At 36.3% G+C, this 144,179-nt stretch overlaps 1 protein-coding gene and 1 long non-coding RNA gene across 3 annotated transcripts; both read right to left on the reverse strand.

Annotated features, from left to right (window-relative positions):
• Positions 1-7,048: 7,048 nt before the first annotated feature.
• On the reverse strand, positions 7,049-15,098 carry LOC107076877 (uncharacterized). The gene is made up of 3 exons (XR_001478005.2): positions 15,022-15,098; positions 11,532-11,602; positions 7,049-8,485 (listed from the first exon to the last, which is right to left on the reverse strand). It is a non-coding gene; the product is annotated as an uncharacterized lncRNA (long non-coding RNA).
• Positions 15,099-42,796: 27,698 nt separating this feature from the next.
• On the reverse strand, positions 42,797-120,915 carry LOC102687007 (WD repeat-containing protein 72). 2 transcript variants are annotated; one of them, XM_015342887.2, is made up of 20 exons: positions 120,829-120,915; positions 119,143-119,304; positions 118,035-118,141; positions 116,661-116,739; positions 115,573-115,747; positions 114,998-115,074; positions 114,682-114,801; positions 111,886-112,031; positions 111,359-111,416; positions 110,934-111,075; positions 110,222-110,461; positions 108,374-108,594; positions 103,716-103,911; positions 90,775-90,995; positions 70,957-71,774; positions 69,764-69,810; positions 69,280-69,362; positions 67,871-68,057; positions 49,707-49,811; positions 42,797-44,003 (listed from the first exon to the last, which is right to left on the reverse strand). In XM_015342887.2, the coding sequence occupies exons 2-20, from the start codon at positions 119,293-119,295 to the stop codon at positions 43,960-43,962; spliced, it is 3,219 nt and encodes a 1,072-aa protein (XP_015198373.2). In that variant the 5' UTR covers positions 119,296-119,304; positions 120,829-120,915; the 3' UTR covers positions 42,797-43,959. The 2 variants fall into 2 exon arrangements, with proteins under 2 accessions (XP_015198373.2, XP_069045869.1); XM_069189768.1 differs by having other exon boundaries at positions 69,722-69,810.
• Between the last annotated feature and the right edge of the window lie 23,264 nt (positions 120,916-144,179).

Consider the following 144,179-nt stretch of genomic DNA (forward strand, 5'->3'; position numbering starts at 1 on the left):
ACTATACAGCAAACAAAAGGACAGACTTTGTCCCAGAAATCCCAGAAATGTAATGTCAGGCAGTTGGAAGAGACACCTTCGGTCTCTACTGCATGTCCAATAGTGTCAAATGAAATGCACAACTGCAAGGCAGCTGCAGTCTCTGGTATTTAATACCAGGGTCTTTATTTTTTAAATCTTTATTTGCTAAAAATGTTTTAAATGAGTAGTAAAGATATCCTCTTTTAATGTTCCTATCTATTTTGTGTATGGATTGAGATATCTCTTCCACACTCTATGTAATATTCTCATCTCGGAAAGCCTGTTCTTAGGTTTATTTGTTTCTTTGCAATCTTTTTTCAGTTTTATCTAAATTGTGTTTGTCTCTAAATTCTAGTTAATACAGTATTAAACTAAATACTTACCCAGGCAGCCTACAGTATATTGGTTCTTTCCACTGACAGCCCTTGGTGGTATTCACAAGATATCAGCTTGGAATTCAGGACTGAAGGCTTCCAATTTGCTTGATTGCTTATTAAACCTGGTGATCGAGAATGCTTTCCCTCTTCTCCCTTTGACTTTATACAGTATGTCCTTTACATGGATAGCTGAACTTGCAGGCTCCCTCCCCAAAGGGCTACATTAGACTTTACTATGCTTCCCATGCAGTTGGGCTCTTTGACATTACACTGCATTAGGGCAGTTATTGCACCACAATTCAATTTAGCCTTTAGCTCTTTTCCAGCCTAGTTTGACATTGGCTACGTCATTGAACGAAGGGCCTCTTTTCAGTAGGCAGTGTTCTGACACTTTACCTCTGAAAAATATTCATGCCACACATTTAGGGATGTAAAGTTGAATATATCCAAAGAAAAAAAAACATGCCATGCATGGAACACAACAGACGATTTCCAATACAATGGTGATTCAAAATCAACCATAACAAACCAGTGCAAATCATTTTCTTAAAAAATGTCAAGAGCAAAAGACAAAAGTGAGCATTAGATTAGAAATGATACATGCTTGAATACACAACTTATGATTTTCAGAAATTCAATCCAGTTGTCTTCAGATGCAATGCGTTTACCTGAATACAAAAATGCAGAAGATTCAATTTGGCTAAATAAGCTGTAAGTTAAGTAGAATATTGTATTAAAAACTATGGAGGAAACTGATATTGCAGCAAGGTAATTCATTAAGCTAGTGAGCTGTCAATATACAGTTCATCTCAACTATCACAATATCGCTAATGGAATTACACGCTGTCAGTTTGCCATGATTTTTTCCTGCATTAACACAATGGAATGTGTTCATATATTTTCCTGACAGAGACACTCACACTGTCCATAAGTAACGGAATTTACAGATATGTGAGGTAAAGGGGAATGAGTCCCTGGGCAAGCATCTCATTTCACATTTTCACAAATTTCTGTTTGGAAGGCAAAAACCTTCAAAGCAACCTAACTTAATTAAAAATTCCAAACAAGACACAGTTTGGAAGTGACAATGAAGATGGTATCTTGTGGTGTAAGGTTTTGAAACGTGCAATCCTAATTAGAAGTAGAAAACACTTATATGAGGTACAGTAGAGTACAAGACACAATACCGATGTACAATAGTTATTCCATCGGTACAGAAGACGACAAATATACATCATTATGCACGGTTACAAAATACCAGTCACTCTGTACAAGTACTAGTACTTCATGAACAATGGAGTTTAATAAGAGTCCTAAACCTCATCCCTTAAAACAATAACAAGGTATAACTAGCAATCTAACTTCATCTGAAGTTTAGATCACATGAGGCTCATTAGCACTTCTCCATTATTGTTTAGAAAACCTCATTAGTGAAAGGACTTAAGTAAAGCATTTGCTAAGAAATATATATATATACTATACAGTATATAAAAATTCCAGGTCACATTTCACATACATTTGTTCTTAATGTTCATTAAAATGCAAAAAAGAGGTCTTCAAAATATATTATTTTTTCTCTCAGCACTTAGTCCCATGACAAAGTTAATTTGGTAACAATCTTGCTACATGACCCAGGTATAACCTTATATTGAGCCAGCACATATGAAGAAAATTTCATTGTCGATTGCATGCTGCTGTTGCACAGATTCGCCACACAGGCACACAGACACCTTACACTCGGAGCACGGAGTAACTAATAAGCAGCAGATTGAAGTTTTCACTTCTATTAGTCCTGCTAAAGCCAGAGCAATTATTTTTGTCCAAATGTCCAAGGCCTGGGCTCACATCCCAGAGGAATAGCAGGAAATAGAAATATAACATTTTATTAATAGATTAAATTTCCTTTGTGCCAGATTAGAATAATTCAGACTTTTGGCTATCACTGGGTGAAACATTTCTTCTGGAACTCGTCATAAAATGATTCTTTAGTTTCTTGGCAGAATGAGAATCCCAAGCTAAAAATTATTATGTCTATTTATGTGTATCTTGTCAGGGGTGCCTAGTTGAGACAAAGCGTTAATATCAGATTATAGTTTTTCCAGAATCAACATCATTAGTAAACAAAAAAGAGGAAAAAAGCTCTTAAATCTAAAGTAATTGCCATTAACAGTGTGTCTCATTGCAGAACATCAGCACTGAATGATAATCTCCAGAACAGTTCTGCTTAGTGTTCAATGAATTGGAATAAATATGGAATTTTTCATCAGACCTGGAGATAGTCCCCATTACCTGTAAAGCACTTTGAGTGGAGTGTCCAGAAAAGCACTATATAAGTGTAAGCAATTATTATTATTATTATTATTATTATTTAAAAAGTCACATGTCTCAGCAAAGACATTCAGAAGATATGTGTATAGTATAAGCCACATGACGGGCTCCCAGTATAGAGCACCCCAACCAAGTCTGATATCAATCCTGTGCAAATCAAACAATGTAGAGACATAAACCCAAGAGAGATCTGCAAGTTAAAAAGGGTCACCATCTTTGGCATGCAATGTGGACTAATGGCTGTGCCACATTCAATTACGGACCATAAACTGGATTAAAAAATATTTTAAGTTCATTTGTTTAACATACAGTATTGGTGTGTGCTCAATAATATTTTGCCATGTCTGACCTAATACTCCACTTAATGTAAAGGCAGTGTGCATACAGTAATACCCTTTCCTATATTACTGTATAACAGGACTCCAATTTCCTGATCTCTAGTTACAGTATGTGTATTTTTTCTTGTGGCTAAAAAAGGCTAATTCTTCTATATTATTTTATACTTTTCATCCATTGTTTATTATTTATTCCTGGTTATCTTTCTTAATATGATCAGTTATGCAGAGTTAACGACCTTAAATTAAATGTGTGAGTTAAAAGGAACATGTAAAGGAGAAAACACTTTTAACTATTATTGCTACGACACCATATACAGTACCATGTTGTTCAGGTAATTTTGTTCTAAAGTGCTAATCATAAATTAAATTTAAAAGTAGGTAATGCCATCTTTTACATCCATAGATTTTCTATTCTTGATTAATGTTGTGTCTATATCATTTTAAATTGGTTATTAAAATATTTAATGACATGCAGTAAATTTTAACTTATATATGGGGGATACCCAATGTTATTTTGGCTCTTAATCTAATATTGTAATGAATGCTTCAGCAATCCATTATTGCATCTGAATATTGTCAATTTTGTGATGTATGATTATTTCTATATATATTATACAATGTTCTTCCCTAATTGAAAAATCATCTATACATGTTTAACAGAAAGGAGACATTATAAAATTAATGTATGTGACAGTTATTTTACATAGTTGTGCTTTAGCTTCTGTGTAATTAAGCTCTGATTACTGAATGATTGTGATGACAATTTTTTCTTCTATTGACACCTAGTCACTCTCTGGCAGAAGGCATGGCTTGTCGACTTACAATGGTTCTAACCTTTCACCTCAGTGGGACGGATATTCAAACTATCCCTGGTTGGAGTGACGGAAAGCTATTTCACTCTGATGACTGACTGGAGCCTAAATGAATACCCTTGTATTCATACTGCAGATCCCGCAGAACAAGAATCCATCTCAGAGCTGTCTGACAATCGGCACTCATTTGTTCCTGTGATTCGCAGGCATCCTGGGTAACAAGCTTCTGGTTGTGGATAGGGAAAGGATGAATGATTATCTTTCTCCCCTGTCCCCCTATAGCCTTGACCAAGAGGAAGGTGCACATAGCCTTTGTCATTGACCTTGATCACCAACGTGCCTGGCTTCAAAGCCTTGAGAGACCTGGTTCTATACTCGGTGTCTGACACAACACTTTGACTTCTTATCCTCAGTGCACCTAGAAAGATTACACTCTTCAGCACTTTCTATATTTTCATATTTTACATAATGCAACTGTAGAGCAGCAGCAAGTGCATATCCTAATTAATGGCATGACAATATCATTGTTTGCACTAAGAACAACTATTAATATTTTAATAACCTTCTCCAATAGCGAAATATACTTTGTATTATTCAGATATGACACTTATTTTAGAGATATTTGTGACTATATGCACAGTGTAAAAGACGTACACATATAGTATATAATATAAAGTATAGAGTGAAAAAAATAAATGGGTAGATATTTGTTACATAACGTACTCTAAGCATTCTAATAATAAACACATATTCCTTTACTGTATATAGATGTTCACAGTCTCATGTAAGATGTATGATATATTCCATTTATTTATGAAATCCGATGGTTAGAAACCATTTCAGATAAGCTTTTTATAAGTAATCTTAAGGTTAGGGGTCATTGCCCTTCCTGCTCTTGTGAGAAGTCAATTGCCCTTAGGCCAAGGAGCATGAATTGCACTCTATACAACAAGAGGTTTGGAAAAAAGACTGGTTCATAATAATTTTATTTTAAGACATGACACAGTGAAACAAACTGGAGCTACAGCATTTAAAGCCTGAATCTTATTTCACCAGGATTGTAGAGCTCCTGTCCTCTGTGTGACCGAAAGGAGTTTTGGGATCCTTTCTGACACACTGCTTACATGTATTTTCATGCAAATTCTACACATGAGCTTCCTGCCCTGCTGTAAAAGATGTAAATATCTAAGAAATTTTCCAGATCAAGTTATGCTGTCACAAAGGAACCCAATCTGTGAGCAAGCAACCATAGACTGTGCCATTCGCCACAGGTCAATACTATGACGGATGGGTCTGAGGTGAGTTACTGCGAATGCCATAGACTCCATTCTCTGTTGAAATAGCTGAAAAGACAAATTAATACTGAAGTGGACAGTATTGAACTGGACTGTCTTGCAATGCACTCGAATAGACTGAAGTAGATTACCAAAATCAGACCTCTATGTGCTTCAATCAACTGGACTGGCTTTGTAGGGTAAACATCACAAGGGAAACTAGATATGAATAGATTATGATACAAAACAGTGGCTGGGAGAAGCGAGGCTGTCAAAAGGCTTTGTTAAAAGATGTAGCCAACCTTGAATGTGCAAATTTCAAGTGGTACGGGGTTTCTTTCCTTCATTCATTTTGATTAGAAGGAATTATTGAAGCCTCTGTGCAAACAAGATCATTTTTCTAGGGAAACATATTGGGGACTTGGGAATTTCTAGCTATATCTGAGTTGATTGAAAATCATTCTGATTTGGCAGCTTCAAAGGTTACCTGCGAAATGGGTTCAGGAGAGGTCTAAGCTCAGTTCCCAGTGCCAATCTGATTCAATGTAGCACTGCTGGCCGGGGAGAAAGCAAAGTGACTGGGAAATATCTACTCGCTGTTATCTTGTGGATGCAGTCCCTAGATTCAGATGGAAGGCAGGAGTGTGACCTAATAGTTCACTGCTGAAGGCTGGGAGCTGGGTGATCCTGGCTTTGAATGTCATTGACCCCTGAGGTGACCTTAAGCGTGGAGCTCTGGGGTTAGTGAATACCCTCCTAGTGTGGTGGAGGTGATAGAAAAAATGATTGCATGAACCTTTGAAAGACCCCAGGCCTATAATAAGAAGTGGACACTGCCACACACTGTTTCAGGGGGATTCACATCCACAAAAGCATAGCTTTCCCCTTAAGCAAAGGAGAGCAACAAAGCCTTATACAACATGAATGCTAGATCCTTTACTGGTGAAACTACTGAACAAATAAAAAGACATCCTTATCTCAATTTCAAAATAGTTTAGTTAAACCATTTTATTTTTAAAATGTGTTATATACTGTATGCCTTTCTCTGTGGGTCAAGCTTAATTTTGTGTGGAGCATTGATAAATAATGTTTGTGTGTGATGGAGCCAGTCTTTTCCTTGTACCATTTTAATTGTGCAATGAAGAAATGTTCACACCATGCTTGTTATCTGCATCTGGTAGCCACAGTACTGTGTGTTAATGGAACCTCCAGATAGCAAATCTCTTTGGTTCTTTGAAATGTCTCAAATTAAGTATTACTGGACAGCAGTTAGTGGCATTTGTTGCCAAATATAAAGCTATTTTCAAGCAAAAATGCTTAACTCATGCATTATAACAAAAAATTTAACTTTAAATGCATAAAGAATATTTGACATTTACATGAAACGAAAGGGGATATGCTTCCTTCTTATTCCTTCTGTGACTGACTGACAATAGTTTGTAGATTGGAACAGAATTATTAAACCTTAAGAAAGGAATGACACTCATTAGGGTAATCCATGTCTATTGTATACTTTTTCTGATGCTGACCACAACATTTTTCGGTTCCACCTTATTGATCATCTACCAATACATTCCAATGAGTATTGACGCTGGGCACAGACTGTGCAAAGACATTACTGAGAGGTTTAAATACAATGGATTAGTGCAATGCAGTATTTGGCTGAAGTTAGCCCCTGTAGCTACAAGATTTTCTCTAAATTGCCTAAATATACTACTGTATATTAAGTACTGCAATGGAGAATAATTTATTTTTTATTTTTTATGAGAGATAATAAATTGCTCGGCACCTGATCTGACCTAGATATCCATATAGCAGAAAATAGAATTAAATTGAATCCTCAGGGGAACAGAATTTTGTCTAGAATCAAGAAGCAGAAATATTAGATGTAAGGAAGATCAGAGCCAGGCACTTCTAATGAAGTTGCTCATAAGCAGTGAGAAATATACAGAAGGAGAAAACTAGAAAAAAACAAGGAAGAAGATGTGGAACACCTGTCAGAATATCAGACTTAGTGAAAATGAGACTTTTGTCTATAATCTATGCTCTTGACTTTAAAAAGATCAGTGTGTTAAAAGGATGCTAAGCAAACTGATTAAAAAGAGAATTATTACATTATAGGATTTTGGAGTACCAAGTTGGAGAATAGCTGGGGGCCTGGATTGTGTTTGGATCTTCCCAGCTGCACTGAGTTTAGCAGACAAAATTCTATTTTGGAACAAGGAAAATGATTATCTGCCCAATTGAGGTCGAAGTATAAGTTTTAAGGCAAATAAAAGAAAGATTATGCTATCATTATAATTTCTATGCATCTTGTTTGAGGTGTCAACTTGTACTATTGTTGTACTTGTACTTTTTGCCAATGTCCTGTGTTTTCAGGCTACTCCACTCCACACACATTCTACCTCTTTAGATTAATGTTAAAATCATAACCTTTGTGGAGATGTTTGCTTTTAAGGCACAAGTCATTGCTTTAATGTAATAAGTACTCAACTCTTTTAAATATGTTTTTAGACAATGACCTTGTATCAATAAAGAAGACCTTACATATTTCAAAGTTTTCTTATGACTTTTTTGACCATGGCACTACACAGCTGCATAAAATAAAATCTGTATAAGATGTAAATACATTTCATTCAGAAAAGTGCTTTAATCTAACTGATCGGTTTTGAACAAGAAATGAAGAAAAAAAAATACTTTTTCTCATCACTGTAAAAATGTTTCTTCTGTGAAATTATATTCTCTGATGCAGTAACTGGACATATGTTCTGTATAATAAAATGCATAGATGAGTCTTTTAGGCTGGAGGCTGAGAACTCAGAGATGCAAAAAATGTGACTCTCACTTGCCATGCCATGCACATGAAAACACATCACCTAGTAGCTCAGCCCCAACCAGCTGGAAAACTGAGAACAAACTCACCTTCCCCTCCTGATCTCTCCTGAGCCCAACACTCATCAACTAAGGAACCAAACAGTAGGGCTTGTGGTGACCTGTACTAAACAGGATTCTAAGTGGCTGCCTACTGCATGGGAATTGTGTTCTGTTCAAAGCGAGCAAACAAGTATATTGTACAAACCCCATTCCAGAGGCCTCCTTCAGCCGATTTAGAGATAGAGACAGGATAATGCTGTGCAGCCAAATTAGGTTTTGTGCGTGAAGGTGCAGACTAGAGGATTGCGTGTTGCTAGGGATATGGTGGCCTATCACAGTTGATCTTGACAGTGAAAATTGGTGCCTTAATTTCCCAGAGGTCTCCGTTGCTCTTGACTTAGGCCTCATTCTGGTTAATCACGCTGTCATTCCCCCTGCGGACTCTCTTTTGACATCTTCATCTGAATGGAGAAATTAAAGGATGCAGTGGTTACCACTAAAAATACTAAATGAATATAAGGACAGACTCAGACCACTGTGTTTTTTATACTAGATATGTATATTATCTTAGTCTTTTGATGGTAAACTGAACTCTCTTCTTGTATGTACTGTACAGTACATGTTGTAAGCTTAATATTTAAGCACATATAGAACTCTTTGTATTCTAGTTGCCAGAACTTATTTACTTTTAATAAAACAATGCAAAACTGCTTTCTGCTGGTATATACTACAATATAAATATATAATATAATAATACTGCTTCAGATCACATTTTTTCTACTAAACTATAGCACACAGCACATAAATGGCACTGTTTGGGTTAAGAATCAGAGGTGTTTTTATTATGTATTGAGGAGTAACTTGTGACGTATGCCTGCTGATCCACTACGTCATGTGACAATCTAAGGAACAATCAGTCTGACCTTTAACTTACTATGCCTGCTCTGTTAGTATGAGTAAATAGATTAAACCCAGTTTGCAAATAATCCCTTGTTTCTGCCACTAGGAGGGGAGCTGAAATCACTCTCATTCATTTCAATGAACATTGAATCTTAACAAAGACACATTGAGGCTTATATTACTGACTCACAGTTCAGCGTTGTAAAATACATATGTACTGTACAGTATAGATTTGTCTTGCTATTAAAAAAATGATAATTTCTTCAAATTGATGGCAAATAACCTGATTAATGTAAAAACATATATATGCTATCTTCACTGTGACTAATACACAGTGAAGTTTCTTTGACACTGCAAGAGGTCTTGCTTCATATTCATTTGGAGGATTAATACTGAAAGAGGTACAAAACTGAGATCTTAGTCACTTTAATTGCAGAGCATTTGACTACAATGAAAATAACAACAACAGAATCAAAACTCTCCTCATCAGCTGCAGATAAAGGTGGTCACAAATATGGCCAGAGGGTATATTTATAATATTTTGATCCTGAATGGAGGTGAATTTGTTGGCCTCCTGACAGAGCAAGGACTCAAAAGCACAGTCCTTCAGCTCTTCCTAAGTCAGGACCAAGCAGGCGGTGCGATGGACATTTACACAGAGCTCCCGGTCCACCTTCCTCACTGCCCTATTGATTGGCCTGTTTGATTTACAAAGAAAGTGGCACTTCAGGAGAAAAAAAAAGATAAATGACCATGACGGTTTTGCCCTGAGCCCTCCCTTTCTGCTAATGACTGAGGAAATGAAGAGTGTTTAGTGTCACATGGCTTGAGGTCAGTACTGAACACAACTATCGGTGGATAACAACAGTAATCAAGAAAACCTGCTCAGGGTAAAACAAGGGCTAAGCCATGCAGGGATCGTCTAGTAAGACTGTCATTTACCATAAAACTGCTGAGGTTTCCCAGACTACTCTTTCTCCCCATTACAGTGTTTCTGACTGGGATCGGTTGTTGCCCAAAATGGATGGTTTATTTTAAGATATTGATATTAAGATCTTGATTGAAGAGATTGAAACAGAAGTCATTGTAATAAATGCTTTTTTGAATTAATCTGTTGCTTTGTTTCTAAATATGGTACAAAGTTACCACACAAACCGCTGAAAGCAATAAAACAACAACATGCAATTGTTTATTGCAGAAATGACATGGAACAAAGTACACTCTGAACAAATTCAAAACACTTTGTGCTGAAAGGAAGTACAGAAATAAGAGACTGTTCATTTTTATGATTCATGAACATGAATTTATACAAAAGAATTGTCTAATTTCTTCAGCAAATGAAGTCTTATGGTTCAATGTAAAGAAAATTGAGTCTGTCTGTGGACATCTTTTTATCAAATTCAGCTCTTCAAGAATTTCTGAGGAGACATGATAATACCTGGGGTGAGATGCTTTTTATAGACTGTTTTTGGTACTGTAAGTGCTTGCAGTGAACAAGAGGCACAGTCACCAGTGACAAGGTGACAGTATTTTTCCAGGACATGATCTGTAGTGTGTCTTACAGGCAGTATTTTACAGTTTTCAGGTGTGAGCCAAACAAGAGTGTTGACCCTTAAAATGGCTTTATAAAATAGTCTAAAGTGAAATCCATAACACTAAAGCACCTCTGGTGGACAAAGGGTAGTTTCTGCACACTGTAACACCCTGTCAACTCTGCATATTTTCCACAGCAGCAAAGATCACATACTTGATGTCAGATAGATCTTTTATATTACAGATCTTTCATCTATAATATAAGAGGGGTTTTAAAAAGACCATTGCCTAATTTTTAAAAAGATCAGTTCACTCTTCATAACAGGTCAGTTTACATACCGAGGAAACCAAACAGCCCAATCAGATTTTTAATAGTTTTCTTTCCTTGATATTGTCATGGGCACAAAGACAAAAGAGGAATATGCCCCCGGAATAAGTGTTTAGATTTCCAGTTACAGTATATGAAGTTTAAAAAAGAAGATATTCCTTGGAACAAAGACTTTATAAAAAGAAAAGTCAGTAACTCAGTAGTCTATGTGTTCCCTAGTGGAAGAAAAATGTGTGTTCACATAAAAACATATTGTTTGTTCTGCTGAGATTTGAAACTCCTGTCTGCTTGCTTCAGAATTCAAGGACTGCTTCCAGCTAGCCATGTATTCCTGTGATCAATGTCGGTCGGGTGTACACAATTAGTTTTTCCAGTAAATCTCACATGTGAACTCCCTGGATTTCTGTCTACAGAGCTGCAGAGAATAGGTTATTTTTAACCACTGCAGATCTTACGACCCTGTGTATGCACTTTAAACTGTTTTATCTTTACTACCAATGGTTAGGGTCTCATTCTCCAGATTTTATGTTTCAAAACTGTATGAAACTGACATAATTTAAACAAAAGCAGTAGAATGTAATTTAAAAGTGCTGAACGGTTTCATACAGTGATGCATTTATGGATTGGCTTTCTCAAAAAAAAATCCAAACTTTTGTCTTTAAAAATTGACAAAATACTTTTACAAATGGAAAACAAAGACAAATAATAGATAAAATACAACAAATTTCAAGACAAGGAGCACTTACATAAGTAGTGTCACTTTGCATTCCGACGCTTTTCGCCTGTTCATCTGCTGCAAAACGTTTTTGATCATCAACTATACAAGGACAATATATTTCATTTCAGAGTTACAGTAATTTACACTGAGATTGACAGGTCTACATAACAAAACATATGCATACAATGAAGTGATGACTACTGTGAGTTGACATACATAACACATTTTTATTATTTAAAATAACTTGTATAGACTTCTAAAGAGTTTACAAGTTAAAGGGCACCACATAAAGCGATATTTCTCTTTTAAGAATCAATCACATGCAGAGAACTTCAAGAAAAAGAAACCTCCAGGTGTCTTCATTTGCTTACTCAGCACATTGTGACAGAATAAGTTCAAATTCAGACCAGACGCACTGCAATCACATGCAAAGGTTCACACAAACAAATCAATTCTTGGAGCTCTTTCATCTACAACCTTGAGAGCGCTTCTGTATGGATTTATGGGAGCACAGGTTCAGCCAATTAGTAAACTAACAGAAAAGTATCAGAACAGAATATAAACAGTTATGTACAAAAGCACAATGTGATTTTATGCAATAGCATTCTCAGATGCAGTCAGTCTCCATCAGTTTCTGTTGCCATCTGACTCATTATTTTGTATTCATCAATAAAAATAAAAAAAGGATTATTTAAGATTTTAATTAGATGGCTTTCGTTTCAAATCATGTTGGTCAAACTCATCCTAATTTAACTTTTTTTCCAATATTTTTATGCTTCAGGTTTCATCTATTTGAATAAGTAACATGAATAATAATCATGAAATCTGTAGAATGCTACATCAAATGAATCAATTAAGTAGTTTGCAATTTAGGTTCTTAGATGGTTTGAAAAAGGAAGGAAATATTGTTTCTCGACAGTTTATTTCAGCATCCTGAAGGTTTCAATATATTGTAATCAATTAAATAATTAAGATTATGTTAGTAGCATTTGCTGGAATGTCCACAATTATTAGTCTTCTCATCTCTTTGTGTTGTACTGCCTACATAGTTTTACTGGAATCCATTTTGAACTAGATACATATATTGTTTAGTCTTCAGTCTGGTACTGTATATTCTTACTGTAACAGCCATAAACGTATCAATAAAAACAACAAATTAAAAGAAAGCAAGTAAAGAAAAAAACAATTTTTGTGACTTTTTTCAATTTTTCTTAAATTTCCATTACATTAATAATGTAATGTTAGGGAACAAGGGTATCTTATTTTAAAATGATATGTGTGCTAGCACCAAAGATGGTTACCAAAACAGAAATTTGGGCACATCTTGAATTCTGTTTAACGTGCCTCCGCTGCTTGTTTTCAACACCACAGGCTATTATTACGTGTTTTGTAAGTGGTAGCCAGATTCTAAAGAGGTTGTTGTGAAATCAACCAACATTACCTCATTAAGTCAATAATTCATGGCCTCTTTTATCTAAAGTGGCAACCTCACACCATCAATCCACAAAACGGCCACTTCTCCCAAAGTGTATGTAATGATAATAATGGATTTTCCAACAGTACACTTTCAACACAAGGTCAGTACACACATGAAAAACAGACCCACTGTTCTGGCTTGGTTAAAGAAATACAATGTTTATTATCAGATCCAACTGAGAGAATTTCAGAACAGAAGCTCGCACCTTGTGTTAGTTTTTTTTGTGTGTATGCTTATTTTTGTGTATTTTGTCTCACTCAGCACTGTCCCTCTTTCTTTTGATACACACTAGAATGCATTCCTATCTTTGTGAGGGATGTCTGTTCTATTCTATGTACTCAGAGCATATCTCAAATGAAACACCACATGGAGTGAAAATAGACGCACAAATATTTTGCCACCCTTAGCTGTAAGAGAAAATTGATTTTTTTAGACGGGGTAGTTTCTCAGGTTTTGCTTTTACAATGACAATATTACATGCTCACACACACTTTTCATGAACAGAATGCTGTCTGTCTGTGTTTCACGAAGATTAGCATAAGAAACAGGAATTTGTTTTGGGACTACTTGTGATTAAAATATTGAGATGGTGGTATTAAGAAATATGGAGAAGATGATCTGTCCATCCAATGTAAGAAAGGTATACCTGGTAATGGTACAAATCTGGGCTACACTGTGACAGCATACCAGTACTGTACATCACAGAGCACACATACAGTACATTACACAAGCACATTATAGAAACACCAATTAACATGTGAAGTATAACAATGGCCATAGTGCAAGCAAACCTGAGCAAGAAGAGAAAACTCATGTGGACATGGGGAAACCCAACAGAGAAAGTGGTCTGTGTAGCAACAACACTAAACACCATGCCACCATACTGTCCTGGGAAAAAGAGTAACTGCACTTTAAAGATCTGTATCAGCACTCTTTCAAGGATACAAATTCAACAATTATATCCTTCATCCTGATCTCAGATTTCATCCATATTTTTTACTGAAGGATACTGTACAAGCATTTGTATGGAATGCAAACGTTAGATGCAAAAGTGTGCTGCATACCTCACTGACGTTGTTAAGACTATCCTGAATGAACTGAAACGAATTTAAATAATACTTTTAAAAGTAATATAAAGAACAAGGATTTTTCTGATAATGGCCTTGTTTAGAAACAATTATAACTGCACAAACCATGGTTAAAATTAGAAAATTTCACAGAAATGTACAATGCTTATAACTTTTATACATTAATAATCATTATGATAGTCATGACCATGTTTGTATCCTAGGTGATATAATAGAAAATCATAAGTAAAATATCTTTCACTGAAGAAAAAAATGATTGGAAATCTCCAGATACTTTTAATCTTTAAAAACAACTATCAACTGAATACATTCTATACTCTATATTCTATATTTTATTAGCAATGAGCCTATCCCTTTTTTAATGTGATAATTTCACGGAACCTTCATGTATAAAAAGCTAGTCAAAACTGTGGTATTATTTAAACACAGTGCGGTTTTATGTCAACGACATTTTATTCCTGGACTCTTAATCCTATGTTGAATAAACTGAATAGAGCTCAATAAACGGTATTAACAACACTAGCAATCCTCAGACAAAGGATGAGTGAAAGCTTTGCTTGCAAACCATAAATGCTGTTACCCTGTAATCTACTGTACAAGATGGACAGTCTCGAGAGAGCAGAAATAACTGAGATCAGAGCATCTGACACCTGGCAGAAGAGAAAAAAGTCACTTTACTTTCGTCGTACCTTAACTGCGTTTAAGGAGAAAGAATATAAACAACAACAGTGGTGAGGGGAGGCATGTTTTTTAAAAGCTAAAATTCGTACAGAACTTAACGTGCTCAGCTCTCAGTCTAACGCCTTTACTGACTCATGTTCTTCTCATGTCCTCTCAAGTAGCACTATAGACCACTTCCTGAGTTGTGAACCAGTAAAATGTGCCTTGCCCTCTGTGTAAGCCTTGAAGATTAGAGATCCTAATCTTTCAAAGATGCCTGTTGACAGACTTACCTGTTATGTTGCACACCGTGTCCGTTGGGGTTTACGACGCTGTTGCGCTGTTGGTATAGTGGGTGGGAAGGGGGGAGGTTACCGCTTTACGACACTTAGGTGTCTTACTGTTCAGTTAGGAGTTGGGCACAATAAAGAGCAGAGGTCTGCGAAACCTGTCCGCCTCGGTCCCTGTTTTTTTTGCGGTCAAACATTACTCTTCAATAAAATTGGTCAGACTGTGGAAAACAGCTGTGGATAATGCTAAATTAAAAGATGTTAATTTACAATTACTTTACCTGCATTCTGACTTTTTGCAGTGCATCATGTAGTTATTCCATACGGTATGTTTTACAATTCACAATAATATGTTCACGTAAAGATCAATAAAAACTGAATGCTGGCTTTGCATTGTTGTATTATGGGAATACATCATTTAAATACACAAAACACAAAACAGGACATTTAAAAACACATTTGGCAAGCCACTTCAACACAATTCTATTGTGATTGTTTTCCGGATGAAATCGGACACTGCAGACAACTAATAATACTATAATAGTAAAACCAGGCAAGTTGAAGAGTTGAAAGCAGTATTTTTTCATTTATTTCTAAAATACGTATTGCTCAGAGGAGTGCTTTTGAAACATTGAAAGTCTCAGCTGAAACGTGCTGACGGATTTTGAATCACTTTAAATCAAATATACATTTGTTCAATTTTTTTTCATGAACATTTGTTCAATAGAGGGTTTGTCCCCAAGCCATTAGATCTGTAGTACCAAAATAGTGTGTGTGGACAACTGGACCATGAGTCTTACCATACCCATGGCGGCTGTTGTAACAGATGGATCATGCAAAGAAAGCAGTAACAATTTCATGACATTTACCTCGGGATATTTTGCACTGAAACAAGGCAATGATGCGTTTTATTGGACCCAAGTGAAAGCTGGGCCTACAGTCACTAGTATATCAAGAAACAAGTCTTTTTTAATTGACAAAGCATGGGAATTGTAATCTAAAATCTAATCTAAATCACATATTTAAACAAGGAATTTGATCAAATTAGGTATTTAGTCAAAATTAATCTTGTCATACAGTGTACAGTAATATATATTGAATATATATTCAAGTTTATTTTCATTTTTTAGCAACATATAACTTAAATAATCATCTCAGGATCCAGGTGCCAACTCTGTAACAGAACCACTGCTAATTTCCTGACCACTTATGGAAAAGTTTTTTTTTTTTCCCACGAGATTAACACAAAAAAAAGAACAATTCTCAAGAGATTTTGTGTGAAATGAAAAGAGAAATGAAAACGCACACAAAGCATGCTCTTAAAACTGTGTAGGACAAAACACTAGTTCTTCAACCCAAATGTAAAACGAAGACATGTGAAGACACTTACCTCTCCCGTGACAGTTACAGTATGTGTTAATATAGTTTTACACATTAGTCCATGCATGGCTACACACAGAGAAATCAATTGGCCAAAGTGAGAGAAAGCTCTCTGTGGTGAAGCAGAGGGATATTCATTCTGTACCCCTAATGTGTAGTTCCATCCCCCTAAACACCACAGGTGTAATTGCAGACATCTTTAGCTTTGTGTAAATACACAAGGAGTCTTGTAATTCTCAATGCCCAGTGAAGAATCCAACTGTTGCAGCTGACAGAACAGACACATAACATATGGATCTGTAACATATACAGGACATATATTACTGGATATTATAAGGAGATGTCCTCAGGTGAAAGCAGTCAAATTCTGCCTGTGTATACTTACAATTTAATGGTATATTTATCTCCCAGAAAATTATACAGAATCACTATTTTAATGAAATGGTTTGATGATGATGATGATGATGATGATGATACTAAGTGAAACATAGCAGTATTAGTACTAGGTCGCTGTGTATCATATTTTTTGTTCTGTGGTTACTCCTGTATTATATGGTTCACATAATGTCTTTAAGTCAGACATGCAAAAAGAAAAGAGATGCAAAGGAAAATGATGAGAAAAGAATGCTAACTACATTATAGGGTGGATGGGCTGAACGGCCTTCTCTCATTGGTAATCAATCTTATATTCTTATGCACTACGTCTGGGCAATTGTATTGTAATGTTAGGAAAATATCCCACAAAGTAATGCAAAGGGTTGCATTAATAATATTCACTACAAATGGTCTATCAGTGTAGTCTATGACTATGATGTAAACCAGCCACTTTTTAGATCACCACATATTCCAGTTCAGACTGAAAAGGGACCAAAGCAGTCAATACTTTTTCAGTGCAGCAGCCTTAACATTTTATTTTTAGGATTTGGAAAATACTTTCATCAATATTCTGCAAGAACTGCTGGATTATCATCTAAAACCTATTAACTGCTTTTAAAATCGACACCTGTAAGAGCAGGTTTAGGATTTTGAAAGCCTCTCTTGTTCTCATAAAAACTGTGAAGTTCAGGTCCAAGAAACTACAGATTTGACTCCACTGACCCATTCTAATTAATGTTTACCAAACGCATAAAAATTAGTCGTTTAATGTTAAAGCTCAGTTCAGTCAAGGATTACTCAGGCTCCCAGTGTTGGTTTCTACCTCAATCTGGGATTCAAGGTCATCCCTCCTACTAACATTCTTTTGTCAGTAAGATGTTTTTAAATCTTTTTTAGTATTGAAGTGGATTTGATTAAATCTTCTCTATATTGTTTCTGGTCCTTTGTTCTCTGTTTAAAAACAGCAGTTAAAAGGGACCACGAGGTGTAGTGGTCTTAAGCCAAGTCTTTTTAACTCAGGAGACTCGAATTAGGATCCAGCTTCACTCACTAGAATTAAGTGGTTTCAGTTTAGTCCCTTCTGAACCATTGTCCACAACACAAAACACAATTACAGTTTCACACAACTGTTAGAGACAATACAGACTGATTTGAGGAAGGCATTTTTACATTCCATGCGTTTAAAGGTTTAATTAACCACATTGGTCAATGAGAACAAAAATTCATATAATATTAATAATAATAATTGCTTACACTTATATAGCGCTTTTCTGGACACTCCACTCAAAGCGCTTTACAGGTAATGGGGACTCCCCTCCACCACCACCAATCTGCAGCATCCACCTGGATGATGCAACGGCAGCCATAGTGCGCCAGAACGCTCACCACACATCAGCTATTAGTTGGGGGGAGAGCAGAGTGATGAAGCCAATTTATAGATGGGGATTATTAGGAGGCCATGATTGGGCCAGTGGGAAAATGTACACCCCTACTGTTTATGAGAAACGCCCTGGGATTTTTAATGAACACAGAGAGTCAGGACCTCGGTTTTACATCTCATCCGTAGGACGGGGCCTGTTCACAGTATAGTGTCCCCATCACTATACTGGGGCATTAGAACCCACATGGACCGCAGGGTGAGCGCCCCCTGCTGGTCCCACTTACACCTCTTCCAGCAGCAGCCTTAGTTTTTCCCAGGAGGTCTCTCATCCAGGTACTGACCAGGCTCACACCTGCTTAGCTTCAGTGGGCTGTCAGTTGGGAGTTGCAGAGTGACATGACAATGGTATCTTTAAACATCTTTAACATCACATTGAAAAGAAAAGAAACATTGAAAAGCAGTAGGGTGGCACAGTGGCAAGCATTGCTGCTTTGCAGCACTGGGTTCAATTCTCGACCTGGAGAGTCTGTGTGGAGCATGTACAGTATGTTCTCCCGCTAGTCTGGGTTTCCTTCAGGTGCTCCAGTTTCCTCCCACAATCCAAAAGTATACTGGTACGTTAATTGGCATCTGGGAAAACTGGCCCTAATGTGAGTGTACAGTATGTGAGTCTTTGTTTGTGTCTGTGTGTCTGCTCTGTGCTGTGATGGACTAGTGCCCCGTCCAGGGGATATTCTGCCTTTTGCCGTTGCTTGCTGGGACAGCTCCCCCATGATCGATAATTTGGAAGAGGCAGTTAGTAAATGGATGGATGAAAAGCAATACAGAAGTACAGCAGTACAGTACAGAAAAATGATTTAATGTCAAATTGGTAACCAGTTTGCACACTGTTTTGGTCGGAATCATTCAGAAGTCTGAGCTTAGAACCAGCCAGTACCACTGAACTAGTACATATAGTATAATACAGTAGTATACTGTATACTTCATTCAATAATTGATCTTTGATATATATTTGATATATGTTATATGATATATCTCATTGTACTACTACATTAAAAAGACACATGAAAGGATTAGTCAAAGAATATGATACTGTAATACCCTTTTTTATTCTGTTTTTAGGTCATTTAACATTGAAATACATAAAAGGATGAAAGGAAAGATTTGAGTTTCTACAATGCATGTGCTTTCCTGAAACTAATATGCTCAAGCAATCCTGTATTTATTGAGTTTTCGGATCACATTCAAAGGCATACTGAGCATGACTTTAAATGGACTAATCAGCCTGTATGAAGTGGCATTGTATTTAATTTGAGTCTCAACCAATAATTCTTTATCAATGGAGATCCAAGAAACCTCTAATGCAGTAAAATAATTACAGCAAATTGATTTAAAATGCTTATAGAGGTCTGGAGGTTTCACAATGGCTTTGGAACTGCTCTGATTCAGAATCTGCAAGGATGACAGAGGTCAGAGAACAAACCATAAAATTATTTTAGGTGACTGTCACCTTTTCTCCATAACCGCTATGCATTCACCTGCATACTGATATAGCAACTCTTTTTGCTATACCTCAGACACACATCTGGGCTAGGATGGAAGATAAATAAGAAAAATAAATAAACTTCAAAAGATTCCCCTAGTAAACCTCTCTTTTATAAGCATTGCATCCTTCTGCTCCCCTGCTGGGATTTTAATGTTTTGCAAATGATTGCCTTAGCTGGGTCTTGGCTGTAGAGCACATTGTTCTGGTCCATCTACTTTGTTTGGACTTAAATACAAACTTCCCTTAAGACTCTGTGAGCCTTGAGAACACTGAGAAGCTCAAATCGATGCAGTCATCGCTAGTTCAGGAAGTTGTGTCTTTATCTACTTCAAAAACCTTATGAGAACAAAAACATCTTTTATTAGGCTTCTGAATTCCTGGTCTGTTGTTTGAATTGGTAGATTTTTTCTAAACCTCAGTCTTTTCTAAAACCAGTCTTCAAGTGAAGATTGCTTAAGAATGAACACTGTATTCTTGAGTTGTCTGTAATTACCTTAAAAATACTATTAAATGAGTCTTGGTGAGAAATGTTTGATTTCAGTACACCAGTACTACCCAAGTTAATTGGTTAGTACAGGTGTACTCTTTTAATGTGGAAATTTGCAACAAATGGCAATGCTATTGATGCAAAACACTTCCAAAACCTTAACTGAATTTTTTCAGCTCTCTTCCACATAGCTATTTTATTAAAGCATCAGAATATAATTTTTTTCAAGACAAAGGTATGATAATGAACAGTCATTATGGAACAGACATCCTAATATAATTTACAGAGGCAAGACATAATAATTGCTTTAAAACCTTACATCAAACCCTTCTGGGGCATGAAACATTCAGAAGGTAAAAGAAAAAATAGAACTAGTTCCCTTGAACTACCCAGCAGACTTAGAGACACATTGATATTCAATCTGAAATGAAGATATTTCAATGGAGTCAGACACTTATTTTTTTGAAAAGGGCAAACTGCCTTGTGGGAAGGAACAGTTAATATACAGAGGGGATGCTCCTCTTTAAAGAAAAGCCTTTTTGAGCTCCACACAGCAGTTACTATGTATTAGAAGTGTTTTCCTAAAAATAACCTATTGCACTTTTAGCTTTTTGCTGCAGGTTAGCGTTTGTTTAGGTCCAAATGTGTAATTTGATTTATAGTTCTCATGGAATTCTGCTTCTTTTTTGTGACTCTCTCAGAATGACCATAGTGATGCAGGACTGACACATTGGCACTCAATGTTGAATAGGTGAACTGATGAACAACAGTAAGAGTAGTGAGATTTTGAAGTCTTGCCTTTTAGTATGTTGTGTCTGTCTCTGTAGATGCTGTATATACAGATGCACAAAATAAAAGTAACACTAGCATCTTTATATAATTAATTACAATATAATAAATGTGGATATTGAACAAAAGCCCACAAATACAAATAAAGAACGTCAAGGTAAGCATTCAGTACAAAACATGGCACAGTGCCAAAATAAAAGGATGTCAAATTTAGCATCAAGTGTACTTTCCTGTACTCTACTGGATTCAGATCAGGAGAAAAGGCTCCTGTTGTATCACATCGACGCAGTCATCGCTAGTTCAGTTGTCTAGTTGTCTAGTTGTCTGGTTGCATATTGTTAGAGCACAGCCCTGTTAGGACCACATACCCAGATCACAATATCTTATGGATCTACTTTTGTGGTTGGAAACATTGTTAGTTCAAAGACGTAGTCAATGTATTGCAGAGTGGTAAAGTTGCCTTAAATTATCCTAGAATTTCTTGTGTTGTAGTCAATGCAGTCCGAAAATGATTATGAAGTGGGGTCAGAAGAATGTGATGTTCTTCATAGACATGGCCCGTCCCTCATGGAGCCCCATCCTTTTTCTGGACTAGCCTGCTAACATTTTAATTTCCCCAGACGGCATCTTTCAGAAACCACCTACAATCACATCAATAGCAAGCAGGCAATTTTTATTATTCAGGCAGGGCATGGTTGTATCTTTAAGTGCTCTTTCATTAACACTCATTCATTGAGTGAGACTTTATAAAGAATCTTAATCACTCAATTTTGGTCATACTGCAAACAGAACACCTGATGACTTTATGAAATCACAAGTGGAACTCATTGTTATCCCAAGAAAAAATAACTACTCACTTACATACAGTACCACAAAGTATAAATATTATTATGAATGTGTTAAATAAGCTATTGTTGTGCTACTTAGAGTGTTGTATTCATATGTGCATTAGTATATGTAAGACTGAAATATGTTTTTGTGATGCACACAAGACTGAAATTCTTAAAGGCGCATACTCAGCTTTATAGGAAAAAATAAACAGTGCAGTAAGTTTTTGAAATATTCTGTTCTTTAGTCATTCATTTTTGTACCCCCAAAGCTCAACATACCCAGCATCCTTTTATAAACATTTCATAATATATAATAGTGATTTATATAAATTTAAACTGGCTTGGTTAAGAAACCACCACATCCTTTATTTATTTAGTACTATTCTCTATAACAGATGGCTACACAAACCAGGTGCTTTGTATTTATATTATAGTTACAAGAACCTATGTAAGGGATGTGGGTAAGAAATGATAGAGATGCAATCTTGTGGGAGAATAACACCTAAAATAAATAATTGTCATCTGACCTATCTTAACTTAAAGAGTTTTAAAAAAAGTGCTAAAATCAAAGCTGGGTCACAGCTGAATCAGTCAGTGCCTGATATATTATTCCGTAGATTCACAGAAGAAAAGCGAGTTCTGTAGCATATTTAAAAATTAGAGCCCAGCTGAGCATGTAAGAGTGTTGTGGATGTGAGAGGTGTCATGCCTCTTCTGTGGGAACATTCTGCTTTGTTACCCCTCCTCCTCCTTCCTGCCATATTTAGTGACTAAATACACAAGGCCTGCCATTACACCCTGCGGACATGTACAGCATAGCTAGATAATAAAAAGGCATTTATTAATATTTTTATCTGTTGCACACTGGGGGGAGGAGGGAGAAGTCAAAAGCTGTCATTTGCTGTGACTCAACAGGCATAATTAAATTGATAAGTGTTACATAATTGTTAGTACTCCCATCCTCCTCATTTCAGAGTTAATCTTGTGTGAAACAATTGCATGAATACAACACATGTTCCAAAAATTAATATTAGATAATAGGTAGCTGATGTGTGCACTTAAGTCCATTTTTTTAAATATGGTACTCCGAATGAGAACTGATGGACAGGCAGTCCTTTGTATACAGTAGAGTAATCCCATTATGTATGAATGAATAGATCGTCCCTGTATGAAATGACGCCTTTATGTGTCTCTACGGCATTTTGCAGGGATTAACATTACAAGGCTTTTGAATGCACAAATCTCACGACTGATTAAAGAAGGGCTACATAAGATATTGTTAAGGTTATGTTATAATGAAATTCTCCATGATGAGTGACAGTAATACAGTGTTCGTACACAGACACAGTTATTAGTGATAGTTGTAAAATTCTCAGAACTAGCCAAACCATTCTGATCCCTAAAATAAACATATTGCACAAAAGGAATGTAAATGTATGGTAATTGCAAAACAGATGCTCTTTGAAATTTGAAGAAGAAAATGAATTTTTTAATTTTTCTATGTGGTAATAATAAATCATAGATATAAGGCCAATTTCTGAAAAAAATAAATAAACATTGCTGAAAATGTAGAAAATATGAATGGACTAATTCAATTTATAATGTGCAGATTACAGAGAATATAATATTAAGTAAAAGGGTTTCATTTATTAGACAATTGTCAATCTGCTCTTTGCAATGCCTGACATTTAGGCAAAATGATAACCACTCCTCCCCTCAAACTCTGGCGTCTATGATTAAAATATCTGCTCCTGATGGGAATCATTATGTCTTTAAATTTAGGGCTAGGAATCCTGAGACTGGTGTTTTCTCCTGTATACCACGTTATCTAAGATAAAGCCCACATCGATATGAGCACTGAGCGATGTGACCACTGATCAGCCAAGTGAAACAACAGAAATGGCTTCCAGCGCGGCAAAGAAAAAACCATCGCTAACACACATGGGAGGGCATATGTGCAAGCTCATTATTCGACTGACAATGACCAGAGGTTGTATGAGTGCCAGGCAAAGGAAACTTAAAACAAAACATACCAGCACCACTAAAATAAAAACAACAGCTAACAACGGACTTCTGTCAGCATCTCCCCATCCCTTAAAATGGCTACCAGCCTTTTTTTTAAAAAACAGTGTACACTTAGAGGAAGCAAAATTATGATCCTTGACCTGGCTTGAATAGGCCAATCATAGGGTTTGTCTATGGCTGTGGACAAACAAACCCCCCATCTAATTATAGTGTTGCCCAGCAGCCTTACCTCATAATGAGGGGTTGGTTGCAGTGCTGTTGCTTGCCTGACCTTCCTGTTGCCAGCTGGTGTATCACACTTTAATGGAGAAAAATAATAGGTGTGTGGGTGACTCAAACAGCAAGGAGGCCCAGGCCTCAGCTGGAACTACACAGGCCTCTCATGAATAAAGCTAACTAATCCTTCGGTGAGGCTGCAGCATAATCCTGAAGGAGTATCTCTTTGTTTTAATCCTTCCCTGACCTGATAAAAAAAAAACCCAGCAAAGTTAGCCTGACTTCCTTGTCAGGCTGTGCTGTTCCGCAGATGGCCTGTTTCTTTAAGCTGCTGGAGAGAAGGTCAATACATCAGCATGCAGGAGCTCTCCCTGAGGTCAGAACTGCATAAAACATACCAAGGCAACCTTAAGGGCGAGTTTGTTATAATCCGTAATTTGGGGGACACCCCCAGCAGCACTTTTTGGAGCACTGCTTGGCAAATCTGGCTTTAGCCTTTCATCACACAACCCTTGGAGCCATCTTTACAGTTCTCATTTTTTTAATAATCGGTCTTTTTTGATTGCAAGCCAAATATAAAAAAAAAGTCATTCGATCACGGATCAGAGAGAGGCCGCTTCCATTTTGTTTAAGAAAACTTAAAATGAGCAACATTCAATTTAATACATGATATTAACAATATTAAGCCGAAGAAAAAGGAGGGGCTGGGCAAAATAGTATTACTGTTTTCCATTGCCTCTGTCTCTCCTTCTATCTAAACATACAGCCTTGAATCTCTTTCCGAAGAATTAACATAAAGCATGCAAAAGCAAGTACATTTTGAGATACTGTATGTTGAGCATATGGGTAGATTTGTGAAAAGCTATCACTTTATGTAGCATCTGTGCATCTATTGTCAGTGATAATTTCCATTCTCAACAGCAGGCTTCTGTATGAAACACTGTATCAATGTGATTGGAATCAATACTTTTCGCACTGTCATTTGTCACGTATTTACAAGCCTGAAAAACAGACCATTTTGCTCCAGTGCAATTTGTCAAGCAGTAACTGTAAAGCTAGTAAGGGATTGCTTAACCAGTGGGATGCTGGCCTTTCACACAACACTTCATTCTTCCATCTTTGATTCACACTTTATAAGAAACTCTGACCTCATAAAGGCTTATGGAAGATATCCTGCAAAATAATGCAAATTATTTTGCAATTTTCCTGAATGCAGCAACAATGGCAATATACAGTATAGCATATACTGTAAATACAGTATAAATAGATTTCTTTGTAAATGAAGGCAAGTGCTAAAAACAAATTGACTGTTTAAAGTTCCAGGACTTTCTGTATCATAAATGTAACAGGGGAAAAAATCTATAATGTACAAGAAGCAGAATTTTATTCCTGCACAACAAATTTAAAATAAAAATATGTTTCATTTCTTTCAATTGGAAATCATAATGAATATCATGTATGAGGAGATTAGAAAAAAAATCAAAATACTGTATACTGTAATTAAAGAATCAGATACTTCCTCACAATAAAGACAAAAAAACAGCTAGTTATATGATTTAAAGGGATCATTAATTCACAATATCTTTCTGTAGCACATTTAATTCATGTTTTTATGTTTTCCCCATAAAATTTAATAAAAACTAAGTTAAATTTAAAACAATTCCATGCAATATCCAGTACTTCTGTACATAAATCTCATTGGATGTCTTTTTTTATGAGGCATAAAGTTTAAACGGACCTGTGGTACACATTTGAATGACCAAGATACCATTTTATTCAGTTCGTAAGGCCAGACAATAAACTCGCTTACGGCTTTACCACTCTCGATTTATCAAGTTTTCCATCACTCAAGAAGATAAACATGATATCTCATTCACAACCATTATGTATCATTTATGCCCTTCAGATACAACCCCATGACATCATTACTATCAATCTTTATTTTGCAAGAATAAGTACCCTCAAGAGATACATCTTCTTTACAAAGTTTTCCTGGAAAGACAGTGGTCAGAGAACATGATATCCCACTGAATATTGATACTATACCTACTACAGCTACTACAAAAGCCATGACCAACACTGCTATTAGAGCTACTATCACTCTACTATGCATCTTCATCAACATCATACTACTGTTGTTGGTACTGCTACTAATAATATTGGTAATAAAGTTATAAAGAGCAAAATAATATTTAACACAATATGGAACTGATATTGAATTTCATATAGGTATATATTCAGCTTCAGACTGAAATGAAATATTTTTTCTGGAGGAGCATATATCCCACATCTCTGTATGTTCTGCGTGTTTAAAAGACGTTAAGAGGCCACATCCTGTCCACCTACCATTTTTATTCTATCAATATCGACATTTTTCTTTTTCAACAAAAGAAAATTGCCCTGATACAAGAGCACGTTGAAGCTAAAAAAACGATAATAAATTTAAACATCTTCAGTTTCTACCTCCGCTACAAATCGGACCCTTTTCTAATAACTAATATACACTGTGGATTACATTTTTACTGACAATGTCAGTGACTTCCAGGAAGCTTTTAGAGGGGTAGTGTGTGTGTGCTGGGGGGATGGCAGTGGTGATGGTTGCTGTTGGAGTGCTAAATAGTGAGGAATCTGGGAGAGGAAAGCCATTAACACCAGTTGCAAGGTCAGACTTAAAGCTTTCTTTTTTGCAATGTTTAAATTAGGAAGCAGCTTCTTTTCTTTTCTTTCCCCTCAAACTAAAAAGGCCCCTGGGTCTCCTCACTCTGGTCTTACTCCCCATACACATATCCACCCATTAAGGCCCTAACTAAAAAGCATCCAGAGGGAATGAAACAAGGAAATAAGGCCAGATTTACTGGAAGTGTTGCCGGTTATCAAAACATACAACATAAAGCTCCATTTTCCAAGAAGCAGATATAAATAATCAACCTAAACCTGAAACCTTAAACAGTATGTTGATCATCCCTTTATGAATAAAACACGATCTTTAACACTTTGTGCTTTCAGAATATAGATGTTCAATATTTCCAACCAGAAAGTACTGATGTGCATATATACTATGTAAATTATAATACCAATTAACATGAGTAGATTTGACCCATTTAATTACATCTTTATTGTTTGCTAAAATTTAAGGTTGAGTAAACCGAATGCCTATCTTCAGGTTAAAAGCTGTATCCATTCCACACGAACACATAGTGTTCTGGGAGGTATTGGATCTGCTTGAAAACACATAAAGTAGCGAACAAAGATGAGAGACAGTAACACCTAAAACCCTTGGGAGACTCACTAAACATCTCAGAACTATTAAAATCCTTGCTGGACAAGGGAACAAGTTTTGTCCATTTACTGTATGTCCATTGATTTTGTCAGTGACACATGTTTGGGACTATTGTGCTAAAAGTTGAGGCTTTCATGGCAGACGTTGTCTGATTTTATTACTCAGGTTGACTTGTCTGGCAAATTCTACGTACTCTTTCCAGGTTTGTAGTTGTTTTTGGACTATGGGAATCCTGATATTTTGTACCAGATCAAAATCTTCATAAAACAGAAGAATATCTCACTTTGTGATCTAAATTCTCATGATCAATGAGCAATGCCCTGTGAGCAACAAAAGCTCTCAGATATTGGGTATGACAAAACTGTTTCCAGCCACAGAATATCTAGATGTTCAACCTCATAAAATTTTCAATTTCTTCTTTCAATTTTAAGCCCTTCATGGAGGATATCTGAACTTTAACAAGATATATTGGAAAGATTACCACAGACAAATCACTGTATTTTAACAAAGGATGCTTTAGACTTAAAGTTATATGTATGTTTGTAAAATCAATTATATCCGTCTCAGTCTACTAGAGTAAGTTATGTTAAACCAATTAACCTTAAAAAAGAGCATTTAACAGTTATTGACCCTGCATGTGAAGACGAAATGTCACGCTGATGTAAATGTCAGCTCCTACAGGTAGCAATATTGCTAAGCCTCTCATTCAAGAGCCTCCAATATCACTTTGGTAAATATGTCAGACAATGGGGCCAAGCCTTTCCTATTGTGGTCTGGCCTTTTTACAGAGCGCCACTGAGCTGAAAGGAAAGCCGAGCCTGACTTCTCAGGAACCTGCAACAGACCTTTTTTTCGGCTTCTGCCAAGGGAATTATTTTCAAGTTGAGGCGAGTGATCTAGGAGTTCAAACCCTCTCTGTAGAAAGTGGCATAATGGCTAAAAGTTAGGCTGGTTAATAAGCCAATAAAGTACAATTCTCCACAATCACCCTAGAAAATACTCCACTAGCAATTTATGCAAGGCAATTCTCCTCCCTCTCTTCGATAGTAATGTCTTTTCCAAGCATCGTTTGTCATCATTACAGGACAATATGAGCAGCTGTTTCAAACCCATTATCAAAATTGCTGGAGATGATTTCTAGTGTCCTCTTCGCACGTTCAAAAAATCATTTCCCCTACAAAGGCTCTTGCCCCCCGTCTTGAATCACTCAATAGAAAACTAAACAGGAACCGTAGAAAATGAGACCAATTTGAAGGAACTGAGTGTTGGGTAGTGTTGAGGTGAAGGAGGTGCAAATATATATCTGAGCCCAAAACTTACAGCATGAATTGAGGTTTAGCTGCAGTGCAATACCTAAACCTATTCCATAAATACTTGTGGACCTCTGTGATTTCACATCTCTATGTAACTCCCAGTCAAATATATTAATTGCTGAGATCCAATGGATTTGTTTGCAGAGAATTTATGCATTTTGCTTACAGATAGCAAATAAAGTTTTTGATAAGTTAAGCAGCATGACCATTAAATAAATGTGAATGTGCTGTATTACTTAGAAGGATAAAGAGGTCATCATGAATTACATTTAGTCTGTGGTTCAGGACTTCTTGTAGTTGAATTGCATACAATTAGAATAACAAACTATTGAACTGGAGATCAAATAGAATAACAAATTCTTATTAAATAATTTCTATAGAGTCTCTGTACATCTTTTGTGTATGCTTCACATTTTAAGGTTATTCTATTCATAACTAAATGTAAACGGAGTATGGGAGTTAAAGACAACTTGGACAGTGAAAGTTGCCCATTTAACTCAAAGCAATATATTCAGTAGACAAAAATATTTTTTTAAACAAAAAAAAAAGATCCCATAATTACATGTTAATCTCTTAATATAAAAAAAACTCTACATGCATAACAGCTGAAAGTTTCCAAGAATATTAGTGTGTGGACTTCAGAGCCTGTTACCTATGATTAAAAGAAAACAGGATTGATTACAAAATAAATATTGGAAATAAAAAGGACTGGTTACCAAAGATGCAGGGGGCTTACTAATTTTCACCACTGATAACACAAAAGATTGAATTAATTAATAACAATTGCACATGTCTGAAAAGGTCTGTTTGCAAAATAATCAAGAAAATTAAAAATTTTGAAAATGAATTAACTAGTATAAAATTGAAAAATAAATCCTCAGAGCAAATAGAGCCACGTAATTGAATAAATCAATGAATTTGTTTTTATTTTCTTCACATTGCAGGGCACATTAGAAGTTAAAACTGACTGCCCTTTACTACCAAGTCTTTCTGACAGTGGCAAAGGTAGCATTACAAAGCTTCAACAAACTGACATGGAAGGACCAATTTATCAAGCGTCAATCACAAGAGTCTCTGTACAGCAGTCTCACGCTTAATAGTGTACAACAAGAACGGTTTTTCCATGCCTTCCATTCCAGCAAGTTTGCATCAGACAGCAGCCATAATTATCTCAACATCTTTAACATAAGACGCTATTTGAATATCTGGAGCTCTTCTCTTTTGGTCTCTTTCCTCTTGTGCAAGTTTTTCTGGCCAAAAATTATTTCTTGATCTTTGTCATGTGATCAGCATTACGAGATGATGTTCCTTGCATTGAAACTGATAACCATCTGTAACATTTAGGATTCTCAGAAAGTTACAACAAAAGGAAAATCGAAACGAGGCAAGTTCTGTGCGTGAAATCAAGGGTTTCACTTAAAGATCTCATTTTCAGAACACTGATAATGAATCGGCTTTCTGATATAAAATAATTAAAACCCTAAACTGAATTATTTCCATAGGCAAATAACCTTCACTACAGATTTTCCCATTTGACAAGGTGGACATCTTGGAACCAGCTAACTGTCCCAAATTAAATAGCAGATCATTTCTTATTAAATCTGCATCTTCACATTCTACTTTCTGACCCCATGATAATGGTAATGAGTCCTTCAAGGCCAAGACTGGACATCACAGTCAAAGGGTCTCATGAGCCTTGGGCAACTGACTGATCTCAATATCAAGTTCATACTTTGCCAACAACATAGACAAACTGGTCTGGTTACATAATTAGAAGGAACTCTCAGTTTCTGCACACCACAGATTCAGTGCAAGTAGTTACACAAACACATATCACACAAAGATGAAGGCTACTGGCTATTATGATCAGCCATTAATCTGGATTAATTTGTCCTGTGATATTTATTAATGTTATTCCATAACAATGCAGGGGCCTCAACTACTGTTTACCTGAAACACCTGCAATAAAGAGAGGCTTTGTTCTGTGACACATATAATAACACTCTATTCTAAGTCGCACATTTCTTCTGCTTTTTCGTCCAGTCAATGACTTTAAAGTAATTTTGAAACTAGCTGACCTTGGCTGAATTTTGTGTCAGTGTTTAAAAACCAGAACTGCCCGGTACCTGACAAATGAGGCAGAATGGGTCCATTCATATTCTGTTGTGAAGACTATTGGCTGGAGCCTCCTTGGTCATCCCACCTGCCTGACACCTAGGAATCATGATGAATTGTCTCCAACTCAGGACCCAGATTGTTTTTTAACATTTAATTTAGTTTCTTCCTGTGCTTGGATGAACATGGCTGTGTTATGGATTTCTACCCTAATGTACTCCAGCAGGTTGGGAGAGGGGCCCCAGCAAGCAATGGAAATTATAGAGGCCAGATCAATAGTCAAGGTCACAACCCCAGGATCTGATTTTATACTCTGCCCTGAGATTTTCTCCCCTTGAAAATCTCTGACGGAGGCTGACGTGAAGACAAGCGCGTTTTGATCCCTGGGAGGAAAGAAAAGGGGTGTGTATCCCTATTCACATCCCTTCTCGTTCGGACACTTTAATTCCAGCCTCCATAATAGAAATTACTCTTCATGCATTTGATTAGCTGCAATGTGTCTCATGATTCAAATCCTAATTGACCTTTATACTAGCAGTGATCCGACAGGAAAAGACACTAATAGAGACCTTTGGCCTTCAGTTACTATGGCAAAAGACAAAAAATATGATTCAGAGTCAGATTTGGAAATGAAATCAGAAAATCAGAAATTTTAGAACTCAACCTTGTTGCTCACTTATATGTAAAGATATTTTGTTTTCCTCATAAACATCTTATATTCTTAGTGTTTAAGTACTAAATTACCTTTAATTAAAGTTAATTAAAAACACCAAAAGAAATACCAGCTTGCCATGTCTTATGGTAAAGTGTAAACTTTGAAAGGCAACAGGAAACTGCTATTGCTGAATGACATTAAATCCCTTAAAACCTTGAAAAGTCTTCTGCTGTGTTTTGACAATTCACAGTAAACTATCTAAATTGCACTTTTTATGCTGCAAAGCTAAACCTGTCTTCCTTGTCAGCTACTTTGTTACGTTTTGCTGTTTTGTCCATCAGAGCAGGCTTTTTGTGTGAAAGCCGCAGACATAGCAATCAAAACTGCACTTTTTTCAGTTTTTATCAAAGATTTCAATTCCCTTCTCTATCCTAAGCAAAATGACCCTTTTATTTTGTTGTGGACGTAAAATTACGGTCCTTGGAAAATTGGATGCATTTCTGTTGAAGGAAATCAATTTTCTTGCTGCCATATATGATCAACATGTCACAGCCATCACAAAGATAATAACAGTAAAGTACAACTAAAATGGCTGGTAATATCAGCTCCTGGAAGAAAAGGCACTAGGATAACACCTCTTTCTTAAAAAAAAAGGTTTGCAATAACAGCACAAAAATGCAAAAGAGGGTGCTGTGATTATGCCTTCCAACCCGAATCAGGACAAAACCATGGCAAGTTGATGGTCTGATAGCAGCCGAAGAATTTCCAGTAAGCAGGCCAGTGCTTTCTTCTGTTTAAACCTTTCTGCATCCCTTTCAATCAGTCTCTTAATGGGTGGCTAAGAGGAAGGGCAGTCTGAGCAGGCTAAGAAGGCCCAGGGGTCTGTTTAGGTTGAGGGGAAAGAGAAAGAAAAAAGAGCTGCATCTTAATTTGTCCACCACAAACAGAAGGAAGCATCAAATCTGACCTTGGCACTGGTGTTAATGGCTTTTCTGCCCATCATTCCCCACCATTTAGCATCTTTCTGCACCCCACTTCTAAAAGCTTCCTGACAGTTGCCAAAAGCACTAATTTTCTCATCCCAAACACAGGTATAGCTTACAAATGTATGACTACAAAATTTCTAAAGCTAAACTGAGCACAAAATGGCCAGTGATATTTTGAATGCTTGTTTTCTCACAGTCATACCAAGTTTGCTGTGGAATAAAACTGTTAGTGCTTTTACAGGTTTCATCCTTAATTGCTCAGCAGCACATCCCTATACTTTATGACATTTCCACTTTATGGTACAGTTTTAAATTTTTCAGGGCATACATGTAGGGTATTTGTCCTCATGTCATCAGCATTGTTATATACACAAACCACATGTATAAACAAACCTGCTAATAGCTTTAAAATACATGGAATCTTTCTAGAACCCTTTAAAATAGAAAAAGAGCAGACAAAACTTTTAGCTGAAAATAATTCATCCACCTGCAATCCCATTACTCATTTTTATAGAACATTGTTTTTACTTTAGATTATTTTTAAGCATTACTTTGATCATTTCTATTTACAGGGTTGGATTATTGATTTTACTTTTGTTTTCATATTTTGGAACAGACATTTACCAGTGAAGGTCAGATATTTGCTACTGCCTCATGCTATATGTGAGTCAGGCGATGTCTCAGCATTGTTGTAATAGGACTATGGTTTCTAGGCTTTAGACACAAGAGAGCTTCTCTCTTTTTTCAAGATCTGTGAAGGCCTCCTCTATTGTTTTATGAAGAGCAAGAAATATTTGATTTTCTACAGCAACCCACAGCAGCGTCTTCATTGTAGAGTGGCCTTGATGCATAATGCATTTTGAAGTGTTCCCAGTACACGCAGAGGCAAAACATCCAGTTTTTTTGCTGCAGGATCACAGCTGTGTACCTGTAGACACTACACGGAATTTTGCTTAGTTCAAGAATATAACTCTTCAGACAGAACAAAACGTCAGGACACTGGCTCATTCCTTTGGAGACTAAATCACATCTTCTCTCAGATAGCAAACAATGGAGTCGGGAAATCTAATCAACGTTTGCATTATCTTGAAGTGGCCCCTGTGTTTGAAAGTAGCCTGGTTTTAATAAACATTAAGCTTTTGGTTGAAAAAGTGCACTTTTTATCACTAATCGAGGAGGGGCAGAACAGAATAATCCAGAAACTTATCTCTGAAATGCAGTGTTTTCCCTGAAACTATTTTCCACTCGTAAATTAATAACCGATACATCATTTGGAATGGAACAAAGGTTATCCAGCTGACCATTTCTTAAGTCATAATGTTATCTGCCCCATGAAAGTTTACATTTTCTTTTTAGATATTTGCTGAACATGGTCTAAGGAAATGCAAATACTATCTAGATAATAACCTGGTAACATTCACAAAAGGACAAGCTACAAGACACCATTAAGAAGTTTATTGAAGACAGATCCCTGACAGAAAAAATATTACCTATCGTTTCAACCCTCCCATGGTAACTTACTGTGTCACACTAGTAACACGTTTTACATCTTTGTACAACACACAGAACAGAAGGGGGTTTCCAGTCAATGTTTCTTTAGGAACTCAGAAATAGAAATAAAGACGTATTTTTAGTGATGTCAGCTGTAGACACCAGAATGACCAAAAGGTATTTATTTTCTCACATTCAGCCACATAGCTATTAACCATTCATTGGGAAGAGGGCTTTTCTAATCTTGGATACTTAATGAGGTGAAGTGTCTGGCACCTCTTAGCATTGGAACCAGACAAGAATTGAATCCAAAACTTTGCTGGCATCGGTGCCAAGCTCAAAGTACCTGAATCACTTGCCATCAGTGCCAAGCTCAAACTATCCAAACCCATTGGCATCAGTGCTAAGCTCAAAGTACCTGAATCATCTGGCATCAGTGCTAAAGCCCAAACGACCTGAATCATTTGAAATCTGTGCCAAGCTCAAACTATCTTATTCATATGGTCCCCTGAACTGCTCTTAGAAGACCTTAATACATCTAAGCTTACTGTATGTACATGTGTTGGACTGCACTTGTCATAGCGAGGGACAAGAGGCTCTGTACTGAAGTTGAGGATGTGTTTTAATAGCAACAGAAAACCTTACTTCCTTCTTGGGCTAACAGATAATTTTGCATAATCGGACTACGACGAATTCGTTCGCCATCTTGATGTGGCCTACGATGCATGCACTGCAGTTAACAGGGAGGTGTCTGTATCTACCGAATAGTTCACTATGAAATAACCACCATAACCACACATAACATGAAAATGACTGTAAATAATCTACAGATACAATAGAAGGTAGAACTAGATTATTTGGAAACCTTCAATTAATCATGTTTCCTCAAGGTTGATCGGAATTTACAGTATTCAGCATATGTACAAGAAATAAGATATTACTTTTGATTGTGTCCAAAATCAAATATATTTTACACTTACATATACATTTAGCAATTGAAGCCATGAGGATGCTTTGATAGAAAATTAAATTGAAATTAATTATTAGCATTAAAGTTGTGTTAATAACTTGTGGCTAAATATTTGACGTCTGATCAACATCTCAGACTGAACATTGCACAAATCCCTTGAAAATGAAATAGTCTGGTTGGAAACTGGATCTCTGGGAATCCTAATCCTGCCTGCCCCCTTAAAAACATTACCAGAACCTTAAAGATCAATAACTGAAAATCTCTTAGCTCCAGATTCCTGGAAATAAAATGACTACACAAGTGACCGTGAAAGTGCAAGGAAATATTACAGAACCTGAATAAATTACAGACACTCTGCACATATACAAACACAAGCTTACTAGAGCTAACAAAGAATCAAATATAAAATCACTAGTGAGGAGAGTTTGGTTAGCAGCAGCACAATGTGTCAATAAAAGGGTGTTACACCTTGGGGCAGGGTAGGAGGTAAATTATCTAAAGATTTAAGAAAAACACTGGACATAATATGACCGTGGTCAGATTTAAATTTAATTTATAGAAAGCTAAATATATGTATGATCAGAGGTCTCATCCATAGTTACCAATAGTCCATTATTCTATGATAATTAAATGTTTATCATAGAAAATACACTCTAGCACTTTGGTGTAAATAAATTCAGACCACTTTAGTATTTCACATCCAACTTTAAAAGAAACATACAATACTGAATGTTCCATGTGTTGTTTTTCTCATTATTTATTTTGTCTTCTGCAGACATTAAGTTACACAGCTGCAGTCTAAAGGATGGGGAGGGGTGGTGTTGGAAAAAAAGGATCCAGAGGTAGCATACAGTACAAAGGCTGGATTGGGCTGAAAGGCGAGGTGAAAGTAGTTCAGGGTTTCCTGGTACAAACACCACACAAGCAAAATTGGATTGAAAAGGATGAAAACCTGTAAGTGGAAATCAATATATAGAGGCAGGAAAGCATAAGAAGTGAGGAGAGACTATAAAATAGGATACAGCTAAATACAGGAGGGAACAAGAGGGAAAGAAAAGAAGAGGGGAGATTCAGCTCCTGGTATGTAAAGCATTCCTGGTCAGAATGCATGCAGCTGGAGAAGTATTCCTCGATCAATTGTTCCATTGAATACAGATCACAAAAAAACATGATTTCTATTAATTACAGCACAGGCCTTATGCTGTTAAAAAGGTACTTCATGTAACCATGGCCAAGTCATTCCTCTGTATTCCAGGTGTTTTCATAACTTTGATCACCTAACGTTATGACTAATTCTTCTATTTATAGTTTCCCCAACTGCAAAAAGTCTAAGTCATTAATTAACCATATGCAATAACTCCACACATTAAAAATAAAATAAAGCAAAGGGTTTAAGATAAAAAAAAACAAGAAAGAGTGCTCCACCTTTTTCTTTCCAACATGTAGAAGAAACAAGTCATATTGTTTTTTTTTACAATTAATCCAAATTCTATTCTTACTAGTCCCATATTTTCATGTTGCTTTTAATCTGTTTTCAAGTTGCTTTTTAATTTAATCAAAAAATAATTTAAAAATCTACAGAAATATTGGTAGATTTTTATTAATACACCAGTTGAAGAGATAAATAATTCCAGAAGCCTTCTCCAGGTGCAGTATAATGTATTGTTGAAATTATCTAGTAAATCCAGATATTCAGGAAAAACCAGAAGCAACAGAAAAGCTTAAATGCCTATTTCATAGCAAAAACAATAATGCTAAGGTAGCATTAAATTTTCACAGCAATATAAAACAGGAGAAATTTCAAGTGCCACATTTCTTAAAATGCCTTGACACAGATAATTGGCTGTGGACACCGCACAGTGCAAAGGGAATTGAAATTGAAAACAGAAAACTTGATAAATAAAAAATCACCCACGTTCTTATTCGCCAAAGAATAGCCCACAACAATGCTACATTTCTAAAAAGCAAGAAACTAGTGCCTCACATGCAATCTGTTTTTTTTTCCAAAAAGATTGAAACCAAATATAAATAAGCACACGCAGTGGGAAAGTATTAATAGTAAACTGGTAAAGAAAAGCAATTGAAGGTATGAGAAGTGGAACCTAGCTTAAAAATACAATATGCAATATAAAAGTTTAATGTAAGTTTAATTAACAAATAAAAAAAATAGATTGGAGATAATTTATGGTGATACAGTACATTCTTGAAAAATAGCCTTTTATATTTGACAGCAACCATTTTAGAAAAATAAATAAATCCTACATTTTAGTTGCAATAAACTTCCAGGATTTGCAAAAATATGATTTTTTTCAGTTTGTGAAATAATTAGCCAGATAAAACAAAAATCACAACCAAACAAATAGACAAAGCATAAGATTAACAGAAACATCACCTTGACATTATGATTTCCTGCTTGGGTGACAAGCTTGTTACAAGTTACGGCCTCATTAGTTAAAAACAGATCCACACCTTTGTTGGCAGCGTAACAACATTCTAATCTTACTCTCTGTGGTCATTAAAAATCCCAGATTTTTAAGAGTAGGGGTGTAACCTCAGCGTCCTGGCGAAATTTTCCATTGGCCCTTACCAATCATGGCCTCCTAATAATCCCCATCTTGAATTGGCTTCATTACTCTGCTCTCCTCCCCACAGATAGCTGGTGTGTGGTGAGCGTTCTGTCGCACTATGGCTGCTGTCGCATCATCTAGGTGGGGCTGCACATTGGTGGTGGTGGAGGGGAGTCCCTATTACCTGTAAAGCTCTTTGAGTGGAGTGTCCAGAAAAGCGCAATAAACAGTAAGTGTAAGCAATTATCATTATATTATCTTGTCAGATCTACGCAAGTAAGGAAGTTCATTATTGGCATGGCAGACTCCAGGGGAAACCAGTTTGCTACTGTAAGGAGTGTGGTGGACCAGTAGGTGGCACTCATTCCCCTTGCCCAGAATTTCCAAACAAAGAGCTTCAGTATGGCGATGAGGACACTCTGCATACTGGAGGTACTGTCCTTTGGATGACACTATTCATAGGAGTAGCATACTGTAGATGGTAATAGAGTATAGTACTGTACTGTAGATTCAGAATAGCAGGTAAATGTGTTTTTATGCTTTATAACAAGGTCCAGAAACAAAAAAAAAGGCTTTTAAAAGAAACTAGTGAGTTGAGTCGGTTTCTAAAGGGATCTAAACTGTTTGCTTCCAAGTCTGTCTCCTTAAACACTGAGGCATACAGTCGTATTGTTCCCTTGACAGCAAGCTAACTGAACCTGCTGCAATATCCATTCAGCCTTTTTAGCTGCTGTTTAAATTATAAGCAGTAGTCGATTGTTTATAGCAAGTGTTTTCAATGGCACAAAAAGGTGGTTTAATTGTATTTGAAAGCTGCTGAATATCAATGGAGATCAATCGTAGCCTATTGATCTGTTTATGCAGTTCAACATGCAGAATATCAGATTCAAGCTCTAACATATTTAAATACTCCACTATTGATCAGCTTCTGCTATGATCCAGCTCAGATGATGTTGGAGATGATTACAGGAAACTGTCTGTTTTAGTTTGTTCAACCGATACCTTTTGTCTTTAAGAGAGACTAACGATTGATGGCTGAGCAGAACCACAGATCTAAGCAAAAGAGACAGCACACAGAGCCAGTCAAAGCAAACAAATGCTCATAAAAAATTCACTTCCTGTATTACTATTTTTGTCTCATATTACGATAACCAAAATAAGGGCTGCAGTTAACCCTACCTGTACCAGAATGTAACAGTTCTTTCTATATTTTCAAAAGACAAATGAATTTAGACATGCTAAATTCAGAATGTTATTTCTTTGCATAGAAGAAAACGCAAGAACTTTTTGTCTGAGAGTGAAACACAATGTGAAAGTAATTTTTCAAGTCACATTTTGAAAATATGTTTCTATAACTGTGAATTTTCTATAGGTGCAGCCTTAAAAGAAGTAGATGAAGACTGGATATTCTGAACTGCAACAAACATGTCTCTAGACACATGAAACTACTTTGAGTTTCTTTCAGCTGTCTTCCACCACACAATTCAGCCTAGACAAAGAGCACGAGTGTCTGGCAGAACAGAAAAAACCTTTCTTTTACTGTAAAAAGAACAAAACCTTGACTTGGCAGAACTGACAAAATGAAGTGGATTTTTTCCTTTGTGTACACAGTGTATATTTAATTCTTTAGCCTCGCTTCATCTACACTGAAATGTAAGATATCTAAAAACAGAGCCCTCAGTTCTTCATATTAAATCATTACATCTTACACTGTACAACATTTAAACTAGGTTCAAAAGCACAATGAAACTGACAGGCTAGCATTGGAAGCCCAGTGCTTCATTTAATTGGCCTCTCCTCATGATGAGTATCCCACAGGTAAGACATTGGGGATAACAGCAGATCTAATGGAAGTGGGATATATTTCACAGCGTAGTTTTTTCAGTTTCGGATTTCAGACCTTATTTTAAAAATATTACTAAGAGAATGGTAATTGAATTTTCTTCCTCAATTACAACAGTTGAAGTGTGTTAGTAAGATGCACGCTCAGGGAAGGCAGGAGAGGGCTCTTCCAAACCTGGTTTGATTTGGAATTCACGGTACCGTCCCTCTCGCATTCGCATTTCACCACAATGACGAAACAACAAAGAAAACTAAAATCTCCACATATTTTTGCTTCCAAACTTTAATAGATAAACAAAAACAGACACATGAAATACAGGACAGCAGGAAAAGACAAATTTTCAACCCACTGTTAATTTCTTTTTAACAGTTTTTTAACAGTTTTTTCAGAGGATCTCTTAAGTGGACAAAACGTGCACGGTAAATTAATAAATCTTTCAATTCTTCCTTTAATTACTGTTGGCACAATGAATAATAGTTGCTGTCTTGGCTGCTAGTAGCTGTTATTCTTATCATGAATACCTAGTACCATGAATATTTAGTGCACACACTAAATCCTAATTACAGGACCTACAGTATTACAAGCAATGGTAAGGGACTGAGTGAACTCTATCTCAATAAAGATCGGCATTATCCCTTAATGAACCTAGCATGGCTTCCTTCTGCTGCCAACAGATATATAACAGATATATACAGTATTACAGCCTCTAGAGCTAAAATAAATACCTCAGGTAATTTAGAAACACAAAATAGCATACATAGCATACATACAAGAAAGTTTTTTTTTAAAGAAATCAGTTTTTGTGAAAGATACTAGCATTTGTTTTAAGATGTGGAGAATGTTTGCTGCACCTGTTTGCTCACTAACAGCAGAGGGTGAAGAAAGTTCCAGATCAGGTTTCCTCAGATCGTGTATGAGTCCAAGTGTAATACTTCCCAGATCTAGTGCAGCACTTGTGCAATGGGAGGAAAGGAACATAAAACAAAATCTAGACGTTTCCATTGTGCCGAGCTATAACCACCAGCAGGAAAGTAATCTACTGTACCAAAGAAAAAAAGAAAAATCACAATGCAGTTCACCCAAGAGCTGGCCGTTTATTCCACAGAGCACCCTTCCGCACGGCAGAAAAGACATGCAGCAGAGCTGAGAGCCCCAGCACTTATTACATTTGTGATTCTTCAAAGACTTCGGTTCCTATTGATTTTATGTCAAGGTTACCAGCTCATTCAAGCAGAGTGCACTGCTTTTTAAGGCAACTGGACTGACTTGAAACACACTGTGTTCAATGCAGAGTCCACAACCTTGAGGTGAAAAAAAATAGATTGACTGGGAATGTTGAAGGGTCGCTGTGTGAGAAGCCTATAAGATCTGGTGAGCCTGGAGAAAAAAAAACAAAAGGGAGGGGGCCGGTGGGCATGGACGGGATGTGGGCCATGTGATTTACAAATTTCACCAAGTAGCTGCAAGAAATGCACAAAGGGTTAAAGGTGACTGGTGAGGATTAATTTATGATTGATCTGATTTAAGTCGTTTGATTATTTTTTTCACCTGAGATCTGAGACAACAGTAATAATATTGCATACCATATGCTAAACGTATATATGTGATGCCTACTGTTCCTTTCCTGGGATTTGTTCTCACAGAGAACATGATTTTGCACTGTATCTGCTGCATACAAATTAGTCCAGTGTTTGTGTTAGGAAAACATTTCAGGAAGGTGTGCATTTAGGTGTGTTGCGGGGAGACAAGTTTGTTGACCTTAAATTACATGAGCCCGTATTTAACACAACTGACTATTCCTTTGCTGAAGGGCTCTCTGATTGCTCATGAAAGCGTGTGTAAAGCCTTTTAACTTGGGAGTATGTTTAATCTTTCAAAAAAAAAAGAAAAAAAAGGCTCAAGATGTTTGATCCTGTTTAAAGCCAGACGTCTGCCTAATGTATGATTTCAAATACCTGCACTAGGGAACACTGCTACAGTATTCATTAATATTCTCAGTTCATCGGTAACTCATATCGCAGAAATAAGAAAAAGAGTCACTTACTGAAGGAGGTGTATACCGTTAAAATGATCTTTTTTTCACACTGTCGTACGTTTTAAAGTTGAGATATTAAGAGATGTGTTCAACCTCTTAATCAGCACTTAATAAAACATATCCATTTTGGACTAAATATCGATGTCATTCAACTAACTGCCTAGGCTAGCCAGAACACATCAGGTTATTGACAATAAAAATGATACAAGCTTTATAAAATATTCAAGCTATAGTGAATTATACCAGGAAGCCAAAGCCTCTGTTTTATCTTGATGAAAGCTTGTAATGTTTTCAAATCACACACCCTAATGATGACCATTAATAAGTAATAGTAACTTTCAACAGATTAGAGATTGTCTTCGCTCTCCAAGCATATGTGAACATGGATGCTAAGATAATGCATTAACTTTTTTGGATGGCCATGAATAAAATAGTCTTCTTCTAACAATATTAGAAGACAAGCTGATAAGGGGCTTAAGCAGTAAATGAGCATTGGACCCTACATAAAGGGTATGAAAAACCTTTGAAAGCTACAGGCACTGTGCTACTGTGAGCTGAGAGAGCCCAGACCATCAGATCCCATCTTTGGTGGTGCTCAGCCCATTGTGTGCCTCCACTTGGAGAACTCCAGTCTCAGTCAGCTAGCTACATGACCCAGGTTCAAACCCTTGATTAATTAAGCTCCTTTAATTAAGTCTAAGTCAAGCCACTGGCAGCAAGGATGGTTCTATTCTGCAGAATTACATGGCTGTTCTATAGTAGGGGCACTCCAAACCTATCCACTCTTAGTGTAGGGTTTCATTTTAGTCAGTTTGCATCAGAACTTATATTACTGTGAATACAAGAAACTGACATTATCTGATTGCACTTCTCATGTGCATATTCCAATTAAAATGCACGTGAACATACATACAGTATTAAACAGAATTCATTCTGCTTTGTGAATGAGCTTTCAGCATCATTGTTCTCTTAAAATTGCTGTCAGTTTGATGTACAGTGGCAGTGCTCTTAAGAGAAGTACACAGCAGTCCAGAGAACACTCAAGAAATGCGTAGGTGCCTATGCACAGGTGTAGCTGGAGGTGTTCTTGGGGTTGATAGAAGCAGATCTCAATATCTCCTGAGGCCTAGGAAAGTCAGGGAGGAGGGGCAATGGAAACTTGATCCACTGAAGACATGAAAGAAACAGGGCTAAGTACGAGAAAATGCATTTTGCAAATGGGTTACGCAAGGCTTTGCACTTATTGTAATGCCATATTATCTAACGATGACATCAGTCAGTTGAATGTTGCTCTACAGCCAAATGCCTGGGACATTCTTAGTATCATGACATCCACAATGTACACACAGAGACCAGAAACACTGAAAAGGTGAAGAAGAAAGCTGCAGCACACACAAATATGATACATTCATAAATATACACACTATGTGTAGCAGGTGTAAACATGGTTTTACAAACAAATAGGCATATACATGTGTGTATTTTTTGCAGGACCATATTTATTATTGGCAAATAAAAAAAAAGGACAAATACAGAAAAGAAAAATGTAAATATAAATCTCAATATGCACTCATTATATAATATGACTATGATTAATACAAATGTGCAATTCAATGTAATTTGACAAAGTCTGCTGTGAGCACAATAAAACAGCTCCTCCTACCCTGCCAGACAGCTCATATCAGACAGGGAGAGGAATCTGCAAGACTTAAGTACTGCTGCCATCTACATGGCCAGAGGATTGTATATCAAGTCATAGAAAAATACCATGAACACTCATTTATAAGATAAGAAATAAATTTAACCACAAAATGTATTTTTACAATTCCCATCAATTTTAATCAAAAGATGCACAGTATCTTACATTTTTCCATATCTAAATACAGTTGTGTCAAACATTTCTATTGGTACATTTATAGGTCTGGTTTTATTTCAATAAAACTGTTTGTGGATTACTGTATATATTTTATATACTGTATATAACACTCAATTTATCATCTGCAAGTGTTCAGTGTATTCATTAACAACAGAAGATCCAATCACATCACTGTTTAAAATCATTGCTTCGAGATTCCTTTTCTTAGAACAAAACCCACCATCTAATTTTTAGTTAGTAACATCCTTGACAAAAGCTAAAATTCATGATTAACATTTAAACCTGAAATAAAGAGTCCGTTGATGTATTTTTTTTAAATAAACCCAGCCCTAAACATGAGAACTTTATTTTGAAAATATTACCCTAAGGAACAGGAAATGCCCAACAACTGATCACATTAAATTTGGAATTATAAATGATGTAGAAAACTCTTATAATTAGAAATATATTTAGATTTTACATTGTTAGTGGCAAAAATGCTAGGAAATGGGTAAAACTGAAGAAGTGTAGCTAACTCAATACAGTGGCCAAAAAAGAAACACAGACTTTGGGTACTGGTGTACAGCCACTATATCTGTGCTATATATATATATTTGCATACTGTAGGTGCAGTAAAAACCACTTAGGGGCATGTGCTGTGTAATTCTAGATCTACAGAATTGGCACTCAAAAGCAACATATGCATCCCTTAAAGTCAAGGACCTACACCCATAGTTGTACAAACTGCCTCCATAAAAAAACAATGTGGATGGAAGGGTTGGATGGAGTAGTTTTTTTTTCTTCAACACATTTTACAGCAAGGAAACTGTTCTCTACTGAGGCCTCCTGAGACAAAGGGGGGAAAAAGACGAGGAGAATAAGAGGTTAGTGTTTGCCATGCTAATGTTAAACGAATGCCTGCTGATTACAACCTGCAAAAGTAGTCCAGGTGACGGGCCACAGTAATCAGACAAAGAGTTTACAAGTCACAGTAAATGTCAGGGGCTAATGGCAGCAATTGATCACACGCAGGGCAGGAGGCATTTGGGCAAGGTGAGTGGAGCCCACGGGCACCAGAAGGATGGCAAGGTCTAATATAAATTATAAGAATAGATCCTTGGCCCCTTTAAATTTTCTCTTATAATTCAGACGTGTTATTTACTGCAAATCAGGCTGTAGTTCAAGTGCCTTGTGCACTCCCAGAAAGCATGGTGTATTTTAAGACCACTGCTGTGAGGGAGAAAAAAGACCCCCTGCTACAGGACTGGAAGGTTACTGTATCTCAGAGAGCAAAGCACAAAACAAAATCTTTCAAATTATATTCTTGTTTAGACTGATGATATTTTACAGGAAACACCTACAGAGATGATAGATTTCCTTCAGGCTTACCAGGCATAAAATATCCTTAAATAAAAATCTCTTTGAAACACCACAGGCCTTACTTTGAAGAAAGTACAAAGGGAAATTTTCTAAAAGCAATACAACAGCAGGATATATATATATATGGAAAAACCTACAAGCAACTTTGTTGAAGGCAGCAGGATTTCATCTAATGGTCTTAACACCTGAGATTTGGTTTCTCTAAATTGATAATTAGTTTTAATCCTGTCACAAAGTTTAGCTTCCTCCAGAGAAGGTTCGCATGTCTTTAAGTTTCTTGTCATGGACATAACGAGTGTAATTAAGCTTTTAAAATAAAGCAGATGTTGACTGTTACACCAAGCATACTAATTGATATACAGTACATTGCATTAAAAAAATAAAGTCATTTCATGTCTGGTCTATTAAAATATTCTAGAACTCATAAAGTAAAATAAAATAAAAATCATAAATGTTATTTAATCTGGATTGATCATAATTGTAATGAATCAGTAATACTGTACTGTAGTTCAGATATATGTTAGTTTGTTAAAACTAATTTTCATCTATTGTTAAACATGAGATTTTAGTGTACAAAATAATTATAATGTATATATCTTTAATATATGGGCTACATACAGTACAGTAACAGTTAATTACAGAATGGTTTCAAGCAAAGCATGCTATTTTACTACCACTACAAATAATAATAGTAATAAAAATTTAATTTAAATACTGCAGATAGATTTTCCATAATTTAGAAAAATTTGGAGAGTTCCCTTATATCACAAATCAATGACGCTGGCAAGAAGTGCCTTAATATTTTATGAAACCACAATCAACGTCCTGTTTTAACCTCACTTTAATGATTTTGTCAGAGTCATTTAATTTTGATCGCTAATGAATTTTTACACAGGAAAAGTTTATTTAAAGATAAATCCATCAGGCTGAACGTTTTTTTCCCTTAATGCATGTTAATATTAGATATGTTTCTTCAGTAATATGCTGTGTTTCATCCTTCATCATTACTGACCCACAAAGAGACAAAACAAAACCTGCACAAAAAAGTACAGTATGTAGTTTCTAATATATCACATAGAAAAGTAAAAAAGTAAAAGATTCTGCCCTATTTTTTTTTGCATTTGGATTAGCAGCTACAATATGAAGGTTTGAGGCTTCATTCAAGAACAGGGGATTGCAGCCTTCAAATCCAATCTCTCTTTTTTCCCTTCCAGTTACATGCATCCCCACTGTCACTACAGTAAAATTCCTTTTGAACTAAAAGGGTTTGCTATAAGTATCTTAATTTCTTATCATAGAATTTTATCCACACAAAGAAAGATAAATAATTCATGCCAGTGACTCTTTGTTGCGTGTCCCTGCACTGCACAAGAGCTGGAGAGCTGACAGCTGTGTCAGGACAAGCACCAAAGATCTGACATGACAAGTGACTAACAAGTTTCTTTCAGTCTTTACTTGTGGAAGACAATGACACAAAGGTACGAGTGTGTTGCATGGATGAAAAAAAAGAGAAAAAGCAAAACAGATTCTTTTCTCTTTGCCTAAGTATGCGCTATTAGCTAATTTCTAACCAGTAACCTCTGGTCATTTTATACTACCGCCCAGCCTCCTTCCCCCTCCCCCCCTTTATTCCTCACACTTGTTTGGCCATTCACGCCTGTCCGTGGATCAATATGAGGAATTCTTGGAGAAATACGATGTCTCCATGGCAACCAAGCCACAAATTCTCTGTGGATAGCAGTGAGACCAGCAGTAAAACCTCCAGAGGTTTCTACAGACTTGCTGTGCAAGATGAACTAAGATGCAGGACCGGACAAAAAAAAAATAGGGTTTCTGTCTTTTCATTAATGTAACCAGTCGAAGTACTTTTATGTATTTGCTCATCTTATCATTGTTGACTTCTTTTTTACTCTGGATTGTTTGCATGCTGCAAAAAATAATTATTTTAATTAAGATCTAAAAACCTTTGCAAAAATACATCATCAGTCATCAAAAACTGTTGTAAAATGTAGTCAGGCCTCTTCACTATAAATTATTCCAACCTTGGCACAGGCTTCCCATATCCATTTGGTTCACATTCTCCACAAATCCAGTGAGGCTCTTTAAAATTCTCCAGAATATCTGAAATCAAAACCTCAGCTGGGAAGATAACTGTGTAACGAGACGACACTGAATCTTTTGGATGAATTACTTCAGTAGAGAAATACTTGTAGGGGAAATCCTGTTAGATTGTATTCAGATGAAGGCTTTCAAACCTAAGCCTTACGGAAGAAAGCAAATCTGGACAGGTAAAAGGTGCATCCATCACACTGCAGCAGAGATACGAATGCTCAGGCCCTTTGTCGCAATTTCATTTTTTTCTGCACAGTGCAGGGAGCTTTGAAATACTGTACATAAAAATCATTAGGCTGTGTTGTAGGGGGACCTGAGACACTATCTTGCATTATTTAAAAACACGCTGTTGCTTGTTTGAGAAGAAATGAATCGAGACAATGCACGTGAGTAGAGATGGAGAGCAGGACCTCAACTCCCAAGGAGTCTCTGTAAAAAGGAGAGCACAGAAAGATATTTCCTACGTGGTAGGTCCAATCTAAGTTCCGAGATGACCTGAGGGACCTGACACGGATTTGAAACTGCACCCTTTTACTGAAAATTAAATCTTGGCTGCTCTCCTAAGGGAAGGATCAGGGGGACTGTTTGCAGCTGCCCCCTGTCACAGTCAGCCGTGAGATTTGGAAATCTCTTAACTAAGCTGACAGGCTGCAGATAGGATGAATCAAAAATATGATACACGGATCAGCACACAAAGATGCAAGGAGTACTCTGATACCAGAGAAAGGGAGCTCAGAAAATATTAACTGGGAAGGTTTTAAAAAAAAACAAGGCAGGAAAAGAGGAACACTAAGCGTTAACCCTTCCTTTGACCTGATCAAGTCAAGACAACATAAAGAGACCAGAATCCTAACACTCAGAATATACAGACATCAAAATAAACAACTCACTGTTTAATCTCTGCTTCTTACACTATGGCTCATGGTATTACAAAAAGTAAAATAAATCTGTACACTTCCACTTAGTCTGTGTGTCACAGATGGAATTGTTCATGGTTGTGAGGAACTTATTCTTCTGCCTTAATAGACTTAAGAGCCATTTACATTATTACAGATGATATTTTTATCAAACTTATTATTACATAAAATTACTGTTTGTGAAGTAATTAAATACTTAAATGTTATTTTTTACTGTGTATATCATGGTGAGGATAAAAAAAACTACAGGCAATCAGATAATTAAAATAAGACCAATAATTTTTCTTGATCTATACACTTTCAGATGTTCTTGTGTTCAAGATTGTCTCTCACTGGGTGTCTTTTGGTTCTATTTATACTTTCACTTCTCATGAGGCAACAAAGATCAATTTGCATGTTTATATGCAACATACTCTCTATACCCAGGAAAAACACACATTACAGATAGATGATTTTCATAAACAGTCAGGTTAATTCACATTTATATTTTCGATTTAACCCCATTTTATGAAATTTGCTTGAAACTCTTTTCAGTGGATTGATACACATCCAAACATATATTTTCCTTTTGTTGGCAGACCAGTGTTATCCTGTAAAATATATATGAAATGTTCACTTGACTGAGGGTGGTCTAGCATTAAACATGAAATATAGCTGAAGAAATAAAGTATAAATATTGCCATCATTCTGGTGTCGTGCACGAACTTCCATTATAATTTGGTACCAGCTGCTCTTCCAATTTTTTATGAAAAAGTCTGTATTTCAGAAAAATAAATATTTGCATATTTTATGATTCCTCCAAAAATAAAAGATTAAATTAAATATACTGTATTAGCACTTTGTCTGTATTAAAAACCAATGTTTTAACAGTCCACAATAAAAAAGCCAAAGGTACAATATGTTTTTCTTTGGGATTCCCCAGACAAACATAGCTGACCAGTGATAGCACTATAGCATACCATATGATAAGATGTTAAACCAATGTATTTCTTGTACTGTACTAACACTTGGTCCCAATGAATGTTTCAAAGCCTCAACCATAGTCTAACCCCAATGGAGAAAGACTCTCTGTTACTCAGCGGGGAGGCAATACCAGTCTGAGTCAAGCATGCCTGTATAATTCAGTCATGGCAACAGCATTCTGCATTTGATCTCTCCTGAGCATATGTTATTTGCAACCTATGGCTGATTATTAGTCTGTAATGCAAGACGAGTGATATCATATTTCTTGTAGTATCAGAATTAGTCTGTAGTATTGTAGGTACAACACAATACCTCCAAGAAATATAAATATTCCGCATTACTTGATTAAAACTCCACCTATAATTTTCCATCACTGTCACCTTGACTTATTTTAAGCCTAAAACTGTGGCATTTTTCGATATCTACAATACATTGTTTCCAATGAATGAATCATAGATATACTGTACAATATAGGCGCCAATTAAAAACCATGTTTAAGCATCCTCCATTCCATTCATTTATAATACCAGTCTGGAGTATAATTCAGTCATGGCCACAGCACAGCAAAAGTTCTGCTTTTGATCTTTCCAATATGCTATTTCCAGTCCACTAAAATGCACTTAATGCCTATTTAATTTAAAATTTTAATGTGTACAAATGTCTTCAGACAGAAGGATGCAAAACAATATTAAGTACTGCAAGCTACCTTTTAAATTGATGGATTTTTTTACACCCACATTTTCACTGGGGCCCTGTGAAAGATATCATTTTCCACTAGAATTTACACATGATGAACTAGAAATATGTGAAATTAATCAGATTTGATAGGCATTGCCACCATTAAAAATGACGTCTGATTTAAATATCATGCATGTCTAACATATTTTAAAAAATCTTGCAGAGAGATCACGTTGACCTCAAGAATGTGTGTTAAGAACTCCACCTGAAGAATCTCTTTCCATTGTACCCATTTCATTAGAAAACAGTAACCAGTATGACCACTACCTTTACCAAAATTTCACACTTTACTCTGTTGCAAACTACAAACATGTGACAGCTCTGCACTCTGACCCCAGCTCTGTGACCATTAATTTACTCTGCAACTGCTTCTGCAGGCCTAAAGCTTCTGTCATATTTGTCACAATAACTTTTGTGACTGTCTTTAAATGACTCTCACCTGTACTGTCAGAGTCCTCAAAGATACATCCGTCAGACACTTCCTCCTGTGCTTGGCCCTTCGCCAAGCCTGAGCCACTGTCATGCTTGACCAGGCCGACTGGAGCTGTGAAGAATCAGGAGACAAAAACCTTTGTAAAATATGCGCTTCCAAAAAGAAGCCTGCCCCTCTTTCTCTGCCTTTCTCTCTATCTTTTTTCTCTTTCCAAGCCTATCCAGTCCCGAGGAAATACCTTGTAAGCTCACATAATAAATTGAAATAAACTAGATCCTTTAAGTGTTTATTGGCAGATGCACAATTAATTAAAAAATCTATACTGGCAGCTTCATCTGGGGAGAAGCGAGATCAAGGTGTTGTCAGGAAAGCAAAGCTCCTTAAACTAGATTCCTCCATTTGGGGTCAAGTGCTTACATTATCATGAGGTAGATGCAAACCCATCTTATTCAAATCATATACAGTATGGGGTTGTGTCTCTGGGAAGTATGATTCCATAAAAAGCACAAAAACTATTGTAGTTCTTAATTTTTTTAAATTTTAGATTAAGAAATGTTGCTTCAATAAAGGCACAGAGTTTGAAAGATATATTTTTTAAGTTTTTCTTAGTTGAAGAGATTACCTTTCAGTAAAATATCAAATATTGACAGACAGCTGTTTTGTGCAAGCTGGTAACATATTCTTCTGTGTTCATGTCAGCTATCAAACATTATTTCCACAGCATAACTGACTGTCCTCAAAATAGAGTCCACACAGGCAGTCAATATTTAAAGCCAGTCTGTACTCTCCAGTAACTGCACATCATTTTTTAAAAATCATTTTTAAATCTATTTAAAATTGTATCTTTATAATAAAGAATGCTAAAGATAAAATTCCAGTATAAAATGCTACAGCATTGCATTGCACATATTTTTCATGAAGGGGAGGTCACATTTTAGGAGCAGTTGCACATATGAATTACACTTACAGTAAAGGCAAAATATACTAACATTGTAATTACAGGCCGTGAATTTGATGGAGTTCGGTGACCTGTTGTTTACAGAGCATGTTGTTAAGTACATGCTCAAGCCTAGCATGGAAATTACATTAAAAAAACTGAGAGTAACAACAGCATGCAGTATTTTTATGTTTCACAGGATCATCTTTTCAAGCAGACACAAGGTTTCCAGATGGCAGAAGACTTTTCAGATAGCAAGCAAGTTAGCCATGGATGTGGTTCAACAGTGACACAAAGATTGACTGGTTCACACTAATTTACTCCACACAGATTCCATTTATATCTCCGAAGGTCCCCTGGTAACAGCTTATAATGGTGTATCCTAGGATGCCTGCCCACATGAGGTTCTTTTTCCTTTTCTTTTTTCTAACAGCAACCAGGCTTGATGAATCTAAACCCAGAAACCAGTTCACAGATTGAAGACTATGAGCAATCAGAACACATCAACCTATACAGCTGGGACTTGCTAGCTTGCTTGGCTGGCTCAAGCAGTTACCCACTCACAGCGCTAGGCTTTCTGCTGGGCTTGTGTCAGTAGGACATCCTGCTGTACCAGCCAATAAACACCTGACCTTATGGACAAAGCTGTTAATTTATTGTGCTTTACAACATGACTGTTGGACGCTTGTGGAAAGAAAAACAAGAAACCTTCAATAGAAACTGAAAAATGTTCACGTTGTTCAGTAAAAAATAAATAGTGCTATGATAGCTGTTTCAGATTTTCTGAGAATAACCGTCCATTATTATTCTTTCAGAAATAGTCAAATGAAATAAAAAAATATCACCACCACAGCATAAACACTTCATAATACTATATAATGATCACATAGGTATTTAGATTCTTGAACTCAACTTGTAGTGGAAGCACCAGCAATTACAGACGCACGTCTTTTTGGGTAAGTGTCGACCAGACTTACACACTCACATGCTGCAATAATTACACCTTTGCAGATTTGCTCAAGCCCTCTAAGATTACATGGGGCTTGCTTAAGAATAGCCGATTTTGAGTTTTTTCACAGATTCAAGACTTTGAGTGAGTCATTCAAGGACATTCACTTGCTTATTCTTATGCCACACCAACAGAGCCCTGGTCTTTTTGCTTTGAATCATTGTTCTGCTAAAAGGTGAATTTTGGTCAGATTATAAGGTCTGAAGATTTGCCAGTACCTACTCCATCCTTGTTCTCACCAGTTTTGACAAAGCTTCCCAGTCCCTGCTGATGAGAAGCCAAACTATAATATACTGCTGCCACCACCATGCCTGACCATGCAGCAGAGTTCTGACAGAGTGATGCACTACTGTATATAGGGTGTGTGTCAGATGTAATACTTTGCATTTAGACCAAAAAGTTACAATTTTGGCTTGTCTGGTCACAAAACCCTTTTCTATATGATAACAATATCACATATGATGCTTTGTTGCAAACCCAGGGGTTCAGCTTTTCTTTTTGACTAGGATATTTCTGACCAAAGGACATTTTTTCCCCTCTCAGCCACTTTGACAGGTATATTTATTCTGAAATCATAAGGTCCACTATTGTACATAGGCAGAACCCATTTAACTAAATTTTTGGTTAGTAAAGGTGATTTTGTGAATCAAAATTATTATATTTTTTGTCATAGCAAAGGGATTGGAAACCTATCTAATAATGGCTATTCATTTTTTTCACATTAATTATGTATTTTCTTCTTTCGTTATGTTTTTGCTTTGAATGTATGGAGTAGGTTGTGCATGTAACAAATATTAATTTCTACTTCAAAGTGTCACGAGTGCAAGCTTTAAAGCAACAAAATATGAAAACCGCGCAAGGAAGAAATCTGAATACTCTGGCAAAGAAACAGTTTTGTATACTGTATGTAATTCTATCCATAATATACTGTATATCTTTGAATGAGCTTTATGCAGTCAAACGTTCCTTCAGTGTTTAATCGTTTGTATGACACACACACAAAAAACTGTGAAAGGTACACAAAATATATATATTACTACTAAGAAACAAAATCAAAAGCAATCAAACTTTTCAGAATATATTATAAAACTGCATCTAGATCACAAATTGGTAATAACACGTACTAAGTAGAAAAATTTAAAAGGTACTGTACATGATAGACATTTAAAACATGCACGTTTTCGTAAATCTATCAGATGGACCATGCTATCACTTTTCCACTTTAACATATAAAGAAGGTGGTTTTCAATTATTTAACGGAACCTGTAACATTAGCCTTGGTAGAAAAATGTATCCCGGAAGCGATAAGTACTTTTAGTGCTTATGAGGTTAAAGTGTGTGTCGCAGCCTGAGCCGAAAAAAAACTCAGATAAGTGTTTCAGAATTAGACACAGCATGATCAGGTTGTCTGTCTGCCATTGTGAGATTTGCAAAACAGCCTGCATCATCATCTTATAAGCTTTAAGCAAGGATACTCAAGCACCTACCAATCCAATTAACCTTACTTAACTATAAGGAAGGCCCAAGTGAGCCCAATTACCTAATTTTTAATCAAAATCAACACAATAGCACATTACATAGCCGTCTAATCCCACGCTCTTGAGCCTACTGGACATGTGTCCTGTTCCTGAGGAGGTCAAGGACAGATCACTTAAGGCTTCTGCCATATTTGTCCTAAATTTGAAGCCATTATTCTCTATAGTGTTTCTGGTAATCCTAAAATCCTAAATCTATGGTGTGATTTTCAGTCTATGACTTCATCTGTGTCCTCAGGGGATCTTTTTTCTAGCTGAACACGTATGATCTAAAAGACAAACTAAGGTATGTAGTTCCCTCATAGTCCCCTAGTAAAACAGGTTAAAAGATGATCATTTGTTAGGAAAAATAAACATATAGTATTCTGATACAAATTCTATATTTATATTGTTCTTTGGTGGTACAAGAGACACAAATATATAAAGCAATCCTGGTGTGTATCAAAGGCAGAATATATTTTGAATGTTAGGTGATTGAATTAACCTTTTAATTTTTTATTTATTTAACTTTTTTTTAATCTGCCCTCTCGATTTTGTTTATTTAGATCAAGACTTTTTATTGTAAGAATTACATAGCCCTGATTTACACCACCCATGTCTTGCCCTAATTTAGGTTGTAACATTTTCTATTTTTTTATGTTTGAAATGACCATGTCTGTTCCAGGCACAGGAGAAAGTGGAAATTGCAATTACATTCTTCCTTAGACAGACTAGCCGCAACTTAAGAATAGTACACCTTGTTGACAGCAACAAATTATTACACTTGCCTCAGATATATTAAGTTTGTCAGCTCTTGAACACAACTGGCTGCAGAACAGCTTTTTGTGTTCTTGCCTGGGCTAGGAAAATTCTATTGAGATTGTACCGTTCCTTGAAATAGTCCTTGAATGTCATTAGGCAAGGAAACAGTTGTAGTCCATGGCTGTGTAGCTTCTGCGTGAAGTCCTAATTTAACAGAAAAGACAGAAAAAAGCTCTGATGGTCTCCACCCTTGCCTCTGTCACTGGATTATAAAGAAATGTTAAAGAAAAATAATACTTGAGATAAACTATTGTTTTTTTAAAGAAAAATAATGAAAAGAAAAATAATACTTAAGATAACATGAAAAAGAAGTTATAAATAATCTACTGCATCTCTTGCTTACAGTTCTCAGTAATACTAGCCTATTCATTGGGAACTTTTAATAGTGTGTCTGCCATTATTCCTGCAAATCTTCTACTCTATTTGTTTTAATGAAAGGTAATACAAGTCAAAGAATATAGTTTTTGTAAGTTTAAAGAAGAGAACAGACTTATACCCGGTTACACAGATCATGGGACATATTTTTTTGGGGACAAATTACAAGCAACCATAACTGAAATCTGTCACTAAAATGAAAAGAAAATATCTATCAGGTTTGCTAAATGCTCATTAATTCTGCCAGAGCAGCAATACTATTCCACATGCTATTATTACAGGACATTTATTAAATCATAACACAATGACTATTCATCATCCTCAGTGTCAGAAAGCACATGGTCACTAGTTCTTATAACCTGCTTCAGGGTCGACGCCACACTGACCTTTGGCCTCTTGTCATTTCTGAGGCTCCAGTGGCTCAGCTTTTACAATGCCCAACTGCTCCCACAATTAACAGTGCCTACAAAATCAAGGCTATTTCTATAGACTGAAATATTTCAAAGCCGTTTATTATTAATAATTTTTATTGCTGTTGTTGGGAATAAAATGTCACATACTGTATGGAAGCGCAGATATAATGGAAAATGGTGGAACTGTTGAATTGTATAGTTTTTATATTTTTTTGTTCTTTTGTTATCCAAGGTCCTTAAGAAATTCATCATGACCATTATATACACTTTCAGCCCCATTACTCTTTTGAGTAGGACTTCCCCATGCAATAGCTGTGAATTTCCAAATCTCTGCTGTTTGTGAGTGAAACCAGACAGCAATAATCAATACTAGCTTGCATTTGGACAACTTCTTTAAGCCATGGCTTTCCTTAATCATAATCATAGAAAATGTAATTAATTGTTACATAAAATAAACAAAATCTGCAGAGTGCTAGAAATTATTTTTTTAAAGGTCAAAAGAATATTTAATGAGACATTCTTAGTATCTGTTCTTTAACCATACTGTAAAATAAAAATTTCTCAAACCATCACAACGGCCAGTGAGGGATCAACAGCCGCCTCCTTCACCTCTTTCCACCAATATCACTCTTTTTCCTTAATACAAAACAGTCAAAGTATCTTTAACTGTCTCCAGGGAGGCAATCCTTGGACTAGTTTACAATGTTAAAAAAGGTAATGTGATTTTTCTGGCCTTTATGCTATCTTTTTTGTGTGCATTACAAGCATAATCTCTATTGCTCTTTTCTTTGTCATACATGTACCTAGTGAAAAATGAACTTGCCCAGACTACTTTTTTTCTATTACATTACACCCACATAATCTAGAGGGAATAACATTCCAGCATTTAAAGGAAACAAAAGCTTTAAAGATGCATTCTATGTAGACGATAAAGTATTAAGTCTGTTGGCATAAAATATGGTTTTAGAAATGACCTTCTACATTTCTTGAAAAAGATTCTTATTATCCTAGCGAGCTTCTGTAAATCAGCTTTTTGTTCAGTAGAGTATTCTTGAAAATACAGTGTTATATTCTTTCACCAAATGGAAATTTGGGACCGTTAACAATGTTTCAACATTTTTGGATGCATCTTCTTTTCAAGTAAGCAGCCTTGCGTAAAATAGTAGTGCTACTTTAATTGAAAAAAAGAGACGGAAGTAAAAAGTATAAAATTCAGAAAATATCTGCAAAAGGGCAGTGAGAGGACAAAGGAGAAGAGAGCTAGCGATATCATCTGGACTGACTATAAAAATTCTGCCTAAAGATCAGGGTTACCCCTGACCTAGCTAGAAAAAAGGTCAGAGAGCAATTCTGAATAATAAATGAGACCTGCTAACCTTGTGACCCAAATTGAGAAGGGTCAGCAGCGACCCTTTCCACCAGATGCTGAAGCCAGATACAGCAGGGCAATTCTGGGAACTAATGAGTTTCCTAATGCAGTTTCTAGATATGAAATACAAGCACATTATATCTGCCATATACCTAGAAGTTTATTATCAGTTATTCTACTTTGCATTTTATTATTTTCATTACCTTTAACTTTTTTAATAAAACAACGTTGATACTTGGAATTATAAAAAAAAAACACTGCAATGCCTTTCATCTGATTTTATAATTGCCATTAAAACCATTCTGATTGTTCTGTTTCATTTACTAATATAGACACCCTGCACTGCAGTTGCTATTGAATTGGGTTTTCCCCTTTTTTGAAAATGTGGAGAAACAGTCAAGGCCTTAAATATGGACTGAGCCTCTTTTTAAGTCTGGAATTCTTAGATCAAACCACCAGATCGTACAAAATGACTAACAGAGATTTCTGTTCATTGAATCAAGTCTTATCTACCTCAACCTTGAAAATTTCAGTGTGCCCTAGAGAATTTGAGTTTGCCACAAAGAGACTGAATTGCACACTTGGCACACATGGTACTGTAGTCTTTGCAGGGACACCATGTGGTGAATTGGTCTGAAGGCCTTCTCCTCAGCCAAGGCCTCACTTTGCCTGACACTGATCTTTTTCAACTCATTGATTCAACATGCCCTAAAAATAAACCGAGCAGTAAAGGATAACTAAAGCTAACTTGGATTGGAATTCCTAACAATTCATTAGTAATGATGTAATATGATTTACTAAGGTCCCAGAGAGAAAAAAGCATCAAATATATATTAGCTCTAAATTACACAATCTAACTTTTGCTTATTATGTATATTCTTTTCACTAGTATCTCAAATATAATGTGTGATGATTACATATTGGTAAGATATAACATTGCGTAATTAAGAAATAATTATTTCTTAAACGGTGTGTGCTTTTAATTATGACCATTACAGTCCTGATGAAACAAACAATTCCACCTTCTTTGTGCTTAAATGAAGCATAGCCTGCTTGCTGGCGCCACGAATATGCACACACAGAAGGGAAACTGTTCGTTAATCGATAAGAGAATAATGAGAAAAGGAATAATGGAGCTTATTGCATGCAAAATCATGTGATAAAAATTAATTTACTTATCCTGGATACCCTTGTGAAAACCCAAAGCTCTCAGTGCCTGTGTCAGAAATGTAGCCCAATCCTAAGGCAGCACAGGAGCACATATTACATATATCACCATCCCATAGACAAGTTATTGAGCTGTCTGTGAAAAACACAGCCAAGTAGGGATGCTTTCAACTGAAGAACACTGTATGAGGACCTGATTGATGCAAAGCTGTCTGATAGCCTTCTCCAGAATGCAGAGCAGGTACCCAAGGTCTCTGTGATGATCTCTGACCACAGATGAACAGCTACTTTATTACAACACAGCCAGGGCTTGAAACACAGTCCATATTCAGCCACCTCTCAATGTGCAGTCTGTTAACTTCACTCAGCAGCAGAAATGCTGCATTCAGTGTCAAGCCTCTGCTCACAATGGAATCTATCTTGCTTAAATCACTGAACCTTCCTTAATATGCACTTGAAAGATGAAAGGTACTATAAATTAAGGCAAATAAAAAATAGACAAAAAAGGTCAACTGATGCAGAAATTAAAGAAGCAGACTGTGCAAATGTTGCCAATCACAAAATAGTAAAACATTTCAAAACCAAAAAAACAGCACATACTTCCCAGTATTAAAGTAAATATATCTGCTGCAATAATGTGCTTTAAAACAATTCACTTTCTACTATGGCTATAGCACTTTAAAAAGGTAAATTATTCAATTGTTTAAAGTTGTTATTTCTGCAATGTGATTTTCAACACATTCTGATAAAGGAATGAAGCTCTAAACCTACTTGGTTGATTTGAAACAATTTCCCTCTCCTTCCTCTTCATACAGATACTTGAAGAATTGCACTCTCCACCATTCCGTTTACAGCCTCAGCATCAATAATGTAAGCAAATTTGTTTTATTCAATATATTATTTGAGGGTACTTCATTCCTCCAGCACTATTCATCATGTCTAACTTTTTTCTTTAGCAAAGTAGGCTACATTAGATGGATAAGGGCTCCAATTAGATTATCCTGGGCTTGATGTCACCCTTTTTACAGACTCACACATTCTCTGCTTTCATTCATTCTAGATATGGTTAGGAAAATGTATAGGGAAATGTAGAGAGTTCACCCCTTGCCACTTATAATGAATGGTCTTTTTGGTGATGGTTTTGTTGCTATTAAGGACAAGTAGGACTGATTCCTATTTTCCCCCAACTGAACATTAAAAAAATTAAAAATGTTCAATATCTTATGTATTGTAAGCATATCCATTACACACACCTGTAAAATTAATCTGGCTTTTTGTCCTGTCTAAATACTCCACATTCATTATAGATGTATATACCCACACTTCTGAAGGACAGTACACCTCTTAGGTGTTGCATCATTTAATTTTTTAAATCTCTTAACTAATAAGTTTAGAACCAAGGCAGAAGATGAGTCTACAGTATAAGCAGGTACGCTATTGGACCATTGGTATTCTGTTTGACATGAGCAGTACAGAAAGCATATTGAGCATAAAGATGCATTACATTGTATTTTTTCAGCACAGTATGATCTGAAAGATTGTGATGTACACTTAATGAACAACTATGAAGGAAAATTAATGTAAACTAGAAAATTAATTTTTAATGAAAAAAACAGGAAACCTACCAACTTCATTGTTTTTCCTTTAATTTAGATCTATGTTCTGCATCACAGAAAGACAAGATGGTAATAAATTGTTATGGGATTAGGTTTGATCAAATGTTGCTGTTTTTTTCTGTCTCATAAAGCTCTTCTGCTAGTTGGCCAAACTTGAAGTTAGATGAGTAGCTCCCATGCATCATATTCCAGTACTGCCAAATTGTCTGTTTGACTTTATGCCCATGCAGAACCTGGGCAGTTTGACACAAAGTGCATGGGCTTGCCCATTGCACTGATTGCTTGATGTAATAGTAAGCAAGCTTAAGTGAATTGTATGTCTTCAATCTTCCCAATCACTTAGGGCTGGGCATCAGCGAATATCATCCATCATTCCTGGCCAGAAACATATGGTGCATCAGCAATCTCAAGCTGACCTGAATGATAGTAAAAGCTGCTATGCTATTCACAATAAGAAATTGTTGTCCTTTGAATTACAGGTTTGTGATTAGATTGCTAACATAGCCAGCATAATGTTTATGTGAGGTGCCCAGAAGTGATGTACTCTCAGACCCTTTAAAGATTAATTTATACCCTTGAAATGCACACCAATCACTAAGTCAAAAACTAGTCATGGTAGTCATCATGTGAAGACACCAACATCAAAACGGGACTAGAAAGCTTTATGCAGAGTGTCAGAATCCTGAACGGAAAGTCTTAACTAAAGTATGACCCTGCTCTATTAATTTCCTTTTAAGCATGCTTGTTTGGCATACTTTTAAAAGAGACTTGAAGCATTTTCTCTAAAATGTACTACTGAAGTACAGTGGTCATTATTCACAGAAAACCCAGTGAAAGAAAAATATAAACTTTACAGATAATAGAGATAGGGCTAAAATTAAATATTTAGTTTAAGCAGACACTCAAAATAATTGAGTTTATAAACTGTCAGAGATTATAACAATATTACTTTAGGCAAATTAAAATATGGTTCTATATATGCGTATCAAGAATGTAACTAAAATATAACAAAATCAAAATAATTATAACACATATTTAAAAAGGATGGAAAAAGCAGTGGCATTACTCTGGCGGTGAGGAAGATGGATTGTTAGGTTTAAGATGCAGCACGGGAAAGGACATATTTCATGTTCGGCATGGTGCAGGGCTGTCATTGTTTTATAGAGATGAACCTGTATACAAAAATGGACAGTGAGACCTTGGTAACATTTTGCTAGGACAACATCAGCTTATTACTAAATGCTTGACCTGTATCTACCCCCTTTTAGAAGAGTAAAGGAGTTATTTCCTAATAGCTGAAACCTAATTCCACAATGGGAAGGCAATATAATGGATTAATACACCTTAAAAAACTACAGGAATCACCATGTGTGCTGGGATGGCATGAGAGAAAGAAAATTGACAGAAATAGAACCATGTAAAACAAAGTCTTATGTTTACTGTAATGCATTCCACGCAAGATATATCTGAAAATTAAATATTATAATTATGCATGAGAATGAGAAGCTTATTGTGCACAATTACAATCATGACAGTCCCACTAAAGATTTAGGCAATGTCTAAAGTTTATTTTGTCAATGCATCTTAACCTAATCTATCCCACAGCCAATACAGTGTGTAAATTAAAGTACTCTAACTCCACTTTTAAAAAACAGAGGACACTCTCAATATTGTGAGCTTGCCACGCTAGATCATTATTATACTCAATTAAAGCTCAAGACTCTGAAACATTATTCATGCTTTTTTAAGATTAATTGGTGATATCACACAGCCATTAGTACTTAATTTCTCTGTTAAATACTCATCCATCCATCCATTACCTAACTGCTTTATCCAATATACTGTAGGGTTATGGAGAAGCTGGAGCTTATCCTGGCAAAGCAATGGGTGCAAGGCAGGATACATGGAAAGGATTGCATCCCATCACAGGGCAGACACAGATGCACACCAGGGCCAGCTTTCTTCCAGAAGGCCGTTAACCTACCAGTATGTTTTTTGGACTGTGGGAGAAAAATGGAGCACACATGCAAACACAGGGAGAACATACAAACTCCACACAGATAGAATGCTAACCACCACACCTCCGTGCCATCCTCCAGTGCCCGTCATTAAAAAAAATCTCTCCATCAGCATTGCCCGTGTCAAGCATCGGTTATAGTCAAGCTCCCTTCTCTTCAGTGCACCTGGCTTCAGTCTGCCCCCTCAGGAAAGACTGAATCACAGAAGAGCACACCTGACACTGGGAATAAGACTTGAAAGAGCTGAGACTGCTTTACAAGGATACCCAATTACACCCAAGAGCAATTTTAAACATCATCTAGAAGCCCCAGCTGACTGTACTGCATATAGAAAGTAAAACACAGAAATAATTAAAAAGGGAACAACATTTCAACGTTGGGAATCAAAACAGGACCAAAAGGGAAAGCTTCTCATTTTTATTTAAAGAGATTTCTCTTTGCCAGTAACAGTAAATAATGCAAATAAACAATTATTTTGTTTCTTTTATTATTATTGGTAACATAAGGATAGAGGATTTATTTTTTAAGCAATCACAAATTATAACTAGATAGAAGCATTAAAAAATAATCTCGATTGTTTGACTTTGCAAACAGTATTAAAAAGCGTTCTTGGCTACGTTACAGCTCTGAGATTCGAATCCTTAGCAGGGTGGAATGGAGGCTGCTGGCAGCTGCACTTCTGTAAATCATGCCAGAGTCAATAGCAACTGTTGAATAGGGACCCCAGTTTAATGTAGATGAACAGTTAATCTTTTTTGGACTGTGGCACTTGACTCGTGCTGGTTCCTTACAATGTGCCATAATGAATGGTGTCCGCGTGTGTACTAAACTGCCGTGTCTTAATCTCTGTTCATTAGCGACTGCCTGGTACATGTCCGAACAACAGTCGTGCATTTGCTTAGGAGGGGAAAAAAAAAGAAGCTTGGACAGAAGCTGGTTAATCCCTTTACTCTTCTGGGGGACAAAAGTCTTCATTTGTAGTCTTCAACAACTGTTGTGGACAGGAAAAGGAAGGGTAGGTGCAAGTTGAAGAAAAAAGTGAATAATTGTTTTGATAAAATTCAGGAGGAAAAACAGCCTGCCATCCTTTATAAGCCTAAATGTGGCCAAATCACAATGCACTACTGTGGCAACTGTGGCTACAACAGGACAGCTTGCTGTCCAACACAGTTACGTGTGGAGCTCGCATGGCTGACGTTCCTAAAAAGCAGTATAGGATTAATAGGTTAATAAGGATTATTAGAGAGATCAGGGCAAATGTGTGCATGTGGGTTAAGTGCACAGGCGAGCTGAGGAACACTGCTGCATCCTTTTGGAGCACTCACGAGTCAGTCTCTTCAATAATCAATCCCTCCCTAATAACCCTTTCTATGGCTCTCCAGACACCTTGACCATGCAAGCTCCACACGCAACAACTGCCGTCCCATTATACCTACACAAGAAAGAACTGCTGGCCATTAAAAGAAGATCAGCTGGACGTCAGTGGCCCAACAGAGAGACATGCTCAGGAGGCTTCAGCCCACCCCCTAGTGCAGAACAATGTGTATTACCAAGCTTTCCTCCAGCTAGCAGCGCTGCTGTGTTCTGTCACGAAATGAAAGGTCCCCAGAGTGGAATTGTGCAGAAGGCAAAATCAGCCCAAAGGCAGCTTTGTGTGAACAGTGTGGAGAGGGTGGAGCAGGCTGCCAGAGGGTTTTAATAAGCAAAGACAATGAATACGTACCAAGCCTCTTGTAATTCAAGATTGTAAAGGGCAGGCACTCACAGAAATTAATTGCTACAGCGATATTTCAAAATTCCATATGCTGTTTCAAATGTTTCAAATAAATACTCATAATACCTTTCAAACCATCACTCAAGAGATCCTATCTACTGCTTTATAATATTTGAAAAAAATACTAAATCTAATCACAGGTAAAACAAAGATATCGGGCTTTAAAAAATGCCACTTCTGTACACAAAAATAAAGATAATAATTTGTAAATAACTGCTCATGTAGATAAGATTCAAGTGAAAATAAATATTTACAGCTTTTTTTATGATCACAAAACAAAAAGGACTTAGATTTAATGCTTGGCTGTATTTCTTCTCTGATTAATTTAACAGTGCATTCATAGAGTGCACAACAGTCCGTTCAACTAGTTTTGGGCTTCAGAGAAGTTTAAATCAATTTTATTTTAGACGTATTAAAATACTAAACAAAACAAACTGCTTGATCAAAATCAAACTCAGATATCCTTCCCACCCATTAGCGTACAATTCACATATTGGATGAACATCAAACACAAGCTTAAGATTTAATCAATATCAGATGTTTTGAATTCTGAGAACAGATTTATACAGTATATCTACAAAATGCTACGAAACCAAAGAAGATTGTTAAGATTTGTTAGAATTAAGAGACAACCAGATGGAAATGACATAATAAGGTATTAAAGAGCATTAACTTGCTTGAAAATGAAGTGTGACTTGTGCGCTCTGCCATTACTGGGAGTCTGTCACAGCCACCTGTAGGCTCAGGGCACACACAGCACCACTACTGAACAGTGCTGACCTATGCTCCAATAATAGATTGAATCTTCTGACACAAAAAATACACTTTCTAGGTTTCAAAGGAGTGATGTCACTTCTGAAACATGTTCTGCGCCACTGAGTCCTGTTACATGACCAATGCATTACCATGTCGTTCAATTATTCAGTTAATCTCAGCTTGGTTCCATCTATTGACTGGAAGCCAAACCAGTTGCAAACTCAAGAAGAAGTGCAGTGGTAGATGCAGAAGTCACAGATACCAATGGTGATCACGATTTTTAAACCAAGCTAGGCCTGTAACTTTTCACTTGAGCAAGGTCCTTCATAATGTAAAAGGTGTTAAAATTCCTGCACAGGCACCAGATGATAAATGACATCAAAAAGAGAAGAAGAAGCCCTGGAAGAAGCCCTGGTCCATGAACCTCTGACACCCTGTAACCAGCAGTGTTTGAGATTGGTGGAGGATTTGGTCAGGTAGAACACCAGTGGTCAGACATCAGCATTCATCACCGTCATATCCAGATGTTCTCAATGACACCGATGGGTGGCTCATGGGCTGGAGACAATATGCTGAAAGGTTCGTGCCATGCAATGTTGCAGAAAGTAAAAGATCAAAAGAAAAATCTGTAATGGTGTGGAATGGAACTACTATACAGAAAACAATGGTCTTCCGTGTCCAGGATGGTGGCTATTCCTCCACTATGAGATTCTCCGTCTTGTTTTAAAATGTTACGCTGGTACTGCAAATGCAGTCTTAGTTCAATAGGAATGTCAGTTCACATCAAGCAATCATCATTGCTGCTGTTTAAGACTGGGCATAAACTTTATGCAAATCTGTAAAAATTCTAAAATGACAAAAGGGCCAATAAAATTCCTAACCCAACACCACTTCTGGCCTGCCCTCATTCCCTTCCATTTTTAGTAATGGATCATTAAAACACTAGCACACTCAAGTAATTAAATTCTATAAATGCACATTGACAACTGCTGTACTGTATGGCAACTTGCACTCTGGCCTTTTTGTTGCACTGTTTCACATCATCATATTCTACAAAACAAGTTAAGAAAGCATCATTGTGGCCCATTAAAAATTATTTTTGATGTTCTTTATCCTTAAATAGTGTCATTCACAGTACTCTTATGTTTTGTGATGCATTTTGACTAGAATGTATAATTAACAAGGGCGTATTCTTTAATGTTCAAAGCCTGCTTGATGAGGTGAACAAGCCTCTTCTGGTGGACCTGTCCACTGGGGCTGGTCAAATCAAAATCCACTGACATGAAAGACATCATTTCCAGATGGACTTGCCCTTGTACTGATCCTTATTAAAAATGTATAGAATACCACCAGGGTAGCGCACAGAAAGGGGGCATACCTTTTAGGTTTTTGATTTTTAACATTATTTCATGTTGTTATGTTTTGTACCAGTCTTTTGAATACTGAAGTAATATCCTTACCCCTACAGGAAAAAAAAAGTATATGTTTCCCTCCACCTCAGTTCTCACCTCCCTTTACTGAAGCTCACACCTAGTGGGCTTATTTAAAATCTTATCTTACCTGCTTCTATTCTGCTGCAACTGTTCTGCTTAAATTCCTTTTCTACATGGTAACTTGGCTCCTTACGTGGCTTAACATGGTTCTCTCTAATTTGTGGTGCATTTTAAAACTGCTGTTGCCATGATATATGGAAATTAATATTATCTATCTCAGAGATGGGCAAACTTTGTCCTGGAGGTTCAGCGTCTCTGCAGGTTGGTCCTGTCAAAAATACCAGGTGCTGAAGAGGTGGGAAAAGCTGTTAAATAGATGTAAATAAGGCAATAATAAGCTAATTTACAGTAGGTAATAAAATGCTTAGATGGAATACAAAAAGCCTGCAGATACACCTAACCTCATGGTCACTATTTCTGACATGCATGACAGTTGATTGGTCAAGAGAGAGATCACTGCCATATTCGATTTCTATCCATTTTTTAACCACAGTATTAAATACCGGGTTGTGGGGGAGCAGGAGCCTACTCCTGCAAGTACGACTGCAAAGCAAGATACATCCTGGAAGGGAAGCCACTCCATTGCATGGCAGACATCGACAGAGACACAGACACAATATAATAGAATAGAATAGAATAAAGTAGTTCAGGTGGGTAGCTGCATCAGCATGCGTAGGCTGCAAAGGAACAATAGGTTTATTCCATGCTGAAAAGAGAAGAAAGAAAACGCAATGTTTCATGGAGCCTTCTTCAGGTGTGAGCATTATAATATAAATTATAATATAAAATATAAATATAGATTACAGTCAGCAACACTTATGGGTATTCTCAAAATTGTTTGCTTAGAAAAATAACTTGTTTTCTTATTTCTTTTACATGTAAAAAACCTAAATAAACTGATTATATTTTTATATCTTCTTGTCCTGTGAACAAAAGAGATCTAGCAAACTTTTCTGTATAGAGCATGGCTCTACAGTATGTCTCAACAATTAATTACGACAGCAGTGCAAGTCCAAAGCAAGAAAAGACAGAAATCAGTCTGACAGTTTCAACTGTGAGTAACAATGGGGCTTCAGATGTCACTGAATCACATATGTTCTGTAATAGGAAGAGGAAACTCTTCTGTGGCAACAGTGAAGCTACACTTTTTACATACAGCACATAGGAAATGTACTGGGACTGGGAAAATCACACACATTATTTTACATAAAGGAACAGTATTTGAATAATTAATCATATAATAGAAAAATGATGATACAGATTTATGGATAAGTTTATATGAGAAGTATAGCTTTAAGTTGCAATGTGATACACGGTAATCGCACCTTCTATTAAACATTAGAACGAACAAGTTTTAACTGCAGCCTAATGCAAGCAGTGGTAAATGCTGTTAGAAGTAATGCCGTAATATTATAGTATGTGTGTCCTGGCCTTTTATTTCAGTGAACCTAAGTAGCTGAATTTTCCTCATATTAATAATGTGCTTTAGGATTCCTTCAGCTTCCTTGAACTGTGTTCTGGTGGAACAGAATCCTTTCAAACAGTCTAAGGAAGACAGAGGTGGCGCCTGTTCAATTTAATTTAGTTTAAAAATACGCATCAAATCTGATTTCTGTTGCATTAAGGGATTATATGGTAAAATAACTTGAAGAAGGAATGAAATCAGTTTTAGAAATACGTAGCACTCAGATTTCCTTCAGCACTTCATCCTCATTATTAAGGAATGCTGTATCAAAGCTTAATTGATCAATTACATATAAAAGCCAACTTTACACCATGCCATAGTGATAAATTGATTTGTTTTCCCTTACTGGAAACAACATCCTTTTGAAATCCTACAACAATATATTGAATCAGCTACATATTATAATGTGACAAAAGGGTAAATAGTATTAAAAAGATTCTATTGGGACACACAAGAGAAAACCTACAATTCTTATATTACTATTCTCAACCTAGATATATGAAAATTCCTCCATCTTTGCAAAGCTTGGATTCATAGAGTAAACTTACACAACTGTACAATGCATGAATCTTTTTATGTCAGGAAAGATTTGGTTTTTGACATTGTGAAGAGTAATGAATCAATATGATGTTTAGTCTGGTAAAATACAACTTGACTAGGCAGACAATTGACAAATCTAAATGTTTACTTTGCCCAAGTAGAAATGAATATGTTAGAGTCCATGCTTTGATTGTCATATGAAACTCGCAGTTGAAATTAGAGATTCAACTATTGAAAACTCAAGTTCATTGTGTGGGAATCTAAAAGACATTTTGACAAGCATTCATAAATCTTTCTTTTCCAATGCAAAATGTCTAGACATGTAACTTAAACAATACCGAGCCTTTTTAAATTCAATTACAGTGATAATGCACTAACGAGTGGCAATAGAAAGCAGTGATAAGGGCTCTGGACTCCTACATACAGGGTTGCATGTTTAAATTCCATATGGTTATACTTCTGTTGTGCCCTTCAGCTAAAGGCTTTACCAATCAAACCCAGCTGTTAATATGTAGCTATTGGTATCAAAACAAAATCTAGACATTAACACATAGCTGAAACCTCTGAATGTCACTTTGGATAAAACCATCAAACAAATAAATTAATAATAACTGATTGCTTTCCTTTGTGATAAAGCACTCTCCTTTTATGGAAATTAACCTCTATACAGTATGTATTTTACTTATCCTAATTGGTGATTCCTCCAAACAGAGGTAAAGTAAGCTTAATTATCTTTTGAAGCTTTATATGGTATTCACTGCTTCTTGTCTTTCAATTTACAGTATACATTGATAGGTATACTGTAAACTTCCTCATAGAAATGATTGAAGTCTCCCCCACCCCCACCCCTGTCTCTCCTTTGTCCAACTGTTGAAAAATAAATCTATAAATTTTGCACTTACTCTGTGGGGCAATTTTTTGAGTGTGTTGCAACTCCAGCAGCTCCATGCCCTCAATCTTGGGCAATTGCATCTCACAACTTCCACTGTCTGCCACAGTCGGTGTTTGACTACTGATTGATGTCTTTCTCAAGGTTTTTATAATCCTTTGAACCTCCGCCAACAGAACAGCTTGTACTGCTTCTAGAACCTGTCAAAGAAGCACAAGGCAAGTGTATTAAACTGAACTGAATAAGCAAAACTTCTAACATACTCAAATTTCATGTAACGGTGAAATCAGAAGTCTAGCTCTAATTCAAGGGACGGTATCAGAAAAAGAGACATTAATTGGGAGAATTGAATGGTGAAAATATTTTTTTCAATAACAATGACAACTGTTAGTGTAGGAATTAATGTCTTTTGGGCTAAACCCCTTTCCCAGAATGATACAATTTCAGTGAATCACCTTTGTTATTTAGTTATCTTAGTAGGTTCTTCATGTACAGTAATTATATCTAAGTCTTGCTCAATGTATATCTTTTTTTGACAACTGATTACTGGTTCTCACTAGCGTGAGAGTCACGGTACAAACTGAAATAATGTGGTTTAAAAATTCAAATTACAGTGATAAAGGAAATTGCCTCATTTGCAGTCTCACCCATTGCAGGTGAAACCTGTGGATCCAGAAGAACTGGTGAATTGTTATCTTGTAAAGTTTACCTTTGTTTTGTCTAGCAAAACTACACTGGAATCGTTACTGTTATTGCCTCTCAGGTCTTCTTTGTCCATGGTTTTAATCACTAGACAAGCAAGGTATGACATTTTTTGCCTGGCCTAAAACCATCTGAACTGATTTTTCTGGGGGAGTATTGCTTTGATATCATTCAAATCTTGCCATTCTTGGGTATATTCTGCTTAAAACACTTATTCATATATTATATAATAATATATAATTCATATATACAAGCTACAGCTTGGATTGAATTCCAGTCCATCGCAGGGCACACACAGACACAAATACAGACATGCACACATTCACACCAGGGTCAATTTTCCCAGAAACCAATTAACATACTAGTACTGTACTGTACGTCTTTGAACTATGAGAGAGAACCGGAGCACCCAGTGGAAACCCATATGAACACGGGAATCTTCTCAAAGACTGCACCCTAGGTCTGGAATTGAACCCAGCAATACTAACCACTGTGCCAACATGTTGCCCCAGAAATAGTTTCAAGGTATCAAAATATGTTATGATAGATGTTTGTTTTTCTGAATATTTCCAAGATAGAGTGTAAAAAACACAAAAAGGAAAACCCTGACATGAGGGCAGCTCATGTCATATTCTATTTTGATGTGAAATCTCAAGCTGTCACAGTATGTCATCGCTTTCAAACATTATAGTCTAGCTGGCAAAATGGATCATTTCTTACCTCCACTGATTGGTTTTGCCAACTAGTAACCAGCTTTTCCAAGGACGATGCCTCTCTAACAAGGTACTGGGCAGCTTCTCTGGCTACAGAATAACAAGCACATCAGTTAGCATGATGCCCTGCAATTAATATACAGTACCAAATTAGCATAATTTAAATTCATTTATGAGACACTGAACTTGTGAAAAAGACCACAACTTCAGTTATTATCAGGTTTCTGCAATGCCTTCAGACAAAGGACGTTTTAATGATCAAATGGGAGACTTCTATTGGGCTGCTACTTTGAACAGATGGCATTGGAAAATTCACAATGAAGTTGCCCTTCTAGTGATATTTAGAGGAAAGAAGGACCCTCCAAAGTATATTAGAATTTATTACTAGGCTTAAAAAGTAGCTAAAATATACACTCTTGATTTTATTTAATAGGTTACTTTTCTCTTACTCTGCAGCAGCTGGTGTATAAACTCCACACAGGTAGAATTACCTGGTTTCAGGTAATTCGCCATTAGTAAATCAGGTCCATTTCTCTGACTGAAAAATAAATATGAATTTAGAGTCATAAGACAATGTGAAAGAAGGTTATACAGGAAAGACTTGAACATAAATACTCAGATGTACTGTTATAATCTGTTATAATCTCATTTTATGCTATTTCACAGACGTATAATACTTATTTTCAATTACAAGAACCTACATTGTCTTTTCAGTTGAAAAATATAACAAAATGTCACCTAAAAAAGGTATTTTAATATACTTTAATGTAAAATAGTAAAAATAAATAAATAATACTTCAATGTAATTATTACCAAAGCATACTGTGTAATCCCAAGCATTGTTAATTATGTTCTCTGTATAGACTGAATGTTTACCAAATATACTGTATATTCAATGTAACCCAGACATTAATATACACATTTTCCAGAAAAGATATTTCAGCTCTTTAAAACATACATGGGTTTGCAACAACCATTGCTAATTTTAAACCCATTACATTCAGACTATGACACAACACTTTTGGGTTTTGTGTATATCTATCAGTAAACATCGCACAATCCATATTACAGCTTTAAAGAAAGTGACAACTAGGACGTGCATTCTGTTTCATTTGTCCTACATACACAGAATATTATTAATAGGATTTTTCAGGACTGGCAATGTGATGCAAAGGTGAACTCGCAGACAGGAAAAAATGATTGAGTATATTATTTAATTATCTCATTGTATATATTCATTAATTATATTATTAATTGGCTAATAAGACTATTGTTCTGAAATATTTGTATACAGTAAATAGACATTAAACAGGATACATTTTATGCATGTAATACTATAATAATATACAGTACAGTACTGTAACTAATAATACTATAGATAATCATGAATTTATTAATAGAGAGATTTGTAAACTCAAAAAATGTCGGACCATTCAACTACAAACATCTTTGTGTTGCTGTTTTTTAAAAAAACAATATTTAGATATAATAATCAGTGCATCCTTAATTTTAATGAGCAGGGGAAAAAGGATGATCATTCAATCTATACGTATTCAGCCAAGCATGATCAAAACTACAGGAACGGCAGGCGTGTGTCAAGAATTACAAACACTTTCCTAGCCTTGGTGTGAGCTGGTGTTGTGTTTGATCTTAGATATGAAATTTAATCATTTACAGTCCCTACCTGTCTTGCCCATGAGGGCTTGTAAGCCTCATAAGACTGTCCACTACCAACACAACAGACAGTAAATAGGAAACAACTTTCAGTCTGAATGCATCCTTCTTTGCATCTTCAAAGGCTTCTAGAAGTGGAATCTCTGCAGTGATGCTGCTTGCATACTGCTTCCCTAGTTCCACCACTCTGTATGCAATTAAATTTGAAGGCTGGCCCTCTACAATATGGCCGAGTCTTCCTGGGTGCCATCCTGGTAAGATCAGGGACATGTGGCCGTTCTTTGACTTTAGACAGAATGGCTTGGAGGTCAGCAGTGGTATGATTCCCAGTTCTCTTGCACAGCAGTCATCAAGTTCTTTGTCGGTACCCCATGGAAAGAGGCCGGACAATAGCAGACCGGCTGAATCTCGAGCCAAATTGATATTTACTAATCTCTTGGGCTGCTGCCTTCTCCCTCTCGTGCTGACTGGTTGGGATGCCTGCCTTGCCAATCGAACCTCTCCTGTGGGAAAGTGATCCAAGCTCCTTTCACTCTGGAACAAGTGATCTCTTACAAAAGTTTGCAGGTGCCCATTGACATGCTGAAGAGAGAAAATAGTCTTGCTCCTCTTCAGTGAAGTGGCAGGTTTATCAAAGGCAGGCTCTCTTTTCGGTTTTCGGAAGCTATGGAATGTGTTTAGGGCAATGGTTCCGTCCTGAGAAGCTTGATCCAGTTTTTCCAGAATTTCCTCAACATAAAATGTTAGAATGTGGGTACCACTGTTCAGCGGTCCTGCCTCAAGTGGAACTAGTGAAAAAGGATTGAAGGCAGTAACATGGCAGGAGATCTAGAAAAGACAGAAAGATTGTTTTATTCAGCAGAGTTAATCACACTAACAGAAGGAAAAACAGAATTAAGATTATTACAAACAAAACAGTCAAATATTTAGAAATTGAACCAAATAAAGATGCTTGGCAGAATATTTTCCTCTCATTTGTAGCCTCTTATGTTATGATGAGAAAGGATCCAAAATATTTACCTTTAAGTACTGCTACAGTATATTGCAAGGAAGAATATACAGAATTTAACCTGTTTTTAGAACTTCTCCTTGAATCTAATGCAGTTATATTGTGATTCAACAGTAATCAAATTTAGAAGAGAAACCTGCAGGACATACTTTAAAGACAGATACAGAACTGAGATCATTACATATCTTTGAGGCTGGAAAGGATTCAAAGTCCATTTGTTGTGTTTCTTTATATACAATTTTAAAGGAGAACCACAGTCCCAATTTCTGAGATTAAATCTCAATAACAAAATAAATTCATTGATGTTATTGAAAACTTTTTGGGAACTATGTGAATGTACTGCAAGTTGCCATGTTGTCACAAACACCTGGTCTCGCCATAAGCGAGAGCAAGAGATTATGAGAATTGTGATGTGAAGCAACCCTTCCTGCTCACTAGTCACTGGAATGACTAATGTAATTCCATGTACGAGCGAAAGAGTACAGATTGTACAGCAGACGTTTCACCACAGAAATGCTCCAATGTAAGCTGCATGCATTAACAAGTAAGTAGTATTTGTCAACGATACTTCTATCGGATTAAAAGAGATGTATTCATAAGCCTGTTTGTTTACAATTTCACGAGGAATGACAGCAGCTGAAAGCTTGGGAGAAATTAGAATTGTTTATTGGGATGTGGAGATTTGGCGTAACCCGCTTGGCTGAGGGCCAACCTCCCGGTCGTTGGACGGGGAGGATAGGACCCCCATGTGACCAATTGGGTAGCTGCAAAGGTGGAGAGGGGGTGGAGGAGGGATGCAGAAAACGAACGAGGAAGAGGAGAGGGTGACGTTGATATATATGGAGACCGGTTGCTTACGTCAGGATTAGTGAGAATTGCAGCAGCTGTGTCAAATGAGCGCGGCTGCCTTCATTCCTCCCAAACTTTCATTAAAAACTTCATATACCTGTAATAGGGTCTCTTCACATCACCTGATGTTTTGTTACCTCGCTCTGAATAACAGAATATGGGGCTGCACAAACATGGAAAGGTATTCTATTTTGTGATGTAAATTGGAGGTATTACAGGTTACAGTGTATATTTTACTTTTATTGTTGTGTGAAATTAAATGCACTCAACAATGCTGATTTGTTAAACCCCAAATATAAAAATAGCATTGCAGTTCCCCCTTAAATACTGCAATAAATAATACTGTTTATCAACAATATAGTTGCCATTTTAGATTTAATTTGCTTTTAGAGTTCTACAGTATAAATGAGACAGAAAAAAACTGAAAATGATCTTGAGCAAAAAACAACCAAACAATTGACAGTTCGTCTCGCCTTTGAATGATTGCCTTTTTTTGTTTGCACAGCAACTAACAGAAACAGTACAGTTGCTTCCAATATTTCAGTTTTATTATGTCCTCTTGAATTGTACATTTTAACCACTGAACTATTTTTTTTTTTTGCCCTTTAAGATAAAGGTCTTTCAACAAGCTCCAATGTCTTTCTGTTGCTGTTATTTCCACTGAAGGGTTCCATTAGTAGATTTTTTTTTCAAAAAGGTTTGATCCTGTTCATCCTATACTCTCAATGGGTAACTAGGGCAGCTATTCCATTATAAGTAGCTTCTTCTATCTTTTTAAAAGCTGGATGCCTCTTCATGTTTGGGTTAAGGGTCATATACCGGTAGGAAGGTAAGCCTCAGCCCAGAAAACTCTCAATCAAGTTAGAGATGAAGGGTTTTTAGTTTCCTTGGATACCAAACCTTATACAGAATTTCTGGAGTTTTTTTTTCTTTTCTGTTTCCAAATTAGAATGTTTCACAATAGAAAGTCCAAAAAGAAAATCACACTTAAAACGTACACTACAACATCCCCATATTTAAACATGTGTTTTATAGGAGATATAATGTACATTTAAAACACCTGTCCACTATCAGAATTACTTTGCAGTAAGGATCTTAGTAACCTGGAGCATATCTTGGTAGACATGAGGCATAAGGCAGAACTAAACCCTGGACAGGACGCCAGTCCATCACAGGTTACAAGGTGGGAACACATTCTAGACAGGATACCAGTCCCTCACAGGGCATAAGGCTGGAATACACCCCGGACAGGACGCCGGTTCATTACAGGGCAGAAGTTGGGACCACAGCCTAGAAAGGATGCCAATCCATCCATGCCTCACTAACATGAGGACATTTGAGACAAACCAATTAACCTAGTCAGCACAGCTTTCTGTCTTTGGATCATGGATCTTGTCACAAACAGAAGGAGATCTACAAATCCCATGCAGAAGGCATCCAGGATTTGAGTTAAACCCAGGTTTTGAAACTTTGAATTACAAGTTGTGTGGCAGCAGAGCTAATGGCCATATCACAATTCCCTCCATATTATAAATAACAGGGTTTAATAACTGTTGATTTATTTCTATTTTGAAAAAATATTTTATGTATGCCGTTTGCTTGCTTTTCATAATTTGAATTTGAAGATATAATACAGTTTCACATTAAAAACAAGTTAAAACATTTTCATCAGTGTATAAATGCAAATTACAGCAGGTAAAATTAAAATTGATAAACGACAGATTCCTTTAAATTTTCTGCTAGTACTAGATGGAAAATTGTCACAATTGTTTATATTTACAGTACTATATACCATTTTTGACACTGAAAAGATGTTCCTTTTATCATGTACCAATTAATATATGCTGACTGGAGCATATATAGACATAAACAGTATGAAGAGATGAGTGAGATGAAAAAATAATTATGTTGTCATTATACTGAAAATAATAATGATACAAACAATTTTTATTACCTAAAGTTAAACTGTCCATTAACTCTAATCAAGAGTTTAAGAAAGTCTTTTGTGTGTAACCTTGGCATTAGCCTTTATTTATTTTCCACTTGAAAAGCTGTCAAGGTTTAAGTTCGTGGCATTGTCCTCTGGGTTAAAGTATTTTATCCTTAAATGACCCAGAGTTAAGCTATTCTTTTGGAAAATGCAAGGAAGGTATAGTTGTAGGAAGTTATAGTTAGCATAAACTATAGGAAAAGCATTGAGCAGTGGAAGCAACAATCAGAGCACACACTGTCATGACACTAGGGAAATCCATGTGGAATGGCTGAAATCCACCTTGCATGATGCAGATTTAGGATTTTTCCACATGAAGCACTCCAGGGTCACTGAAACAGGAAATCCGTTGGGATCTAGTACAGACAGATAAGCAGGGGTCTTCACTTAGAAGAAAGGAGGTGTGCAGGGACGGCCGGGGATGGTATGAAAAGCTTGGATCAACAAGAGGTGCTGATGAGTTCCACTGCCCTTTTTTAAATTAATTCAAAATAATGATGGGAAACTGACACAGTAAATTCTCAGTATAGGTCACTGCATTTACTGTTAGCCTAGAAGGACAATAATGAGCACCTGTCCTCCCATGAAGGCGATCAGAAGGCAAACACACTGTACAGTATATATATTCAGAATAATTCCAAGGATTGGCAAACTACTTTGGCAAAAAGTCTGCTGTGGTTTGACAAGCATGAGGGATAAACCAAAGCCTGACATCTTCTCTCACCTGTCATTTCTGTATCAAGCTGAACAGGTATAAAACCAGTTTAAAATGATTGTAAAAAAATGATCACCTCAAAGATTATGCAAGTCTGCTCCAAGCTGTACGACTTCTAAAGACTTCAAATAGGCTGGCTTTTGCATCAGAAACAGCCAAAAAGAATGTACTGTAATTGCTTTAAAAAAATCCAAAAATGAATGACTCCAAATCTCAAACAGAGTTTTTTTTTGGCTTAATCTGATGTTTATTTGAAGAATCCAGTAAAATAAAAATAAAATCTAGAAACCTACTGTACAAAAGTGTTCCACAAAATGTTTTGAGCAAAAGCTGAATTTAGATTTAAAACACATGGATATAGTTTCAGGATGTGTCCTACTCAGTTGTGAATCATTTGTCTTGTGTGCTCTTATTGGTTTTTGTAATGCAATAAAAATACATTAAATACCTTCAAGAAATAAAAAAAAAATCTGTTTAGAATTCAGTTCCAAACCGTTACTGTTTGGAAAAGTTAAACAGATTTCTCTGTAAATGAAAGCAGGATGACAGTCAGCTTGATTCAGTTAGAGATGCAATCCTAACAATATGACACATCTGACAGTTTAAAAGCCACATAGTTTGAATTTTCTGTGAGGAGACTGGCAGTTTTCTAACTGACCAGAGATTCTTTTGAATTCCTAGCTGCCCTCACAGTGGTAGCACCTTCCAAACTGTCAGAAAGAACAGATGCTGCTCCACAGAAAGACTCTTCTGACAGCTTCCTGGCATATGTGCACACCTTCCCCGCAGCTATTTTCAAACAATAACCAACAGCTTCCTTCCAACACCGGGCCTAGCCTGTAACACCTTTACTGTTATGCTGAGAGCATTATGACCACTAACTCCCCAGCCCAAGGAACTCACTAATGAGTCAGCTTTTCTGAACCACCCAGTGGAATGCCCACTTCAACAGGGCACACAAGGAAAATGCATAAACATTTGCAGGCTCAAGCTTAATTGACACGATTCTCTTAAAAGGTGTGTTGGCTTGTTCATTAAGCAATACTGAGGTCCGTTATTAGAGATAAGACTACGTGCTCTGAGGCCACCTCAGGCAAGATGCCAAATTTCTCCAGCTCAGCTATAGACCCACATTAGCAAGGGTGGCATCTTATTAAACACCTAAACATGAGACATTAATTCACCGGCTTGCATTTGACTCAGATCTTTGAGTAAAGGCCTTGATGTGCTGGTGAAGCATTTATGCTGTATTCTAGTTCCATCATTAACTTTTCTTTGGCTTACATTGTGAATTATGAAAGAAAGGGTAGAATCCTTAAGAACATGTATAATGTGATACTTGGTTAAGCAAGAGAGGTTACAAAGAAGAGGAAGATAGGACACACAAACTTTAAGTCAAGTGTTATTTTGTTAAAATTCGACAATATGCTAGCAAGGAAATGGAAATTGCTGCTCTGGAATTCGTCCACATATGAGCAATTGTATACATTCCCAGGCTAAGAGAATACCCTACACTGACAGGCTGAATTTGTTCGATCCTGAACATTGAAAATCACAAGTGGATCTCATTCAAGTACTCAAAATCATCAAAGCCACCAACACAGTCACCTTAATGGACATCTACAGAAACACAAACCAGCAATCACAAATGAAAACAATGGAGAAATACTGTCCATCCAAATCTGGTAACAGGGGACATTTTTCACACCAGTGGTTTTACACAAGTGTGGAAGAAGCTACACAGCCACATCACTGAAACCAACAACCTGGCTTCTTTCAAGAAACAAATTAGATCTTCAGATGGACTCTTGTTTGTGAACATTCTTATGTTATTACAGTACATGTTCTTATGTATTAAAATGATCATTTGTTTTTGATATTATTGGATTATTGTAATTGTTCTCCATACAAAACCCCACACATTTCTTTTAATGTGCATCAGCATTACTGGGCACAAGAATTCTTAAAATATTACACAGGAATCAGTCAACTAAAAAGTTGGCTGAGACTTGGTTTTCTAGAAGTTTGATTCTCACCTGGAGAGTGAGAGGTTCAAATCCCAGATGTGTTCTTTGACTAATGGACTGAATGGCTTCAGCATCGGAACATTTATTGTGTTCCTAAAAATATTATTCTTAGGTCAGGTTTTTGTATGAAAATTCTTTTGAAAATTGGTTCTTTCTATGCAACTTCTCACTGAAATTTAGAGGATGTCAAACTGTATCAGGAGAAATTTTTCACATCTCCATGTCAGGGTAAATGATTTTCTGCAGGTATCCTTTAACGGTATTTTCCTGCTGTCTTTGGCCCTCACCACAAGCTATTTATGATATTTTGTGCCTTTTTTTCTGAGCTGGCCCACAGTGATAGAAATGTAATTCTTCCTCTTTGCAATTAAATTAACAAAATCTGTTAGATTCAGTCCATTTGACCGTAATGGTGCCATCTTTTGACCCTGACCTGTAGAGTCCTAGTGCAGGGATAAGGGTGAAAGCAGCTGAGGAAATAGAAGAAAGTTAAAAGCTCTTTCACATTTTTATTATGACACAGGCCTCGATACAAGAAGAAACACTTTTCCCATTTGGGTGTCTCTAGGCAGCCACAATAGATACTGCAGGACAGTGATTTCTTTTTATTAAACGTAATCGAAACAGATCACAGCTTCAAAGATGCTTTTCTTTATCATAGTGGCACCCTTCCCCCATCATCAAGCTGCCATCTACTCTCTCTGGAAAAATACAGGCAGCTCCGTTACTGCACGGTCACCGAGTGAAGTTTACCAAGAAGGACTTCAGAATCCTTGTGGTCAGTCTCACAGTTCATCAGAAAGTACACAGTAGAAGTGTCAAACAGCTGCAGCTTCATGCAGGGATAAGTCTTACTTATGAAGATCACTCCTCTGTAACTTGTTTTCCACAACATCCAAAATGTTTTTGTCCATTAAATATGACAAAACAAGAAATAGAAGAAAGAGGGCAACGTGTTGAAAAAACATGTTGATTTTATAAAATAGTTCCTAGAGATAATGTTCAGGGATAAAAAGGGAACGACAATGTAAAATCAGGTGGTATCTACATGTTTATGATTCCAGACATCTGTCCCTTTTCCATAATTCAAAATAAAGAGTTGTGCCAGAACTTGTAACTTGTTTGCTCTGCAATCTCGACGTGGAAAAGGATAAACAAAGGGCAAGCCAGGTAAGATGCTGAATTTGTGCCTTTTCATGGTTGTAAGAACAAAACGAAAATATTGATTAGCAGATGCTGCATTGTCTTCCTCCCTTTATGGCACCTAACAAAAAAAAAAGGTTACAGCAACATGAGTCACATAAAAGCAAGCCAAGGCAAGTCATCCAAACAGCAGGAACATACACACTTCTATTGTTTTGGCTTGAAAGAAAATGTGTGCAGAGTTACACTGGATATAAAATGCTCGGCATTTGTAGCAGAGCACACATGCCTATAACCCTGTTTTACAAATTGCTTTCCAGGGCATTTAATAATTTGAAAACTGTGGTAGGCTTGCAGACTGTACCTTACATTATGCTATTTCTAGGTGCTGGGTATAGCTTAAAACAATACCAACGCCAAAGGAAACAATTTAGTATCTCTGTGTAAAACAAAAGCATTGCCCACTGGATACTGGATACTGTAGACTATCTTCAAAAATAAAGAATTATATCTTTATATACTATAGTAATGTAATAAAATGTACTTCATAAAAAGTACTTCAAACACAACAAAACATCAAGAAACAAAAACGTAGGCTCAGTGTAAGAAGCTGACTCCACTGTAAGGTTACAGTGGCCACAATATTAGCTACAGTAATCTGGAAAAAAACTTTCCAGTAAAGTGATGATGCCTTGATTGTTAACTAAAGGTTAACTGATCTACTTTCAGGTGGCTTCAATCCGCATTTCAGAGCAGCTACCACCTCACACAAACAGGGCTTGAAACTGCATTGTGGGAAAGGTAGTATCAGTTCCCACCAGCCCACTCCATCAAACAGCTGTTCATTAATCAGAGAGCTTTGGTGGGATACTTGAGACACATGCAACGTACCTGAAACACACTGCATCTTTTGGGTTATCAGGCATCAAGTCACGAGGCGTCACATTTACTGAATGCCTCACATTTATCATCAACTATTCTCCATAAATCTCATTTCTGTCTCTTACCGCTCTTTTTTGGAGCAAGTTTATCTATGACTGCTCTAGACTCCTGGTAATCAGCGATGCCTTCATCAATTCACATTCTCTCTCTGCATTGCAATTTCCACCTCCACCCCCAAACCATAAACTGCATTCTTCCTCGCTACCACACCAGTGCTGCAAAAGAGAAAGACGAGCCCCAGCTTGCATTCAGCACTCTTCTTCAGCTTAAGTAACAAAGTAATTTAGAAAAATCATTTCCTTTAAATCTCAATAAACACGTTTTTGTTGTTTCTTACAACATGGAAATCAAACAATAGCATGGAAGGGCATAAAAATATTGGTTTGATTTTTTAACCCTTATTTTCTAACTCCAAAAGACAGTGACATTTGGAACAGCACGCATATCACGAGTTCTCACCGACTAAATTTTGATGAACTGGGATCAAAATATTTACACTTTGCAAAAAAGACCAAACATTCTTGTCCTTGTAATCATTATTAATACCACCTAACTAGTTAAATTCTAACTCACATATTCTAATCATACTTCCTACAGTGGCAATCTGTGTTCAACTGGGTTTTAAAAATGTATAGATTTTCCTTCCAGTGAAAGAAAAAGATTCAAAATTGTATTAAAAAATCTACTTATTGTCAATTGTGATTGAAAGGGCTGGTAATCTGTTTTGAAACCTATGTGTCCTGTGAGCTGGAGATGCCTGACAATAGGTAAAAAACTGCCTCCTCCAAACACACACATTGGACAGCAGCTCAGTGATTGGCAGCACAAATAGAAGACAAACGAGAGAGCCTTCAATCTGCAGCTGATGCACAGGAAGAAGAGGGAGAGAGCGGGGTTTACAATGAAGGAAAACATTACCAAGCTAATGGCACAGGCAATCATATGACCACCATGCGTCTGTGTGAGCAGCAGGGCACCCATTTTCAGTTAAGTGTTAGAGTACCTTTTTGCTTTCTCTGACCACAGCAGGGGTAAAACATCCTAGAGTGTGCCTGGTAATAAATTACTATATTGGATACTTTTTGTTTTCCCTTCCTGATGACCGAGTGGCTAGCTCTGGCTATCAATGACAATTAAAGTATGGTCAGTTCCATGCAGCTGCACCTCAGCCCCAGCATTCCGATCACCACAGCTCCCAACCACTGGGTCAAGAGGCTCTTTTGACCTCTGTCAGTTAAGGCTGCCTGGCCAGTTGCTATTTAGTGCAATCTCAGGTGAACAGATGGACAACTCCTTCCATTCTCTCCATAAAACCCTCCAAATTAAAGATAAATGAAACTGGGACCTGGCTCTGAAACTGGTTTACGAGGGTAAAATATGGTTCGGTGACCCCCTTAATAGAATCCCCACTCACAGAAATATATCAGTATCCCCATTTCTCTACTCTGAAGAATATGACAGGAGTCAATATTGGTAGAAAATCTTTGATAATGAAGTTGTGACTCCCAGAGACATTTGTACAATGACATGCCAGCCTGATAAGCATAATTGATTCCTATGCATTATGGAAAACACATATCCATTTCTATAATAATAATAATAATAATAATAATAATAATAATAATAATAATAATAATAATAATAATAATAATGTAGCGCACATTTTCCGTACCCCACTAGTTTAGGAGGCTCTCATCATAAGACAAATACGAATTTATCCTTTCTTTGGTACTCAGACATTTGTTTCTGTAAAATATGCATCGGAATAAAATTTGCATCTGAGGTCAATTTATCTAATAAGGATATTTTCAATATTTTCAATCCATTCCTGAAAGGCCAGGCAATTAGATTGCCTGCTAAGCTAATATTCATTTGCAATCCCCCATGAAAACAGGACAGTGATGACATCGCTATGGTGAACATTGGCTAGGAAAAAAATCTTTGCTGCATCTTTGCTGTAAATTTACACTGGATCATACAAAAATATAAAGCCTCAGGATACATAAGGGACATAAAGGTCTCAATTATTTTTTTTTATGGAGTAAACTGTTAACAGTTACAGATTAACGATAAAATTCACAAAACACAAAACGTTCCCATAGTTTCACTGTTTTCATTTGCACATTTCACTAACAGTTCAAAATTCACCTCTCAGGAGTAAATAATTATTATAAGAAAAACAGAACAGCAGAATGATTTAGGTGATGAATACCATATTGCACTGATAATTAAGGATTCCTCATCATTAACTAGGCTAACAGTAAAGTCTATTACTTTGAAATAAAGAAGGGTTTGTCTTAATGATACACAGCCAGAACAACGATTTACCGATGCTTGTGTATGAAACATTTGTACAGTGTACATCAGAAATCACAGGGCTGTTTTGACTATTGGGAAGTCAAAGGCAGTGATCACAGATGAAGAAAATACTTCTGTCATTAAACACACAAAAAACTGACAAGATTTGAAGGGTTGTATTATTTCATTTTATCGATGTATTTTTTAAATAATATAATAATTGACTAGGTTTCCCTACAGATTACAGTTTAAGCATTACAATCTTTATCTAATGACCACTTTAAGTGGATCTTATGTTCATTAAAATATAAATGAACACTTCAGGGACCAGTTAATTGACTTCATCTTAAAAGGGCATTCATCTAATTACAGCACTTAATTAAGATGTTTGTCTATATGAACACAGCACTTTGAATTTTTTCCTGAAGTGCCATTGAAGTGAAATGAAGTATTTTCCTTTCTGTTAAGAAATATATGTATGTTTCCTGGCTAACACATTGCATTTTAAATACATGATTCTTACATCAATATAAACAAGGCTGAACATTTTTTACAAAAAAGGAATAAAATCATCTGCTATTACATATGAGTTAAATACAGAAGTCTTATTTTTATATGTGAGTTACATTTCCTAAAATTGGTATGGAAAGAAAATGATCAAAAGATCATTTCAACAGTTAACCATTACCAAGACAAACGTACTTTAAATTTCAAAACTATTTTTTTCCAAACCATATCAATGTCTCTTGCTGCAGTATACCAGATTAACATTCATAAAAATAGTAATTGTATTGCTACTGCTTGAATGGTTAATGAGTTTGAGACTTCTTTAATCTGCATCAACAGTTACCTTTACTTTAGTAGCAATAATGATACTGCAAATAAGCCTTAAATGTTATTCAAGTGGCAAAAGACAGATGTATTTTTTTCTGAAATAATTTGAACCATTATCATCGCTCAGAGGCAATTGTATTAAAGTAATTTTATGCACCAGAACTAATTTAGGTTTGCCATAGAAAATCTGGCAAACATTTAGATGATCAAAATATTTTTTGATGTGTGATTTTTCAGTTTTTGCTGACTTCTTTTACCCATACGATGAAAATGAAATACACCTCACATTTTAGATAATGGGTGAGGGTCGTTGTTGGAGAGGGTCAATAATTTTGCAGTAACTGCATATGTTATATATCTATTGCAAACTTTTCAGGGGTCAATATTCTTTGACCATGTTAATGAACTGCAAGCAAAGTAAAAACAAGAATGCTGTAGTTAATATGCTTCGTCGGTTTGTTTAACTTTCTTTGGTGTCTTTTGAGTAACAAAATTTCATGTCCATGAATTATGAACAGAAAAATTGTCCTTGTTGGGAAGCAATCAAAAAGCTTTTTTTTCAAGAATGTGTGAAGCTTCATTTTAGAGAAAATCCACTACAAAATGCAAGCTAGACTAATAATATTGCACAGCACATGCCCACAAGGCATAGCATGACACACGGGACACACAAAGGACAGTTTTGTAAACCTTCCGGTCTGCGGCAGGTGGGTAAATGTTTATGCAGAACCTGAACATACAGTACAGCACACACCTGCAGCATGATGGTCCTATCCCCTGCTCTCAGACTATTGTTCCCAGCACTAATTAAAAGCTGAACAACGACTGACTCAGCTTGATATTTCAGCTGTTTATTCCCCAAATGATTTAGATGCCACCTACCTGCTACTCAGAAAACAGCAGGTTTCTGCCAACTTATTTTGTTTTCCCATTAAAGATAAATTAACACAAGACAATTGCAGGGATGATTTTATTAACTGTAAAATTGTACAAGAAGACTGCTATAGAGAATATCAATAGCAATGCATCATTTATTTGGCAGTAACATGGAATGTTTTATATAGTTAATTTGATTATCGAATTAGTTTTTAGGGTTTTATTGGATAGTTCAGCATTTAGTTCAACAATATTATTCACACAATAAAGAAACATATTAAGCTGTATTTAGAAAAGAGAAAGTACTAGCATGTTACAGTTTTGACACCTCAATAGCCTCAAAACTATTGCATTTAAAAATTATGAATCAGTTATATATGATCTAGTAAGTAATTCCTTTAAAAATAATGTGTGCATAAGCATGTAGTCACAATATTATTATTTATTTGAACTGATTACAAAAAGCAAATGCTTCCAAATACAAATTTTCATTACAGCTTTTGTTTTCTTTTACCTTTGAAAAAAGCAAGTGGTACAGAAGCAGCTCCTTCTTTTATAAATATTAACATTGGCATTATTAATTAGTGCTGGCCATGAAAAGAATGCCATTTTCTTACTTGCAGTTTAAGGTTGATGTCACTTTCTATGCATTTATTCATAAATAGCTAATTTAATCCTAAAATTACACACAAAGAAATCATCTCCCACAATTATTTTAAATGAAACTATATTACTAGTGTTATATACACAGCTATAAAACTTTAAAGAAAATAAAATTTGCCTAGTCATAACGATACATTTTTCACAAAATCAAAATACAATAATGATAAAGAAAAACTGTTTTGCTTTACAGATGCTGAAGGAAAGCATCCATCGTCTTTGGATGTTCATTATTGTTAAATGCAAAATTTAATTTATTGCATGCTTAGAAAGAAAAAGGGGTTTGCATGCCCCAGTGTAGTTTATTTATTTGACAGTGTAGAACGCCAAAGGTGTTCTTTTCAGAGGTGATGTGAAAGCGGTAGTCATTATCCCCTCATTTTAGATTTTCTTTGCTTTTTTTGTCTTTTGCTTGATAGTCATTTCAAAGCCTCAGAGAGCCCCTAAAATCAATATTCTTCACCATCTCCCTCCCTTCATTCTTAGAACAACTTGCAGCCATTGCATTATTTTGTTACTAATCTTCCCTGTCCAGAAAAAGACCCCTTTTAAGGACACCATAATTCTTTGCTAAAATTATCCTAGACTAATTAGCTGGACTACATAATTTCATTATGGACTAGTTACTGTATCTTCATTGCTCTCCATCCCCAAAAGACAGGCTTTCAAGTACAATAATATAGACCTACCTGTACCTGTCATTTCAAAGTTTTTCTTATTTTGCCTTAAATGAACACTGACATTGTAAAAAAGTGTATTAATGAGATGCTGCAGCTCTGTTCATCTGAATAAAAACAAATACCTGTACAGTACAGGTAAATCCATCAACAAGATCGATTTTAAAGTAAATTTGCATTGTCTCCTTCGAAAATGATATTCTATCACCTGAAACCTAAAAATACAAGTATAAATTGTTGTATTAGATATAACGTATTGGGTATATAATACATAATATATAATAACTGAGAGACATCTTTTTAGCATTGGGGCATGCTTCTTTGTGAGTACTATTTGATTATATATATACTGTATATTGACATTTGGTCTTTTACATACTGGAAACAGGCAAGCTTTAAAAAGCAAGCTTTTGGCCTTTACTCTATTATTACTGTATTATTACGAGCTAATATGAGCCAGACTCTTTATTAAAGTACTTTTGAAGATTTAGTGGATTAACTCTGAACTTTAATAAAGAAGGTAAATCTGTTCCTAAGTAATTGCCACAGCAACAAGTTCTCTTAACTGACTAATGCTAAAAAGGTTTTTAAAGAATATTTGAGCAATATTTTTTGAAAAACCAGAGGGACAATGTGATGTAGCAATTACAGACAGTGGTGCAAAAGGTAATCAGAGAATGTCAACCACATCAAATCTCACAAGCATGACCAAGGAAATACAGGCAAGGTTTGAAGTCTACAGACACTTTCAAATATGTAAAATTAAGAATGAAATTTTCCTTAATAAAGTCAGCTAACAACAGTTTTCATTTGAAAAGCCTTTCAGTCTTCAGGATAAAATATATGACTGTTAAAAAATAATAACATTTCTATGTCTTTTTTCAGATTAGATTATAGTATCTCAAGTATGCAGCATCAAGTTAAAATTTAAATGAATACAAACAGAGCCTTTCTTTTATGATAAACTAAAGCTTTTCTTGTATAAATCATCAGAACAGAGAAAAGCAGGTTGCCACGAACAAGAGCCCAATATTGATTTTTCTGTGGTGCAGTGCTATTTGGCTGCTGTCAAAGCCACTCTGCACCAGCTGGAGTCAAATTGCACTATTTACAGCAAGAGCCCTTGTCAAGTGGACCATAAGTATTCTAACAATACACTATTCAAATGGCATCTTGCCGTATAAATCACCAGTTTGATGAATATCCTATGTCCACAACAAAAGCTTATCCAAAGTTTTCATCTTTATAATGTGTTTGGAGCATGCATGTCTTTGCCTGGTCAGCAGAACAATCCCTTTGGCTTTTAAAGTAACAAAATGCTTTTTATGCCTGCAAACTTTCCATAATTAACATGCACGCTGTGTCAACTGCATTTGTCACACAAGACCAAAAAGAACTCCTCTGTCACCAGCGCTCTGCCCGGCACGTGCAGTACAATAAGGCAAACTAAACTGCCAGAGCAGCATGAAATCAAAGCATTCTTCCTTTGTACTTCTGATTTATTTCACGACAAATGATTCCTTACTGGAAAGTCTTTGAAGCCATCACCAGTGATAATAGTCTTACAGACTCTAAATGAAAGGCATTCTGCAACATGAACAAACGTACAGCATGCAGAAGCAATAATAAAAAAAAACATTAAAATTTCAGTTTGAACAAACATCACCAGTAAACATTCAACTAGCTGAAGTCCAACATTAATTATAAATGATCGCTTTAAAAAATCTAAGTAAATCTAACATAAAATCTCTTAACCACAAATAAAGGAAAACATGATCAACTTATTTTATATTTATAATATTTATTTTAGAATTTATGTTAGATTTACTTTCACTGAGGGGTTTTGGCAATGTTTTGACATGAAATTGACATGTCTGTGACTACTCTACAGAGAGTTCTAATTTTATGGCATTGTTTTAATTTAAACAATACAAACATTCACATTATCTATAACATTTTTCATCATATGCAGATCTTTATAAAAAAATGTTTTTGACAATGACTTTCATAACAACATATTTAACAATTGTACCAGAAGACTTTAAATTTGAACCATTAAAATAATCTTAACTGAAAAAGTACTATTCAAACTAAAACACAGCTAATTACATTAACTTTGGCCAAAACATCAACAATAAAATTGAGTTCACACATTTATTTATTTTTTTCTATTTGTACTTTTCACTTCAGGTCATAGCTAGTTGGATTCCTTAATATGAGTTATTCTAATTATTTTAAACAATGTATACTTAATAAAACTTAATATTTTAATTATATAATTATAATGAATACTTTTATGTACTAATTCACTTAAAATACATTTGAAAATGCTTCTAGTATTTAAGAACTTAAATGATGTTCTTGTGGGAATTACAACCCTTTTAAATAAATCCAGACAATTTAAGCACATTGTAGTGTTGGCTTTCAAATTTTATAGACGTGGAACTGTATCATTAAAAACAGATATTAAACAAAAATATTTATATGGATTCAGGTACCATAACACTTAGTACATGGACAATAACACTTATTACATAAATGTGCTTTAATGTAGCATCATAACTGTAATCCGAATCACAACTTTAATATAACTTTCGTCATGACAAGAACTGATCTCTTTTCACAAAGCTAATTGCAAAATTAATATGAAATCAAGCCATGGCAAGAGATAACAGGACATTTACATATTGAAATGCTTCCACACGTGCACTCACACATTGAATCTCATTGTGGCTATGTACAGTACCTAGCATTGCTCTGGATGCACACTACAATCAATTTTGTTAACTATCTAGGGAGAAATAAGCTTTGCTGATAAGGTAATAGTGGGATCAAATTTTGTGTCAGTGCCCTATCAGAGCACCATCTGCCTTCCAAGATGCTTAGCAGGATAATGCCCCAGTAATAATTTTTAACAAATGGCTCCAGCATGAGTGAGGTCATTGCGAGATTAATGATGAATATGTTATTGGGACTCTGGAACTGGAATATTGTTTGTTAGGTTTTGAAAGTTTTGCTGACAAATAATTTCACACCATGCAAATATCGAATAAAATAAAAGTGGAAGTCGGTAAAAAAATATTTCTAGTGCAGCAGACAATAATGAAATAGTTTCGTAATATTCTTCAGACACCTTGATGTGATGTGCTGCAATTTGAACATTTTCTGTATTTCTGTTTTTATGGTGTGATTTGAAAAAAACAATTTTCCACGTATTAAAGATATTGTAATAAAATGCAAACCAACAAATGCAGCTTATATACTATTATGAAATTGCTTTTCAATGTTCAAAGTTTGCAAACATCTGCAATATTTTTGGTTTTGGGTTGTCACAAAAAATACATCGTGATTTAGGGCACAGAGAATCTCAAATTCTTGCAGAATGATTTTTCCTTCTGTTGCATAAACAAATAAATACTAGCATTCCATTAATGTCTTCACATTATTTACAAATTGACTGCTGAATTTTTGTCCTTTTAACTTGGCTCTTCAAACCAGTGCAACAAAATGACCAAGCATTTAAACTCATGCTTGGAAAACATTTTAAAGTTTTAACAATAATATTTTAAAATACAAACCAATGTGTTTAGCAAAGTGAAAATAAAATAAAATGGCTTTTCAAAGGCTCTTTGCATTTTTTCCTTTAGAAATGAATATTACTTTATCCTAATAAGTTGCAGTATTGATTATTATAACAACCAGCATTCAAGCCCTTAAAGCCAGAGCAATTAAATCCTGAAACGTTACCTTTTTAAGATGACAAATTTTCCTGTAATATACGTTCTTCTTATTATTACAAAAAATAATATTGCTAAACTACTTGCTCATTGTTAAAATAAATACATACAGTACATCTTCATTTCTGAAAACATCATAGGTCAGGCCAATCTTGTAAATGGTAAATAGAGGTAAATACAAGGCTGAGCTATAGCATAAGGCTCACAAAATTGTTAACCTCTTTCATAATATTAGCAAAGAGCAGGGCTTCATTGTCTAAAGCTATAGGCTTTGACAGGGATATTGACCGATTATCTGAAGTTAAATAACTCTTTAAAAAATATGAATAGTACGTACAGACATGAGGGACTTTGTAGGAAAAAATATTGAAAATTCTGATTTAATTACACAGCAGGAATTTTCCATTATTGTTCTTTTGATACTCTAGATTAGACATACAGTATACTGCACGTCATGTACAGTAAGTGTTTCTTTTTCTTTGTCAAGAATGCAGAATAAGCCATAAAAACCCATGAAGATGACTGGAAAAAGTGTCAGAACTGTGTTCCCCAGGTTAGTGTAGTATAAAAATTAAGCTTCCATTTTGAAATGATTTAAAATAGTTTTCAACATGTATTATTTAATACAGTTATTAAATTTTTTTTGGCTTTTTCGTGTTAAAAATTTGACAAACTCAGACAGTTACCATCAAACAAAGGAAACTATGATATTTAAACTAATTTTGATAATAATTTTACTTTACATTAGCAAGTAAAATCTTCACATACCATCACCAGACTGAGGAATAATGTTGGAAATAATGCAACAAAAACAATGATAATGATAATAATAATTATAATTACAGGACACAAATGTATACAGATAAAAAAGACAAACATTTTAAGAGCAGGAAATAGTAATATGGAGACTATCTGAATGATACAAAGAGTGGATCAGAGAAAAGAGTTAGTGGTGAACAAATACTGTACATGAAAGCTTTTAAAATATTTTTTTTATACTTGTGTCTTACCACACTTTGTCACCAGCAATTTGTAGTACAATTTAATTATTTTGAGATTCCCAATTAATACAATTCATGATATACAGTAGCACAGACAAATCTATAAGTGATCGATATCCAAATTTTAGCATAAAACTAGTGTGCTGTATATACAGTATAATTAAATTGGATCTGCAATCATTGGAGATATATTTTATAAAACGTATTACTTACAGAATAATGTGAGAAATTCAGGAAAAATACTGTATTTTATTTCATTTGAATTCTCTCTGGAAAATTCACAATGAAGGGAAACTGAGCAGTTCGTGGACTTGGATATTTTACCAGTTAAAAGGGGACATTGTTTTAGTTTGTGAAAGCATAAAACACAATCTATATATTTATGGTTTTATGACAGGTACTGCTGCTATGTTGTTATTATGCAACTACCTGTACAAACAAAGAGCTGCAGTAAGTATAAAAGTTATAAATGTACAATAATAATGTCAACCAGAAATGGCCAGTAGAGAATTTTGGGTCGGCCCCTTAAGAACAGGTGGAAACAATGAAATTAAATGTAAATAAAATGCTCCATAAATAATCAGAATTCTTCAGAATTCTTAAGAATGTCCACATAATAATTAATAGCCAGATCCAAGGCTCATATAACACTATAAATTATGGTAATCTTGTTCAGAGCACATTTATCCATTTACCAATATTCACACGTGAATCAATTCCACAACTTTCTTACATACAGTAACTCCACAGTGATGGTGCACTATTGTGCAATGCACAAGTGGCCAAAATCTTTATTCTGCATTGCAGTATTAGGATCTACATACCGAAAGGACACAGGCTCCGGCACTGGGTTTTTTCAGAAACCACAAGAAAATAATATTGATCTGCATCAGTGCCTCATGCTGCTGTTCAGCCCTTTGAAAAACACATGCCTGAGTGTACAGTATGTGTTGATGTTTTGCTCAGTTGCATCCCTTATTATTACTTATTATGCATCCCTTATTATTACTGCATCCCTTAATCATGCAAATGAAACTAAATTGATTACGTGGACAAAGTATTGTACCTACCTTATCAAGATCAGTATCAGCATGTTTGCAGTTTGCAGCTGGTGTTTCTGGTTGAGATAGAGCTGCAGGGTTATGATCCTCAGGATGTGCTTTATGCAGACGGCTAGGCCTGGCTGCTGTAGGTACAGGAACCCCTGTATCAATTAGCAATGCCTGGGATTCATCACAGGAGCTGAGGATGGTCTTGGCTACTTCTCCCGTTTCGTGTCGATCAAGAGTACCTGAGCAAAAGTATGAAACACGCAAGAACTGAAGCTTTTGTTTTAAGAGGGGCAAATTTCTTTTATATTGGCAGCAACACGTCAAATGTGAATGTGACTTGCAGGTGAAAATGTTCAAATCATTTAAAATGAATTTTAAATTAAAAATTATAGCACTAATAACATGCATTAATTTTATTTCCTATACCACGTGCATATTGTATACTGTCATTCATACATTTGTTTGTTTTAAGGAAAAATACAGGTCTTAAAAGTAAAAGCAGTTGTCCAGACTTTTCCAGATGTAGACATGTCACAACACAACATGTGTATGTACATCCAAATTACTTTACTCCTAAATTTACAGAACTAAATTTACAATAAAATAAATCAGACAAAATGCAAAGACAACCTTCTACAATGTTTATCCATGTAACTTACAAAAACAAGAGAACATGGACATAAAATAGCTATGACAAAACAGTCTTTAGAAGCAGACAGGGAGACAACGGGGTTTGACCCACATGAAAGAAACAACTAAATCATAAAATGAACAAAATGACAATGTAGCTGCAGGCCTGTGCTTTAACTAAAGAGTGAGGAAGCTGAATCAAAGTGCTTGAAAGTTCTTCCCGCTAATCTGAACAGGTATGAAAATGAAACTGCCAAAGCATCCAGATTCCATTCAAACTTGTGTGGCTGTTCTCATACAGGATCTAGAGGGAGCAGAGGAAGTACAGTTGGCTGCCGGGGAGTTTAGTGTTACCTCTCTGACATTTAAAATTCAGTAAATAATATTGGAATCAAAATACTCTAAATAATGTAAAGGTCACAAGGGGATGAGCACAATAGTTATGAAGGCCACCAGGGTTTTTTAGATTTCTGACCAATGTCGTGTTTTTCAATTAATACAGACCAAACTATTTATGTTGTACATTTTGGTTTACAGATGTAAAAAAAAATCTTTCCTTCTAAATGTTCTACTTCAGCTTTCTTTTCTCTTGACCAAACATAAAAAAATCATTTGAGTGACTTTTTATTTAATAAAAATATTAAAATCCCAGACTCACGTCAATAGCCTTTTCATCTACACTGCTAATGATGAAAAATGTCAGTAACTTCAAAGGTTTTACTGAAATCACATTCACTTTGTACGGCTCTTTATATTTTATGAAAGATGCTCTTTGCTCCAGCCAGAGACCCATAAAGATTTGAACTGTAGTGGATTGTAAACCTCTTACAGGTTTTTGAACGTCTATAAGAGTTTCTAACTGCTGTGAAATGAGATAATTAACCTGCATTTTAATCGTCTGTGCTCTGTTTGCTGGCCTCAAATGTCACATACAACATACTGTACAGCAGCCTTTACATTGAATCCTTTAATTAACAAAAAGACAACAATTAAATTGAACTGATGTAAAAATGTTGCATATATCTTCAATGGGATTTCTATTTTTTACGAATTATGCCAACTAACATAATGCTGATCAACCACATGTTTCCTTTCCCAGAAATACAACACTTACAGCTCTCTGTAATTGTCCATATTACATACACTGCACCTTTATCTCAAGTTAAACATTTATTTCACTTTACATTGGGGCTTGTGAAACACGATGGTAATTTTATTACCAAATCAATCAATACTAACATTAGAAAGGAAGTGAGTATTGTCACATGACACCCCAGGGTAGTAGTTACTTTTTGATACAGATGTGTCCATTCTGCATTTCCCATTTTAAAATACTTAGAGGGTTATAGGTGGTCACCTGACCCTGCCTGTCCACCATGATTGACATTTATTTGTGCTTATTCTAAGAGTACATTATTATTCAGCAAAACTATTGAGGGTGGAACTTCCACAAGTCTGGGGAAAAAAAAGTATATCAGGTGGTTAATAAACATGTACATACTGTATAATTGATTGCATTTCTGCCATCTTCACTCTGTTTTTTTATTCAATTGTTCTTTTGATTATTCAAAATGTTATCTAGATGCAAGTATGTTTATATTGGTTTTGGGAGGTGGGTTGGAGGGAGAAGGCCTTTTCTGGCACTACGTTATTAATTGGAAAATAAAATGTCAAAATTGTGCCATAACATTGAAAATGAGGGCAGCATAGCGTAGTTGATAGGCCTTTGGTCCTGTAATTGGTTGATTGTGGGCTCCACTCCCCACTGATAGCATTCTGTTGTATCCAGAGAGATTCCTCCAGTCTGCCCAGTTGGAAGAGGGGGACCAGCACTGGTGGGGGATAATCCCTCCTATGGACTGGTGTTCCATCCAGTTGGGTCTCATGATCGATCCACTTTTCACCATGGACAATAAAATTAATTCTGGCCCTGTGAGCTGATGTGGCTTGGATATGGAAATTACCTACTGTGGCAAAAACTACAACATTTTCTCAGTTGTCAAATTCTTTAAAACAGCTCAAAAGGTGATGCTGCATTTTTAAAACTATCTAGGACAGGACCATGGAGAGCCCAAAGACCCATCACTATTCTGCCTTCTTAAACAGCTACTGGTCTGTATCACAATCACACCATCATACCAAGTGAGGGTGCTGCAATGAAGACTGAGATGCTCAAGTAACTTTAAAGAAAAAGCTTGTTTTATTTAAAAACCTTTGAAAAGTATTAAAGGTTGAAAAATTAACAAGTGTACAGCTTCTGCATATTGTATGAGGAGCTGTTGAAAGGTTACAGAATAAATAATATTTTTCATACTATGGCTCTCATCTGTAGGTAATCAATTTAATAACTGAAAGAAGATGATTCAAGTCTATTCTTGAAAAAGCATCTTGAATACTATTACTTCAGTTAGCTGCATTCATGCCCCACAACTGTATGATCCGATGAAAGACATTTCAAGCTTTGTCACATATGCTAAAACACTTTTTAAATAATCTTGACCCTCTCTTGCAGCATTGCCACCTCAGAACTCTTGTGTCCCAGGTTCAATTTCAGCCTGGGGATCCGGGATTTCATGGATTACATGGATGTCTTGTAGTTGCTCTGTTCTTTTTTCTACCTCCCAAAAACAAACTGACTATGTCAATTGAACTATGTCATGATCAGGATGTAGTTCCTGCTGTCCTTCTGGGATAGACCCTGGGGTACTGCTACTGGTACTAGGCATAACTGGCTTTTTGATGATGAACGTTATTCTCTTTTTTGATCCAAACCATATGAGCACTTAGTCTAGGTTATCTCTATGATGCTGTTGTGTAATTATCTAAAACAATATTATACTGCATCAATTTAAGAAGAACACAACATATTTTTTTGTTAAAAATAGTGCTACAAAACTGCAACCGAAGGAAGACACACTGGGTCAGTCAATCAGTCAGTTATTGTGACTGGTCACTTGCCCTGTTGGAATGGCTGTCATTTGTCATCAGCTGCAGATGAAGTCCATTGTCAGACTAGAAGAATAATACTGATTGACCTAGAGTGCCCTTTTAAATGAAATCCATTTGCCTTCTGCATCTAAGTTCAAAAAACATTTTAGATTACTTAGTCTCAATACCCACAAAGGTAGCATAACTAGTTAAATAGTCAAGCACTCTAAAGAACAGAAAATGATAAAAGGAAGCCAGATTGGATAATTTAATATTTAAGATTAAGTATCTATATTGCATTAAAAATTCTTTACACTTTGGGACCTATTTTTGCTTTTCTCCAGTCCCTACATGGAAACATGGGATCCTAAACAGATTAATAAGCTCTTAATGAGTTTTACATGCGGCCAAACCTTCAGGCTATGAAAAATGCATTTAAAGATGGCAGTGACCACTACGACCTTGACCCCAGCTTCACTATAGCCTCCAGCACATAAATGGCAATGGCAGGATTTATCAGCTGGGCCACACTCACCCACTCAAAATATAATTCTGACCGCTGACCTGGAGATGGGCGGAGAGGGATCAGCTGATAGAGACTGTAAATCACTAAAATTTGCAAGGACAAAGGGGTCAAAGTGATGAAATTACATTTCTGAAACTATAATAATCCTGCAACCCCCCAAAAAACGGCATTCCGTTGATTGTTTCTAATAAGGTTATAATGCATTCCCTTATTTTTTTGTTTTACCTTTGAAGGAAGAATGTTTGTAAATTACAGTGGTGGAATCACATTCAAAGTACATTCAGACTGAAGATGCCACTATTTGTGGTGTCCCAAACCCGATGTTAAGAAAAAAAAAACAGGAAGAGCTCATAGGACACCTCTTCTCTTAATAAGGTAACGCACTCTCACGTAATGTTCAGACTACTATTATTTATATGGCTAGTTTACCCACAAGGAGAAGTACAGTATGTTCACATTTTATTTTAATGTCTAAGCTCAATTTAGTGATAATAGTTCAAATGGAAGGTTCCAGGTGAAATAAGCCACTCATCTGAACTGTAGTACACAAAATATTTTTCCATAATGAAGGAAAATGTTAACTGTTTTAGAAGAGAAGAAAAGTATGAAGTCAACATGCAACAAAGCTTACCATCCCTAGAGTTTAAAATAGTAATAATATTGCACTTCAAACAATTCAAAAGATTAGAGTGTTCTGAGAAAACACCCATAATTCACTCTGGTGCTTAAAAAGAAATTTCAATGCTGCGTTTTTCGATTCCTCCCACAGCTTGATACATGAATGGGTTAAAAACGTGCGCTGATAAATAAAGAATACAATCGATGACACTCAGAAGGCTTTCCTTGGCCCTGTATAAAAATCAGGCAACCCAAACAACACTTGTTTAGTTTGAACTAAGTGATTTCCTCATGGCTGGGTGCAATGCATAGAGGTTGGCAATAAATCATATGTTGCTATTGATTAACTTACACAGCTTTATGGTAAGATGTTGTAAATGTCATGTTTTAACTTGATGGTGTTTGATATAAATACAATTACAGTATTTGCTCAGGTAAAGGGATTATGTATTACAAATAGAATTCAGCAATTAACAATTATTCAGCAATTAAGCAATTATTTATAGGCCATCATCTATTTGGCGATTTACCTTGAACAAACATTTTTCTAAAGACTGAGATATGATTCAAGAAGTTAAGAAACAACGGGGGGGAGGGAGGAATTAATTCAGAGTGATCTAGCAAAGAATAATATGAAACAGGGCTTGTTTAAACTGGACATCCAGTACAAATAGGAATTTAGTACTGAGTAGGTAGCTGATTCTAAGTGAAAAAATTGCTTATTAGGCAACAAATATTAGAATTCTAAACCAATAACTATATAAAAAAGTTGGCCTTTCTACATAAGGGAAAGGATTGCATTAATGTTCTATACTCTACAACACTGTGCATTTCAACTCCCACTTCTCAGACAGAATTGCATCTTAGTTTAATGTTATGTTGAGTGATAACTGATCTCCTCAGTTAGACTACACATCACATACAGTATGTGACATATTTGTTTTCAATAAGTTATGATTTCATTGTTTTCCAAACTGTACCATGCCTACAGGCAACATTATAGATCTTTAAAAACAGTGCAGAGCTACCTGAGTCACTGAAAACTCTGGAGTCAAGAGAAACATTGTATTTATGTAAAATAATGTAAAATTTATGTAAAATAAAATGCAGTTGAAGGAGGAGACATCTACAATTGGTTCAGTACAGTCAAATAACCTTGATGATTTATATATTTTTCTAGTAAAGGACAGCTAAATATTTTAATTGCATTAACCTCATTGAAAGCAACCTAACCTAAAATTCAGCTTTTATGCGTCTTCATGACTTATTACTTTTCAAGGCACAAGTGTATTCTGAATACCCAGTAGGATGTACAGTCATCACCATCACTGAACGTGTAGAGACTCAAGTATTTGTTCTTACCTATAACAGCTGGTCTCGAGACATTAGACTAATTGATAGGGAACCTTTGAACAACTAACAGGTTGTGCTATTTTAGCAAATTAGCTTTAAACATGTTAAGCACACACTATAGATCTAAACCATTCAGGAAATGCTTAACGCTAAATAGGTAGGCTTTAATTTAAACCGTATCATGTTGACATTTACAAGTTGGTTACAGGACATGGCCAGATACGAAGCAGGAAGCAATAATGCTATATCAACAGATTTGTGATCTCCTTATCACGTCAGCTTTAAGCTGCCCTTAAAAATGCAAATTGTGTTTAAAATTCAAATGTCAAACATAGTTAAAAGTCATGCAGTTAAAAAATAAAACTTTATCTGAAAAACTTGATTTACTGTATATAACTACAATTCTGCAATACACTATACAGTATGTCTCCCTTTGTTATGTCCTAATACTAATGCCAACATTACAGATTTTTATTGTTAACCATAACCAAATAATTAAACAAATTGTACTGTGTCCAGTGCTACAACCTAGATTTGTTAAAATAATTAAACAATTTAAGTCCTACATAGTTTATGGTTTAGAAGTTAACTATTTTTAAAAAATGAATGAATTCTATTTTAACCCTCTTAAATACACTCTTATCTTCAGGATAAGCATTTAGTATTAGTGCTTAGAAGCCACTAATATGTTCCAATTTTCCTACTTGGTAAGTTAAATACACAATGAAAATCTCAGACTGACTGTAAATGCTTGAAGGTTATAAAACTGCAATAAAATACCCAGGCAAGCACCACATACAATTTGAAATGAGTGCCAAATGAAATGTTGTATCAGAGAAATAAATCCGGTCATCACCAACAGTGTTTTTACTAGTTTATTTCAGAACTCATAAATTAAGATGGACTGTCCACTCAGATGCATCCATTTTCTCTTAAATCAACTGCATATCTAATTAAATACTGTAAATCACTTGAGAGCAAATTTAATTTATAAAGACAAGTTGAAGAATGCTCCTAAAACATCATGCTATGAAGAAATTTATATATTTCATGTAACACATCACTAAAATTAAAAGACAAATCTATGGTAACACAAAACCTTCAACACTACACATGTACAGGTAGGTGGTATATATAACAAACAGCAAGGATCCTGCTGTCTAACATGATCGACCCAAATAAATGGATCTATTTCAGTTTCCATAACAACTGGCTTCACATACACAGCACAGCCTCCTAATATTATGTATTTGTCTGGCACTGACAGCCAGCTCTTTTTAAAGCCATCGAAGGAATGAAGCAGGCCAGCTCCTCTTATAATGGCAAGGCTGGAATTACTACAGCATGCTTTGGACATCAAGTAAATATCTGCATCAAGAACTTATGCAGAAATGGAGAGAATGAGACAGAGGTTTTGCTTACCCCATATTGTCTGGATTTACTGTAGGATGACACCCCTAGAGCTTTGTTTAGGTTCCTCTTATTAAAGTAGTCAAGAATGTTGTCTGAAATATCAGAAAAAAGACCAAAGCTGCAGGCTTTTAGAAAGCTTGTAGGTTTCCCATATAGTTTGTGGAAGGAAAAAAAGAGTTAAGTGCATACTAACTCAAAAACCCTTAATGAGCACAAAAGGCTCACCCTCTTTGTCCTAAAGTATTAAAGAAACACAAAGGACAAGATGGTTGACCATTGCAAGTTAACCTTTAGTAAATGCTGGTATGATTGAAGCAGTGGAGCCCAAGGAAGCTACACAGACACTATTGGTGGTGGTGGAGGGGAGTCCCCATTACCTGTAAAGCGCTTTGAGTGGAGTGTCCAGAAAAAGAGCTATATAAGTGTAAGCAATTATTATTATTATTATTATTATTAATCATTATTATGACAGTGCGCTGACAACAACTGCATGGAATCAAAAAAGGTAACGCTATTTTAAGTCAAAGATAAAGTGGAAAATGGTAGCAAATAAAGGATTCTGTGCATTATATAAAAAGCAGAGCTTAAAATAAAAGCAACTAGTCTGACTTTGAGCTATTCACTCTCTTGAAGCAATGGTCTACACAAACACCATACAGGGACAGTGAGAAAAGAATGAACTTGGAAATTAAAACGTGAAAATCAGTGAAATTATAGAATCTCAGTACTGTCGTCTGCAACAGAATCCATTTGGTATGTTGCACAGAGATACAATCCATTCACCCCTTCCAGGAGTTAGGCAATATATAATATTAAAGACATTAATACCAAAACATTAAAAAAAAATGAAAGGCCTCACAATCTGGAAGGACTCCAGCACATATAACCAGAATTTTGCCCTGTACTGTATGTCACGATAAAATATCACTTTCATTTAAAACATTCAAAGTATAAGAAAAACAGTGAAAGTTAGAGAAAGCCAAACTGCTCTGACACTTGGTAATAAATTGCCAGTATACACTGCTGGATACTGACCTCGGATTTCTGTCAAATGGCAAAACTGATGATCAGAAGAGAAGGCAAATTCATTCTTTCAAAGACCTCATTTAGGATTACACTGACCTTGTGTAACATTTAGGGCTGACACTTTTATTGATTAGTCCTAGCAGGTAAAGTCATGTGTACAGGGTACTGTCTCTTACGAAAGTTCCTTCAACAAAATAAAAATGATATCACTGAATGTACAGTAACCTTAGTTCACATCTACCTTACCTTTATTTCTGTTCTTAAAATAAGTTGGTGGTGGCAAAGTGGTTAGCATTGCTCCATTACAATGAAGTGGCCCTGGATTCAATTCCTGGGGTCCTGTCTGTGTGAGGTCTGAATGGCCTCCCTGTGTTTGCATGGGCGTACTCTGGGTACTCTGGTTTCCTCCCACAATCCAAAGACTAACTGAGAGGTTAATTGGCTTTTGGGAAAATTGGCCCTTGTGTGAATCCATATTTGCTCACTGTCTGAAAGCACCTTAAAAATAGACTTGAAGCACAAAAACTAGAACAGGAGGCAGAGCACCTCACTTTGTCATGCTGTGCATTCTGTCAGTGTAGATCGTCAGGAACTGAAATTGATGGACTGCATTCCAGTGCTGAATATGCTAAAATACTTAACAACACAATTCCTCAGAAATGAGAAGATGGTTTCAAAATGTAGTACAGTACTCTCCTAAAATTTGGCATGGTAATGCCAAATCATGTATGAAACCTGCTTATACGGTATCTTACTTTTTTTACCTAAAATGTGAATACACTGTACGTATACCTAAAAGATTAAAATAAAAAAATTATTTTATCCTACAACTTAGATGTTTCTGTCAATCTTGTTACCCATGGACTACATAAGTAGCTACTGTATATACAGTATACCTCTGCTCTGCACCTGTTGAGTTTTAATCATGGTTGCTCACGGGCTCAGAGTCTAGACAGAGATGATCTAGCCTTCACCTCTGCCACTGCTCAGTTCCACACATCTACAGTAGGTTTCAAGAGGGATGATGTCAGTTCTGTAACATGCTCAGTGCACTGAGCTAACTGGGCTACTGTTTCATATACAGTATTGGTTAGGGGGAGATGACTGCACTGAGCTCTGTTATACATTCAGTAGGGGTTAGTGGCAGATCACCATAATGCTAACCCTACTGATCAGATGGTACAGTAGGTCTTACAGTGTGGAACTGTTTCAAATACAGTGCAGGCCTAAACGCATCTGGTATTTGAAATTACTAATTGAAAATGTTTTAAGTTACCATGTTAGTGTAAAACTGGTGGTTTTGACAATTTGCAAGTGCACAATGTTGATGCAATGTGTAAGTAAGAGTCAAGTACTCAGTACCTCCATTGTCCCTTTTCCATCCACTCTGTCCTCAATTTCACATTGAGGTCTAACACCTTGAAATTCACAAACTAAGCACAGCTAGAGGCTGAAAACCCCAACTGTAAAATCTCTTGGACCTGGTAATATTTTGATTGCTTAGTGTAGTTTAGGCATTACTGGAACATAACTTCGGCAGGATACACAGGAAAGCATTCTAAGCATGTCTTAATATAAAAGACAAAAATATATTACTTTAATCTCTCCCATAATAAAAAGTAGCTATTTAATGGCTGCTTCTGCACATTAAAAAACAACTGCCTATGGACTGTACTTTGTTTTGCCTGTCTAACACATTGGTGGAACAAGTGCCAAGCAATTAATTTAAGTCCATTATTAACATTACATTCATCAATTAAGATGAAATAGAGCTACAGAAACTAAAGTGCGCTGAACAAGGCAGAATTTAACTATATAATTTGAAGATGGGAGGGCTGTAAATTTTACTCCACTTAATAATTAATTATAAGGAGCTAGTTTTTTTTTATTATGGATACGATAAACATCTTTGTTTTTTATTTCATGCAATGTCAGCACAGCTGCCCCACACTTTCGAAAAACTGCAGTACGGAGAGACTGATGTAAAGTGTAATTTGCTTTTCATGATGTTCAGCAAACAAAAACTACATTGGTAGAACATGCAGTTTTCAGATCCATATCCAGCACAGGTCTACCTTTTCACACAAAAAATTAATTTAAAAGACCTGGAAGAAATTACATTATCATCTTATAGTCTGATCTCTTCAGATCTCAGAAGCTAAGAAGGGTTAGAATTGATCACTATTAGAATAGGAGGTCACCAAGATAAACACGGTCAGTGCTGTAAATGATGCAAGTGGACCAGCAGGTGATTTCTCTTCTCTCTAGACCTGGACACTGTGCTGTAGGATGTCCTACTCTTAGATTGTGTCCCACTCTGTAGGATTAGATGTTAAAATGAATTTCTTTCTTCTTGGTCCAATATGGCATGATACTGAAGAAGAGCTGAGGTTCTATCTCCTGTATTTGGACAATATTACACAACCTGGTCTAACTTAAGATAATCATTCCTATAATTCAGTCGGTGATGTCACTCCTCCACCTGAGCTGCTGTCCGGTGGGGCTGCTGATATATTTTGGCTGCTGTGCCCCCTGACTGGGGGCTTCACTTCATGGGGGATGAATCAGATCTCCTTTCTAAATGTAAAGCTCTTTGGGATTCTTTGGGATGTAAAGTGTTATAATGTACAATAAGCAAGTATTTTTTTAAATAATCAATATGATTAATGGCTATCCCACTGTCCTCTACACTCAACATTACATTGTCAATCACATTCTATAAATGTGATTTTATAGGGGTGCTGTGTGATTGTATAGGGGCAGTACGGTGCCTCTGTGGCTAAGGATCTGCACCTGTGGCTGGAAGGTTGCCGGATTCGTAGCCTGCGGCCAGCAGAGGAATCCTACTCCATTGGGCCCCTGAGCAAGGCCCTTGACCCCAGCTGCACCAGAGGCGCTGTATAAATGGCTGACCCTGCACTCTAACCCCAGGCTTCTCTTCCTGTCTGTGTGTCTCAAGGGGTATGCGAAAAGACAAATTCCTTATACAAGAAATTGTATATGGCCAATAAAGTGATCTTATCTTATATGTCCTTTAAAACACACAATTCTGTAGCAGAGCAACTGCTGGGAGCACAGGTGAATCACCAAGGGGCGGGGTCATCTTATTTAGGGGAGCCGTATTCGTCAAGTTCTAACGAGAAAGTCACTGAATTGGCTGCACCTGGAATCTCTAACTCACTATAAAAGCAGTTCCTGAGGCAGTCAGGGGTTGTCTTTTACACAGATCCTTATGGTTAGGAAGAGCAGTGAGCATATGGAAAATATGGAAATTAGAGATCTTCTTGTACAACTAATCACGGAAAGATTATAGCTATGTAATATTGGTAGCAGCCTCTGTGATTTTCTGGGTCAGTACGCCTGTTAACAAGAAGACTGTTGAATGAGGCTCTCGCCACTGCTGTCAGCGGAAGTATACAATTACAGAAAATCCCTTACTGTGCTATCAGAAAGGGGAATCTTTCATGTCTGATGGCAGCGGTGTGACACTCACGTTTTTCTTTGGTCTTGAGGATAATTTTTGCTGGATTAGGAAAATGGAGGCCACTATTATAGCAATGATACGGGCAGTTGTGGTGCAGCAAGAAACTAAGAGGACCCAACAGGAAATGAATGACCCCTTTGTCACCCATGCTCCCAGCACATGCTCTGTTACAAGTACATAACTAACCAAACAAAGTTTCTGTGGTAATATTATTTAAAAAGTTTAGGTAATTCATACAGATACAAACGATGCATTTTATTATATGTAAATGTAATGTAATTCTGCAAGAACTCCTATAACAAAAAATGAAAAAAACATACATACTGTAACGGCAGCCACACATCAGCTATTAGTGGGGAGGAGAGCAGAGTAATGAAGCCAATTCATAGATGGGGATTATTAGGAGGCCATGATTGGTAAGTGTAATGGGAAATTTGGCCAGGACTCCAGGGTAACACCCCTACTCTTTTTGAGAAGCACCCTGGGATTTTTAATGACCACAAAGAGTCAGGACCTCGGTTCCACATCTCATTCGAAGGACAGCACCTGTTTACAGTATAGTGTCCCCATCACTATACTGGGGCATTAGGACCCACATGGACTGCAGGGTGAGCAACCCCTGCTGGCCCCACTAACACCTCTTTCAGCAGCAACCTTAGTTTTTCCCTGGAGGTCTCCCATCCAGGTACTGACCAGGCTCACACCTGCTTAGCTTCAGTGGGTTGCCAGTTATGAATTGCAGGGTAATATGGCTACTGGCTGTTAACATTAGTTAAACATTAGTTTGTCACACTATACCAACTGTGCTGGCTAGCATGGTCCTAACAGAACAACATGTACAGATGCTCATACAATCCCTTTGTGTTTTGAGATACTGAAGATATTGTACCAGTCTAAAGGGGGTAATGTTTACTTTGCTCCTGATATTTCACTGACAAAAACTCAAAAACCGCCAACATGAATCTGTTAGAGTTTACTCACCACTCTCAATTTCCCAGACGTATACCGATCCATCCACACAGCTAACAATAAGAAAGTCTTCAACAGGGCGCCACAGAATTGCATTCACGGAAAAGAGATGTTTCCTGACATGCAGGATACAGGCGGGACCGTCAAGGTTCAAGATGGCGATCGAGTTATCAGTTGCAAAGCAACAGACACGCAAATGGACTTTAGGCTGAAACACAAGAAATAATTAACCAGAAAATATTCCTTCAACAATATACCTTGCTTTGCTTAATAAGAATTTGCTGGGTTTAGTTTAACAGATTTAATATTGTGTAATGTGAACATAATTATTTTGAGTGAACTAAAGTGCAGAGAAAAAGTTTACAAGCCACCTAGGGTGGTATACATTCTCTCAAATATTACACATAGTAAGATATTCATGACAGTCTTAATAAATAATAAAGACAATCTGATTAAAAATATAACACAAAGACATAAGTTATAAACTGTTTTATTAACAAAAACAGTAAATCCAACAGTAAATTTCCTCGTGTGAATCTCTCCCTCAGATTCAGTACATGGTGGCAACTTCTTGAGCGGTAGTACAGTATCATTATCTACTATAATTTCCGGTAACTCTTTATCAGTCTTGCTCAGCAGCTTTTAGGAATTTCGGACCATTCTTCTATGCAGAACTTCAACTAGGTAACATTTTAAATTCTCCTTGCATGAGCTGGTGGCTTGTGGTCCTTGCATAAATTGTACAATGGAGATTAGGTCTGAATTTGCACTTAGACAATCTAAAATGTTAAATTTGTTGTTCAGTCATTTCATTGTAGGTCTTCTTGTATGTGTAGGATCACTGTCTTGCTGTGGGCTAAGCTTCAGCTGACAACAATTTAACCTCCCATTTTCCTTCTTGAGAATTTGCTGATACGACACCAAAGTCACGACCTTGTCAATGATGGCAAGCTGTCCTGACCGTGAGGCAGCAAAGCAAAGCCAAATGAAGATATTCCCACCAATGTGCTTGAGAGTCAGGATGGGGTTCTTCTGTTGCAAGGCAGTGTTTGGTTTTTGCACAAAGTTTCTTCTTGTGGCCCAAACCTGACAACGTTTAACTTGTATGTAGGTAGACTATTTTTAAATACATTTCTGGATTTTCCAGGTGTTCTTAGGCAAACGTGAGATGGGTTTCAAAGAGCACTGATTTGTTGATGGCATTCCTCACATGAAAACCATCCCTATTCAGTTTTAACCCTGATGGTTGAGGCATGGATACTGACATTACCCAAAGGAAGAAAAATGTTACTTTATAGCTCAATTAATTATTTCCAGGTTGCTCCAGGGGAAATCCTACAGAGACATCCAAGTGCCTCTGTAGTCTTAAATATTTTCTCTTTCTACACTGATCGGAGATGTTTGGAGCCCTGGATGCTTATAAATGGCCTTGCAATGCAGTCCAGAATAAAAAGCATTAACTAACTTTTTTCTATGGACCTATGAAATCTCTTTTGATAGCAGCATGACAATTGATAGTCAGATTCCACTAAATTGTACAGAAAACCCTGAGCTGCAAAAAAGGTTTCTGACTATGTACAATATAAACAGCCAAAACATTAGGAAAAAAATGAAAATAGGTGGAAATTATCACTCTCCTAAAGTTCACTTGGGACCCAAATGTTCCTCAAATGAAAAAAAAAAATGTCTAAAACAATTGCTACGTCCCAGTGTGTGGTCCATGTGTGTTTTCTATGTTCCACACTTCCAGACCTTGATTGTTCTCCCTTCCCCATTGGTCCATCATTACATCATTGTTTCCCTGTGACGTCCTCAATCAGCTTCTCAGCCAATCAGATTGCAGCTTATTTAGTATATAAGCTGGAGGTTTTCTGAATGAAGGGACCTTTCATTTGACTTTGGTCCTGCTCTGCTCGACTTTGGTTTAGTTTCACTTTTGGTTTTGCTTCGGCTTCGTGTGTGTGTGTTTTCGTATAGCTTTGGCTCTGTTGGTTTGTGTTTTCCTCGTACTTTTGTTTGTTTGTGTTTATTATTTATTTTGCCATTACTTTGCCCTAACGTGTTATGTGTTCAACCTCTGTGTTCTTTTGTACCCTGTTACTTGTGTCTACTCTCGTTTTGTATTCGTAGTTCACTTCTGTATTTGTGTGAACTTTTGTGTATAGGATTAGTTTAGGTTGTTGGGTACATTTTACACACGTAGTTGATTTTTGTATTAGTAACACTACTTAGTAAGGGTGAGTGCAATTTGTCCTGTATAGTTTTGGGTAGTCAGTGAAGGTTAGCTAGGGCGTTTGAAGATGCCGAAGACCATGTGTTTCGGGTTTTCTTTTGTAGTCAGGTCAGCTTTCCCTCACTTTCTTAGTCAGCTCCTTTTTGTTATTTTCTTTCCTTTGGCTCCGCTCTAGTTCCCTTACCCAGTGTGTTATTGTGTCCAATTACAAACCAGTCACTTATTGACCTTAAAATTGTCACTTTTGCACCAACCCTTGTTGTCGCGCTTCCTTAGTCCCACACCAGAACCCACCTGCATCCAAAAAGTATCCTAAATGTTACACCCCTTTACCCCTAGACACTTGGGGCCGAAACACAATCAAAACCATTGAAAAAAGCTCTTGGAAATTAATCGGCTTCAATAATATATCCTATTTAGGCAATTTTCCAATCAGCTAACAAATGCTGAAAAAATAGAATAGAAAGAGTGTGCATTTCAGGCCACTGTTGGGTACGTGTTACAGGAACCATTAAATGATGACTCCGGATGTACAGTACATCTAGTTGCACATTAAGTGAGAAAATTAAAAGCATTAAAAGCAAGTAGAACATATTTTGATCTGAGTCATTTTTGGAGTACAATTATGGAACGCTGCAAAGTACAAAGGAGGCAATGAAAAGTGTCCAAAAAAAGGTTGCAGATAGGAGCAAATTATCACTCCGTCTAATGTTACCTCAGCACCCAAAATCCAGCACTGAGCCTTAAAACTGTCTAAGTAGTGTGGGAACACTAACCCTAACCCTAGCTGGGGTTTAAACAGAGCAGTCCTACAATAAGTTTCAGAAGCCCTCCAGTCATCATATTTTAAAATGTTCCTAAAATGAAAAAATATGAGTCTAAAACAAAGAAAAACACTGAAAAAAGCTTGTGGACATTGATCGGATTAAAATGTATATCCTATTTAGGCAACTTATCAATCAGCTGAAAAATGCTGAAAATACAGTATTGAAAACGCATGCTTTTCAGGCCAATGTTGGGTCAGGGTTACAAGGACCATTAAATGTTGTCTCTGGATATAGATCTAGTTGCAAGTGAAATGACAAAATTAAAAGAGTTCATCCAGTAGAACAGGTCTTAGAGGTTTTGATCTGACCTAGTTTTGGAATACAATTACTGAATGCTGCAATATACAAAAAGGGGACCAACATTGTTCGAAAAAGAAGTTGCAGATAGCAAATTATCACTCGTCCTAAAGTTCCCTCAGGGCCGATAATCAAGCACTTAGCATAAAAAATGTTTAAGTTATGTGGGAATTCTACCCCTATGCCTAGATTGGGTTTCAAATGAGCAATTCTGCAACCTGTCCCTAAAGCCATCCAATCTTCAGATTTGAAAATGTTTCTGACACCACAAAGTATAAGCCTAAAATGATCAAAACCATTAAAATATGCTCTCAGAAGCTTAACTTCTTCGATCATGTGTCATCTTAAGTTAATTTTTCAATCAGCTGAAACTGTTTAAATTGTATTTAAATGATAGTACTTTTCAGGATAGTGTAGGGTTAGGGTTGCAAGAACCAAGAAATGTTGAGTACAGTGACACTTCTTGTTGCACTTTTTCTGTTTACGCAGAAAAGCAAGCTTTTGTACAACTTTTGATCTGACTCATTTTTGGAATACTATTACTGAATGTTGCAAAATACTGTAGGACCAGAGTACTCAAATGTATTCCTTGTTTTAATGTTACTCAATTATTTAACTACCTAAATTCCCATTATGCCCTTAATTGTCCCACATTTGCTAATAATGTTAATTTTCTCATACCGTACACTTATTCTTAATTTTAAGTTAATCGTAATTTTAAGTTTTGTTTGAGATCATAAACATTTGATTCTGGTAAATGCTTGATAAATGAAAGAACATTTGTTTAAGTCTGGTTATGATTGACAAGGGTACCATGGTAAGACATTTTAACATCCATTGAGGGTACACAATCCTTCGCGGCAATGCATGTAAAATATAGTTTGCAATTCTAAATTTATTTAAAACAGAAAAAAATCACAGTTATTATTACAACTTGTTGTATAGAGTTCTTAATTATACTGATAAGTACAACCTGAGATAAGCTAACAGCTCTACCAAATTAAAGAGTGAATTCTGCATGACGGCTATGTGAACTGCTAATCTAACTTAGGGAGAATATTTTAAAAGGGAAAGGGGACCTTGAAGAATTAAAGAAAATAGATATCCATCCTCTTTCCTGCTTTGGGTTAAGTATTTTATCCCTTTTAGTTTTTTCTTGCTTTACCCTTTTTCTCAAGGTTTTTGTGCGTCATGGCAAAAGAAACATTTGCACCCAACATTTAAATCATTCTGAGGCGAGGTTGTGAAAAAAAGGAAAATCAATAACAATTTTCACTATCAAAACAAATCATTTCTGTTTCTTTGGAACTTACACTGCATTCCTCTGAAAGTACAAGAAGTTTCTTCACTGGTCCGGCCTGCAGTGTAAATGTATGCAGAATCTCTCCTGTTAACAGATCCCACCAGATGACACGGGAGTCTTGACCTCCCGAGAGCAGCCAACTGGAACCGAACCTCTCAGACTTACAGTACGGGTAGAGGAGAGAAGTGACTGCGCCACTGTGGCCTTGAAGAGTCTTAAGAGGCTGATCATCTGAAATGTGAGGAGAAAAAGTAGAGTGAGGCATTATCAAGCCAGCTGCTACTGTACCTCCAAAACAGATCCAAAAATCAGTCAGATTACACTGAAAAATAAAATCTCCTAGAAAAGGAGAGGGGAATCCATATTAACCTCTCTTAAAGTGTTGCAGTGGAAAGGGAGAGAAATCGAGAGAGTTTCAGTGATTGACAAATGTATAACTCTTAAACTCTTACGTCGTATCATTCACATTTTCTTCCGAAGACAGTTTCTTGTCCTCTACCATATGTCATGAGGGCAATGATGGCACATTTGTGCACATGGTTTGGGAGTACCCAGAAGTTACGTTTTTGGAAAAAGGTCTCTTTTGGTGTGTCCATTATTCTAAATAGGGATAGTCTGCGTTTATTTCTTTGGATGGATGAACATACTAATCTAGTTCTCTTACAGTGGCAGAAACATATCTGAGTGTCTAGCTGAAAGAAGTTTATGCTACATCGGGAGCATCCACATTCCCTCTCCTGGCCTCCTGGATATTAATAATAATAAGAATAATAATAATAATAATAATAATAATAAGAAGAAGAAGAAGAATTGCTTACACCTATATATTTTTATGGAGTATTATATTTTTCATAATAATAACTCACATATATTATGGAGATTTTGACTGTATACCATACAGACCATATTGCCAGTAGGGGGCAGAGGAGGCCTTGGGTAAAAGTCTTGTTGCATGAGGATAAATTTTTTAAGATATTAAAGATATTAAGATATTAAGACTGCATGTTACACTGAATAATGTCTGCTAGAGACATTGTCATCACAAGTTAAAGTAAAACGTCTCATGGTGTAAATAAACTGTATTTTTATATTTCAGTAATATTTTTGATTATTATTGGATTGTATATTATATGTCACAATATATTAAACAGTACTGTATGTAAGTGTACACAACTTTTTGTATTTTATTGATAAATTATGATAAATTAGCTATAAAAAGAATAAGCATTACAAGATTTTACCTCACAATTACTGTATAGCCTGTGTTAATTTTAGACGTTACAGTACATTTCAGAGACTGTATAAACGTCAGGAAATGAGAACAGGCAACCAATTATCTGCACAGGAGCACTGCAGTGGCTCAAATCACTGCATGGTTTCAGAAACACATTTGAGACCTGCAGTGAAAAATGGCAATGCTTTATGATGACAAAGATAAAACGCTAAATATTGTACAAAGAGAAAAGAAGAAAAAATTATTTTGCAGCTTTTGAATTGTTGTTTATACTATATATTGTACTTCTAATAAGTGGCATAAGAACATTTTGGAGCTAGTATGGTTAGTAATGACAATGAATAGAGTGTGTTGTGAGAACACAGGGGCAGAGCTCCCAGCAAACATTTCTACTTTCCTTTCCCATTTTTTCAATGTACTTTTCAGCTCTTCCCCAGGGACTGGAAACCCCTAAATATAGTTCAAAACGAACATCCACTATGGCGTGTGTCCACATATGCTCTGCACTCGAGAATATATTTCACAAAAGTGATCAAATGATGCGAGACAAAAAAACTAACTTGTAGCTTGTAAAATCTCGTGTGTCGCAGCACAACTATTCAGGGATTAAAGGACATAACTCACCTTTTAATTGAGAGCTTCCGCCCAGCAGTTGTGCCTGGGCTGCCTGTAAAGCCAGCTTCACAATGATCTTGCCATTATCACAGCCACACACCAGCTGGTGGTAGCTGGGGATGCTAACGCTAGCGGTCACAGTTATCATCTCCAGGCCCTCAGAGTGCCCTCCAAGTGGCCCTGTGATCTCTCCCGGCACATTCTTCTCCAGGCAGCCCTCAAAACGACACTCTGCACTTTCAACGATTTCTAAAACAAAATGTTGAAGCAGAAAAATCCTCATTTCTGATTATGGAAAGCCATGCTGTAATTGCTGTTGCAAATGAAGAAATGTGCTTGTTACCGAAGATACAGAGAAAATGACGAGAAATTATATGACAGAGAGCTAAAAACGACAATTGTCAATTGTATAAGCATGATATTCTTTACAGGTAATGCAACATCCCATATTTGCAGCCTAACATCAGAACAAGAAAAAACATTTAGCCATGAGGAGAATTTGAAAATAGTGGCCAGTGCAATACAACCATAAAACAATTTAAAATTAACAAGCAACTAACAAAATCATAGAAAACAATCCAGCAACAATATTTTTTACAGTGTTAAAATATAGGTTGTTATAAACCTCAATCCGGAACAGATTTTGACAAAACCTTATGGTTTAATTACTTTTAGATTTGCAGTAGTTTTCCTTTTGATAAAGAAAATCTGGTATTTTTACCTTCTGGAAGGCCATTAGAATTTAACCTGGGGACATCAGGGAGATGCCACAGTGTTACTTTTCCCTGCTCGTCACCACAGAAAAGAATTTGGTAGAAAGGTTCCTTTCTTTCGCTTAAAAATCCCATTACTTGTGCAGAAACCTAGAGAAAATACACAAAAGCCACAGATTTAAATACCAAAATACCAGAAGTAAACTAAAAAAAACAAACAATTATTCATATAGAAAGAAAAATACCATTCCTAAACAAATTCTACTCATACACATAGACTTCATTTGATAATAAGTGTTCAAATTGAAGTATAATGTATTATAATTACAAAGAAGTGAAACATGCAGTTTTACCCTTACTATTCATTCAAATTTGAATGCCAGACATCATGAATTTGACATTCCAGACTTCTTTTCACTTGTGAGAGCATTACCTTTCTCTCTGATGTGTAGCACAGGATATGGGCAGAGATCTCCTTGCTGGTCAGATTTCTGTAGTATAAAGAATTTAGGTTTTAAGGGACCCCTGGTTACATAGAAAAGCCTCTACAATCCATATGAACAAATTCATTAAATTCTATCATTTAAATGATAGGAAATTATTTTGTCAATCTAAAAGATCTGAATCTTTGCTTGCTAGAGCGTTACAGGTTTATGGGAAAAGCAGTTACTTTTAATCCGCATGTTAATAATTGGTAGGTTGTAATTTCTCATGATGTTTTTCTCCTTTTTTTACAAAAAAAAAAGATCTAGTCCCAGCTGCCCAGTTCTGCATGGATAATCTTATTTCTTCATCTCCTGCTGTTCTATACAAAGGACTGGTGCTACCAAGCTTGAGACAAATCTTTGAGCACTAAAGTGTTTTTGTTCGGCCTTTTGATCATGTGTGACATGGTGCGATTTCCTTTAATAAACCTCCCAAAGTTCATCTTGTACCTGCACTTTTAAAAGGGCTGCCCACCTGTCAGACAGCTGGTAGATGTAACTGTCTCTGTCCTTGGACCAGACGATGAGTCTGTTCGCTGGCAGCAGCTCTCCACCAGCAAAGCACTGCCCAGCATTGCTCAATACCACACACAGCAAGGAGAAATCACTGTAATCATACACCTTCAAAAAGTAACAAAGCCAAATTCTTACTAACAGAAGCAATTAGAGAGAGATAATCATCTTTAGATACAAACACCGCTGTAGATGGAAAAAAAAAAGCATTTAACTTTAGTTGCACTTCAAGGAAAAACAATTACAAAAAGCATTTGTAAGGTTAATATGGCTGCAAACATGTAAAATGTGGAATTAAATACTTGAAGGATGAGGTGCAGATAGTGGAATAGTGTCCAGGCAGTACCAATGAAAAGATGTATATCTTGTTTAAAGTACACAATGCTACAACACACAACAGGAAAAAAAAGGCATTCCTGAAAAAATGTTTTGATGGGGTTTATGCACTGCTGATGAAGAAGTTTTTCATCTCTGATGATCCTTCACTCTTTCTGTAATGCATCGGCTCATTCTCCAAAGGAGTTCTAATTAGTGCTTTTCTATTCTGTAATTGTTTCCTGTGGTGATTCCACTACATTATATTCTTTAAATTATTAATGTTTTTAAGTTGTGTCCAATAATTTACTTTTTTGTATGCACGGAAACATTAAAGTAATGTGCCATTCATTTAGAAAATAAAAGGTCCTTTTTTTCAAATTTCCACCGTGATAAGCCTGATATGCACAGTAGATGTATGCTCTCATCAATCACAGAGCAACAGACTAGAAAATACAAGTGTTAAGTGTTAGTTCAGTGTCTTAAATGTTAATTGCTGCAATATGAATGAGGTGAGGATTTCTCAGACTGAAATTTGCGCAGGAACATGATCATAGTATAGAACTAAGTGTACTCTACAATCACTTCAACACAACTAACAGAAAACAAATCTTCTTTAAAATCATCTGAGGGAATTTAAGACTGACTAAAATCTAAATTCTGACCAAAATTACATTTAAAACAAAAACAGAGTACAAAAGAAAAATTATACCATGTATCAGGTTTACATTTTCAGCATAGAAGTATCATCAAATACTATTCAAACATTTAAAACAGATATTGAATTTCAGAATAACTTAATTATATAGTTAGATTGAAGGAGCGAGATACAGAGTATTAAATCTTCTTCAAAAAATCAATTCACCAATCACTCTGAAAAGTAAGGTGGTTGAATCAAAGCTGTTTTTAACAGTGTAAGGCACAGAAATAATATGAAAGGAAGTGAAGAGAATTCCTGCCCAAAAAATCCATGCAAATACTATGAGGGTTGAATCAGAAGTATGTAAGATAACAAATACGGTTGCAGTGTCCAGAAGTGGTGTAAGCTTCCACCTAGTGGCATTGAAGCAAAGCCAACGGTCAAGGCCAACATAGAAAACCTTTTACATGTTTCTCTCTGAAAGCAGAGTGGATTTCTCCACTGCCACAATGAAGCACCAAATTCAGTGAGATCCAGTAGGCAAACAGTTTACAGTTCTGCATACGAAAAATTCATCTCCTGATACAGAGCGAGGCAGAACGGTCAAACACGGGGCTTTTCTAAGCTTTTCAGAATACTAGAGGGTCGAACGCAGGAACGGAGACTGAAAATAAAATGAAAAATCTCACAGATTACACAGATTCAACCATGTCTGTCATAGAGGATGAAAAACGGTCTTGTCCGTATATGTGAATCAATTGGTTGCATACAGTGTTCTTCCTGCTATCACAGGCTTATCTGTGAGCAAGTCCAGAGCTCAGACTGCTGATGTTGCAGCACAAAGGATGAAGGTACTGTATGTAAATCTTCTGTGCATACACAGCAAAGTTCACCGAGTTGTTTTTGCAACATCCTCACCACATAGGTGATTATCAAAAATCATTAGTAAGGCAGGCCACAAGTATCTCCAGGAAGACAGACATGAGATTATAAAAAAATCAACAAGTTAAATTTTTGGCACATGAAAGAGCTGAGTTGATGATAGGTCGATGACATCTCTTTCAACGTCCATTTCTTTTTCCACGCCAGTCTGAAATAAATCTGCAACCCAACACTGCCCCCTGCTGGTGTAATTATATTTTATTCAAATATAATACAGTACTCTATATCGTTGCTAAAAAGCAGCTTATTCCAAGCATGGGCTGTAGCAACCCAGAAATTATCCCTAAACAACGGGCTCATGGCAGGACTACAGCCTGAGGGGGATCCACATACAGTACATACTATATGTACTATATTCATGTACTGCACATGTGCACAACTTAGAGCAACTTAGAACTCAACATAACCAGTGTGTTTTGGAAGGAGATAGGAATTTAAAGAACCATAGAAAACCCATGAGAACACCAGGGGCACGCTCCAAACAGAAGGCAGCCCAGCTGGGAATCGGACCTACATATTGAACACAGAAGTTGAGAAGCAGAAGCTCTCACCACCATGCTGCCTCATTAAAGTACAGTATATTGGTTTTTTTTTCTAGATAGCTTCTGAAAAAAACATAGCATAAGATTTTACACTTTTTACAGTCATTGGAAATGCAGGGTTGCTCTCTTTGGCAGTGGCATTTTGCAACTAGTAAAGCTCCTTTTGTCCATTTCATATTTGTCTAGTTACTATACTATCATGAAGATTATAGTGTATATACAGTATACTATATACAGTATATACACGTTGTATAGTGTATAGTGTATAGTGTATAGTGTATAGTGTATAGTGTATAGTGAGGATGTACAATTTTAGTACCTGCCAACGGTCTGAACAAACTACCAGCAGTCGTCTTTCTGTGTATTTGCAGAAGGAGACCCCCTGACACTGGAAACACTGAAGACTCCTGGACTCAGATTCATAGATTGCGCTCTTCTCCTAAAAAGAAATAAGTAATTCAGCAAAACTTAAACAATGTGTCATGCGCACTTGTACTTCTTCATTCTAGTGTCAGGCAGTACCAGTGTCAGACAGTTAATGATGGAAATTACTCACAGGCTGCCAGCGCAGGAGTCATGCACAGCAGCCAAATTAAACAGAGCACACCTTTATTTTGTAATACATGTACACCAACCTGTACACTGTTTCCAGATGAAGATAAGCTCCAAACCTTTAAAACCCCAGTCACCGATATTGCTAGCAGTGAATCTTCTATAAAAGAATCATTACAGGAAAAATAATGTATTACCAAATTAGTAGGAATGGAATCACTAAGTTTATAAACAAAAAGCCATTGACATTCTGTACACTTTTTCTGTTTACTTTTGCAAATTTGTATAGCTGTTGGCTTGAGCAGTCATTTTATTGATATTCCTGATCTGATAAGGTAAAGTCATTTGTAACTCTCATCAGAATGACCTACCTTTAAACCATACCAGCACTATTTGATGGGATGCATCATCTCAGAATTAAAGATTTCTTTATAACAAAATAAAAAATGAATATGTTTCCAGCAGTCTCCAGCCAACTGTTTGAAAAGCAAATATATTCGACTGATACAATGGCACATCTAGCCAAAGTAAATTCCTTACAAACGTGAACACTTTCTGATGCATTATTGAATACACACACACAAAAGAAAGTCAATGAGTCAATTACAGAATGAATCCTTTATATGCCATTTAATACTCTTTGCCTTAGTTTTGGTACCTTGAGTCTTCAGTGAGTGGGCGACACATAGTGAGCTGATCCAGTCAGAGGAATCACGTGAAAAAAATTTGTGAAGAACTTGCAGTGTCTGGGTATCAATTAGCAGCACATCTTGGTACTCTCCACAGCACAAGAGCCACCCATCCCCCGCCACACGTGAAGAGCAGTAGTAATACTAAAATGTCAGGAACAAAATACAAAAAAAAACAACACTGACTATCCCATACAAGCCAAAAACACAGATTATTAGAGCATTCCTTCTTTTGACCTATATCATACTCCTTATTTTATACCCTTTTTGTCATTTGAGATTGACAATTAAATATTTTTTTTACGCGGGCATCGCCCTGTTAGACATCAATACATGATGAAAGATTGTAAGTGGTGAAAAATTGCTAGGCAATATTAGCAGTTAATGAAATCTTAGGTGTGTATAAACAGTTTCAGCAGTAGATTATATGCACCTTCAGTGTACTTGATTTATATTCGATAACAGGCAATCAGGCACTGCTCAATACAATGTACTGGAAGAAACTGAGGTTATCATTGAAGAACAGGTGTCATTCATTCTTGACCTCAGTGCCTTAAAGTGACCACGTCTGAGCTATCCTCAAAGCTAGAAAACAAGCTATGGAACTAAAGCCTGAAAAAAATGACATATCTGATAAAAACAGCACTCTCAATGTTACATGTCTAAAAATAAGCAGTGAAACTGTTAATATATAATGGTTTCACAGAACAAATGCTCATTCCTGGAATAATTTTACAGGCCAGTCTTTTTTATCCCTTCATAGCACTACGCCCTGTTGTTTGCGCTATGTACAGTACACAAAAAGATATGTTTTTTGTGCCTTTCTGTAAAACAGTAAAGCAAACCATACTGTAGTGCTGTACTGTATGTGCCCTCGAAGCATAAAACGTAGCTTTTTATGCATGTTTATAACAGTTACCTTTCTCAAGGAGTTAGAAACATAAATGTGAAGCTTTCTTTCTTGAACACTTGTCTCCAGTCTGTTTTAATGAACTGTGCACATAAAGACAGCACACTTCAAAAGATTACAGACACATCCAGCCCCAGAAATACTTACACAGATAGCAATGTGCACATAGGGCAGCAGAGTGCTTTCAACACACTCCCCACTGTAGACATTCCACAGGCTCATCTCCCTGCCAAAGACACCACAGCACTATTCATTATAATTTCACATCAGATTGGGTGCAATAATAACCTGCCTTCAGGTGTCCTGTTTACTCAAGCTACTGCCTACTTAAGTGCAGCCTGTTCACTTGTGTGACTTATTGTTACAAATTGTCAGGCTAGAGAGCACTGTGGCCATTGCTGAGAGGAATGACATTTCTGTTTCTTGCTGTGGGAGGTAATTGCTCCCTGCCGCTTGGCAGAAAACCTCCCTTTAAGGCCTGGTTGTTCCCCTACATTTTGACTACAACAAATTGTAAGGATACTGCCATTACAGCTAGTCAAAGTGTCACCCTAGCAATCATTTATTGGACTGACGTCCTCTGAAAATGGCTCATTTCTTCCAAAGTAAACACAATCCTGAACCCATAATGCATCTAGTGAGCACTTCATCCCACTATTTTTGGATCCCTATGGACACTTTGCCATTAAGATGAACCAACACTGCCACCTAGAGGACGTCTTCTCTAACATACAGTACCTGGGGTGCTGACAAAGAGAAGTCAGCTGCAAAACAATGCGCCTAACAGTGCCCCTCCTTACGTAATAATGAAACAATTAAGTTTTGTTTAGAAGTTAAATTCACAAAAGAATATGAACGGCTTTTAAACAAAACCAGTTTCCACCACAGATACCACTGACTGCTCCTGTTTTCTGTACCCTGTGTAAAAGAAACACAGATGTCAAGACCTTTTGCTTATCCTTCCATCCATTTTCTTACTGTTTCATCCAAGAGTCACAGGGGAGCCGCAGCCTTTGCTGGCAAGCAACAGGAAGGCAGGGTACACCCAGTCCATTGCAGGGTACACGCAAACACAAACACGCACACACTTACAGCAGTAAAGTCAGTTTTCCCAGAGGCTAATTAACCTATCAGTACAGTATATCTTTGGACTGTGGAAGGAAACCGGAGCACCTGGTGCAAACCCATGAGAACACATACAAACTGGGATAGCACCCCAGGAACTGAACCCAGGACTCCAGTGACTTGAAAAAGCAATGCACACCACTGCACCACCAATTGCTTATATTACATGTTTTATCTTTCACAGAATGAAATGCACTTCCTTTCTTGGGAAATAGCTGTACCCTAATACTATTATTAATAGTAATTAGTAATAGCTATGGATGTGGACTATACTTAAGTAAGATCTACATACTCGAATTAGGGCCAACTGGAAAATATATTTCTTTCCAAACTTGGAAAAAGCTTAACTGTGACGGTACTATACAGGGCTACGGCTTTAAAACACCTTTAACTTACCCATTGTTTGAAGCACTGACTACATAAGGCTTCTTGTCGAATTCACTAGCCTTTGCCACACATGTGATGGAGGCTGTGTGGCCAAAAAGAAGTGCTTTTGGTGAAATCTAGTAAAAAAAAGAACAAGCACATTTCACACACAGGTGTTACAGTCAAAAACATGTGAAGAGGGAAATTATTTTCCTTTTATTTTTCTGGTATCCAGTGATCTTCATCTGGCTACTTACTGTACTTCTCTGCTAACACTGCAGTCCAAATGATGAGAGGAAAAGACATGTCACCTCAGTACATTGTTTAACCTCTGCTTAGAGACAGGTGAGTCCTGCAGAAAATGTACTGCACTGTAAATACAGATTCTGCAATCTAGAATGTGAGAATTCAAGACAATGTGCAGAAAATTAGAAAGTGAAGATCCACAATTTACAGCTTCCTTTTTTGTAATTAATGAGACAAGAACCGTGTGGCTTTACATATCACCTCTAATGGTTATTGTGCTGTGTTGCCATTCCAATGCAGCAATAACACTTGGTCTCAGCTAGGTGTTTTTCTTCTATTCCCTGCATTCTGCAAACTTTGTAAATCCATCAATTTTCTAACCACTTTTCCAGTTTAGGGTTGCGGGGAACCCGAAACTCGGCAAGCAATGGGCGCAAGGCAAGATACACCCTGGACGGGATGCCAGACAATCGAAGGGCAGACAGACGCACACACTCACACCAGGGCCAATTTTCCCAGAAGCTAATTAACTTACCAGTATGTTTTTGGACTGTGGGAGGAAATCAAAGCCTAACATTGTGCACTAAATCCTAAAATATCCAACTGATTCTACCAGATATGAAGAAGAGGTCTTGCTTCAGTTTTATACAACCCCTTTTATGCAACCACAAGTTTGGATGTTTTGCACTGAATCCAATTATAGTATATCGTACAATAAATAAGAAAATCAGTTATTTTGAGTAGGCTGTACACATACAGTAGCTACCATTACATAAAGCATGCCCTGCCTTACATTAATCTCTTTTACAAAGGGAAACGCTTTTGAAAACTCAAACAGTTTCTCTGGTCTCCAAAAAACATTTTCATGAAATATTCCTATTAGAAATCAGACCTTTAAATCACTGGAGAGGTCCCACAGACAAATCTGCCCCTCTCGGCTTCCTGTTACAATGGTGGCTTGGTCATCTGCCAACATGATGGCAGTGATGGAGTGAGAGGGAGGCTTTTTGCTCCACATTGTCAGGTACTGCTCTGAGCTCTTCATCACTGGACACTGTTTGCAAGAAAGAAAAGGACAGTGACGCTAGAGCCATTCAGAAAGCAATAACTGGTGAACAAACTTTCTAGCATTCTTTTTGTTTGAATGAGGCAAATGGCACAGCAAAATGAAGGTTAATTCTGTTAGGGTACAATTGCTCAAACCAGATTATTTAGTCTGATAGGTAGGAATATGATTACAAATAGCTCATTTCAGAGGGCTCTAAAGATGTTTTGTCACCAAAGGCTAGCTTTCTTAACACGAAACAATGTGGAATCAAAGAGAAAAGCAAACATTAATAATAATGATTTGTTTTATCAAAGATACTTGAACCATCTTGGACAGCCATACAATTTACCCAGACCTAAGATCGTAGCAGCCTGCAAATCCTGGCCTTGTGGATAGTGGTCTCTACACTATGAATGTTAAAAAAAGGTGCAACACTTTTAAAACAAACTTTTTAGTTTGTGAAACCAAACAACAATAGTGCTGTTTTTTGTCATTTAGCTGTGTTATACGGTACACAGTGTGTACAGCCTTGTACTAATCTGCTTAACAATGACAATCATTTTGGAAAACAATTACTCTGATCCTCAAATGACAATCCTAAGATAAAACAGTGATGAAATCAGTCAGCAATAAATAAAGTCAGCAGTGTCTCTTTGGTTGGTCATGGAGAAATTACTGTTTTTACCCAGATTAATGATGATGGTGACTGAATTGTGAAGTAGAGTAAAATGAACATCAATTTCCTGGTGAGTCCTGTGAATAACGTTTTGACACACAGAAAGCATGCTTAATCTTTAAATCTTTTGAACCGGTAAATACAATTGCAGATTTGGAACTTGCATTAATTTTCGCAGTTGTGTTGGTTTTCACAAAAAGATCAACCGAAAAAAACCCCAGTAAAAATAACAGTGTAAAAAACTTAGATTAACCTGCTAGATGACTTTGCGAATATCAAAGTCTCAAAGACTGACAGGGAAAGCGTGCAGTTATTTAGACTCACCGGAGTGTGGCAGTAATTCGCCTCAGTTCACTTTCTGTCAACAAAGAGCTTTCCTACAGTAAGTGCGAATTGCGGCTATACTTTATTTAAAATGTATTTCAAAGAAAGCAAAGAATACGTTTATGTAACTGCACCCGGTCCCACGATGCGTATGCCGTAAATAGCTTTTGCGATTATATATTTTTTTTTTATTTTGTGAGAATTAAATAATAGAAAATAGTTAAAAACTAGAAAATAGAAAAACAATACTACTGTATTTCTTGACATAGCGAAATCCTCTCCCCTATTATATAGAATATTTTATGATGATTATTATACTTTCCAAATCACTTAAATACGGAATAACAAAAAGATTAAAAATTGTACACAGCTTCTACTTGCATTAAAATGATGGTACTTTTTTAAAGCATTCCTCGCAAACGTTTTGATAGCATTTCTGTCTCAGTCCACCATTTGTCTTATGGATATTTTTTCAATACATGTTATAGTTTGAAAGACGACAAAAAAAATTAAGAAAATACGTTCAGTACCTACAATACTTCTGAAATCGCAACACCAACGGATCACGATATCCCGATATTTTGGCGATTTCACCACCTGTGAAACCAGTTCATGCAGCACAACAGACAACATGTTACTTTTTGTTAGTAGTAATAACAACGACCTTGTCAGATCCAGTCCAGTCCACAATCAGAACAGGTCACCCTGAAGTTAGAGGCACAAGCTGTGGAATTGCTCTTTTAACTTGCGGAAGCTCTGTTTTTTCTACCTTATTCTTTAGTTCGTATTTTATAACTTATAAAGCAAACACGCCATTTAAGATGCCAGACGAGTTTCCTACAGTATGTAATTGGGATAAGGGATACCTACTGTATCAATGTTGAATTACCTTCTCATGTATGAGACCGTACATTAGATTCCCCGTGGCAAATTAATATTTGATCGGTTACTTAATGTCACATATTGTACTGTACAGTATGTGTTCAGGAGTACTGATAATGATCGAACATGCAATTAGATTTAGCTGACACTCTATTCTAAAAATGACTAAAATGAAAGAAATTGTTCTAGAACAATACTAGAACTACAAAAAGTGCTTTTATTTTACCTGTAAAACACAACCTACTGAATAAAATGTGTCTATAAGCCATACTCGTTTATAGGGGGGGAATCAATGATTCAATTCCTAGTACTGACTAATACTGGAACGAATCCTTATGCGGTAAATTGTATCACAGTCTTGTGGCGATGTATAATTTTCAGTCTAATTGTCATTCAGGTATACCGAACCGATATCATGAAGTCAGAAGGGGATTTTCTCATCTAAGTGAGTTTCAGGTTTTGCCCAACAGAAAGCCTCACAACACTGGCCGAAATGCTTAGTAGAGCGAAGCAATGCGGTTGCGGATATTTTTAGCGTCGGTTTTGTGGAATGCGAAATATTCCTGAGGCTGTTGGAAAGCAATATGGATTAAATAATAAAGCTAACTCGTGAGTTGCTATGTCCCATATATGTCACGCCCTCTACAGCCAGAGGGCGCTCCTTCTCTGTCCTGTCCCTAGTTTCCAGTCTGCTGTCCTTCCTGTCCCTCTCTTTCCCTTGGGCTATATATTTCTGGGTTTTGCACTCTGTCCTCGCTCAGCATTGACGTTCGGATGTCCTGAGACCCGCCTAGCACCAGGGCGCCCCACGTCCGCTCCCTGAGGGCATAGGTTTCTATACGGCATTCCTGAACTCTTTGCACTATGAGCCCAGGCCTTTTTCCCGTCTCGCCGCTACGCATATGGGTCTTTTTCCGCTCTCCTGCTCCCCACGGTTAGTACCTTTGGAGGTCCGTGGCAATATATTCTTATAAGCATAGTGCCTTTTCTTTTTCCCCAGTGTAAATATACAGTAGGCATAATCAGATACCACGTTGTCATGTCATTATTTGCAGCAGAATTAGTTTTCTGAGATATGGTAGTCCGTTTCATTAGCTGCATCTCTTTGTAATCCTTCAATCACTTCAAGAAAAATACGGACAGTTTTGTCTCAATTCATATGTCACATACAATTGACAGAAAACACGTTATTTATAATATTTGTAGTAACTGATAATTAAAACTAATGAATTGATAATTGAGGGTCTACAGTGACACAAAGACTGCCACTTCTGCGGTTGGCCGCTAGAGCTGCAGTTCAGACTATGGGCAACAAATCGTTCACTGGTCTGCTAATTATTTAATTGTAGTGGTGACGCAATGGTTAGTACTGCTGCCTTGCAGCAATAGGGCCCCTGGTTCAGTTCCAGACATGTGATGCTATCTGAGTGCAGTTTGTGTGGGTTTTGTATACAGTAGGTGCTCTTGTTTCCTCCAACAGTCCAAAAACATAGTTTGAGGTTAGTTGGCCCTAGGTGTGAGTGTGTGCATGTCTGTTTGTCTGCCCCGTGATGCCTGTCACATTTGTTGTATCTAAGGGCTGTCTTTATCTTGCCACTTTGAAGTAAACCCATTTCTACAGAAGTCATTGTTATTATCACGCCCAGTACACCCAGAGAGCGCTCTACTTCTCTCCTGTTCCTAGTTCCCTGTGATTATTCATGTGTTTCTGGTGTGTCTTGTTGTGTAGCCTATTTACTTCCTGCTTCTGCTCTACTCCTCGCTCAGCATTGAGGTTTAGATGTCCTGAGACCTGCCTAGCACCAGGTCACTCCTGTCCTTGGCCTGAGGGCATAGGTTTCTATACGGCATTTCCTGAACAGCTGAGCCGGGCTAGCCCCCGTCTCGCCGCCACGCATAGGGTCTATTTTTCGCTATCCTGCCATTCCACGGTTCGTCCTTTCCGACACTCGTGACAGTTATGTGATTTCAGAATATTTTTTAAGCTCTTACAAATGCCAGGTACTGCTCCTAGACCTTTCAGTTCCATCAGTTTGTGAAGGAGTTCATGTGCCAAGGTCCCCTGGGTCACACTGCTGGAAGTGGTTATTCTGAATGTTAAAGGTGTGATCCTGTGTTCATCTGATTGCCAGGAGAAGATATCCACTGGAAAGCTGTGTTTTAAGGGATTTCTGAGCACCTGCCGTCTTATTACTGTGGGTTTCAGCATTGCTAAATCATAATGGAGGTGTGCACTGATATTTTAGTAACTCTAACATACAGACCTTTACACCTTGTAACTATATGCAGCTACTGTACATTGTTTTCTGCATTTTATGTGCTGTATATATTTTTCATGAAGCACTGGTCTTCCATCCAACCTTTATTTCTGGCAGAAGTTAATGGTTTCCAATAACAAGGGGTCCTATCCTGGAAACGTGGGTTTGGCATGACTACACCCTGGTCAGGATGCACTAGTCATAACACCTCAAAATCACATCTTCTGTGTCTCTTCCGATATACAAATAAACAATACTCATCTTTACAGATGCTTTTGGGTACAAAACGCATAAAAAATAGTGAGCAGAATGTTTCTTAATAGTCACTCTACATTATGCAACTTTTAAAAAAACCTCACATTTTATTTAAGAAAAGACACAAATGGCACTGCATCATTCACGTTGCTCATTTCCTGTTTTATGTAACTTGAGAATTTGTTTTGCTGTTTTGGGTTTATTTTGTGTCACACTGAAGCTGGTCTCTGGGCTACACCTAACCTCCTGTAGCTGGTGGAAGGCGTGACTGCAGTGCACCAGCTTTAATTTTCATAAGTGGATGAAAGGAAAAACATTAGGGAAGGAATTACTTAGCTGTGTCATTTGTTTTGTTTCCATTTAGTTATTTGTGTTTTGTGCAGACGTCTGTCTGATGCCACAAGTACTAAATCTCTCCATAGTGGTTACCTAGAAATGCATTGAGTCTTGAGCATTAAGCATGTATTTTATCTTTTTGCAGTATTTAAAAATAATCTTGCATTGTTTCTATCAAAGTTTGCTGACCAGGATTACGATATATTAAAAAATCTAAATCTTTCTGCGCTGTAGCTAAATCTTTCTTCAGTGCATTTCTATTATTTTGATCTTTCTTCCTTATTTATAGTCATGGTTTCATATTCACTTAATAAACACATGCATATTAAAAACCACTGATTTAAAAAAAAATATATCACCACTTCTAGCTTTCCTCCCAAACTAATCTCCCCTCTTTGGGAATTCCTGAAACCCACATCTATTATCTAATCCTAGAACACCTTACAACAAGGGGCTGGGCTTTAGCACCATTCATTCCAATAGACAAAGAACCAGTTTGTTCAATTTAACTGTTTGCAAAGCTGAATGATTGAAAAACCAAGGGAACTGGTTCCTTTCAAACCCAGAATCCAATGCACATTTTCAATACTCTCTTATAGCCTAAGAGCTAAAGTATGAGTATAAAAAAGCTTTTTCTGTAAATCTTGATTACAAGGTAGGATGAATCCTAAGAAGATCCTTAGAAGGAAGATCTCTGGGGCAGAAATACCTCTTTTTCAGTTTTGTAAGAAACTGGCCAATATTAACTTTGAGCTAAGGCACTTCAAAGATATTTTTATTTTACTTCAGAGTTGAACTATTTTGATTTTTTTTCTCAAGTTGTTGTCAGTTGCCACAGTGAACCACAAAAAAAACTGTCAGTGAGATTCTGAACAAGATCAAGGTTAAGTGGGTGTTACATTGAGAAGGGAAGAAGGGAAAGAGTTTATTTTGGTTTGAGTGAGTGACAGGGATAGTGACCACCTTAGTAAGTAGGTTGCCAGTAGCTACGGTATATCACCCTACAAATCACAACTCAGCAGGTGTGAGACTGGTCAGTATCTGGACAGGAGACCTCCGGGGAAAAACTAAGGTTGCTGGTGGAAGAGGTGTTAGTGGGGCCAGTAGTGAGCACTCACGCTGCGGTCTATGTGGGTCCTAATGCCCCAGTATAGTGACAGGGACAAGATACTGTAAAAAGATGCCATCCTTCAGATGAAATGTAAAACAAAGGTACTGACTCTGTGATCATGAAAAATCCCAGGGCGTTTCTCAAAAAGAGTGGGGGTGTAACCCTGGCGTCCTGGCCAAATTTCCCATTGGCCCTTACCAATCATGGCCTCCTAATAATCCCCCTCTATGAATTGGCTTCATCACTGTGATGTGTGGGGAGCATAGAAAATCCAAAAGGAAGTTGCATGGGGAACAAACACAAAGGGGTAACCAAAGGAAACTTGATTTGAAACTGTTCTTATGTCAGTAATGGATCAAAACATAACTTTTAAGTAATTTTATTATAGGTAAATACACAGTTAATTTTTAAAGCTGAAGTCAGATATGAAGGTGGAAACTACTATAATATTGACTCCCAATTCAGGTGTTTAAAATGTCTTTGGATCAGTACTGTTGATTTTTATAAATTGCTGCTTAACCCACTGTGAGCAAATGGTATGAGTCCAATTTTTATTCCTGAACAGTAACATGGTCCTGGAAACCAACTCCAGGTCCTGCAGAGCCACAGGTTGTTCTGGTTTTCACTCCCCTGAAAGCCAAATAACTTGAAGGAAATCATTAATTAAACTCAGCTGGGCAAAACTACGGCTGTTACCAAGCCTATGAGGTTCTTAAATTACAAAGAAAAATAGCCAAGCCATCAACCAAGAAGAAATTTTACTAATAATGTTCGTCAGTTATGTTTTGATCAGCTATTCTAGGAAAACAACTAAAACTAACTTCCCGGAAGTAAACTTAAAAAAACACAGCTTGGTGTGCCACAATCTCTTGGACACAGTTGTGAGCTTGTAGTTATTTTTGACCACAACTAATATTTCTTGACACAACTAATATTTCTTCACAATATTCACTTCTTTTCTGTTAAGTTCCTGTTTTAGTTTGCTATGTTTAAACACTGAGTCCTTCTTGAGCAGATTTTAGATACCAGTTTCTTAACCCAAAATCATTCTTTCACTTAGAGGAAATCTTTCCTTACTTGTAAGAGGCTATTTACTCAGCAACCGTGAAATGTTTGAACAAATAATAGTGTATCAGCATTAAAAATGTAAAAGCTCCCAGAGCTCTCTGTGGTATAGTGACAGGATTGATAACATGTTTTTATTTTATAGTCTTGCACTTGATTTGGCTGAAGCTTATGGTTATTGAAATCTTTCAAATGAATTTGACATGATTTTGTAGCTCCACAAAACAGGTTCATAAAAAAACAATATTCATTCAGTATGAAGAAATTCCGCAATCCCAAATATACTGCATTTCATGGTGATGTGGTTATTATTATTATTCTGATCATGCCAATTCTGAGATGATCTGTTGCATGCTGGAATCATAAATCACAATCATAAATACAACTAAATTAATTTGACATTCCAAGGCTGACAATAAAGTGGGAATTGCTGATAAGAATTCTCTATATATTGTATTGGGTTATGATTGAATGGCATTCTGTCAAGTGTATAACACCTCCAAGAGGCCCTGTGCTTCAATTATAGTCTCCCCAACTCCACAACCCTGTCCATGAATGAGCAGATTTCTGATAGATGGTTATGTTCATAGCCAGAGCATCTTAAAGGGATATTATTATTACTTTACCAATCTGGATGATATTCTGTACTACAGGTTTAAAACATTAAAGTACCTTTGCCCTTTAGTCTTGTAAACTATGTGCAAATACAACAGCCATGTATTGTTAGAGTCAATGCTGCAGTACAAACCTCTGCAATATTGCCACAGTCTCTCTGTGGCATTGTTGCATATAATAAAACTTGCTTTAACCAGACTTCTGTATTTCTTCACCTTGGTTTTGGGAATTTACAGTATGTACAGTACAATAAAGCACACTTGCTGTACATTTAGCTGGATAGAGACTGGAACCACTGACCCAGTGCATTTAAACTTTAACCATTAAACATGAAATGGTCTCTGTAATGTAATGTTCATATTGTAACGCTGACGGCCGATATTAACGGTTTACACACATTGATCTAATGGTAAATACTAATCTGGGACTTTGCGTTAAACAGAAAAGTCTTCACGATTGCTTGACATTATCAAAAATAATTCAAGTACAGTAGGTCGCTGCGTCAGCATGCGTAAACTGCAAAGTAAAGGTTTATTCCATGGTGAAAAGAGAAGAAAAGAAACAACGTTTTGGGTGTGGAGCGTTCTTCGGGTGTGAAATTATCAAAACTATTTACTGAATAGTTTGTTGAAACCGACATTCTTTCCCCATTAACTAAAAGTCAAGTAAGCACTAAGCTTATACTGTACACTGTCAGCAGTGGCTTTATTTATGTCTTTTACATTGGTCTGACATTTAAAGACCGTGTGTATTTTGAAGGAGGAGTTGATACACTATGTGACTTCTACAATACATACAGTAAGTGGAAAAAATGTTGCTGTATTGTTTTAAGGATATATCACGTTTGCGTATGACTACAGTATATGGTATTTTATCACTAAGATTTGAGGATAATTTTGACTCGCCAGAAGTCGTACATTATGCTTTGCAGAAGAAATATCCAAGGTAATCAATCTCCAGTCATAAAAAAATAATCTATAAAGTTTGCTTTGTGTACTCATCCGTGTGTATTTTCAAAAAAGGTCATGTCGGATACGCACACCAATAAAAATGGACTCTAAAGATTTCGCCGATCGGCGAATCACTGATAACGCATACAGCTGCGCCGGGTGGATTGATGAACTAAACTGTATTGTTTGCGTACAAGGGTTCTCCGCTTGCTGTTGGGATTAGTTGAAGATTATGTCACTTTGTTAAAGAGATTAAATTCATTGCTTCTTCCTTCCTTCTGTGCCATCGACTCCGGAGAACAGTTGGAAAGATAGAGAAACTGTTTTGTTAATTGGGCAATATAAAGTTTCCAGGAACCGGGGAAGCGCGTGGATTAGGTGAAGATGTCGCTGCTCTGCGTAAAAGGTAAAAACTCCCGAGTTCGCTCTGTCCGCTTGAAAAACGAATGACGTGGAATGCTAAGAATAAAAGGTTTTTGATTGACCTATTTTATAATCGTAAAACCAAACGTACTATAGCCAACACTAATATAACGACTGAGATACAGACAAAAAGGATTCCTTCAAAAGCCTTTAATTGTTAGTTTTCGAGGCGGTAACTTGCGGTATCCTGTTAAAGGAGATGACTATCAAACTCTATGAGCTATAAAATATGCAGCGTTTTTTTTTTCATTTGATTGGAAACAATGTACAGTATTTTAATAATTCGCACACAAAGTAGCTTTAATTTCTAAAGCTATTGACTTTAATATAACTTGTCTAATTAAGGTAAAGAATATCGAATTCGAGTTTCCTCAAGGTTGTTGGAGACAACTTTATAAAACTATGCTTTATTCATAACGTTTTTGACATTTAACAAAAATGCCAGATCGATATTCTGGAAAGCTTTTGAAGTTTGGGTTATCAGCATGTTTCATACACTTGCTCACTGAGTATATTCTCAACTCTAACATACAATCCTTTAATTATTCTCGGATTCTTGAGCATCACTGCATGTACAGTACTGTAATAATTGGGAAATATGGAAATATTTAGAAAATAATTTGTTTTCCCCTTCTCGCCTCCTAGACTAACCAGACACATTCAAAATAACCTTCAAACTCTAAGGGCTGTCTTCTGTTGCATATTTTTTTCCTTTCATTCTAGTGCCAAATCTAGATCCTGATTTCAGAGAAAATAAGAAAAGTGATTATCATTCTGCATGATTTTCATACAGCGGATGAAAGGTGTTTTGTCTATTATATGTTTTTTTTTGTTTCTTCAACAATCTTAAAAAATTATGTTTGAAGCATGTCTCAGCGAGGTGTAAGTTAAAGGGTTTCTTTTACTAGGTATACAATTGTTCTGTCCCTAAGTTTTTTAACTTTTATTTACTGGTAGCACACAGATGTTATTGTAAATCAGTGTTGTAGTGTTGAACTTTTGGATTTGTAATTCAAAGACTCCTCCTTCTTTTGTAGTGAAGAAAGGAAGACTGAATGGACCACCAGGTAGGTGTGATGCATTTTATTTCCATTTACTGTATATTATTAACTTTAAGGATTGTATAATTCGATTATAGTTAATTACTAAAATGCATATTGTCAGATTTTTCTGTAATTGGTGACTTAGTAACAAAAAGATAAGATCTACAGGAGGTATTATGATAAACAGAGGCCGTTTGAAGATTTTTACCAATAAATTCTAAAGGATCATCTTTAATATTGATGCCACGTTATAGAAAAGAAGGAAATCTAAAATCTTCATTAGATACTTCTTTAGTTTAGTTTAACTTCTAGATGTGTGCATACTGTACATTATCCTTATTATTTTATTTAAAAAATAACACTCTATTTTGGGTCTGTCATACTACAACACATGCAAAATAAATGATAGTGAGCTATATCAAAACTTCACAGAGTCAATATGCAAACACAATCTTATTTGAACAAGTGAAAGACTTTTAGATTTATATTACTTAGCCTGAGTAAGTATAAAATCAAGTAGATTAAAACCCTTTGTATTTACTGTTTGGTGATATGCCAGATGCAGCTGGTAGCTCAACACTATTCTAAATAAGTCTAATTACTTATGAAATATGCATCTGCGCCTCCTGGGACTGAGCAAGAAGAACCTGTGGCTTTTAATGGAGCCTGTCTAGGGCTCTAGTACCTTCTAAAGAAATTAGAAACTGTGATGAGCCAAAGTAAAATGTGTCACATTCGCTTTGGGATCAAAATATGAAATCAGCTTTGAGATTTATTTCAAATTGTTTACCAAAATAAATTCAATTTAATTAATGTTGAACATCAAAGAGCATTAACTAAAATGTGTACGGGACAAAGTGACCTAAAAGTCGGAGAGAAATGGCTGACTAGAAGAAGCAAGTATGTAAGTAATGATTGTGGTTTAATTCCTTGTGAGTTGTTTGGTTAGTGTTAAGAGACTAAGATGAAAGAAAAGCAGATCTTGAGTAATGCCTGCTAGGCATATAAAATTGTCAAGTCAAATACCATGTACTGTGATACACTGCTGTGCAGAAACCATAGATGCCCTGGAGACAATATACTGTACATGCAGTATGTTTTTGACATGAACACCAAATGTGTCCACTAGTATTTTTTACCATTATAGCAAAGTTGACTTATTAATACAGCTTGGTTTGGGTAAGAAGAAATTAAATGTATTAAATTAACAATAAAAATCTATAATTAAAGAAAATTTGAATTCAACTTGAACTGCCTCTTCAAAATGTTTGCTTCAACTCACGGTGAAATTTACATAACGGCCAAACAAAGTGTTGTAGAAGCTGATCCATCATACAGTATGTACAGTACCAATCAAATCAGATTGGCTCATTGTCAGTTGTACCTTGTCATCTGCCTCATCTACGCCTCTGTTCACATCCAGATCTGCCAGTGTACACTGATAAAGTAAAAGAAAAAATACTGGAGCGTAGATTCATTGAAGTGTTAAATGTACTGTTGGGTTCATTGCTGTGTTAAATGTATTGTGTAATGTGTTATGTCTTTTACCTGCCTGCAAAGCAAATTTCCCAACTGGGACACTAAAGTACTGTATGTAGATTTTAAGGAATTTTGTAGAAGATTGACACAGACACGTTTCTGCATAAAGAAGAAATAACTGAAAGAAAACAATAATTTAAAATATCTAATGCTTTTGCACACCATTGTATTTTCTTAAATAACTGGTGAAAACTGGAATATATAAAGAACAACAGATTTTAAAATGCTTTTGAAGGGAAAAAAGCCATTTGTTTCTATTTCTGCTGCTGATTAATGTTTTCTTAAAATCTACTTTTAGAATATTGATTACGGAAGGAAGAAATATTAAAGTGAATCAAAGTTTACTGAAATGTGTGATTAATATTTTATGTTTCTCACTTTGAGACCATAGCTACTTTATGGTTACTGTATGCTATTAATTACACAGCTGTGTGTTGATGGACAGAAAGATTTAACATCAAAGACATTTGGCTCTTGAATCTTTTCTACTGTGAGCAGAATCACTAAGCAGCTCGCTGAGAATGTGAAAAGGATTTCGGATAAATATTGTAGCCTTGTACTATTTTCTTTAATAATCTGTCCCTTATATACTGTAGAAGTTCTTTGACTACATTGCCGAGACGTAGGGGTGAAGTTAACTTTACAAGTGTGTAAGAAATTGTAGGACTTGAGTGAGTTGTTTAAAGCGGAAAGACCACTGGAGGGCAACAGTAAAACAAAATTGTCAAGTGTCAAGAGGGTAGACTAATTTGAAGAAGACTTGATCCTGAACCTTCAGCATTACTGAAAATGTAAGAAGCTTGAGGTTCTTCCGCGGTCTGTTAAACATTACAGTGATGAAGTACTCTTCAACAAAAATATATATTTTTCCACTTGGTAGAGTACTCTTCAAGAACTCATCTGCACCTGTAGTCTGTGATAGTGTTTATTCTGCTGGGTGGTTTTATATAAAACGTTTGTTTTTTTCTATGACACCTAGATAAATTCAATACCTATGTGATCTTAAAAGTTCAGAATTTAAAGAGTACAACCATAACAAGAAGAGGCAACCAACCATGCTGGGAACAAGACTACATGTTGTAAGTAAGCCTGCATTGCAGATCATCAGGTCCATTATATCAAATATTTTTCTCTGTCTCTTTTTATTCCACAACATCACAAAGCAGGACAGTGACATCCGCTGTTCCCAACCAAATCCGGAAGTTATTTGGCACAGACCTTTAAAAAATGTTAGCATTCCAGACAGTGATAAGGAATACCTGGACTATTCTGTTTTATTAGTTACACCTGAGGTCAGATGTATTGTTGTATGATTCATTATTGCTGGGGAAACAGCAATTATAAGTAATAATCCCATACTGTAGGTACAAGACACAGGCCAGTGGTTTGTTCCATCATTTTCAATAGTAAGTTAAATAATTCAGGTAACAATTCACCTGAGCAATGAGGTGAGGTGCTGATGTGTGTTCCTTCCACCCTAAATGGCCTAAAAGCCTAGTCTTAACCTCAGCTTTACAGGGAAACATAACATACTACAGAATAAATATTTATTTGAGTTGACCTCGATATTTCAAGTGAAAATAGAAAACTAACATAAAGAAAGTGAAAATGTAGTGTTTAATTTGAAATTGTACTGTACGTGATCAAATGTGTTAGTGGTCGTGTCCTGTTCTTCCAGTGAAATTAATGACATGCAGAGGGGTCTGATAGTAGAGGTCTGGGATAAACGATTACTATGGGACTCACTTCTGGGCTCTGTGTGGATCCCTTTGACAAGTGTTGGGCCTGCAGCACAGGTAAATTGCATGTGCTTTAAACAGTATGACAATTGCAGTTCATTTAAAAAAACAGTGATGATTTAAAAAAACAGCTTCAGGAATATTCTGGATGCTGTCAATTTGTTTGTAAAGTGTTGCATACAGTATATATATATAAAAAAACAGTTTCTTGTTGTCTGTTGCTCTGTTCCTTTTTTGCAAATTTGATTAGGAAGGCCCTGGAGAGTGGTGGCCATTAAACACTGATGTCCTTATGGAAGGAAGTGAAATCTGTGGTGTTGAAAACCCAACTCTTCATGAGATCTTGTTAGATGTCTACTATGAATTACCTGCAGGTGGGCTCTGTATTCAACATACACCGTTTATGGGTTATTTCTACCACGACGTGTAATTGTAGTTTCCTTGAAAAAGTTTAATCTTCTGGTTACAAACGGTTAATTGTGTTTTGTCAACACTAGAAATTATTAATTTCTGTGTGCTTAATCACTTTGACATCTTCTTGTTAAGTATGGTGTACATGATTTGTGGCCTTTGTGTGGGAAATGAAATAATCCGAAGGGTAATGGAAAAGCCTGTAAAAATAATTCATTATTGCATAATGGAATACAAAGTCAGAGACTGTTCTGTAGGAAATTAAATGTGTCTTTTAATGCTGTTAATGGAATCATACAAAAAACCCTCTTATTTTCAGCACATATACATTCACACTAATCCTTCATAAGGGAAAACTGTGTTTCAGGATAGAAGCCTTTAAAAAATCACTAGATTAAATTATCTTAATCTTGGTATTACAATTACTTGGATTGAATACACATTATTGCTGCCAAAATTGTGCTGTTCTTCAATCTCGTTCCAGCCAGGAGCTGCGATGGTATCGAGATGCCAATGCATACAGTACTGTACATCAGAGCTAAAACAGATAATAATGGTGACAGTTGCTTTCATTCCTTAATTGAGACAGCTTACAGCTAAACAGCGACAAAGCATTAAAGAAATTCTCCTTTTTGGTGAAAACATGCACTTCCATTGTTCAGACGCTGTACCCTTGTTACTGAGTAATGTACAAGAAAACAAAAAATGGGCTAATTAAAAGGGACAGCAAAAATAAACCTGTTCCAAAAACGTAGAAGTGGTAACATGTACAGTAGGCTGTGTCATTTTGGAACAACAGTACTCATTCTGCAAGCTGTGGCAATTAAAGAAAGATATTGGTACCACTCATTTCTTACTGATTGAGCAGCAACTTCAAACACGAGGTGCACTACATTCTGGAGCTGCTCTCATAGTTCAGCAGGAATAACACCTAGAGTAAACTGTTAACGTGGCAACAAAATTTGCAAAAAGGAGTCATTAAAATGATGAAATCTGAAGATTAATCCGCAGCTACTGTAATCTTAGTTTTGACATTATTGTGATGTTTTTTTAAATCAAGAACTTCAGGAGATATTTTTCTGAAATGGATTCTGAAAAAAGCCTGACTTTTGATTAGGCAGCGTCTTTACACCAATAGTTGTCTATACAAATAATACATGTCAATGCCTTAGAAAATTATTTTATTGCACTGCAAATAGAACAAAGTTGGCTGCAGATTTTATCCATGACTAATACTAGATACTGATTGCCTGATGCTTTTATTCAAGCAGCAAACATTTCTGCCGATTTACTGTATATAAATGTTAGTGTTTCAAAGTACACAGCAGCTGAAGTACCTTTCTCAAAGATAGAGCAATAGTTTTCCACCTGGATTGGAACCAGTCACCACTAACGTTATGAGTGCAGAACCCTAACTGCTGCTTCCCAGTGCCATCTCATGTTTCGTAGTAGTGTGCTCAAAAGAATCAATCTCTTTTGAGCTTGAATCTAAACATGAAGGGCAAAAATGTGCCCTTCAGTAATTGTTTGTGGTCACGCAATTTTAAAAACTCTGATGCTGTAGAGAAGGATCAATCCTAAAAAAGTGCTAAAACATACACTGGTCTGATATTGTTGAAGCAATTCACATTGATTTAAGAAAGATATATATAGTGTAATATAATAATATAAGACAGTTAGCACTGTTGGTAATGGTGAATTCATTAGTTTAATTACAGCATTTGGTATATTTTGTCCTTCAGTTTGTTATAATAATTCAAATTACTTTAAATACTTATGTCTATACAGTAATATGTCTTCTAATCTTTTTGCAATGTCTTTGATAAAAATTTGAAATGCATTGTTTTGGATTTCTAATTCATACCTTTCAGAAATCCCTGAAGATGAAGCTCATTTTCTAGTACAAAGACTAAAAACATTTGGCACAGATGAAGATACACATTGGGTATGTTAGTGTTTGAAGTGTGAAATATGGTACTGGTAAACATGTTTTACTTGTGGTTTGCTAATGTGGTCTTCTGTTTTGCATTAATTCTTTTCAAAGGCACAAACTATTTACTCCTTTGTGGACCACAACATTGTTTTTGATACCTGTTTGCTTGTTCAGAGGTTTCTAATTTAGTAGTAGGCCATGATTTTCTATAGTATCTTGTGTTCAAAACAATTCTTAAGAAACAGGATAGAGAATTAGAGACTGATAAATAATTGTGTGTGACGAAGTTGATTTTCATAAAATACGTTCTTTTTTCTGTAGCATTTATAGATTACAGCAATTGTTGAGATGAAATGGGTGTTCTTTGGATTAAGATTTTTCAAAAATGTTTGTTTTAGAGTATCATTATTGTTATAACATCATTGCATATGTCAGGATGAGGACCATTCTCGGTTTACACTTGTAGATTTAAGAAATCAGTGTTGAACTTACTGGAAACTCATCATCTCATTTTCTTTTTTTTTATCTGTAGGGCTCCAAAGAGAGACTAAATATCACTAAATCCACAAGCAATCAAATGTGTTACATTGAAGACTCCATCTCCTTATGTTGTAAGCTGTTTTTCCACATAGCTGAACTTGCTTTCTTCATGCTTTGTATTTTTAGTTTATGTTTGCCATATGGAAAACAGATGCTATGTTTACTGTACTGTATGTATAAAATGATTAGTTGTTCTGCTGAGCTTTCTTTTTAACACCATGACTCCATAAAATATGTACTAGTATAACAAGTTAGGTAAGATGAATTTCCAAAAAAGTTTTTGCCTCTTGGTAGGATCAACATTTGGAAGATAAAATTTAATCTCCTTTACAAGTTTTATTTTAACATATGAGATCCATTAGAAATGTGCAATTCATTTATGAAAACGTAATTCAGTGTGCTTTTCTTACCTTTTAGCACTAGAGGCCACTAAAGCACTGCATATGCATGACAGAGCATTGACCATGTTTTTTTCTCGATGCCTTATAATATCCTGGAATTTTAATTACTGTTACCAGAAGAATGGTTATTCAGACCAAAAAAAAAAAGACTATCAGTATTGGAACTTTTTTCTCCTGTCTGCTGTATCATGTGGTTGAGTTGAGTCAAATATTTGATTCCATATGCTGAGTGGTTCTGGTCACATTTAATATTTTTGTGAGATTTGTTCAAATATTTAATTTCTACAAAAAAAAGTGCAAGAAAAGTATTCTACCATTTGTCACAATCATGCTTGCTGGAAAATATGTATTTTAGCTGTGAGGCAGGGATGCTGGAAAAGGGGTAAATCCCACAAGGTCTACTGATTCCCAAAGGGTGTTGGATTCAGCTCCCAGGATTCAGCTCTGGACACCATAACAAGCTCTGCTGTGCCCTGGCAGCCTACAGTATGTGCTCCAACTAGGAGTGTGTCTTCATGGAGAAACCTGCCATGATGGATTGCCGGCTGGGTTTCCTCTCTTTCGGAAGTTGCGGTGTGTGCAGTGAAAATACAAAAAAAGGAAAGGCTACTGACAAAAACAGAAAAAAAAGAAACAAAAAAACACTCCACATTGGGGAAATGAATTCACTGTATATCTGTATCTTCAGGCCTGATTAGCTTGAGAAATTATGTAAAACATGACAAGCACCAAATTTAATAGATTGTTGGCATTTCTGTAATGTTTCCAGAAAGCTGGCAGAAGAGTGGTTGTTTTAATTTTATTTGTCCCCTCAGTCGATATTACAGTAGGTATGATCCCATAGTTAAAATTGTATTCTGCATCCTCTCTTTGATTGCAGAAGAGTGGTTGTTTTAATTGTATTTGTCCCCTCAGTCAATATTAGGTATGATCCCACAGTTAAAATTTGATTCTGTATCATCTCTATTGTATTGTTTTTTTTCCCCACTGCAAAATTGTTTACTGCAGCTAAACCAGCATTTGAAAGTCACTTTGATCATGACAGACCAAGCAACATAGGAGGTTGTTGCTGCAAGGGTATGAGTATAAACTGAGGCCTTTGTTTTGTAGAATGCTAAGTTTAAATGATCAGAATTTAAACTTCTTAACTTAGTTAACTGCTTAATTGCCAATACAGTTAATGCCTGTGTCAGAACTTTGGTTGTTTATTAGAATCCTAATTTTTACTCACTTCAAATGAATAACCGTGTATGCAGTGAAAGACTAATTTTGGTTTTATTCATCTTGGATTGAAAGACATTTAAATTTCATTATCAGCACCGTTTCAAAATTATCTGAACAAAATTTGCCTTCGAGGTTAACCATGAGACGCAATGAACATGATTATCATGATTTCTCTGCAAAGATAAATATTCTTTTGCCACTAGCAACATTCTCAAAGAAATTAAACTTTTTATTCCATCTTAATTCCTTCATGGTTTAATTTGTTTTAAATAACCTTTATCAAGCAGTGCTGTATATCTCCTTATAAGATAGCTGCACCTAACTGTATTCCCATCCCCTTATCCTGCAGCTTCATCCAAGATCGCTTGTGAAGATCAGAACAGAGAGTATCACAGTGCTCACAGTACTGCTGTGCAAAACTGGCAAACAGCACTCCACAGTAATCTACAGCATTCACCAGTATTCGACAGTGAGACCCCAAAACTGAAACACAGTTCCACCATCAGCAATAACAGGTAACTTCTGTCCGTGCATACAGTATGGATAGTTTTGACTTGCTTTTGATTTTGTTTTGCTGTTCTTATTTTTTTGGGTTTTTGGTTCGGCAACTGTATACAGTTACCTTTTTATACTGTATACATTACCTATATTGCACTTCATGGTTTCTATGCAAAAGATAGACTCTTAATTACTGTGGTGTGATATTCGGATGTAAACCCATTTTCTAAATTGTGGTGTGCTCTATAAAATACAAAATAAATGGAGAGGAGCTACCTGTTCCTCCCTCCCTCAAAGTTTCCATGAAAAAAACTACTGCTGTGCTGTTACACTTCTAAGCATTCTGGGGTTTGCCTGTGTGACAGATATATTTGTAGTGGAAATCAGTTGAAAGGTGAAAAGCTTTTGAATAAAGCAAATAAAAGGATTCATGCAAAGGCCAGAAGAAAGAATGTCCTTTCTTTTATCATACAGTATGTCTTCAGTATATCCCAGCACTTGGTTGTGGAAGTACTATATGAGTACTGAATGGAAGAACCTACTGGTGATAAGATCAAAGCTGTCCTGTCTTCAAATGCAGTGTAACAGAAAAATTGTAAAGGTTTGTTGTAGCTCAGACAGTTACAACTATAGATAGCAGTGCAAGGACATGCTTTTGTATGCTGTAATTGTCTTTTAGCCAGTGCTACCTTAGAGTTCACAGTTCATATTAAAAACAATTAAAAAAATAGATTACTAATGCAATATGCAATACTGTGCCTATAAACGTTATAGCCGCAATCTTTTATTGTGACTATAAACATTGCTCCACATTACAGATAGTCTGTTGTAATGTTTATAGCTCTGGAGCATTTAATGTAAGCTAGTTCCAATGCAGTCTCTTTGATGCACAGATTAATACAGGTTTTCCCACAATCAATCTTTGATCTTCATCTGGAGTTGAGATTACAAAACAGGCACAAAATAATCCATACATCAAAAGCTTGCAAAAAGCTATACTAACTACAGAGGTTTCCCAAGCAAAAACAAAGCCCCATACAGTATGTTACCTAATTCTTTCTGCCCAAATTAAATGCTCCAGTGATCCACAGAGAGCTTTCAGTTTCTTATAGTGGACCAGAAAACTGCTCCGCTTGATCACTCATCTAGAACTCTTCCTTTTGTACTAGTTTAATATTGTCCTATAAACCTTTGAAGTTTTAATGTCGGTAATACAATTGAAGAAAGCTTACAGAAGTGACTTGATCTTGAATATCCTAATCTACCACACTGTGAGTCCAAGCAGAGAGCAAGTCTTGAAAAAAAATATTATATTGTTGTAACTTCAATTTTCAAGATTTATATGATTATTGGTGCAGTAAACTGTAAACAGAGGTACCAGCTGGGTAACTGCATATCGCATTAGGGACTGATCTATGCATATTTGTCAGCAGGCTTGGAGGTTGGTTAAAGTATGCTATTTTTTAAAATAGTTTTATGGCTTTGTAATTAAAACTTAAATCACAGCATGTCACTGTAGTTCATTAAGGATAAGTAAGTGCTTCCTCCGCAAAAGACAATTTGTGTCAGTACACTCACAGCAACTGTCACTTTGTGGGTGGTTTGTTGTACAGATGTTCATGGGTTATACTGTAGTTGTTTCCTCACCAAAAGACTGTATTTAACAACAGAGGAGCTTAATAAAAAAATAGAATCACAGCATTGAAAACTTAAAAGTTAACATGTGAACAGTGTGCTTAGAATGAAAAGGCTTTTGTTACATTGATAGATGCATTTTTCAGCTCTATCTTAATGGAACATAGTGGACTATTGCTTAATTTAATTATTTGAATCCACAGGTCTTTCAGTATAGCGTACGAAATATTTAATTTATAGCAAAGGAAAACAATTTTTGTATGGATTTATTTTAGACAATTTTTTAATTCCTATTTTATTTCTGAGTTTTTTTTCAAAGTTTAAACAAACATGACAAATTATTTCAGGCTTTGGTTATAAAACTTTATTCTGGATTTTTTTCCAAAAGCCCAATGAATATTTAAATGGTTTTTATAATGTGCTAATTACAATTGTGATGTCCAACTGAAATATTTTGTATGCTGAAATGTAACAATTGACTCTCGAGGACTTGGCTTTTCTGCATACTTTATTGTTAGTGGGACAAGCTAAAATATTATTGAAAGGGAAGCAGTCCCCTGCAGGGCATTCATTGAAATAATTGCTTTTCTGGTTTTATATTTGTCTGAATATAAGACACTCCTGTGCTGTATTCACAGACAGAGATACAAATTGTTTGCCACAGGACAGGACTTATTAAAAAATTCCACTCATTGGTTTTCTTTGGGCAATGTAGTGTCATGTTTGATAAGGGAAGAGCTGGATAGCTTTTCCGCTAGAGTTACTTGTTCATTTGTACTGGATGTTGTGTTGTTACACCAGCAATGACAGTAAGACGTTTTTACTTGGTACAGAGCAACTGTGGTAAAAATGTAAAGGCCATACCAGAATCACAACAGCTCATGAAATCAGAGATTATCCTGGGCTCCATATTGTTACGTGAACAGTAGAGAATGTCACTCCCTCCCTAGGTGGAACTCTAGTGCATTGCAGGGGTTACCCCCTCTAGTCCCTCTAGTCATACAGCAGGGTGGGCTGGAGTTACTGGGGTAAAGTTCCCAATTCAAGTTCCAGTTTATTGTCATTATACTCATACAGAGGTATATGGTATAAGGACATGCTATTTACAGCAGCTAGCTCTCTGACAGTAAGTAGTACAAAAAACAACAATATAATTGTGTAAGAAAAGAAAGACAGGGACAACAGGCAATGTGCAAAACAGTAGCAGGTAACAGGTAATGTGCAAAACAGCAACAGTTTGCAAAATCATCCGTCAACAGAATGAAATAAAGGGTACAAAATTATGGGGAGTGAACATCTTGAAATGTGAGGTAGAGGTACAGTAGATTTCAATGTGCATTTGAGTTTTGATAGAGAAGGCACTGTAAGGGTTCAGATCCTAGGTGAGAGAGGCTGGGAGTTTAATAGTTTGATAGTGCAGGGGTAAAAACTGTCTCTGAGTCTGGTAGTCTGATTCAGGGGTACAACAGCAGTAAATGTATCTGCGGCATGGATTCAGGCTGCCAGTCATGAGTCCAGAAGCTTACTCACAACATTATACTGCCCCTATGAGATAGCGGAAGGAATGTTGTGTAATAAGGCCATTGCAATTTTCTTTAAAAAATGCAAACATCCGTCATAACCAGGTGATAAGTTGATTTTCTGCGACAACGATGTGGCAAAGACTTGTAAAGGGAAAGAAGAGATACAGGAATTTGAAGTATAAAGCCTGCATACTTACAAAGACTTAAAGATTTCAAAGATATACAAATATATCTTGATATACAGTATTTGCCCTACATTTCTGTCGCACAGCTACAGTCTGTCAGTGTAAAGGATGTAGAGTGGAACAAGATCAGCTGTTTAAAATGCCACTGAGTCTTTCTGATTTTTATATTTGAAATCAATTCTGCCGAGGAAGTACTGTATATGAATGGACCACAAAACCTTATTGAAATTCTTAAGGTAAAAAATGATCTGGAGATGAAGGCGTTACACTTCTACACTTGACAGGAAACCAGATGATGTCAAGTTGGCTCAGAACCACAGGAATGATGTGGAGTCTTGCTCAACCTGCAGCCTGACTCCCAGCTCTCAGCTGTCACTGGAGAACAGGCCCCTACTGGGGCTGACAGACAGGTGAGTCGGAACAGAGGCATAAAAGACCAAATCTGCTCTGTTGCTGCCCGGCAGAAATCCCCAGGGACATGCCCAACACTCAGGTTGTTTGATCATGGTAGCCCATCATCCCTGTAACCTCCAGTTTTGATGGCTGCAGGTCAGGGCTCAATGGTGGTGGGGAGAGCCCTCTGTGAAACTGCTCTCTTACAAATCATCCACTCTTCAGAAATTAATTGCAGCTGCCCATTCTTACTTACTTTGGAGCTTTGGAGCCCCTGCTGATATTTTTATATTAATCTTCACCCAGATAGTCACATATTGGGACTATCCTCTACTGTACTAGAAGCAGTTCTACAAATTTGTGCTTGTTTCAGCACTGTGTGTGAGCTGTAAATGGGAGCAGTTAATGATAAAGCTGCTTCAGCGTTTTTTCAGCTGATCGTGACACATAAATACATATCTGAGTTCTTGTTTGCAAAGAAAAGGCAATTGCATATACAGTATGGACAGACAAAAATGTAACCCAAAACTCAGTGGAGAGTGTCTGTAAATAGCAATATGCAAAATGACTGTGTGTTGTGTGATCACCAGTATGAAATACTGCAATTATAACATTTCGGCCTTGGAGCCTCCACAGCCGAAACATTGTGTTTCATTTCTTTTCAGCATGGAATAAACCTTTTCTTGTTCCTTTGCGGCCTTCACTTGCTGATACTGCTACCCACTTAAAACACTTGAAATTATGGTTTTAGAAGTCCTATTATGAACAGACCTGAAACATATTGAATGGATGTTACTTATGAAAGTAACATCCATCTAATTTCTAACTGCTTCTTTCAATTCAGGGTTGCAGGAGAGCCGGAGCCCTCCTTTGGCAGCAATGCATGGTACACCCTGAATGGGATGCCAGTCCATCAGAGGGCAGACACACAGACATACAGTACATGCATTCACATGTCCAATTTTCCCTGAACCCTTATGTCTCTGGACTGTGGGAAGACACTGGAGCACCTTAAGGGAACCCTTGAAAACACATGGGGAAAATACACACTCCACACAAACAGCATCTCAGGTCTGGAATTGAACCTGGGGCCCCAGCTCAGTGAGGTAGCAATACTGTGCCCCCATGCCGCACATCAGAGTAGCAACTGTGTATAAATACACAATAATGATGATGTCTTGCAAGCAATATTTGTGTTGTGCTTCTACATTTCTACATTTTGAATTTCTTACTATCCTTCATGTTCTGCACTAAACATAATGAACAGTCTAAAACTATGCAAATGAATGTTCAAAGTTAAACAAAACACTGTCATTCCAGTTGTTAAAAACCAGCTGGCTCAGGAAGAGTTTTGCATAAGATGGGCACCTTCTCAGCAGGGGAATCCATTGTCAGGGTTGTTTTAGGTTCATAGCGGTGAGTCTGTCATCTGCTACATTTTATAATCAGCTTAATTTATCCCTGCTCTCTTACCCTTGACAGTCTGAAAATGAGGTATGTATTTTTAACTCTTAGTACAGTTATCTTAAGGGTAATTTAATATATAGGCTCTATGAAGTAGTGGATTCTTTTTTCACCAGTTTGCTTTCTTTTCAACATTTTAAATTAAGATCAGTATATATATATGTACTGTATTATTTTGGGATATTACTTTTGGTTAAAAGCTGATGATGTTTGTTTATAATTAATTAGATTATCTTGTACAGTTGCTTTCATTAAGTGTTATTCAGAAGATATGGTATGGTTCATCACTGACAAAAGAATATGAATGAATGCAAAAGAAGTTAGTGTTTGTGAAATACATATTTCAAGCGTGTTTAGTGTAATATGGCTTTATTAAGCAGTATACTGTAATCAACAATTTAGATGTGATACGAACAAATACATATAGCTGCTGAGTTGTGATGATCAGTTGTTGTGATGATTCCATTTAAGCCTTTTATGGAAATCAAATTCCTGTTGCAATTTGCTGTGGAAAGCTTGATTATGTCTGTGTTATGCATACTTGTTTTCTTTCTATGAGATTCCTCAACTAGGGTTTGTGCGCTGAGTGATGTTTCTCAGGATACTGACAGTTTTGGCATGAATCTGAAGTATTCTGGGTTTCATTTAAGCATTAAAGGGGCCTTTACAATGTTTGTTTCTGAGCAGTGAAGTCTAACCCCTTCTATAACCAAGGCTCTGTGTGGTAGTGTTTGATAAGTTCAGGACAGAAGACACATGTAAGACATGTTTCATGTGATTGATATGCTAACACTTAATGAATGATGGGCATCTTGGCTTCAGAATAAAGGCTAATTGGGCACTTATTGCCTTTCATCAGCAATAAGTAATGTGCCATCTTTGTATTGCTACATGTCTTAGATATTTATTAGCACTTAAAACTTATTTCAATAATAAAATAGTAATCTCACTTTTGTAAAATCCTAAGAGGTGTGCTTCTATGAAATGGTACGTTTTCAGCTTACTGGCATGAGAGATAGCGTTTAATAAATAATGGATTCCCTTGTGAAGGAATCCATTTTTTTATTAAACACTATCTCTTTAGCACTGAAAAGCAATAAGAACAATATGTCAATGTTAGCATAGCTGAGGGTCAGCGCTTGACTAAATTCTTACTAGATTGTGTGAATGTAGTCTAAATTATAATCCATTAGTAAAGAAGGTACAGTATGCCTCTATACAGTATGCTACAGTCATGCTTGAACCCTTCAAGGTGGTCATTATTTTAGATATAATAGAGATATTATATGAATCTGAACTCTTAATGAATATATAGAATGAATATCCTAAATAAAGACTTCCAAAACATAAAAAGGGATTTGAACGTGATTGAATGTGATATTTAACGAATCACCAGATATTCTTGTGTGCAAACGTAAATGTAGTCAATAACTTGTGGCACCTCCTGTAGCAGCAATA

The sequence above is a fragment of the Lepisosteus oculatus genome, chromosome 5, assembly GCF_040954835.1.
Source record: "Lepisosteus oculatus isolate fLepOcu1 chromosome 5, fLepOcu1.hap2, whole genome shotgun sequence".
Classification (NCBI taxonomy): domain Eukaryota; kingdom Metazoa; phylum Chordata; class Actinopteri; order Semionotiformes; family Lepisosteidae; genus Lepisosteus; species Lepisosteus oculatus.

Bases quoted from the DNA above. Each gene is read 5' to 3' on its own strand.
- LOC102687007 (XM_069189768.1), bottom strand. From the start codon at position 119,295: ATGAAGAGCTCAGAGCAGTACCTGACAATGTGGAGCAAAAAGCCTCCC. The intron at 90,996-103,715 runs GTGAGTAAACTC...ACTTTTGCTCAG, and splicing joins CGTCTGGGAAATTGAGAGTG to GTACTCTTGATCGACACGAA. The intron at 68,058-69,279 runs GTAAGAAATGAT...CTTCTTTGACAG, and splicing joins GGCAAAACCAATCAGTGGAG to GTTCTAGAAGCAGTACAAGC.